Below are 144,179 nucleotides of genomic sequence, written 5' to 3'. Positions count from 1 at the left end.
TAGTTAGCTAATGAGGTTTACTTAGGGGTCACTCATAAATATTTTAAAGGAAGTTCGTAGGCCTTTAAAAAGCGGTTATTTTGACAGGTTAAATTTGCAGTTTACTGGTGGTCAGCCTCCAGTCATGGTTGGATTGTCACTGCAGTTGGTGGCCCATTGAGTACTGCAGGCCACTGGTGACATTTAACTCACAGGCTCTGGGTACACTTTGGGCACCATAGTCTACGGACTTTGGGGTAAGTTAAATATGTCAACTAGGGGTATGCCAAATTCATCATGTTGAGAGTTGAAGCACAGGCACTTTACCGCTGGTTAGCGGGAGTAATGTGCACAGACTTCCACAACCAGCAAAAACAATTAAAGGCAAACATCTGGGGTATACCACAAAAAGATGGTAATTTCCAATAGAGCGTGTCAGGTGGCAGAAGGCTCTGCAAGGGAGACAACCAGGATGGGCCCACAGGAAATCAGGGTTATGTGTGTAGGACAGTGATTGCTGTGGAACTGGAGATTAATTCCAGATTGGGAGTGAACAGGAAATCCATCTGTTGTACTGATTCCTCTATGTCCATGGTCTGTGAATTAGGTGTTTTAATACTTTTAAACAGTCTCAGTCACACACCCTCTGATTACAAGGAAATGTATTTGCATTTCCAAATTAACAGTATTGCATTTCTCTTCAGCCTTTCACCCAAAGTGTAGTTTTTTTAAAATAAGATTCACCTTTAGAATTTTCTAAGGTACATTTTAATGTTATCTTTCAACAGAATATATATTTGAAAAGGTTCTTGACTATGTTGATCATTCATCAGCTTACCCTTGTACTCCCTAATTTTTCCACATTTTAAATTTTGCTTTGTTCTCTGTGTTCTTTGTTATGATCATGTTCTATTGGTCCTGTGTATAATTCATTTCACTTTGGTCTTGATTTGCGCCCACATCTGTAAATTCTCAGTGATTTATTCTTCAAATCCAACTGAGACTTAATTTACCACAGAACATCTGTTATTGTTGCCTAAAGCAACCAGTCTGCTCTAAGACTTGAAAGGCTGCATTACAAGCTCCCTAGAATACTGCCTTGAATTACAGAAGACTGTTGTAGAAGTAACTTTTTTCAATGTTTTAACAATTATCACTGCGAGTTAAAGGTAGCACACCATTTGCACACTAAACACATCTGGATTCCACTTGCAAGCTTGCTTTAACATTTTTTCCTAGGGCTTATGTTTTGCCAATGAGAATTTGGGGGGCAGCTGACTTCAAGGAGGTCTGTCCCCAGAGTTTCTGGGGAAGTGGTGCAGTCCAGCGGACTTTACAAGCGTTTGGGCTATTTTTGGGCTATACATGCAGCCCAACACCTAGATGGAGATGCCATTTTAGGTGGCAGCCACCATTTTAACATGGTATCATGTTATGTTATGTTATGTTATGTTATGTTATGTTAAGGTGAGCTTATAGAGCGCTCTGTCACCGTGGGTTTCCTGGCGCTGATCTGGTGCTGGGGGTGGACAGGGGGAGTTAGCCAGATTGTGGGAAGAGCCATGTTTTCAGAGATCTGCGGAATTGGAAGAGCGAATTGGAGGATTTAAGTGAGGGTGGGAGAGAATTCCAGAATTTAGGGGCCAAATGTGCAAATCTCCGACCTCCGATTCTGCAGAGTTTGAAAGAGGGGACAGCCAGGAGGCGGAGGTGAGAGGATCTGAGGTTGCGTGAGGGACAATAGGGACTGATAAGGGATTTCAGGAATGCGGGGCAGGGACCAGTTAGAGATTTGAAGGCAAGGCAGCCGATCTTAAAGGCTACCCTCGAAATGACAGGAAGCCAATGCAAGTTGGTAAGAAGAGGTTTAGCGGATTGCCATTTCGGGATCCCGAAGGCCAATCTCGCCGCTTGGTTCTGGACGATCTGCAGCCTAGAAAGAAGGGCCTTGGGCAGGCCGTGATGGAATTCGAGAAATCCAAGCGGGAGAGGACAAGAGCCATGATGACTTGAATCAGAACTTCGGGAGTCAGGAGATAGGCCACCTTCCTGATCCTGCGCAGCTGGTACATGCAGGAGGAAACCACCGCCCCTATCTGGGGCTTAAGGGATAGCTCGGAGTCAATAATGACCCCGAGACTCTTCACCGAGGCCACAGGGGTGGGAGGAGGGCCTAGCTCTACCGGCCAGAAGTGCGGGCCCCAGTGGATAGAGCTCTTACCAGGGAGAAGGAGCTCCATCTTCCCGGGATTCAGTTTGAGTTGATTCTGGCTCATCCACTGGAGAGTGTGGGACATAACCGCCTGAAAATTAGTGATAGCAGAAGAAGAATTGAGAGGAAAGATGAGTTGCAGGTCGTCAGCGTAGTTAAAAACGGTGACGTCCCACTGCCTCAGAGAAAAGAGAAAAGAGAAGAGGTCGAAGATACAGGTTAAAAAGAAGGGGAGATAAAGAGGAGCCCTGGGGAACCCCGCAATGTGATCGTTCCTTAGGTGCCCTGAAGGTGCCCAGACTAACTGTCTGAGACCTCCCGGTCAGGAAGGATTCGACCCATGCCAAAGCCAGGCCCTGGATGCCGGCCTGCTCGACACGATGGAGAAGGATGTCATGGTCCACCGTGTCGAAAGCAGCCGACAGATCTAAGAGAACCAGGGCCTGGGGGGTACCCCTGTCAGCGCCGCCTCTCAGAGCATCCAACACGGCCAAGATCACTGCCTCCGTGGAGTGGCCGGGTCTGAAGCCAGCCTGGTTGGCTTCAAGAAAGTTGGAGCTCTCGATGAACTGTGAGAGGCAAGCGGTGACGTGGGCTTCCAGAATTTTAGAGAAATAGGGCAGAAGAGAGATAGGCCGGTAGTTCGCCAAAACTGCGGGGTCAGCTCCTGGCTTCTTCAGTAGAGGCACCAAAACGGCCTCCTTGAAGGGGCTGGGCACCGTGCCAGAAGAAAGAGAAGAATTCAACAGAGGGAGAATGCAATCAGGTAAGGTAAGGCAGATGTCCCGTAGTATAGATGGTGGACAACAGTCGTCAGGTGAGCCAGACTTGACATGAGCGGCCAGTCTGGCCAAAGATTCTGGATCAAAAGGAGGGAAATGTGTGAAAGAGAGTGCATTATGAGGGGGACAGACAGTGTCAGTGCCAGGAAAGGTGACCGGAATAGTATCCTTAATCTTAACAATTTTTTCTAGGAAGAACGTACTGAGAGCATTGCATGATTCCTGAGTAGGAGCCTGGTTCGGGAGCGTCCTAGAGTCAGAGGTAAATTCATCGAGGACTTTAAAAATCTCCTTCGACTTACAAGGGGCTGACAGAATTCTCTTGGAGACATATGCTGTTTTGGCCGCAATGATGGCTTTTTTATATTTATTATGAGCGGCCACGTAAGTGTCTCTGCCTGTGGTGCAGTAATCTCTCCTGCACTTACGCTCCAATTGGCGTAGCTCCAGATGTTGGGTTTTTAATTGGGAGTCAAACCACTTATGGGAGTTGCTATGCCGAGAGCGGGGAAACTTGGTTAGAGGGGCAAAAATATTGCTAGCTGACGTAAGCCAGTGAGAGATGTTACCGTCTAGCTCGTTGATGCAGATGTCGTTCGAGAGGGAGGGGCAGGTCTCTGACAGATGGGAGAGCAAGTTATGAGAGTCAGCAGCCCTCCACTTGCGGGCGGCACCGCCCTCTAGTGGCGGGGCCCTGATATGACCATCGAGAGAGATTACAGTATCGATCAGAGAGTGGTCAGACCACACACAGGGAGTGATCAACGGGCAAGAGGACTTAACCCCATGAGTCCAAATGTGGTCGAGAATATGGCCTTCGCTGTGGGTGGGGGACTTGACAAGTTGTGTGAGATTTAAACAGGAGAGAGCTTCGAATAGCTCAGTGGCGTGAGGCCCGGCATACTTGTGTTGGAACCAATAGTTAAAATCGCCGAAAATGGCGACACGAGAGGAGGATGTAGTAAGATTGGCAAGCTGCTCAGTAAAGGAAGAGGGGAATGAAGGCATAGGGTGGGGGGGGCGGTAGAGTATTATAAAACTGACTGCACCCACCTCAGTTCCCAGGCTGAGAACCAAGTTATCAACTTCAGGAAGAGTCATGGATGAGGTAGCTATAATTTTTAACTCCTTGCGTATTACCGCTGCCACCCCGCCACCAGGACGGCCCCCGGGGCGATAAGCATTCAACAGATAGTAGTCTGGGGGTAATGCCGCCAGGATATCAGGGAGGGAGTCGTCAGTGAGCATGTTTCCGATAGTAAAAGAATGTCAGGGCTCTCAGCCATGAGTAAGAGAAAGATGTCAGTTTGATGTCTAATAAGAGAGCGGGTGTTTAAGTATAATATTCGGATGTGTGACTCAGTAGGAGTTGGTGGAGCATGTGACGCATCCGACCCCAAATGGAGGGGGATAGTCCCCGCGATTCCAAGTGCAGAGATGCGAGCCCTGGTGGCAGGGGAAAGGGAACAGGGGAAGGGCTGTAGGCTAGTACCCCATCCTCTTGAATGCCATTCCTGAGAGATCCTCCTGACAAGTCCGACCTGATCATGAATACATTTATCATCAGAATGGAGTAAAATCATTAACGAACGATGCATTCACCTTTGCATGAAAATGCATTGTAATTCAATGGAAGAGACCCTCAGCTCACTTTTACTATCTCATTAACTTTCCATTCCCCCTTGCATCGAAATCCCTTCATTCCACCTTCCGGTTTTTTGTTTTTGTGGGGTGGGGAGGAGATTGCTCCTCATCTGTTCCATAACCAAACACCACCGCCCTGCTCTCATTGGCCATCCCGCTGCCCAGCTCGGAATCTACCAGAAAAAAGAGAAATAAGCCTAGTTTTTAACTCTCTGTGTTTTCTTTCAAAAACAATTTTTTTCTTGCAATTTGTTTCATGGTAGTAATAATAGACACATCTTGTTTGCTTGAAAACAAAACCAATCGGTGCGGTTTTTCAATACAAGTCTGAATATTACAAGTCAACAAGTCATACATTCCTTTGTCCAGCAGAGCCTGGTCCAGATTGGTCAGCTTCCCTGTCCTGCCCAGTACCTATTTGTTTGTGATTGCTGCATCTCTTTGGTGCTGCCCCCTCTAGATGTGAAACTATGTATGTCTTACCCCCATCCCCCACCGGTCCTTTAGGCTGAAGAAGATCCTTTGACAGCCCAACATCTACATCTCTTCCCTTGCCAATGTCAAAATCCTGCATGATGCCCTGCATTTCAATGCATTCACCACAAGCTGCCTAACACCCTCATTCAATCGAGCAGCATGGAAAGTGTCCACCTCACTGTCGCTCAGGCATTTTGCATCCTCAAATAATGTGGCTGCTGTACTAGTTTGTCTCTTGTGACCAGTGCTTAATTTGAGCCTGTGGTTTCCATTGCGCGGCACAGCACTCAATTATCAGCACCAACTCTAGTGACAGTCCACCACATGGTGGCGCTGTCTGCCTAATTTTGAGTTGAGCACAACAGGGTTTAGTAAGTCAATATACATTAAAGAAGAATATTACCTGCCACTCACACCATTATTATAGCTGTGGATGGCCTAGAATAGGCTGCATTTTCACACTTGCAGGAGTGTGATGGTTAGTAGCTTAATAGGTCCTGCTACTGGCAGTGCTGGCAGCGGCAATGGATGGTGATGACTGCAGTGTCCTCCTGAGAAGGGCTCTGGCACTTTTTTTTACAAATTAAGCACTGCAGGTACAGTTGAGGGCTGGGCCATGTCATGTTATTTGATTACTAATAACCTGGTTTTTAAACATTGTAAATATTTTAACAGGATAGATTTTATTTATCCAGTTGGCCCTACCTGGTGTAAGAACTACGTTGCCCAGGGCGGCCTCCTCACCCCTCATCAGCTGACAAAGCGCCGCTATCTTCGGGCGCTGGGCGCTGAACTAACTTTGGGCGCCATCTTGGGTAGGGGAAGGATCGCGGTCTAGATGATCGACGATCCCACCCTCCTCCCGCCCCCTACAGTGGATATAAACACCAGACACGGCCATCCGCAGCAAGCGGGCGCAGCGGGCGCGCCAAAGGCAAGCCCGTCTGCTCCCGTCCGCGACCGGACGGGACCAGGGGCCACCCCCCCTGTGCAAGGCGGAACAGAATGCAGCAGACCGATACGGTATGACTCAACCACACTAAAAAACTTAATGCGGCCAATTAATGATACCTGTCGGCATTCTATTCATCCTGACTCTTCTACTGGGATCTGCTCTCACTGTAAATACCTACTTTCTAGCCATCAAGGTAAATCGTACTCTGTCAAAACCTATAAAATGTTTCTTTTAAACTGCCGTTCACTAACCAAACATGCTGTGCAAATGTCTCTCCTGCTAGAGGAGAATGACCCCGATGTAATATTTTTAACAGAGACGTGGTTAAAAGATGCATCTGACTCTGATATTACGTCCATCTTGCAAATGGGGTACACTTTGCAGAGGCTAGATAGACCAGAAGGTAGAGGAGGTGGCTTAGGCATCCTTCTTAAAAACCATTACCTCTGTAGGACCTCATCGGCCGCTATTTCTAACTGTGAGAGTATGCTCTTCACACTGGATTTCTCACCTACAGTTTCATTCTCTGGTGCTCTTATCTATCGTCCCCCTAACCAAGTGGGAGAATTTATTGACTCACTTCAATCTAAAATAGCCGACTTAGTGGTTAGTAGACCCTACTTCTCGATATTAGGAGATATAAATATCCACTTAGACGACCCCAATAACTCTACGGCTAGTGCATTTCTGGACAGTATGGCAGCGCTCCAGATCATACAGAAAGGCTTTGAGCCCACACATGAAAAGGGCCATCTCCTTGACGGGGTACTTAGTAATGATCATAGACTGGAAGTAGGGACCCCACTGCCCCTTACCTGGACAGACCACTATTTAATACCTATACAGTGGACTCCAGCTACGTCACCACAGCCCCCTCTTCGCACTACCCTACAAGGGAGGGACTGGTCCAAAATCTCCCCAGATCAATGGGCCAACTTGCTCTCCTTGGCCCCCCCTCAAAATGAGACAGACCCGGCATTGCAGTACGAGAACTATATCAATTGGCTATGCACAGCCTTGGACTCTATTGCACCTATCAAAGCCCTCAAAGAAAAGACCAAATCTAAGGACTCGCCTTGGTATACTTCCCAACTTAAAGAACTAAAAAGGGTGTGTAGAAGACTTGAAAGAAACTGGAGGATTTCCCGTAGTGATATGGACAAAACTATTCATCTTGAAGCCATCAAAAAATACAAAACAGAAATTAGATGTACTAAAACCTCATACTTCGAGGAAAAAATTATAAATGCCTCCAACTCTTCCAGAGAAATATTTCGGATAGCCAAATTCCTGATTGATACCCCCCCTACTCCTACTGATCCCAGTAAAGCTCAGGCTCGCTGTGATAGTCAAGCTGAATACTTTCATAGTAAAATACAGAAAATCGCCTCTGCTTTTAAACCACCTAATTTATCCCAGGATACGGGAACCACCTCACTTAACACCATGACTCCAGAATTAGATGAGTTTCCACTACTGGATGAGAACTCACTCGGGGCCATCATGTTGAAAATTAAATCTGGATCTCCTACGGACCCTGCCCCTCCATGCCAGCTAGTGAAAATTGAGAACACCATTAAACCTGTTATTCTTAACATTTTGAATACTTCTATTACGACAGGCTCAGTACCGTCTGCGTGGAAATGTGCACAAGTTAAGGCTTTATTGAAAAAACCTACCCTGGACCCGGAGAATATGGCCAACTACCGACCTATCTCCCTTCTTCCGTGGGTCAGTAAACTCTTAGAAAAACACATTAACACGTCCATCACTCAATTCTTAGAGAATCATCATCTTCTCCATGACTCCCAAGCTGGTTTTCGTCCCAAACTGGGAACTGAGGCGGCTCTCCTGGCGGTAACTGAGTTGGCCAGGAAACAAATGGATCAAGGCGGCACTACAGCAATCATGCTGCTCGATCTTAGTGCCGCCTTTGACACTGTTAACACCAGCATTCTCCTTCACCGCCTTAATCAAATGGGAATTTCTGGGAAGGCCATGTACTGGCTCCAGTCTTTTCTTGAGAACCGCTCCTTTAAGGTTGTTGAGGGCACTACCCATTCTAAAATCTGGCCCTTGGATCAAGGTGTGCCCCAGGGCTCTGCTTTGAGCCCTACTCTTTTTAATATTTATATGCAGCCTTTAGCTGATATAGTGCAATCATTTGGCCTGGACATAGTGACTTACGCTGATGATACGCAATTAGTCGTATCTATGAACCAGTCAGACTCTTCCTCTCCGAATCTAAGCAACTGTCTGGTAGCGGTGGCTCAGTGGATGGCTACCTCGCACTTAAAATTAAATGGCGAGAAAACGGAGCTTATGATGTTAGGCAACTCAGCCATCCCCAGTCCTTTGCTGGATTGGCCCCCGTGTATGGGCCCAACGCCCCAACCAAAGTCCCATATAAAGAGTCTAGGCATCTGGCTGGACACCAACCTCAGCTTCTTGCAGCAAGCTACTACTCTGTCTGCAATATGCTTTGGGCTCATGCGTATGCTGAGAAAGGTGTTACCACTTCTCCCCTTCGAAACTCGCAGAATAATGGTGCAAGCCATCATTTTGTCCCGTTTGGACTATAGGAACTCCCTATATTTAGGGGCTCCCACCTCCACAATAAGAAAGTTGCAGGTGACATAAAACGCCGCAGCACGTCTCCTGTTAGGCCTCAACAAACGGCAATCAGCGACCTTGGCCCTGAGGAAACTGCACTGACTTCCTATTAAGGCCAGAGTGTTGTTTAAATCTCTGTGTATCATGCACAAAGCCATGTGGAAGACTGCCCCTACTATGATCTGCTCCCTGGCAAAACCCTACCTTCCTCACAGATCACTGCGATCTAGTACTGCTTTCCTGGCTACTGTCAATAAGATCAGACGCACCAGATGGGGTGGGCGTTCCTTCTCTTGGAATGCCGCGAAGGAATGGAACTCTCTGCCCACTCTCCTTCGCAGTGAACCCAGCCTTCTTAAATTTCGGAAGGATCTGAAAACTTATCTGTTCATTTAAATTTCTTCCCTTTTTAATAGTATGACTGTACTCAGCCTACGAGGCCTCCGGGTTGTTTGCGCTTTATAAAACCCGATTAATAATAATAATAATAATAAATAATAATAATGTCACTTTACATAATATTGTGTATTAGGGTCTGTTCTTTGTATGGATGATGTTGGTGGTTTGTGCTGAGAGTTTGTTGGTTCCATTGGTAAGAAGCATCTCTGACTGATATTTGTTCCTGTTGCGATTGTGGTGGAAGGACTTGGTGGTTGGCAGAGAAGCCACTGCTTACTGGTAAAGTGGTCGGATGGCACGTACGGTTATTCATTGCATGTTTTTTTGTCTCCATTCACAGTATTCTGCAGCTTTCCAGGGAAGGTTTACAAGACTGCTGAATACTTTGGCCCTATGACAGTCTGCAGTGTAATGTAAAGTAAATATAAAATGATACTAACTTTGAGTTATTATCTTTTTATGTTTCTGTGCTGCTTAGTTTGCAGGTGGGTGAGCTGCTCTGCTCTCGGAACATGGCAGGGGAGGAGTGGTTTGCCCACTCGTAAGTGAACATGACTGTTTGGCCAGCCCTCTCCGGCCGCCCAAACCAGTCATGCGTACTTTTCCTCTTCTCCGTCAGGCTGTGTTACAGCCTGCATGGCGAACATGCCCATGCCCCCATTCCCTGTCTGAGCGTGCGAACCAGGACGCTCAGAAAGACCAACCACAACCAGCGTTGTGATTGGTCCTTGGAGCCTGGGTGTTTATGAATTACACCACTGCATTGCAGCGTTGTGATTGGTCAGGGGAGCCTGGCTTTGCTTCCTGCTCCTCGAATCAAGACGAGGAGAGCAGGAGCAGAGACGCGGGATCCGACGGCAAGGTAAGTGGTTATTTGTTTTTCATTGCCCACAACCACCCCCCCCCGCACACCCACGCACCTGCCTCACCGCCCACAAGCTATGGCGGCCGCCACTGACAGTCTGGGCTCTTGCCTGGCAGGTTTTATCTGTGAGCTGCTATTTTTGTTGATCTCTTTATGAGTGTGTATTGTGCTCTAACGTGCTCCAAAAACCACAGTGTGGTGCACTTCCAGTGTTTCACCATGCGTCATGGTATAATGTGTTACATTGACATGTACGCTTTGTATTAGATGACTGTTGCCTTGGCTTCACTGTATGTTGTGTGAGATCATGGATGTGCCATCTTATTCAATTTCAGTGGGTGGCATTTGCACATGTTCTTGTGACCGGCTTGGGTGGCTAAGGAAAGAATATTTTTTTTGAGTAGCCACAGTCCATCAGAGGGACAGATGACACTTAAGGAAATTTGAGAACACATCTAAGGAGTGGACACTGGCTTTTTAGATTACTACCTACTAACCTGAGACTGCCCAGTATGATTGTAAAAGGAGGTGTCTCACAGTGACATATTCACCTTTGCAAATCAGATATCGCCCCTCCTCTGGGATCAGTAACTGTCTAATGGCTTGGAACAGCAACTGTGGCCACAAACCATTGAGGGGTAACTATCTGATTCAGAAATAGGATAGGGACGTCATTTCCACCCTTCGGCCAGTTTACGTTTTGGAAAGGATTACAAAAGCCCTTTTAAAGGACTTAGGGCCCGATGTAGGTAAACGCGATTTTCCGATTTCAAAATACCGAGGCGGGCCGAATCGGTATTCTGAAATCGGAAAACGAGATGTAGGAAAAAAATACCGAATGAATACCGAATCGGCCGGCATCAGTAATGAGATTCGGTACGTTCCGATTCTGCTCGGGCCAAATCGGAAATTATCGAATCGGCCAACAACGAATCGGAAAACACCGAATCGGCTACCACCAAATCGGATATTCCCGATTCGGCGAATACCGATTCGGCAAAAGCCGAATCGGTAAAATCCGAATCGGCAATCATAGACCCATGGCGAAAAAGCCCATAGGAATGCATTGAATGAACCGATTCGGCTTTTACCGAATCGGATAATACCGATTCGGATTTTACCGAATCGGATTTTACCGATTCGGTAAAAGGCGATTCGGCAATAGGCGATTCAGCCAATGAGGTGGCTCCCCCTCCCCCACCCAAACAGGGAGTGGCAACCCTGGCAGGTGCAGCTAATTAAGAAGTTTCTAGAAGTTTCTGGAAAGCCTGCCTGAGCCCAACACACAGTTAGCAGCAGTGGGAGAAGGAGGTTGCAGACTGAACAGCAGAAAATGGCAGATCAGGCAGGAAGCCAGAAGTCCTCCCAAAAGAGGAAGCCCAAGTTCACCACCACCGAACTTCAGGTGCTGGTTGAGGAGGTGGTGAGGGTGCACCGCCAGCTCTTTGGCAAGCTGTCCCTCAACGTGCCAGACAGCACCAAGAGGAGAATGTGGGCCGACATCGCCCAGAAGGTCAATGCTGCTGGTGTCACCCCCAGGTCCATTGAGGAACTTAAGAAAAGGTTTTACGACCTCCGCAGCCTCACGAAGAGGAAGCTGGCTGACCTTCAAAAGCAGGCTGGTCTCACCGGAGGAGGCAAGAACCCGGCGCCACCCCTCACCGAGCTGGAGGAAATTGTCTCCAGCACCATCGAGAGGGAGAGCATTGTAGGAATCGGGACCCTGGACAGCTCTGCGAGAGCCACAGCTACAGGTAAGAAGCATGCGCATCATGACACACCCTACCAGACACCTCCCCATGAGACACAATGCATAGGCAAACACCAGCACTGTACTGTCACCAACATACAAGAGACAAGCATCATGGTACATGTAGTCAGCAGAAGTTAGCCAAATATGTCAGTGCAGAATCACAAGACAGGAAACAGTGTGACACGGTGTAAGGAGATGCAAGGACATGTGGAATGCCATAATTGTACTGACTGTAATACATCGGCACTCAGTTTACAAATGCTTCTTTGTACCTAGGGGCACCATCAGGCGGCACCACTGTGGCAGCAGAGGGAGCATCAACATCAAACACTGCAGTCGCAGGGCCGAGCACCTGCCCGGCTGGCCAGGAGGAGGAGGATGAGGATGAGGAAGGAGACACCCCAGGGCTTGGAATGGAGGGAGTCCTGGTGATTGATTTCCAGGCAGTGCACTCCCCAGTACTGTCCAGCACACCCCCCTTGCAATTTTCACCAGACAACTCCCCTACAAGGCAGACCATTCCGCCGACAACAGCTCCTGCCACAACCGTGGCCTTGCCACCCGTCCAACCTGTCGTGGGAGCAGGGGCTCCAAGACCGGCCAGCACCACACCACCACCAGTGGCACCCCAGCCCACTCAGCAGGCCGGAGGCAGCAGTGCCAGACGCCGTGCCACCACCACCACCACTGCTGCACCAGCACGGGAGGGCAGTGTGTTCCTGGGCCTGGAGGGCCAGATGGTAAAAATCCAGCGCCAACAGGCCAGATCCACCATGGCCTGCCAACGCCAGCTCCTGCAGCACAACATGCAGATGGGGGAGTTGGTGAAGGGTTTCCAGGCTGTTGTGGACAGCAACAAGGAGGTGGCAGCAGGGTTGGGCAGGCTGACCACTGCCATCACCTACTCAACTGCCAGGCAGGAGGAGCATGAGGTTGCGCGCAGGAGGGATGCCCGGGTGCTCAACCGGGCCATGGCCCGCCTTGCAGCGGCGACCGCACAGCTGTGCCATCGCAGCTCAAATCAAGAGTCAGTGCTCAGTCAGCATACGGCTGAGCTCACCAGGGGGATGGCCAGGATAACCACGGCCATGGAGGCCATGTTAATATCAAACGCCGCCTCCAATCCTGCCCTGGACCTGGGTGATGCTGGAGACAGCAGCAGCCGCAGCAGCCCGGCCAGCGCTGCATCAGAGCCAAGGAGGAGCACCAGGCGATCCGCTGATGCTGCTGGGCATTCGGAGGGGGCCGAGGGACACCCCAGTGGGTCTGGAAAGCGGGCCAAAAAATAGACTGGCAAGGGGGGATGTGCAAACCAGAACCCTGGACTTTATTTGGGTTTACATTCTCCATTTTTTGATGCACATCAGTGCTGTAACTGTGGTGCATCACTATTAATAAATTTTTTTTTCAAGCAACATTTAGCTGTCTTTGCATCTGTACTCAGTCAGAAATAGTTCTCAGTGATCTCCTCACGTCTGTATCTGCCATCACTTGGCGTACACACCCCAGCTGGCTGTGTCAGTGGCACAGCTTCGTCGTCGTCATAGTCCTCGTAGAGAGACAACTCCACCTCAGTGCCCTTCTTGACCGCAAGGTTGTGTAACATTGCACATACAGCTATGATCTTGCAGCAGGTGATAGGGGTATACTGCCTTGCACCTCCACTCTTGTGCAGGCATCTGAATCTACTTTTCCAGATGCCAAAGGTCCGTTCAACAACATTCCTGGTGCGTATGTGGGCCCGGTTATACCTCCTTTGGCTGGGTGTGGAGGGGTTGAGGTAGGGGGTGAGTATGAATGAGCGGAGGGCATATGCACTGTCGCCTGGAAGAGAAAGGGGTCACATTAGACACATGCATACATGTATTACACCTACCTACTATGTGTTATGGGGGTCTGATGATGTGTCTCACCTAGGAGGTATCCTTCTCCAAATTCGCCAGCCATCAGCCGTGCATATATGCTGCTCTGTTGGAATATATAGGAGTCATGGGTACTTCCTGGAAATTTTGCTACCAGGTCTGTGATGGTGCACTTGGCATTGCAGATCACCTGCACGTTGATGGTGTGTGTAGATTTCCGATTGCGGTATATGTATTCGGTGTCCGCTGGTGGGCAAATCGGAATATGCGTGCCATCTATGCAACCGATGATTTGGGGAAATTGCGCCATCTGGTAGAAGTCAGCTTTGGTTTGTAGCAGTTCTGCGTGGGTTGCAGGGAATGAGATGTATTGGTCCATCCTGTCTATCATGGCGTCAAGGAATATGTGGAAGAACCTTGACAGGCTGCTCTGGCTCACCCCTCCTGCTGCTGCTACTCCACTTTGATAGCTGCCAGACGCTACCAGGTGTAGGCTGCATAGCACCTGGACGTGCGCAGGGATGGCGTGTGCCCTTGGGGTGTGGTGGTCCAAGTATGGCTTAAGGTCCCTGATGAGCTCAAGTATGGTGTCAGAGTCCAGCCTGTATCTCTGTAGGATCTCAGCCTCAGTGAGCATGAACAGGGTTATCCTCTGTCTGTAGACCTGTTCATTTCTTAGCCATTCCCTCTGTCCTTCCTGCTGTAGCCGTAGCCGCCTCGCAATGACATAGAAAGCTGCCATCCTGCAAGTTGCAATGCATTTTGGGACTGTTTATATGGGTTGGAGTTGGTTACCACCTGATTGCAATCCATGGTAAATACCGAGTGAATTCTACCGATTTTGAGCCGATTTCGGTGTTTCTGTGCCTCCCTACATCTCCCCAACTGTCGGAATCGGGGAATTTCCCGATCGGAGAATCATACGAATCGGCATGATTTCCGAATCGGCTCATGTCCGAATCGGTATTTTTTCCGATTCGGTACATGGACCGAATCGGTGATTTTCCGATTCGGTGTCACTAACGAATCGGTAGTAGGACCGAATCGGTGATTTTCCGATTCGGTGTCACTAACGAATCGGTAGTAGGACCGAATCGGTGATTTTCCGATTCGGTGTCACTAACGAATCGGTACATGGACCGATTCGGTCTTTGTAACCGAATCGGTGTTTTTCCGATTCGTTACATATCCGATTTTCGGTATGTACGTATCGGATTCTTTCCCATTCGGTACTCATTCCGAATCGGTTTTCTATCCGATTCGTTCTGTTTTTGGTTCCCTACATCTCGATGGCTGTTTACCGATCGGTAAGGGCCAAAAATCGGTATTTTCGGCCGATACCGATCGGTAAAGCCCTACCTACATCGGGCCCTTAGTATTCTAAAAAGCACTTTTGCAGTCACAACCTCTTTGATTTCATTACTCATACAGTGTCAAACTTTGCAGTCTGGGATTTACAAGCTTTGCGATTGTCAGAGGGCTTTATTAATTTGGCCCAATTATACCAACTCATTCACGCCAACACATATATTGAGTAATATGTGCACGTCTTTCAAAAATGTTGGAATAATAAGTACATTTCACAAATAAATTGAAAACTATACATCTGTATTCAACATATGTGGGTCTCACAACTTCTGCAACAAAAAGCCTTTACCTGTAGTAGGTCACCTAGACCTGCACCACAAGACACAAGAATCATGCCAGATTTTCAAGATACGATGTATATGCAGAAAATTAATCTAAATGGATCTTATGCACATAGTGATTAGTCTGAAATTCTGGCTTGGATCTGGGCTTCTTTGACCAGCATTGGCGCCCTGGATTTGCAACCCCCAAGTCTGTGATTTATTCTGTTCTCACTTTACAGTTTGTGAGACAGAAGACTACACTTTATATTTAAATACTTCAGAAAATTCACATTACGTTATTGGCATTATTATGACATGCATGCTGTTATTACCATGATCTCATAGTGCTGTCAGTGGTCTGAGGGCGCCTTTCCAAATCTAGGAAATATGCCCGGCATTAGGTAGCTGCCATTCTTTAAGTATGCTCAATTGGCAAGAACAATCACACCATTCACAATACTAATACAATTATGATCAATGAAAGAGATTTCAAATTTGCTTTGTTTTGCGTTTGCCAAGACCTTTTTTTTAAACTAAAATTGTAATTTTAATCTACTTGCTTATGAGGGCTATCAGCCAGCCCTCTTCATCAATTGGTCTGTATTGTGTCATTCACGTTTTCCTTCTGCCCACCACAGCAGATGGCCGAGGACAATGGGTCAGCCCACTTCAACCTGCCCCAGCTGCTGCTCCTAACACCCTCTGCCTACCTGGGTGATCGCACTCCGTCGCAGCCTGCACTCCCTGAGCGCCTCGAGGGAACATAGCGCCTGGTATCGTTTTTTACAATTGTTTTCATAACGCAAGGCATCTCCTTGCATATCGCGCTGCTTTAAAGTGTATTTATTTACTTTGACGCTCTGATTGCTATCCCTGTTCGGTTTCCGCCCGTCCATTTTGGGTTTGGTCACTCGTGTCTCCTCCCCGCTCCCCGCCTCCCAGCAGCCCCTCCCACGCTTCGCCCCCTCCACTATCCTTCAAATGCCAGATGTCCCAACGCGCAGCGTCCACGCGCTACGGCCACGCCGAAAGTGCGCCAAAGGTAAGCCCGTCTACGCCCGTCCGCGCCTGGACCGCGCCCAGCGCCAGACCCCCTGCCCCTCGCTCTGCCCAGCCCCCCCGCATTACCTACGATGCCGCCACCCTCCTAGCCCTTAACCCCGGTCGCGCCCCCAACTGCGTCCAAGCCGCCCCTGGCCACACCCATGGACCTTTCTCTTGCTACTCCTGCAAATTCTGCGGCACCGACAACATCTCCACTACGACTACACCACAGATTCCTGAACCCAACCACCTACAATGCATCCTTCTCAACACCCGATCGGTGCACAGGCACGCCATTGACCTATGGAACCTACTAGACACCCTCTCTCCAGACGTCGCCTTCCTTACGGAAACATGGATGAATGCTTCCTCCGCACCAGACATCACCATTGCCATCCCTGAAGACTATAAGATCACTCGCAAAGACCGTACCAGCCACACAGGAGGAGGAATCGCTATCGTCCATAAGAAATCTATCCGCATCTCAACCAGCTCTGACACCAACCTCGCCAACTCCGAACACCTTCACTTCCAGATCCACATCGACCCCAAAACCACACTCAGAGGCACCCTCCTCTACAGACCACCAGGACCCCGCGCAAAATTCAGTGAAGACATCACAGACTTCATCACTCCTCACGCACTCCCCTCCAAAGACTATATTCTTCTGGGAGACCTCAACTTTCACCTTGAAAAGATAAACGACCACAACACCGCCACCCTCGTGGACAACCTCGCCAACCTCGGACTTAAACATCTAGTCACTTCCCCCACCCACATCGCAGGTCACACACTCGACCCCATCTTCACCTCCAGCAATCATGTCTCCTTCAGCCACACTACGGATCTCCTATGGACCGACCACAGCTGCGTTCACTTCACCTACAACAAGCCGAAACCCATCAACCACTCCCAACCTACCCTGCAAAGAAACTGGAACAAAATCACCACGGACCAAATCTCCACATCGCTCCTTCGAAACTCCCCAGCCCTCTCCTCTAACGCCAACGAAGCCGCCGCCAACCTCACCCTATGGTTATCCATCACCGCCGACACCTTAGCACCACTGAAAAAACGTCAAAGCAAACCTGGCAACAAGAAGGCCTCATGGTTCAACAATGATCTTAAGAAATCCAAGAAACTCTGCCGCTCCCTTGAAAAGGCCTGGAAAAAAGACCCAACCACCAGCACCAAGGACGCATTCAAAAGCGCCACCCGCACTCACCACCAACTGATCCGAAAAGCCAAGAAAACAGCATTCAAGGATCGACTTGACAACAACGCCCACAACAGCAAGGAACTTTTCAACATCGTCAAGGAATTTTCCAACCCCTCGGCCAACTCCAACGACATCACCCCCTCTCAAACCCTCTGCGACTCCCTAGCCTCTTTCTTCCACAACAAGATTGCAGACATCCACAACAGCTTTGACAACCAACTCGGAAACCAACCCGCCCTACCATCTGCTGACCATCTTCCCCCCGTAAACACCCTTAACGCCTGGAACCCAATCTCCACTGAGGAAACCATCCGCCTGATGAATTCCATCCACTCTGGATCCCCCACAGACCCATGCCCTCACCACATCTTCAACAAAGCAGACTCCGTCATAGCACCGCACCTCCGAGACGTCATCAACTGCTCCTTCAACTCCGCTACCTTCCCAGAAGTCTGGAAACACGCTGAACTCACCGCCCTTCTGAAAAAACCAACAGCGGACCCCACCGAACTCAAAAATTACCGCCCCATCTCGCTTCTTCCATTCCCGGCCAAAGTCATCGAGAAAGCCGTCAACAACCAGCTCGCCGCCTTCCTCAAAGCCAACAAATCCCTCGACCCCTCACAATCTGGCTTCCGAGCAAAACACAGCACTGAGACCGCCCTCATCGCAGCAACAGACGACATTCGAACTCTACTGGACAATGGAGACACAGTCGCCCTCATCCTCCTCGACCTCTCTGCAGCATTCGACACAGTCTGCCACAGCACCCTTCTACAACGCCTCAATAACATCGGAATCCAAGGAAAAGCACTTGAATGGATCACCTCGTTCCTCACCGGAAGAACCCAGAGAGTCCGCCTTCCTCCATTCAAGTCCGAGGCCTCTGAAGTCATCTGCGGCGTACCTCAAGGATCCTCACTCAGTCCCACCCTCTTCAACGTATACATGAGCCCCCTCGCGGCCATCGCCCGCCAACACAACCTCAACATCATCTCTTACGCGGATGACACTCAACTGATCCTTTCTCTCACCAAGGACCCCAGCACCGCCAAAACTAACCTACACGAAGGAATGAAAGAAGTCGCAGAATGGATGAAACAAAGCCGTCTGAAACTGAACTCAGACAAAACAGAAGTCCTCATCTTAGGTACATCCCCCTCTGCTTGGGACGACTCCTGGTGGCCGAAGCCCTCGGAAAAGCACCCATCCCGACAGACCACGCACGGAACCTGGGCGTCATCCTGGATTCTTCACTCTCAATGAACAGACAAGTCAGCGCCGTATCCTCTTCCTGCTTCAACATTCTTCGCATGCTCAGAAAAACATTTCGCTGGATCCCCTCCGAAACAAGGAAAACAGTCACCCACGCTCTGGTCACGAGCCGACTGGACTACGGAAACACCCTCTACGCAGGTACCACCGCTAAACTCCAGAAGAAACTCCAACGAATCCAAAACGCCTCAGCCAGGCTCATATTAGACATCCCACGCAACGAACACATCTCTGGTCACCTTAAAGACCTCCACTGGCTACCCGTCAATAAGAGGATCACTTTCCGACTGCTTACCCACGCACACAAATCACTCTACGACATCGGACCAGACTGCCTCAACTCACGACTGTCCTTCTACACCCCCCCCGCCAACTACGTTCTTCCAGCCAAGCCTTCGCCACTGTACCTCGCATCAACAAGACCACCATGGGAGGCAGATCCTTTTCATATCTGGCTGCTAAAACATGGAACTCACTCCCCGCTTACCTTCGCCTCACCCAGAACCACCTAGCGTTCAGAAAGCAGCTTAAAACGTGGATATTTGACAAATAATCCTCCTCCCCTTCCTAAGCGCCTTGAAACCCTCTGGGTATGTAGTGCGCTATACAAATTTTGTGACTTGACTTGACTTGAACCATTGGCTAGCTTCACTGTGAGTGATGGCAATGGGCCCTGTCACAACGAGCACAGCCACACACATGGTAGTTACTGTCAGAGCCAGGCACAACTAGAGCAATGCGTGCTTTTTGAGACCAAACCATTTTTGCTTTTAGCTCTATTTCCCACAAAAATGTAGTTGGCCTCGCAACGTCCACACCTGTAAGGTTTTGCATTAACTGTGACAAAACAAAGAAACAAAAACCAAAGCTTAAGTTTAGTTTCAAAGATGCACTGAATGCTCAGCGGATTCTCTACGCTGACCATTGGAGGCTTGTATTTAGTTAGTATGAAAATCATATAGCATTAGTTGCTGAAAATCTAGCAAACTGTTTGAAATGCATTATTGCTTCAGAATGGAATTACCTTCCCATATTTAGGCAAAGGACACCCCCGAGCAGACTTTTAATCTAAAACATTCCGTTTATCTACACCCTAAAGTCACCGTGGTCTCGAAACATGAGCTTGCACATACTGCAAGATAAGTGTTATTATGGTTTATCTTTCTGCAATAAATCAACTGTATCCAAAATATTTAATCCAATGCAGACAAACCACCTAGCAACGTCCACTTAATTAATGACTGCTGGAACAATTTCAGTAGGAAAAGGCAAATAAACAGGCGGATATCTGTGAAACAATAAGAGCAGAGGCTTTTACAACAAGCATTAGAAATGCAATCGGGCTCGGATTTATTTGAGTTTGAGCTAATGGCATTGTAAATGCCAATGTATTGTTGCTATGTGTTATGGAGTGTGTTCATGTGGTGTGTACTGCCAGTGATCTCCTTGTGAGTGTGAGAATATTGCACCGTTACTGCCTGTGATTTCCTTCTTGTGAGTGTGAGAAGCTTGCACCTCTGCTGCCTGTGGTCTCCTTGTGAGTGTAAGAAGCTTGCACTGCTGCTGCCCGTGATGTCCTACTCACTACTCTACTCACTACTCTACTCACTACTCTACTCACTATTCACTACTCTACTCACTACTCTACTCACTACTCTACTCACTACTCTACTCACTACTCTACTCTCTACTCACTACTCTACTCTCTACTCACTACTCTACTCTCTACTCTACTCTCTACTCACTACTCTACTCACTACTCACTACTCTACTCACTACTCTGCCCTCACTACTCTGCCCTCACTACTCTGCCCTCACTACTCTGCCCTCACTACTCTACTCACTACTCACTACTCTACTCACTACTCTACTCACTACGGTATTAAGATAGAATATCGACGGGAAAATATCGACTAGCATTAATATCGTGGTAAGAATATCGAAAGAAAAAAATATCGTCTTAGTAAATATCGTTGTCAAAAATATCGTTTTGTTAGAATGACATAAATATCGTCAAACAAAAATATCGATGAATAGAATATCGTTGACTAAAAAATCGTTGTATATAATATCGACAAAAAAATAAAATCGTTGTATATAATATAGAAAAAAATATATAATGTGTTTAAAAAAAAAATATATATGTTTTTAAAAAACTTAGAAAAATAATTTTAGTAATAATTTAAAAATAATATTTATTTTTACAAAAGATTTGTTAAAATTTTAGTAGCGGGTTATTGGTATTATAGGGGATAAGGGTGGGTAGTAATTTAAAATTTAATATAAAAAATGATTAAAATAGGAATTTATTCAGAATTCGAAATTTAAAATTTCTAAATAGAATTTATCACGAAATTTTATTTGTAATCATTAATTAATAACTCAAAATTAATTTTTAGTAGTGGGTCATTGGTATTTTAGGGGCTAAGGGTGGGTAGTAATTAGAAAAAAAAATAAAATAAAAAGTTACATAATAAAATAATCGAAAATATTTCAGAAATAGAAATTTAACAATAAAATTTAGAATTATTTACGAAAATTTTTTTGTAATGATAGTGTAAAATTTCATAATAATATTTTAGTAGCGGGTTATTGGTATAATAGGGGATAAGGGTGGGTAGTAAATTAGACAATATGTATTAAAAAATATAGAAAATTAAGAACAATTTAGAAATTTAATCAGAAATCGAAATTTAGAAATTAAAATTTGAAATTGTCACGAAATTTTATTTGAAATATGTATATTGTTTACTATCCTGCACATTCACTGATATAAGTTTGATTGGAGTTAGAATAGTAATTATTTTTAATTTTAATGTCCAGCACATTCTCTGAGTTTAGTTATGTTTGGAGTTAGAATAGCAATTTATTATGGTTTACTATCCAGCACTTTCCCTGACTTATGTTGGATTGGAGTTAGAATAGTAATTTAGTATGGTTTATTATCCAGCACTTTCCCTGACTTATGTTGGATTGGAGTTAGAATAGTAATTTATTATGGTTTACTATCCAGCACTTTCCCTGACTTATGTTGGATTGGAGTTAGAATAGTAAATTATTATGGTTTACTATCCAGCACATTCCCTGAGTTAAGTTATGTTTGGAGTTAGAATAGTAATTTATTATGGTTTACTATCCAGCACATTCCCTGAGTTAAGTTATGTTTGGAGTTAGAATAGTAATTTATTATGGTTGATTATCCAGCACTTTCCCTGACTTATGTTGGATTGGAGTTAGAATAGTAATTTATTATGGTTTACTATCCAGCATTTTCCCTGACTTATGTTGGATTGGAGTTAGAATAGTAATTTATTATGGTTTACTATCCAGCATTTTCCCAGACTTATGTTGGATTGGAGTTAGAATAGTAAATTATTATGGTTGATTATCCAGCACTTTCCCTGACTTATGTTGGATTGGAGTTAGAATAGTATTTTATTATGGTTTACTATCCAGCACATTCCCTGAGTTAAGTTATGTTTGGAGTTAGAATAGTAATTTATTATGGTTTTCCTTTTTGCGAAGTAATGAAAGTAGCTCCAGTTGCCATGTCTAAGGTAGATCTGTGGAAATATATATATGTCTTTTTTAGAACATTGAACACCATTTTAGAGGTGTGTATAAGACTAGGCCAAAGTGTGAACATATACTTACTATGTGGCTTCACTGGTAAACCTTTTATTCTTATTTCTTTTTCAGAATTGTCTCCCTTTTAAGTTCTGTAGTAGTGTTAAAGAATAATAGAAAGAAATAATTTAGTGTAATAGGTGTATCATTTTACTTTCTGAATTGTTATACATATACTGACTATACTTACTTGATGTAGTAGAGGATGTTGGTAGTGTAGTTGTAGATAAGCAAATAATTTTGTAGAGTCTGTGGAAAAATGTATCATTGTGTTACTTGTAGTATTTGGATGATAATAGTTGGATACATATTATTTACATTGTACATTTACTTAGCAAGTTTAAATAATTTTTATCAGCTATCTAAATAGACATGGATAAGGTAGTTTATAAATGTTTTTACATCTAACTGTATTGTCGGTGTTGATAAGTTCAACATTTTTAGTTTTCACTCTAAAGATCAACAGTTTTAAAAATAGGGACTTTATCTACTTATAGTAACTTCGAAGGAAAAATGGTATTTAACTTACTTGAAGTGTAGTGTGATGTATTGTAGTTGTAGTCGTTTGTTTGTATTCTCTTCTCTCAGCAAGGTAACCGTTTTTCTCCAAGGTTGGGCCAAAAATGGTAAATTACGTTCAGTGTGTCATTGTATTTATATTAGTGAGTTAATTAATGGTACTTTTTGATTGGTTCAATTAGTGAAAATTCACATTCATTGGTTGAGAACTTTATTTGGCATGGGAAAACCGTTATTTTCGTAAGACTATGTTGTTTCACTGTTTGTTTGTAAAAGAATGTATTACAAAGTGTTATAAGTTACATTTTTGTGTAATATTTAAATCGTTTATATGTTGAAAATAAAGAAATGTTTATCATATTTAGGCCATCGGAGTGTAATATAGTATCAGTACAAGTAAAAAAAGTTTCCCTATGTAAATATTTTATGTTACAAATAAGTAATAGGAAAACAAAAAAAAAATATGTGTTTATAGTTTTGTTGAAAAAATAGCAAAAGGAAAGAGTAAAATCAAGAATAGTGTATTTCGAGTTCTAAACAAAAAGACGATATTTTTTGTATTTTTTTAGAGCACATAGGTCGTCGATGTTAGTGTAGTCGATATATATGTCAAAGGTAATGTTATTTAAAATAAAGTCGATAATGTAGTAGTCGATATTTAAGTAGTCGATATTACTGTGAACGATATTAGGGTTGTCGATAAAAAAATATCGATATTTGTGTGATTTCTAGTTTAAGTATAGGATGACGATATTTATGTAAGCGATGTTTTAGTGACGATATTTTTATCAGACGATATTTATGTTAACGATATTTGAACATGGAACCTACTCACTACTCTACTCACTACTCTACTCACTACTCACTACTCTACTCACTACTCTACTCACTACTCTGCACTACTCTACTCACTACTCTGCACTACTCTACTCACTACTCTACTCACTACTCACTACTCTACTCACTACTCTGCACTCACTACTCTGCCCTCACAACTCTGCCCTCACTACTCTGCCCTCACTACTCTGCCCTCACTACTCTACTCACTACTCTACTCACTACTCACTACTCTACTCACTACTCTACTCACTACTCACTACTCTACTCACTACTCTACTCACTACTCTACTCACTACTCACTACTCTACTCACTACTCTACTCACTACTCTGCACTACTCTACTCACTACTCTGCACTACTCTACTCACTACTCTGCACTACTCTACTCACTACTCTACTCACCACTCACTACTCTACTCACTACTCACTACTCTACTCTCTACTCTACTCACTACTCACTACTCTACTCACTACTCTACTCACTACTCTGCACTCAATACTCTGCCCTCACTACTCTGCCCTCACTACTCTGCCCTCACTACTCTACTCACTACTCTACTCACTACTCACTACTCTACTCACTACTCTACTCACTACTCTACTCACTACTCTACTCACTACTCACTACTCTACTCACTACTCTACTCACTACTCTGCACTACTCTACTCACTACTCTGCACTACTCTACTCACTACTCTACTCACTACTCACTACTCTGCACTCAATACTCACTACTCTACTCACTACTCACTACTCTACTCACTACTCTACTCACTACTCTACTCACTACTCTGCACTCACTACTCACTACTCTACTCACTACTCACTACTCTACTCACTACTCTGCACTCACTACTCACTACTCTACCCACTACTCTACTCACTACTCTACTCACTACTCACTACTCTGCACTCACTACTCACTACTCTACTCACTACTCTACTCACTATTCTACTCACTACTCACTACTCTACTCACTACTCACTATTCACTACTCTACTCACTACTCTACTCACTACTCTACTCACTACTCACTACTCTACTCACTACTCTACTCACTACTCTGCACTCACTACTCTGCACTCACTACTCTACTCACTTCTCTGCACTCACTACTCTGCACTCACTACTCTACTCACTACTCTACTCACTACTCTACTCACTACTCTACTCACTACTCACTACTCTACTCCCTACTCTACTCACTACTCTACTCACTACTCTCTACTCACTACTCTCTACTCACTACTCTACTCACTACTCTACTCACTACTCTACTCACTACTCTGGTGGTGTTAGTACTGGTAGTACTGATGGTGGTAGTACTGGTAGTAATGGTGGTGGTTGTGGTACTGCTAGTAGTGGTAGTACTGGTAGTGTTAGTATTGGTAGTGGTAGTACTGGTAGTGGTAGTACTGGTAGTACTGGTGGCTGTAGTAGTGGTAGTACTTGAGGTGGTGGTACTAGTAGTGGTAGTACTGTTGGTGGTAGTACTGCTGGTGGTAGTACTGGTAGTGGTGGTACTGGTGGTGGTGGTACTGGTAGTGGTAGTACTGGTGGTGGTACCGGTAGTGGTAGTGCTAGTGGTGGTGGTACTGCTGCCCGTAGTACTGGTAGTGGTAGTACTGGTGGTGGTAGTGGTACTGGTATTGGTAGTGTCGTGGTAGTGGTAGTACTGGTGGTGGTGGTAGTGGTAGTACTGGTGGCGGTGGTAGTGGTAGTACTGGTGGCTGTAGTAGTGGTAGTAATGGTAGTACTGATGGTGGTAGTACTGGAAGTACTGGTGGTGGTGGTGGTACTGATAGTACTGGTGGTGGTGTTACTGGTAGTACTGGTGGTGGTGGTACTGGTAGTGGTAGTACTGGAGGTGGTGGTACTGGTAGTGGTAGTACTGTTGGTGGTAGTACTGCTGGTGGTAGTACTGGTAGTGGTGGTACTGGTGGTGGTGGTACTGGTGGTGGTGGTAGTGGTAGTACTGGTGGCTGTAGTAGTGGTAGTACTGGAGGTAGTGGTACTGGTAGTGGTAGTACTGTTGGTGGTAGTACTGCTGGTGGTAGTACTGGTAGTGGTGGTACTGGTGGTGGTGGTACTGGTAGTGGTAGTACTGGTGGTGGTACCGGTAGTGGTAGTGCTAGTGGTGGTGGTACTGCTGCCCGTAGTACTGGTAGTGGTAGTACTGGTGGTGGTAGTGGTACTGGTATTGGTAGTGTCGTGGTAGTCGTAGTACTGGTGGTGGTGGTAGTGGTAGTACTGGTGGCGGTGGTAGTGGTAGTACTGGTGGCTGTAGTAGTGGTAGTAATGGTAGTACTGATGGTGGTAGTACTGGAAGTACTGGTGGTGGTGGTGGTACTGATAGTACTGGGGGTGGTGTTACTGGTAGTACTGGTGGTGGTGGTACTGGTAGTGGTAGTACTGGAGGTGGTGGTACTGGTAGTGGTAGTACTGTTGGTGGTAGTACTGCTGGTGGTAGTACTGGTAGTGGTGGTACTGGTGGTGGTGGTACTGGTGGTGGTGGTAGTGGTAGTACTGGTGGCTGTAGTAGTGGTAGTACTGGAGGTAGTGGTACTGGTAGTGGTAGTACTGTTGGTGGTAGTACTGCTGGTGGTAGTACTGGTAGTGGTGGTACTGGTGGTGGTGGTACTGGTAGTGGTAGTACTGGTGGTGGTACCGGTAGTGGTAGTGCTAGTGGTGGTGGTACTGCTGCCCGTAGTACTGGTAGTGGTAGTACTGGTGGTGGTGGTACTGGTGAGGGTAGTACTGGTGGTGGTAGTGGTACTGGTATTGGTAGTACTGGTAGTACTGGTGGTCGTGGTAGTGGTAGTACTGGTGGTGGTGGTAGTGGTAGTACTGGTGGCTGTAGTAGTGGTAGTACTGGTGGCTGTAGTAGTGGTAGTAATGGTAGTACTGATGGTGGTAGTACTGGAAGTACTGGTGGTGGTGGTGGTACTGATAGTACTGGTGGTGGTGTTACTGGTAGTACTGGTGGTGGTGGTGGTACTGGTAGTAGTGGTAGTACTGGAGGTGGTGGTACTGGTAGTGGTAGTACTGTTGGTGGTAGTACTGCTGGTGGTAGTACCGGTAGTGGTGGTACTGGTGGTGGTGGTACTGGTGGTGGTGGTAGTGGTAGTACTGGTGGTGGTACCGGTAGTGGTAGTGCTAGTGGTGGTGGTACTGCTGCCCGTAGTACTGGTAGTGGTAGTACTGGTGGTGGTGGTACTAGTGGTGGTAGTACTGGTGGTGGTAGTGGTACTGGTATTGGTAGTAGTGGTAGTACTGGTGGTCGTGGTACTGTTAGTACTGGTGGTGGTGGTAGTTGTTGTACTGGTGGCTGTAGTACTGGTAGTACTGGGGGTGTTGGTGGTACTGGTAGTGGTAGTACTGTTGGTGGTACTACTGCTGGTGGTAGTACTGGTAGTGGTGGTGGTGGTACTGGTAGTGGTAGTACTGGTGGTGGTACCGGTAGTGGTAGTGCTAGTGGTGGTGGTACTGCTGCCCGTAGTACTGGTAGTGGTAGTACTGGTGGTGGTGGTACTGGTGATGGTAGTACTGGTGGTGGTAGTGGTGGTGGTGGTACTGGTAGTGGTAGTACTGGTGGTGGTACCGGTAGTGGTAGTGCTAGTGGTGGTGGTACTGCTGCCCGTAGTACTGGTAGTGGTAGTACTGGTGGTGGTGGTACTGGTGAGGGTAGTACTGGTGGTGGTAGTGGTACTGGTATTGGTAGTGTCGTGGTAGTGGTAGTACTGGTGGTGGTGGTAGTGGTAGTACTGGTGGCGGTGGTAGTGGTAGTACTGGTGGCTGTAGTAGTGGTAGTAATGGTAGTACTGATGGTGGTAGTACTGGAAGTACTGGTGGTGGTGGTGGTACTGATAGTACTGGTGGTGGTGTTACTGGTAGTACTGGTGGTGGTGGTACTGGTAGTGGTAGTACTGGAGGTGGTGGTACTGGTAGTGGTAGTACTGTTGGTGGTAGTACTGCTGGTGGTAGTACTGGTAGTGGTGGTACTGGTGGTGGTGGTACTGGTGGTGGTGGTAGTGGTAGTACTGGTGGCTGTAGTAGTGGTAGTACTGGAGGTAGTGGTACTGGTAGTGGTAGTACTGTTGGTGGTAGTACTGCTGGTGGTAGTACTGGTAGTGGTGGTACTGGTGGTGGTGGTACTGGTAGTGGTAGTACTGGTGGTGGTACCGGTAGTGGTAGTGCTAGTGGTGGTGGTACTGCTGCCCGTAGTACTGGTAGTGGTAGTACTGGTGGTGGTGGTACTGGTGAGGGTAGTACTGGTGGTGGTAGTGGTACTGGTATTGGTAGTACTGGTAGTACTGGTGGTCGTGGTAGTGGTAGTACTGGTGGTGGTGGTAGTGGTAGTACTGGTGGCTGTAGTAGTGGTAGTACTGGTGGCTGTAGTAGTGGTAGTAATGGTAGTACTGATGGTGGTAGTACTGGAAGTACTGGTGGTGGTGGTGGTACTGATAGTACTGGTGGTGGTGTTACTGGTAGTACTGGTGGTGGTGGTGGTACTGGTAGTAGTGGTAGTACTGGAGGTGGTGGTACTGGTAGTGGTAGTACTGTTGGTGGTAGTACTGCTGGTGGTAGTACCGGTAGTGGTGGTACTGGTCGTGGTGGTACTGGTGGTGGTGGTAGTGGTAGTACTGGTGGTGGTACCGGTAGTGGTAGTGCTAGTGGTGGTGGTACTGCTGCCCGTAGTACTGGTAGTGGTAGTACTGGTGGTGGTGGTACTAGTGGTGGTAGTACTGGTGGTGGTAGTGGTACTGGTATTGGTAGTAGTGGTAGTACTGGTGGTCGTGGTACTGTTAGTACTGGTGGTGGTGGTAGTTGTTGTACTGGTGGCTGTAGTACTGGTAGTACTGGGGGTGTTGGTGGTACTGGTAGTGGTAGTACTGTTGGTGGTACTACTGCTGGTGGTAGTACTGGTAGTGGTGGTGGTGGTACTGGTAGTGGTAGTACTGGTGGTGGTACCGGTAGTGGTAGTGCTAGTGGTGGTGGTACTGCTGCCCGTAGTACTGGTAGTGGTAGTACTGGTGGTGGTGGTGGTACTGGTGATGGTAGTACTGGTGGTGGTAGTGGTACTGGTATTGGTAGTACTGGTAGTGGTAGTACTGGTGGTCGTGGTAGTGGTAGTACTGGTGGTGGTGGTAGTGGTAGTACTGGTGGCTGTAGTAGTGGTAGTTCTGGTGGCTGTAGTAGTGGTAGTAATGGTAGTACTGATGGTGGTAGTACTGGAAGTACTGGTGGTGGTGGTGGTACTGGTAGTACTGGTGGTGGTGTTAATGGTAGTACTGGTGGAGGTGGTGGTACTGGTAGTGGTAGTAGTGGTAGTACTGGAGGTGGTGGTACTGGTAGTGGTAGTACTGTTGGTGGTAGTACTGCTGGTGGTAGTACTGGTGGTGGTGGTACTGGTGGTGGTGGTAGTGGTAGTACTGGTGGCTGTAGTAGTGGTAGTACTGGAGGTAGTGGTACTGGTAGTAGTAGTACTGTTGGTGGTAGTACTGCTGGTGGTAGTACTGGTAGTGGTGGTACTGGTGGTGGTGGTACTGGTAGTGGTAGTACTGGTGGTGGTACCGGTAGTGGTAGTGCTAGTGGTGGTGGTACTGCTGCCCGTAGTACTGTTAGTGGTAGTACTGGTGGTGGTGGTACTGGTGAGGGTAGTACTGGTGGTGGTAGTGGTACTGGTATTGGTAGTACTGGTAGTACTGGTGGTCGTGGTAGTGGTAGTACTGGTGGTGGTGGTAGTGGTAGTACTGGTGGCTGTAGTAGTGGTAGTACTGGTGGCTGTAGTAGTGGTAGTAATGGTAGTACTGATGGTGGTAGTACTGGAAGTACTGGTGGTGGTGGTAGTGGTAGTACTGGTGGTGGTACCGGTAGTGGTAGTGCTAGTGGTGGTGGTACTGCTGCCCGTAGTACTGGTAGTGGTAGTACTGGTGGTGGTGGTACTAGTGGTGGTAGTACTGGTGGTGGTAGTGGTACTGGTATTGGTAGTAGTGGTAGTACTGGTGGTCGTGGTACTGTTAGTACTGGTGGTGGTGGTAGTTGTAGTACTGGTGGCTGTAGTACTGGTAGTACTGGGGGTGTTGGTGGTACTGGTAGTGGTAGTACTGTTGGTGGTAGTACTGCTGGTGGTAGTACTGGTAGTGGTGGTGGTGGTACTGGTAGTGGTAGTACTGGTGGTGGTACCGGTAGTGGTAGTGCTAGTGGTGGTGGTACTGCTGCCCGTAGTACTGGTAGTGGTAGTACTGGTGGTGGTGGTACTGGTGATGGTAGTACTGGTGGTGGTAGTGGTACTGGTATTGGTAATACTGGTAGTGGTAGTACTGGTGGTCGTGGTAGTGGTAGTACTGGTGGTGGTGGTAGTGGTAGTACTGGTGGCTGTAGTAATGGTAGTACTGGTGGCTGTAGTAGTGGTAGTAATGGTAGTACTGATGGTGGTAGTACTGGAAGTACTGGTGGTGGTGGTGGTACTGGTAGTACTGGTGGTGGTGTTACTGGTAGTACTGGTGGTGGTGGTGGTACTGGTAGTGGTAGTAGTGGTAGTACTGGAGGTGGTGGTACTGGTAGTGGTAGTACTGTTGGTGGTAGTACTGCTGGTGGTAGTACTGGTAGTGGTGGTACTGGTGGTGGTGGTACTGGTGGTGGTGGTAGTGGTAGTACTGGTGGTTGTACCGGTAGTGGTAGTGCTAGTGGTGGTGGTACTGCTGCCCGTAGTACTGGTAGTGGTAGTACTGGTGGTGGTGGTACTAGTGGTGGTAGTACTGGTGGTGGTAGTGGTACTGGTATTGGTAGTAGTGGTAGTACTGGTGGTCGTGGTACTGTTAGTACTGGTGGTGGTGGTAGTTGTAGTACTGGTGGCTGTAGTACTGGTAGTACTGGGGGTGTTGGTGGTACTGGTAGTGGTAGTACTGGTGGTGGTGGTACTGGTGCTGGTGGTGGTGCTGGTAGTGGTAGTACTGGTGGTGGTACCGGTAGTGGTAGTGCTAGTGGTGGTGGTGGTACTGCTGCCCGTAGTACTGGTAGTGGTAGTACTGGTGGTGGTGGTACTGGTGGTGGTGGTACTGGTGGTGGTGGTACTGGTGGTGGTAGTGGTACTGGTATTGGTAGTACTGGTAGTGGTAGTACTGGTGGTGGTGGTACTGTTAGTACTGGTGGTGGTGGTAGTTGTAGTACTGGTGGCTGTAGTACTGGTAGTACTGGGGGTGGTGGTACTGGTGGTGGTGGTAGTGGTAATGGTAATGGTAGTACTGGTAGTGGTAGTACTGGTGGTGGTGGTACTGGTAGTACTGGTGGTGGTGTTAGTGGTAGTACTGTTAGTACTGGTGGTGGTGGTAGTGGTAGTACTGGTGGCTGTAGTACTGGTAGTACTGCTGGTGGTGGTGCATGTATCAATGAGTCTAATTTTTCCTAATGAAATAGCCATTGGCATTACGTGAGACACACAACACATTTGTGAATTCCCATTGTAACCGCGGGAAGGCTCTGTTTTCCATGATTATTGCGTATTCATGTTTTTTCCACAAACGAGTCAGGCTCGGCAGCACGTGTCACGAAGGTCACTTTTAACCCTCATCATTTATTCAACCAGTAGTCTGCATGTCAGCACTTATTAAAATTCGGAAAACAAAGCTTACAGAACCAGAATCCAAATGTTTTATAATAAAACGCCTTTAAACACCGTTTTTTAAACCACAGACAAAAATAGTGCAGCGCACCGTGCGAGGAAAAGAAGGAAATGGCGCCCTTTTGAAATGAGAGTATTCAGGAAACACAAGAACTACAGTGTGGACGAGCATGTATGAGTCATCTTCTGTGAGCCTCGCCTGCTGCCTCTCGTCATTTTACATTGAACGCGCTCACCGCTCAGAACATCTGCATTGCATTACACGGGCACTCTGACAGCTCCTAATTAAGATTAATCACTCAACTGTGCTCGTTCGCGCACAGAATATGCCATACAACTGCAATAAATGACGGACGAAAAGTAAATATACCCTATCACGTCAAGGCTACTACATAGACAGCACAGCGAAGACGAATCACTTGGCAGATGCCATAAAAAACGCAGGCGCGCACTAAAGAATGTGAGGAATGTGGCAGCCCGGACCCCTTTCTGAATTTATTTCTAAATACTAAAGAGCTCGCAAGCTCCGCCCACTTCGTGGGGGAGGCCCGAGCCCTAAAAAGGAATAGATTCGAGAATTCCAGCTGTATGAATGCTAGAGATGGAAGGGTATTCGAGGAGAGAATTAATTTTGATCTAGGATAGCGGTAAGAGTTAATGGTTCTCTGAACATGTTCTCTTCCCCTGTTATTTTATTCCTGTCCCTGGATGAGCAAGACAACCAGTTTCATGTATGCCCACGACACCCAACTTGTCGTCTCCCTAAATCAGTCGGCCCAATGCTTGGACAACCTAGCCACTTGCCTTCAGAACATCTCAAAATGGATGAACGACTCTCGCCTTAAACTTAATGGGGAGAAAACAGAGATTTAACTACTTGGCGATCCATGTAAACTCCCTACCACACTCTTATGGCTGCCCTGCATGGGAACACCCCCCACCCCTAAAAAGGAAATCAAGAGCCTAGGCATCTGGGTTGACCAAGACCTCAACTTTAAAGCCCAAGTGAGGAAAACCGCTGGAACATGCTTTGGCCTCATGCGGACAGCACGGATAATCCTCCCCCTAATCCCCCTCCAGTCCAGAAAACTCTTTATCCAGGGCCTAATCATCTCAAGACTGGACTAGGGAAATGCCCTGTGCTTAGGGGCCCCAAAATTGGTCATCAACACACTGCAACACGTCCAGAATGCAGCAGCCAGGTTCCTCACTGGGACAAAGCCCAGATGCTCCGCTAAACCTGCTCTCACATCACTGCATTGGCTCCCAATTTAAGAAAGAATTGTCTTCAAAGGCCTCTGCATTTCACACAAAATCCTCCACGGCAGACGCCCCCCTATACTGAGACCGCTCATCAAACCTCACAAAGCCAATAGACAGCTGAGATCAAGTACCCTCTCCCTGGCCAGTGTCCCCAGATTAAGAAGAGCACGCTCAGGGGGACGCCTCTTCTCGTACAACGCCTCAAAGCTATGGAATGCCCTTCCCCTCGATATCCGAAGGGAAACCAACCTATTGGCCTTCCGTAGGTTACTAAAAACCTGGCTCTTCCCCTGAACATCCCCCCTCCCTGGATCTAGCATGTTGAGCAACAGCGCTGGGACGCCCACTGGTAGCTATGCGCTTTAGAAATCCGACTCAAAATTCAAAATTCAATTCCAAGTTAAATGCATGAAATTGTGCATTATGTTGTCTTCTCTTGGAGCTCTTTGAGTGTCAAAAGTAAGTGCAGTATGGAAAGGGGCGACCAACTCGGTCCCCCCGAACGTATGGCCGAGTGCCTCGATCCCCCCGGGAAGCCATTTTGGGCGGGAGGCGCGTCTCAGCTGGTATGCCCGAAGCGGCGTAGCTGGGGCGCGCCCGTTCCCGCCCTAGAGTGGGCTGGCCTAGACACTGACGCAGCCAGCCACGCCCTCGGGGCAGGCAGGGGCGGGTAGACGCCCGCCCTGAAGACGGATAAAAAGGGACGCAAGACCAGAAGACATCCTCTTGTTCTTGTGCTCTGAAGCTGCACCTCCTCGCTGCACGTGAGCTCGGGACAGAACGAAGAGCCAATTTTGAGCGTTTTAATCTCTCTTTTTGTCTTCTAGATACTTCGTCTGAAAGATGCCCAAGAAAGGCGCGAAGAGAATGTCGACTGACCAGTTGGTTCGGGCCCTCATGAAGGACATGTCCGAAATTAAGAAGCGGTTGGCGGAGCGAGACGGAGAGGAGGGATCGGGGCGTCCACCGGCCGGAGGGAGGCCGAAGAGGCCGAGAAGGGGGCCGGTCGGGGGAGACGTCCCGGTTCCCTGTTCCCCGCTCGAGGCGCCAGCCCCGGTACCGGCCCCTTTACCGAAGGAGGGGAATCCGATTCCCGTAGTAGTCACCCCGACATCCGCTGAAGATATGCCTCCCGAGTTGGCGGCACAGTTAGCGGCGTGGTTGAGGGACAGTAGCGAGGGCGCCACGGCTGCCGAAGCGCAAGCACTCATTAAGCAGTTGCGCGAGAAACGTGATACAGCCAAGGTGCCCGCGTCGGATGCGGTGATAGACAAGCCACGAGTGGCGGAAGCAGCGTCCGGTGCAGGTAAGCGGCCATTGCCGATCGCAAGGGATGAGTCAACACCCTCTCGTAGAGAAAAGTTGGGGCAACATGTTCCTTTGGCAATAAAGGAAAAGATTTGGGCGGGGGAATACGTAAACATTTTCTCCTTGCTCGTTGATCATTATGAGGTTGAAACTGTTAAGGGTCAAAAGGATCTGATGCATCCAAGTGTTTGGCGCGCAAAAATGGCCGCCTTTAAAGTGAATGAGAATATTGGCAACTGGGGCAATGCTTGGGGAATTTTTACGTCAATTTTGGGGGAACGTAGGCCTGAATTGCTCCCTGAGTTTCCGGTATATCAGTCACGAATTATGGGGTACTCGACATCGCACCAAGGTAACCAATGGTTCTGTTATGATAACCTTTTCAGGAAGGCGATGGAGCATAACAAAAGTTTAACCTGGGACTGTTATGATTCTTTGACATGGGATAAAATGAAAGAGTCAGGAATGTTGAAAATGCCGTTGGTGGGGAGTACTGTTGGTGAGTCCTCCCGCCAATATGGGGGGACGCCCTTTCGGTCGGGTACGGGTACCGACGATTATCCGAGGCCCGCCGGCAATACAGGGAAGAGGGGTTTCTGTTTCAATTTCAACAAAGGTAAATGTACTAGGCCCCCGGGATCTTGTAAATTCAAGCACGAATGTAGTGGTTGCGGGGCACCCCATCCTGAGTCCTCGTGTAGAGCCAAAACGGGTGAAAATGGGGGTAGAGGAGGCGCCAAACAGGTCTAATATAGGCCGAGGGGCGCCCTTACCAACCCCGATTGATACCTTGGCGATGATTCCCTGGCTCAGCGAATACCCAGATCGTACTTCTGCTGGGGTGCTGCGAAACGGTTTTTCATATGGTTTCCGCATCCCGGTAGGGGACTTTCAGGGTGTCGAGACGTGCAAAAACCAACTTTCCGTCTTACAGCATACGAAGGTAGTACAGGATAAGATCCGGAAAGAGGTTATCCGAGGTCGGGTTGCCGGCCCGTTTAGTGTTCCCCCGGTAGAGAATTTTGTCTGTTCTCCTTTAGGGGTGGTCCCCAAGAAGGACCCAGGTGAGTTTCGATTGATCCACAATTTATCAGCTCCTCATGGCCTTTCAGTGAACGATGCAATTGATCCAGGGTTATGTTCGGTGCGGTACGCATCATTTGATGAGGCCGTAGCCATTTTGAATCGCTTGGGGCCCGGGACGCTGATGGCGAAATCAGATATCGAGTCAGCGTTCCGTTTGCTCCCGGTATACCCGGACGACCAACGTCTTCTGGGATTCATGTTTCAAGGTTCATACTACATGGATAGGTGTATGCCGATGGGGTGCTCTATATCTTGTGCATATTTCGAGAAATTCAGTAGTTTTCTACAATGGGTGTACACGAAGGAAACGGGTTTTCGAAATGTGATGCATTACCTTGATGACTTTCTGTTCCTTGGGCCCGCTGGGGATGACGAATGTGCCCGGGCCTTGGCTGAATTTTGTGTATTAATGGACCGATTTGGTGTGCCATTGGCACCAGGTAAAACTGTGGGTCCCACGACTTGCCTCGAGTTTCTGGGGATCGAGTTGGACTCTAGTGAAGGTTGTTTTCGTTTACCGGCTGATAAAGTGTCGAAATTCAGGGCAGCCCTGCAAATGTGTATAAATGCATCTAAAGTTACGCTGCATCAATTGCAGCAATTGGTGGGGAGGTTGAACTTTGCTCTAAGGGTGATCCCGATGGCCCGCCCCTTTTCCCGTTCAATTGCCCAGTCGATGGTCGGCCTGAAAGAGGGTCATCATCGCACGAGATTATCGGCCGAGGTCCGCCAAGACATGCGTATTTGGTTAGCATTTTTGGCGGATTTCAATGGTCGAGTCGTCTGGAACAAACCGGCCTTGTCCTCTGAGGAGCTTGGTCTATGGACGGATTCAGCAGGGAGCATGGGTTTCGGCGCCATCTTCGGCACAAAATGGTCGGCACAAAGGTGGCCAACATGGTGGCATGAAGAAGGGCTGACGAGTAATATTGCTTTCCTTGAACTGTTTCCCATTTTGGTGGCCCTCAGAACCTGGCCCGATGAATTCAGAGATCACTCTGTCATATTTTGGTCTGACAATATGACCGTTGTAGAATGCATCAATAGTCAGGCAGCCCGTTGTGTAATGATTTTAAGGCTGCTTAAAGAAATTGTCTTACTGTGTATGCAACTGAACGTGGTATTCAGAGCAAAACATGTTCCAGGGGTGATGAATCAGGCTGCTGATGCACTCTCTCGTTTTCAAATGCAGGCTTTCTCGGGTTTCCTTCCCTCAGCGGACCCAGAGCCGGCACCCTTTCCCGAAGCTCTCTGGTCTCTCGGTGCCCCGAACTTCGTTACCTCGTGGGAGAGAGTCTAGCACCAAGAACGAGGAAGGCATACGAAGGGGCGTTTCGGGCCTATTTAGCCTTTTTGGGGACTGAGAGAGGGGGGCTTTGGGGGCACGAGGATTGGGTAGTACATTTTCTGATGTCCTTGCGTAGGGCTGGGAAGTCGGTGGCTACAGCCCAGAGGCATCGTGCTGCCATTTCCTTTGTTGCCAGGGCTCATAATATCCAGGACCCGACAGCGTCTTTCGTGGTACAGAAAGCGCTACGTGGGTGGCAACGCCTTGAGGGTCGCAGAGTAGATGAGAGGCGCCCGATAGGTCTGGATAGGTTGGCCCAGTTGCTGGCCACACTCCCCGCCACTTGCTCGTCTCAGTTCGAGGCCTGTTTGTTCCGAGCTGCTTTTACGCTTGCATTTCACGGGGCGATGAGAATAAGTGAGCTGGTGGCAAGGAGCAAACAGGATGTGGTGGGGGGTTTGTGCCGGGAACACGTTCAGATCAGGGGTGAGACGATGACTGTATCCTTTGTCAAGTCAAAAACTGATCAAAGTGGGGTGGGGGACTGCATAGTAATTCGCAGGATTCCAGGGTCCTCCATGTGTCCGGTAAAGTGTTTAGAAGACTACCTAGCACGAAGGGTGGCATCATGGGGAGGGACATTGTTGAGGCACGCGGACGCTACCCCACTGACGAAGTTTCAGTTTCAGCGGGTGCTCGCGATGTCAATTACCGCAGCGGGCTTGGACCCGGGCGAGTTTGGGACCCATTCCTTTCGGATAGGGGCTGCCACTGAAGCTACAGCCAGGGGTCTTAATGTGGAACAAGTAAAACGAGTGGGGCGTTGGTCCTCCAATTGTTATAAGAGGTATGTGCGGTTGCACATGTTGTGAAGCTGTAATGATGTACTCACGCTTCTTGTTTTTGTTTGGTTTTCAGTTACGCAAGCCTACGAGGCGGGGCGGACTATGCAGTCGACCCAACACCAGGCCAGCGGTCAGACATCACCGGCTGAGAGAAAAGAGGTGTGGGTCGTGGGCCACTCATACGTGAGGCGTGCCGCAGACGTATTCGAAGCAGGTGACATGATTCACGTAGCTGGGGAATACGGGTACAGAGTGTCCTTCTACGGAAGGGGCGGTCTCTGTATTGACCAGTTTCAGGCATTTTTTGAGGGTTTGTTAGGGCAGACGAGGTCACCGCCGTTTATAGTCATAGTACATTTAGGGGGCAATGATTTGGTCACCACCGGTAGACGACTTCTCCTAGAGGCAATGCTTTCCACTGTAAGTTGGTTGGCAAGGAAAGTTCCGGGGTGCATAATTGCGTGGTCTCATATGATCCCACGAAAAGTGTGGAGGGGGGCTGTTTCGATTCGTGCTTTGAACCATTCTGTTAGAAAACTTAATAACAAAGTGAGTAGGTTGTTCCGTTCCAAGACATTGCATTCTATCTCGCATGGTTGTATTAATGATGACAGTATGTATTTAAGGGATGGTGTGCATTTGTCCCGGGTGGGAAACGAGTTACTCATAGGAGACTTCTTAGCATGGTTAAAAACGTTGAAACATGACCTTTAGGTAGGGTTTTGGTGGGGGGCCCGGATAGCCGGTCAACTATCCGGGCCTGTGGCGGTAAGGTCATGATCGGTGAGCACTAATTAGTAGATCCCTATGAGTGGGCGTCACCCAACACGGATGGGAGCGCTCGGGAGAGGTGGCCATTGGCCCCTCAATGGGGAGGCGGTCCCTTCTAAGGATGGGTCGCCGGAAGTAAAGGAAAGGCGGTCAAGGCCCCTTCCTTTGTAGGAGGGGTTACAGCCCCCTCCTGGGGAATTTCCCGGGGCCAGTGACATCTGCGACGGCAGATGCGGTAAGTTGTGTGGGGTTGGGATAAGGTCTACGATACCTTCGAGATACCTCACACGAGTATTCGAACGACCTTTAACTGGCGTCGAGTCTTTAGGTGCCCCCGTCAAGTCAAGGGAAATTGGTAGTAGTTGCACTTGAGGTACGCCTCCGTGCTGTCGCCCATCCCAAGTGGGAGGGGTAAGTCGGGTTAGGGATCTTGACACCGGTTATGACCTTGCCGTTGGCCCTTAAACGTTAGGTTGTACAATTTCAATATGTCAAGAAATGTTTTGTAGGATGCTAGTTCGGCTAGGAGAACCTCTGTATTAGAGAATCTGTTAAGGTTAGCCAAACATCGTAATATGGTAATGAAATTGTACATAACATGAAACGTTTAATGTTTTAATTTTGTTTTAATAAATACGGCCGGGATGGTCACTCCATCCCACTTCCAAAAACTTCAAGAACTGTTTCCGGTTTCCCTCCTTTTGGGGATTGTGTTGAGAGGGGGTGGCGGGTATCTCGGCCATATGGAAAGGGGCGACCAACTCGGTCCCCCCGAACGTATGGCCGAGTGCCTCGATCCCCCCGGGAAGCCATTTTGGGCGGGAGGCGCGTCTCAGCTGGTATGCCCGAAGCGGCGTAGCTGGGGCGCGCCCGTTCCCGCCCTAGAGTGGGCTGGCCTAGACACTGATGCAGCCAGCCACGCCCTCGGGGCAGGCAGGGGCGGGTAGACGCCCGCCCTGAAGACGGATAAAAAGGGACGCAAGACCAGAAGACATCCTCTTGTTCTTGTGCTCTGAAGCTGCACCTCCTCGCTGCACGTGAGCTCGGGACAGAACGAAGAGCCAATTTTGACCCACCCACCAGCCCCTGAGGACAGCCAGTTGTGTATAATAAAGTTGATTAATTTTGCTTCTGTTTTCGTTTACAGGTTGTAGTGCCATGTTGATTTTGAGTAATAAAGATTGGTCGGTTTGAGTATGTTTTGCCATTAAAGAGATTCAGATATAGTGTTGAATTTTGATGCATGCTCTTCCAGTCATAGTGGCCAATGTATTTTTAGGTTTAATTAGCACTGTCGTATTTATTTTTGGTAGGCGGTAAGGTCATGATCGGTGAGCACTAATTAGTAGATCCCTATGAGTGGGCATCACCCAACACGGATGGGAGCGCTCGGGAGAGGTGGCCATTGGCCCCTCAATGGGGAGGCGGTCCCTTCTAAGGATGGGTCGCCGGAAGTAAAGGAAAGGCGGTCAAGGCCCCTTCCTTTGTAGGAGGGGTTACAGCCCCCTCCTGGGGAATTTCCCGGGGCCAGTGACATCTGCGACGGCAGATGCGGTAAGTTGTGTGGGGTTGGGATAAGGTCTACGATACCTTCGAGATACCTCACACGAGTATTCGAACGACCTTTAACTGGCGTCGAGTCTTTAGGTGCCCCCGTCAAGTCAAGGGAAATTGGTAGTAGTTGCACTTGAGGTACGCCTCCGTGCTGTCGCCCATCCCAAGTGGGAGGGGTAAGTCGGGTTAGGGATCTTGACACCGGTTATGACCTTGCCGTTGGCCCTTAAACGTTAGGTTGTACAATTTCAATATGTCAAGAAATGTTTTGTAGGATGCTAGTTCGGCTAGGAGAACCTCTGTATTAGAGAATCTGTTAAGGTTAGCCAAACATCGTAATATGGTAATGAAATTGTACATAACATGAAACGTTTAATGTTTTAATTTTGTTTTAATAAATACGGCCGGGATGGTCACTCCATCCCACTTCCAAAAACTTCAAGAACTGTTTCCGGTTTCCCTCCTTTTGGGGATTGTGTTGAGAGGGGGTGGCGGGTATCTCGGCCATATGATATATGGGACACTGTCTAATATAATGTCCCAGAAAGGTGAGAAGATAATACACCAATGCATAGCTATTAACATCACCCTAATATATATGGTGTATCAGTGTCAGAGGGGTAGGTGTTAAGGTCAATATTACTAATTACTGGACACAAAAAAAGGGATAACATTTGCTACCAGTAAAGAATTTAACAAACCAACCTATATACTAATAGGTCACTCACTTTATTTCAATTTTTAGTGCATCACAATCCGACCAATGTTATAAATGTTAATGAAATTGGCCACAGACTGCGACTCACACCAATTAGTGTTCATCGACCGTAGAACACGAGAAGTTGTGGGATCTGATTCTTTCTCCTGGAACAGAGTTTTCCATTTAACAAAATGCGCTCTACATTTCTTGTGAACTTTCTGCCCAACACAAACGTGAAACTTAGATATTTTTCACTCCTTGCATATTTTTTGAATTCCAGTCACTCCTCTTTCAGTGAGTACAGATACATCGTCATCTTCTTGAAACACCACATCACAAATGAAACACTTTTCTACGTCCATTTTCACTGTATCTCACAGCAATTTGCAAGAACCTGTGACACATAAATGAAACATTTTTGATTAACAAAAAAACAAACAAGAACAACAAAGTAACAAAACAAAACACAAACAATAGCAAACTTTTTATTTAAAGAGTATAAAAAATATAAAAACTTTGGTTACTCTCTAGCTTGTATATGTTTATTGCGCCACATCCAAGCCGACATAAGGTTTGTTGAAATGGAATATACCACAGTTCTAGTGTCCGTGCTGAAAATCCTATATGCCTCAATATGTTGTATTGTACTCAATTGCCTACACAGGTGTGATCCATTTAGCTCTTTGATATCCATAGGTGGACAAAAAATAGTATATGTATTATTCATATCAGAAGCCCTTTTGCAAACGGGACATTCATCTCACACAGGTGAGACATCACCACACTCAATGTAAAAATATCTTGTAGGTAAGAATTTATATCTGAATTGCCTATACAATTTATGCACAAGTGGGGGACTGATTTCATCAATCGTAGTTTCATACAAAGGAAGTGGTTTAAAATCAATAAACTCCATGGTCAATAACCCTTTACAGCTGCACACAGTCTGGACAGACACATATTCCCAGTACAAGGCTATTAGAGCCGCACTGGGGAGAGAATCCAATTCCTCTGGGCATACCCAGAATCTCTCAAAGACCAGTTTCTCCTTTAATGCTTTAACAAACATAACCACTGTATTTTCCGAATACAGGTAGGTGACATATGATCACTTAAACCCTCTCGATATGGTCCTAAAGCAGTCAAGGTCCATAAGTGGTGTCAATACATCAAAGGTCTGCACACAACTTTTTCTGCGATTATCTTGATTGCCATATCCAATTACACAGGAGTCAATGGAGTGCCTGATAGGAGTGCAGAAATTATAAATGTATTTTCTACCCCAGTCAGTATGCTGGTTTTCACACACACACACACACAATTTCCGAACCATACAAAGTGCTCCCAAGGCCTTAACATTATATATCTTCAAGGTGGGAGCCACTATCCTGATACAGTCTTTTCATGAATTTTGGATATATTCACAGTATACTGTATTAAAGAAAATTAGTCAGACACTGCTGGAAACTCTGGGGGATTTTGAAGAGCAATAGGGAGACACGGCGCGAATCACTTTTCTCCAAAAAGGATGAATTTATTTTGGAACTATTGGGATCTACAGCAGATGACTCCAATACTATTCATGTGAACATGACATGGAAGGGCAACATTGTCTATCAAGGACCCCTGTAGACAAAGGGATGGTGCCTGGCGTAATTTATCCACAGTGCACCCCTCCACTTCATGTCATGATAGATGTCCATGTTCTCCCACCCCTAATTTCCATCTCGTGCTTGGAATGTCACTGAAGACAGTTCATTTTCAACGTTTGTGATTTAGGATTAAATACTCTGTGTTCAAAGTTCAGTTGTTCAGTTATTCAGTTCAATACATGAGTAGCATATCTAGTTGTTTTTTTGTACTTCAAAATATGTTATTGAACTTTATAGACAAATAAACAAGAAACAGAAAATAAAATCAGCAAAAGTGTAGTACACAGTTACAATAATGATATACATATAATATGACATTGTATAATAAGAAATTTTTTGGAATTAAGTAATAACCTTAAAAATATAAATTATAAACATATATACGGCTACATATGAATGACTGAATTAAGAATAATAAAAATAAATGCACATTCATATCAGCTCAATTAGAAATATATTCATCTACATTTTTCTATATAAGGGTTCGGATTAAAGGAGATTTCTTAGTTTAGTTAAAAGAAAAATAAATTCCTTTCCTTTTATAAAGAATCCAATCCCACCATACTTGCACAGATAAAAGGTTAGCAAACTTCCAATTCATAGTAATAGATTTGATTTCACATGAAATAAAATCAAACAATTTCATATCCGTATATGATAGATGTTTAGGAAGGGAAAACGATTTGTTTATAATGATGTTAAAAGTTAGGAGTATATCAAATTTAAATACATCCAAATAGCTTTCTCAAACATACAATGTCAACAATCTGGTTAAAAGGTGTACATCATGTCATTTGACAGGAGGCCAATAGCAATTGTTTAAAACAAATGAATTGGATTGGCAAAGAGCTAAAAAATAGGTACCAACTACAAATATTGCAGAGAAAAATTTTCTTCATATTGACTATAGCAGAATTGCTATTAAAAATAGGATTCCAAAATTGACATGGCTATACCTATGTATATTGAAAAAAGCTCCATATCTGAACAGGAAAAATGAGGGATAGAACATTTGTAGGCATTGCGAATTGTGTTACATCAGATATCAAATTGACAATATGTAGATGTTGAAAGATTATATTTGGATTGCAGTTCTGAAAAGGCTAAAAACATGTTATTATGACAAATGTCAGAACCATAAAGTATCCGAGCATCACTCCATATAGACCAAGAACAGATAGAAGTATGCAATTTGATATTAGAATTATACCATAGTGATATGTTTTTAGAGTAAATAATTGTATTATGAAACAATACATCAATATTAGTAAGAGCATATTTTGTTATGTTGAGGATTGACGAATGCAACCCTAATTTACGAAGGTAAAGGAAAAGGAGCAGTTATATTCCTCTGAATTAAGACTCAGTTTGACATGGTATCAGCATCTGAGCTTCCAAACCAATGAACACTCTATGCAGCTAAAAAAGATAAATTATATTTTTGAAAATCAGGAACAACAAAACCACCTTCTAGTTTTGAAATTTGCAATGTTTTATATTTAATTCTTGCAGGTTTATTATTCCAGGTGAATTTAATGAGAATTGTATTGAGGGTCTTGTAAAGAGAAGTGGGAAATGACATGATAGCATGTATAATACTTGAGGGGCAATCACCATTTTAATTGCTTCCAATTTTCCACACCAGGATAAGTTCAAAGGTTTCTGTAGTACGAGATATTACTTTATTACAATATATGTGAACAGAGTTCCTAAATGAATTTTAAAAATGAATTCCTAAGTACTTTAGAGTAGATGAATTCCAAATAATGTTGGTTTTACTAAGCATACCTGGAGTACAATAAACATTGGGTGGAAAAAGTTCAGTTTTATTAATATTTAATGTGTATTCTGAGAGTGCAGCATAATCTTGTATAATGCGCATAATACTGGGTATAGTGGTTATAGGGTCACTAGTATAGAGTAAAACATTTTCAGCATAAGCAAAAACGTTTAAAACAACATGATTAATGTTAATTCCGGTATTATCGTACGAGACAGCCTCTCCAATTTCTTCCTCACCATAATCCTCAACATATTCGGCAACTTTGATCCCCAAAACAAGAACTTATCAACCAGCTGCCCACCACCACCGATTCGGGTTACCAAATCACTAATTGGTAATGCCTTAGCCTCAGAAGACACTGTAAAAATCAATAGAACTATAGACTCCGGGGCCACCACCGACCCTTGCCCACATCATATCTTCAGCCTAGGAGGATATCTGATTAGCTCTCATCTCATCGCCATCATCAACACCTCCATTCAAAGTGGAAGCTTTCCAGACAACGGTAAACACGCAGAGATCACAGCTCTTCTAAAAAAACATGGTAGACCCTAAAAAGCTCAGAAATTACAGACCCACCTCATTCTTGCCCTTCCCATCCAAAGTCACAGAGAAAGCTATCAACAAACAACTCTCCAACCATCTTGAACACCACCTACTAGACATCTCACAGCCAGAATTCCACAATAACTATAGCATGGAAACTGATCTCATTGCAGCAACTGATGACAACTGGACCATCATAGAGCAAGGAGAAACTGCCACACTCATACTACTCGACCTCTTCACAGCCTCAAACACCATCTCCAACAGCACCCTACATACATAAAAAGATTATTTTTAAAACCAAAATTGATGGCTTTTACCCCTTGAATGCGGCCGCGATTCTGCACCTGTGCGGCGGAATCGCGAGTGGGCGGGTTCATGACGGCCCCCAGCCGTCATCAGCACATGAGCACCGTAGTGCATGACGGCTGGGGGCTGTCATCAGCATGGAAGGGGTTAAGAAAGCTAAAAATGCATGTTATTAGTTTGTTTGTGAATAAGAGTGAGTGAAAGCCATAGAGCGTAGGAGTGATAGACGATTGAAACAATGACTGAGCGAGCGAGTGAGTGAGTGAGTGAGTTTAAGAGAGCATTTATTATGGAATTAAGTGATAGAGAGTGTGAAACAAGCACTCCACCCTCCACAGGTAGACAACTTCTCATGCCTTTGTCCGTGTGTAATGAGAGTTGGCTACAGAAGCAACCCATTGTATGTAGGTGTTTGGCTGAGAGTTTTGTGTCACTGTGTGAAAGTGATAGTTCCATTGCTAATGCACCTGTAGTAGAGCTTTTCACTGTTTAAAGTTTTTCAAAACAGCTCACCATATGATTATGGTTAGACAACAGCATGATTCAATTGCACGCAGAATAATTGATGTTCTTACTCCACAAACTATAGAGTACTATCAGTTTTTGAATGTACACCTACAATGAGTGGGTACAACTACAATGAGTGGGTATTTGCCTTAATGTTTTGTGGCACTGTGTATTAATGTTGCATTAATAGGTTAATACACCTGTTTTAGAGTTTTGCACAATCTCATTGGCACTTTGAAAACACCATAAATAAATTTCCCTTAAACTTGCATTTGCCAAATATTTATAGAATACATAGTTTTATGTTAATGCAACTGCTGAAGTATTTCTCACTGTTACAGTTCAGAAAAGCCCAATACTACAGTATTTCTTATAAAAAAAATACACGGTATGGCCCCTCTTCCCTAGGCTCCAAGAGGCCCGGGGGACCCCCTCCACCAGCGCCAGTAACTGAAATAAAGGGGAGGGGAGGCCCCAGTCCCCCTCCCTGAGCCATGATAGTCCCTGAGGCCCTAATTCCCTGGAGCTGGGTTCTTAGGTAAAGGGGAGGGATGCACGTGGCCAAGATCCAGAAGCCTCTAAGAGGCTCAGCGGACCCTATCTCCTGGGGTTGGCAATTTAAACAAGCATTTACAATGCAATGGTTTCGCCTTTTGAAAAGTTTGAGCTATTGGCATTGTAAATGACAAAATTTTTATTTATGTGTTTGTTTTGAAAATAAATAAATAAATGGCATTGTCATTTACAATGCCAATAGCTTCAGAAAGCTTAAAAAAAGACAAGAGTGCAGGGCCACAACCCAATTATGCTCAACAAGCTCCTAAATAATTTGTTGCATGCAAATAATAATAGGAAAACTAAAACCGAATCATGCTGCACGCTTACTTTAAAAAAAAAATCTACATTGGCATTATTAAAACATTAGTTCGATTTCTGAACTCTAAACATTATACATAAAAGCAATAACATCAATGCATCAATGCACCAAAACCAGGCACATAAATCATGCCATGTCTTCTACTATAAAGGCCTATGTTTGGGGTAAGAAACTCAAAGTATACATTATACCAAGGGATAAATATTCATCTAGGGCCCTCACTACAAATGTTAGGTAAAATCAAGGGGCATATTGAGCAATGTGGAGTAATTGCATAACAGGTGCAACATGAGTTTATCAAAAGTATGCCAGATTATGCCAGCAGAACAAAAATGTTATCTCGGCCTTCTACAAAGCGGGCAGTGACTGTGTGAAGGTGAAACAAAAGAGCTAGATGTACATCGGCTCAAAATCAACGTCAAATTTATCAAGCATTTACAATGCAATGGTCTCGGCAATATAGGTAGAGCTATTGGCATTGCTCATTATTTTTTTATTTTTTTTGTATCCCTAAATAAATGGCATTGTCCTTTATATTGGCAATAGATTAATTGCTTGCATATGCGAGACCTATTGCATTAGCAGAGAGAGAGTGAGGTAGTGAGATAGAGAGAGAGTGAGGTAGTGAGAGAGAGTGAGGTAGATAGAGAGTGAGGTAGTGAGAGAGAGAGTGAGGTAGATAGAGAGTGAGGTAGTGAGAGACCGAGAGAGTGAGGTAGTGAAAGAGTGAGGTAGTGAGGGAGAGGGATATTCTGAGGTAGTGAGATAGAAATAGAGAGTGAGGTTGTGAGGTAGTGAGATAGAGAGAGAGTGAGGTAGTGAAAGAGAGAGTGAAAGTGAGTTAGTGAGATAGAAAGAGAGAGAGAGGTAGTGATATAAAGGGAGAGTGAGTTAGAGAGAGAGAGTAAAGTTGTGAGGTAGTGAGATAGAGAGTGAGGTAGTGAGATAGAGAGTAAGGTAGTGATGTTTTGAGAGAGCAAGTCGTGAGATAGTGAGGTAGTGAGATAGATAGAGTGGAGTAGTGAGGTAGAGAGAGTGAGGGAGTGAGAGAGTGAGTTAGAGAGATTGAGTGAGGTAGTGAGAGAGAGAGTGAGGTAGTGAAAGTGAGAGAGTGAGGTAGTGAGATAGAAAGAGATAGAGTGAGGTAGTGAAATAGAAAGAGATAGAGTGAGGTAGTGAGATAGAGAGAGAGTGAAGTTATGAGGTAGTGAGGTAGAGAGTGATGTAGTGAGAGAGTGAGGTAGGGAGAGATAGTGATGTAATGAGGTATTGAGAGAGATAGTTAGTGAGGTAGTGAGATAGTGATGTTGTGAGATAGAGAGAGTTGAGTAGTGAGGTAGAGAGAGTGAGGTAGGCAGAGAGAGTGAGTTAGTGAGAGAGAGTGAGGTAGTGAGAGAGAGAGAGAGAGAGAGAGAGAGAGCGAGAGAGAGAGAGGTAGTGAGAGAGAGAGTGAGTTAGTGAGAGAGAGAGTGAGGTAGAAATGCTATCTACTAACACATAAAAATGTAGCACTTACCTGTATATCTTAAACAAACAAATAGCAATTATTTACTAGTGTCAGTCCCTAACACCCCCCCCCATATTACCATATTATTATTCGTTGCTCAAATCCCTTGTTGCAAGAAGACCTGTTCAACTATAACTGTAGGCCTGGCTATCAGGTAGTGCTGTTGTACTATGGAGTGCTCTAACACCTATGCAGTAGGGCAGCATCATATAAAAACCTCAATTGATGTATGCACTAATGCACACATACAGGGAGAAATTTCCTTTGAACTGAAGCAATCAGTGTCTTATTAACATCCTATTAATTCCTTGTTCAAAGAGAAATGCTTTGATCTTACCCCCGTATGGAATGAGGACCTTTAATGAGATTCATGTCTACGCTGGAAAGCAGGAAGTCATGGTGAAAAGAGCAACATACAGCAACGTATATATTGCCCAGATATAGCTCTCAGCTAGGTGCAAACTATGCAAATACCATATACATAAATATAAATACACATGGATCTGTTGGAAACAAGATTCTCACCTTCGTTTAACCCCTCTCTCTTTCTAGCAGGTTACTTCCTAAAACGCTCACATGCCACGTTCCAGCACAAGATTCATACTGGTCCTTTGTCTATTAAACTCCCTCTACTCTTTCCCGATCTTTTGGCCTTTATTACCCGCTCCGCTCCACTCACTATATACACTGATCTTCTTTTTAATGGGACGTGTACTGAACACCTTTCACTTAAGCTGGAGACTCTGGTCTCCTGTTAAACCCCTTTCAAGTTCCCTCTTGACTCCCTAATGTTAATTCACATGCCCACTGCGTCGCCCCCGTAGAGCTTCTACAGCGGTCAGAATTAACCTACTGGCTGTGACGACAGTAGAGTTTCTTCATACCTACCCCAAATATATTCACATTTACATACATTGTCCCCACCTTCGCTCTTGTGAAGTACAACTTACTCCCTATAAGAGCCGGTGTTGTGTTAGCCTTAGCTTACAAATTTACGGGACCCCAAAGGTTCATCAAACGCCTTCGACTAGAAGGGGGCTGCATGGCACCAGGGAAGTCTTTGTGATCGATCGAGAGTGCTTTGAAAGACACACTGTCTTACACAGAAAAATTGAGGTTCTAAGAAACCCCGAAGGAAAAAAAACAAGATTTTCTCTCTCTAAAGCGAAATCTTATTGAACAATTGTTGCCTGAAACTTGAGTACCTAAAATCCACCTGTGATCTATGACGCTTTCCTCTTGAAGGGGAGAACACAGCAAAAAGATGTTGAGAGCACAATATCATGGCAACGCTCTATGATGCATAGACCAACAACAACCTTTTCTAGCAACAAAGGTAGTGGCTGACTGCATTAACCGGCTTAGAGAGACCAACTTTTTAGCAAATACATCTATGAACCCAGAAGTCACCGCCAACACTCTTAGCAAACACAATTCATTCAACAGACATCTACATCTTGGGAGAGTCAGACACTGCACTTTATTAACAAAGTCGTGCATTTTAACAATTCAAAGTTTGAGAACAAAGGAGAGATTTATTTTTTTGGTGTGCAATATGTGTGTGTGTGTGGGGGAGGGGGGGCAGAATGTGTGGAGGGGAGGACCGGTGTATGAGTGTGTCTCTTTTCACACAACTACGAAGATCAGAGGCGCAAATGCAGGCAGCAGGGCACCAATGGGCGACGGCGGGGCTGCTTCGGGCAAACAGTTCCAAAAATAGAAGCTTCCCGAGCCATTTCCATACTAAGTGTCCCAGGGCAAGCCTATGCATCATGAGAAAGCCTGTTTTCTGAAACGACGGAACGCGGCAACTTTCCCCTCCTTTGAGGAGCAGCATTAAGCAGAATTGGTATGAATGCGGCGGGGGAGGGGGGTGCGAGAGCGCGACGGAGGAGGGCAGAGGGAAGGGGGGGAGCCGAGCAGCTCCTGAAAGCGCTGTTTGCACAAGGTGCCAGGAGCAGTGCTACTGTGCACAAGCGGTGCTTGGCACAAGTGTGGAGCTCTGTGGAAGTCACAGTGAGCAGACGAGGAGCCGGAGAGTGAACCGGGAGCAGAGGCTGAGTCACTCACTGCAAACAAATCGTTTGGCATAAGTGGGCACAAGGGAACTAAACACACTGACAGCGGTGGGCACAAGGGATACTATCTAGAGACAACGTTTGGCATCAGTAGGCACAAGAGGATGCTTTCTAGCGACAACGTTTGGCATCAGTAGGCACAAGAGGTTACCATCTAGAGACAACGCTTGGCATCGGTAGGCACAACAGATACTATCTAGAGACAGTGCTTGGCATTGGTAGACACAAGAGGATGCTATCTAAAGACAGCGCTTGGCATCGGTTGACACATGAGGACATTATCTAGTGCTTAGCAGCATTGGTAGGCACTTACCCTGTGTTGACCTCCTGGTTCCGGTGGACGCCCCTTGCTGCTGCTTGTCTGGGTCTGTAATGCAGTGTGAAGTAATAACAACTCCCTTCCGATGCCTTCAGAACTCGTATTTCCCCCTCACTGCCCCCCATCCCCGTATTTTATTAAGAGATTGCGTCCGGGCTGCCTCCTTCCCCCTGGACCACACCTTCCCAGCTCACCCTTCTTGTCCCCGCCCCCTCCCTCGGATCAGCACATCTCCGCTCTGCCGAGTCCTCCTGGCACGGGTCAGCCCTGTGAGGGCAGTGCCCGGCACCGGCTGTCATGGCGCTTTCCGTAGCGCCCTGGCACAAACCTCAGCCTTTAACTCACCTCTAGTCCAATGCACCTCTAGTCCATCTTTGATCCTCCATTTGCCAAAGTAGGTTGGTATTTGCGTTGCTGAAGTTACAGGCAAGTTGGTGGGTGTTGACCAGGATGCATTGCCTCACGTAATGCATTCTGGGACTTGTAGTGCACCATTTATTATCGTTGCAGATGCAGATATGAGCTCAAAGAAAATGATGTCTGTTGATATCACCCGCTGCCACTTGGCACCCACTCAGGTGCGGTTTTTATTGAAGTTCTAGTGTGTATTATGCCGATCTGTCTCTGTTACCAGAGTGTCCTCGCTCGACCTCTATTTAGTAGGTGGGTGATTGGTAGTTCAGGTCACTCTGTTGTAAAAGGCTGCATGTTACGGTTGTTTTGCTACACTTGCAACCTAAGTTATGTTTGTTAAGGAAGCTTGTGCAGTAACTTTTCGTGCATTGCAGCTGCTTTTGTTGTACATGCAGGTGTAAGCTGCCACATACGTGTGGAACAACGGCTGGTCTGCTGCTCCAGCTTTTATAAATGTGTTCCTTGTAACATAAATTCTGTTTTCAGGAAAAAGAATAATTTCTTTTGCTGATCGTTCTACCCAACATAGAAACAAACTGCATTTCTGAATGATAATTTGCAAAATACACAAAGCAGACTTCCATTTCCTCCTGCAATGGTACCTCAGTGTACACCAGCCCCCCCCCGTGGAGAGTCTGCCTCTTGCTCTGGGGTTGTTTTTGTCCTCAGAGGGCTCCCCGCCCCTTCTCACCTCTCCAAGAGCCAGACCCTCTACCTGCCGCCCCACCCCGCTTCTTTGAACGGTTCACACCTTAGTGCACAAGCTCGCATTTCCAGAGAGGGCCCCGGGGGCTCCATGACACCCCAAGACGAGGAGGAAGAGAGGGGGGCTGAGGAAGACATGGTGTGGACGGGGAGACGGATACGGTGGGGAGTGAGGGTGAAGGAAGAGGGGGAGATAGAGAGACGTACGGGAGAGAACCAGTGTGGAAAGAGACCGACAAGTTGGGAGAGAGGAATGAAAACGACGGAGCAAGTGTGTGTGTGTGTGTGTGTGGGGGGGGCAGAATGTGTGGAGGGGAGGGCCGGTGTATGAGTGTGTCTCTTTTCACACAACTAAGAAGATCAGATGCGCAAATGCAGGCAGCAGGGCACCCATGGGCGACGGCGGGGCTGCTTCGGGCAAACAGTTCCAAAAATAGAAGCTTCACGAGCCATTTCCATACTAAGTGTCCAAGGGCAAGCCTATGCATCATGAGAAAGCCTGTTTTCTGAAACGATGGAAAGGCGGCAATTTCCCCCTCCTTTGAGGAGCAGCATTAAGCAGAATTGGTATGAATGCGGCGGAGGAGGGGGGGTGGGAGAGCGTGACGGAGGACGGCAGAGGGAAGGGGGGGAGACGAGCGGACCCGAGCAGCTCCTGAAAGCGCTGTTTGCTCACCTTCACTGCGGTGCTGCGAGGAGGAGGCTCTCCTCTGCACTTGAAGACTCGGCGACGGACAGGACACAAGCACAACGAGGAACGGCTCACCTTCACTGCGGGTGAAAAAAAAAATGGCGGCTGCAAGCTTCAGAATTTTTCGGAAACGGGGGGGTGGTTTTGCTCTCCTGAGTGACGGACGACGTCACTGTCTAAAGAACAGCAAAACTTACGCCCCCAAATCCGAAAAAGACGGAGCTAAATCGGAGTGACGGCTCTCTCCTCCAATGGCTGGCCTCCGTTTAGGAAGCCAGCCAATGGAGGAGAGACTGGGCAGGGAGGCGGGATCTACAGCCCTACTAAGAAGCATTAATTCTCCTCCCGGAGACTGCGCAAGCGCAGCCTTCTCGGCCCTCAACCTAAAAGTGCAACACATGTCAAATCAAAAGAGTTGATGCATCATACACATTCTTGATGAATTATGTACACGTTTAATATATTCTATTTTAATATGAGGGAAAAGTCTTCCGCTTTAAAAGCAATCTTCTTTGAAACTTTTGCAACTAAAAAGGTCATACGAACCATGGTTCTTTTGAGGACATTTTGAACAGTTTATGTGCCACACTTAAACAATAATGTGGGAATATATGTTTGAAAGGGGAAAACAATGACATTGTTACACATCTAGCCTTTGATGCATCATTTATGACCGCTTTCTTCTGAAATGGGAAACATACCAAGACTCGCAGATCGCTGATGCTAATTAAAACATTGATGAAAGCATGGGGTGTACTGTAAATGTATTTCTGATTGGTGCAGGTAGGAGAGGGGGGTGGGGGGGCAGAGGATCGGGTGCAAGCGAGCTCCGCACTGCTTGGTGCTGGTAGGAGAGGGGGCTGGGGGGGGCAAAGAGGATCGGGTGCCAGCGAGCTCCGCACTGCTTGGTGCTGGTAGGAGAGGGGGTGCTGGCCAGAGAGGTAGCACTGAAAAGAATATCGCGCGAGAGCATTACAGAGTGAGGAAGGTGTAAAGCAGCAGGGAGCCGGTGGGGCGTGGGGGGGTTAAAAGGGTGCGAGAGAGAGTGCTTGGAAGTCTGGGAAGATGAGGACATGCGTGTGTATAGAAGGAAAGCAAATGAAAATTACATGGGTGGGAGAGATAGGAGGGAAGGAGGAAAGTAAAACTAGATTTTAGAAGATTTAGAAAATCTAGATTTTCGAAGGTTTAGAACCAGCCCCAGTGTAGGGGACGTTCTTGTCCGCTCGGATCCAGCCCGCCAGGCTCCCCTTTGTTGTCTGTACTGTAAGCGCCGTGAAAACTGCTCCATCAGGGCTGGGAATGGAAGCCACGCGGCCGTCGTTCACCCCCGCCAGGCACTTCCTGCAAGCGCTCATCACCACGAGGGCTCTGTCCCGCCAACACCCCTGACCTTCAGCCCGTCTCACCTTGCCGCTTGCCGTGCCCCGCTGACCCCGATCAGGAAGGGCTGCCCGTCCTGCTGGTGGCTGTGCAGGCTCTGCTCGCTGTCCCCGGTCATGCTTGAAAGTGAGTGTGCAGTGCTGCCGCCGCTGCTGCTCTCCCCACCAGCTCTCGCAGATCCCTCCTCCTCCGGATTATCCCAGCAGCTGCCGCTGGGAGCTGATTTTACTCCCTCAGACCCTCCCCTCTCATCACTTCCTCTCTTAATGTGGACTTGGCTGGCCGAGCTGCGTTTATATGGGTGAATCCGGGCCAGGGGAGGGTGCAGCGCCCTCGCCCTCCCAGAATTGTAAATATTCCAAGCATGGGCGGACCGTGGCACGGGCACCCTGCCTAGTCCACCCTCGATCGGCTGTGTGCAGACACCTCGTGTTACCCTGAGCAAACCACAGACCGCATCTGCACTGACCTCTGATCTCCCCGAATTGCAAACAGCTCCCACCGACGCACATCGCATCAACCCACACAGTGACTGCTCTCTGTCTGAAATACAAAGTAGCTGTTGAGAAGTGCATTTTGTGATGACTAAATATATTATGCAAATTACACGCTGACACAAGGTTTTTGACTGTAATAGGTTCCACAAACTTGGCTTTCAAAGGCTCGAGAGATCCTTGTAGGACAGAGCCAGACATTAACCCAGACTCAAGGATTCGGTGATCAGATTTTTAGGAGTTTCGTGGAAGGGGTGGAGCCGGAACACGTGCAGAATATTTATAGTTACACTCGCAACTCGTATACGCAATTTCGTATTATTCCATTACAACCGATAAATCGGAAAATAATATCTAGACGGCCGCTGGCACTACATTAGAGGGTGGGGTCGTAAACCATGTAGAAGTGCAGTGCTGCGATAAGCGGCCCGGGGAATGACGTCACGGAGGTGTCCCGGGCCGGCAGCCAATCACAGCGCGGCCCGGGACACACAGCAACAAGGGGCGGGACTTAAAAAAAGAGTCAGAAACGCCCACGATTCGCGTTCTGAACGGGAAAAAGTGATGGACGACGATATCTTCCTATGGCTAGCCTCCATTTATGGAGCTAACCAATGGAAGAAGGGGCGGGTTCAAGTCCCCCATACTGTTATAACATTAGATTTCCCCTGCGCGAAACGCTGCTTGCGCAGCTTTCGCCAGGCAAAACCTAATAAAGGGGGTCAGCCCCACTTCCTGAGCCAGGAGAGGCCTCACGGACCCCATCCCGGAAAAAGCTACGTTCTTCCACCAGGCGGGAGCACAAAGCTGCTCCCACCGAGAGGGAGAGCGAAGCATTTGCTTGCACGTGCTCTCGGGCAGGAAAATGCTTTGATTGCTCACACCTGGTGGGAGCTAAAGAAAACTGCTTCTGTAGTATAGGATCAATGCCGGCTCCCGCTGTATCCAGATGAATGTAAGCAGGGGAGCTAGTGGAGCTGCGAGAGCCCTGGGCCTACCCCTGCAATCCGCATCGAGAGAAGCATTATGAGGTGCGCTGGGAGGGCACCAGTGTACGACACATTTTAATTTTAAAAAAGGCAATGCCGGCAGGCCCCTGGGACTCCCCAGAAGCCCTCAAAAATAAATAATGGCTTGGGGTACACCAGGTGGGCACATGGCCACCCCGTAGAAAAACGTACTGCTGGCTCCTGAGCGGTCCCATGAAATAAGGCCACTAGCAGGGACCCAACGGTTTTGATGGGGCCTTGGGGGTTTCCTGTGATTCCTTATTAAAAAGAAACTAGTGGGGGTCATGGGTGAATAATAATTGAATGGCCACAGCCGCACATTTATTATTAACTCCTCCAAGGATCACCCCTTAAGGCCCTGTGTGGGCTATTTACATATATTTAGTTTTTGGTGATCTCTCCCTAGAAGAGGTAGGTAAATCACCCCCAAAAAAATGTATGTTGTGGGGAGGGGCTGTAGGGATTTCTGCAGCCCCTAAGCAACACTAGAAAAAATGTAAGTCACCTGATCCCAGGAGAACTTGCCATATTTTCCAAAAGCATTTCCTACCCAGAGAGACCTGTTAAAGACTAAACGGGGAAAACAATCATAGGTAACGAAGGTCCACAACAAAGATGAATGGAGCGGTTCAAGAACTGCTGAACCAGCCTATGCAGCAGTCTCCACCAGACATTCAGCCAGCTGACAAGGACTTGCCATTCGAGTTCAGCAGACCAACAAAGGAAGAATTATAGCATCTGAGAAATTGTAAGGCAGCAGGATCTGAAAATATTCCTTCAGAGGCACTGAAGGTACACACTGAAATATCAGTGGACATTCCCTATGCCATGTTTAGAAGATCCAGGAAGAGGAAAAGGTGCCAACAGATGGGGATATCTCATCAAGATTCCCAAGAAAGGTGACCTGAGAAACTGAGGAAACTACAGCGGCATACCTCTTCTATCAACCCCGGGCATAGTGTTTAAGAGTTTTCCAGAACAGAATGAAGGAACAATCATGAAGGAACAATCAGACACAAATCTAGGCGACTGTGATATTACTGTTGCACATCTCTACATGTACAAATTGTTCTTCCTTGATTGAGTATCCGTGCCCATACGATATTAGACCTTTGCCACGATGTCAATAGATGGGATACCACAACAACTATGGCATTCTCTCCTCAATCCAATTGAACACAATCATATTGGAGCACTCATGTTGGTGTTGAAACGTATAGTGTTATGGCCAACTTAGCCTGGTTTGTCAACAATCAATATGCAATAGTCCTTATTTTCTCCTACTTTGGTAAGTAATCTAAAACTTAACAGGAGCAGTGGCAGCAGTTTCTTTTATTATTTTTATGTTTATTACATCAAATACATATGACTCAGCTGAGACATGTTTCGTGCAAAACCGGACTTTCTCAAGGATATTCGAGATAGTACCATGCAGTAGCAGGAATGAGGAATACAAGAAGAATGTGTTCCTTTCCAATGGCGGGCTCAGATTAATTCCAAATCGCCTATAATCAAACACCTTTTTTATTTCTATTAAGAGCTTCAAAGTATAATGCTGCCTCCTCGTCAATCCTCAATTAATTATATTTGATGCTCTCTTAAATCCTTAAAGTCTCAGGATTGTTGTAAACCTAAACACATGGTATAGTCACTTGTACCAAACATACTTAGTCAGTCCAGTCCAAACGTTCATAGGAATCAACACAGAAATGTAAAACCCTTGCATGAACCACAAGTCAAAGTCCTCAATTTTGGACCTTAATAAACCCACCATGTGTTTTGGACCTTGAATATAATCCCTGCGTGTGTCCTACCTGGTATTTGAAACTCTAAAAACCACAGATAGTCACCAGTTATAGTTGTCTTAAGTAACTACAACTTGTGAAACTATAACCAGTAGCAGTTGGTGGTGGGAGTGCTGCTGGGCGGTGACGTGGGGAGGGGCAGTGTGGGGGGTAGTAAACTACAGAATATGGTCAAATACAGGTAAGTAAACATAAAAATAAATAAAACAAATTTTGTTATGCGCACCGCATCGCCAAATGCAATGCAGTGCGCGCAACGAAATTCGTTTTATTTATTTTTATGTTTACTTACCTGTATTTGACTGTATTCCGTAGTTTACTACCCCCCCCACGTCACCGCCCAGCAGCACTCCCACCACCAACTGCTACTGATTATAACTCATGCCCTTGTCGTGCCTTGCTAATTACAGCAAATATTCGTCACACATGACATCTTCTATGACATCACTGATAATATGTTTAAACATTTGCAAACAAATTATTCATGAGAAAACTGTGCATGGTGAGGGCTCGAGTTATAGTTACCTCAGGGTCTGAGTTATAGTTACCTGAGCTAACTATAACTGGTGAATTTCCATGGTGTTTAGAGTTTAAAATGTTACGATCTTATTGAACCTTTTACCTAACTATAGCGTTACTTTAATGTTTAGTTTCTTCAGTGAATAAATATGTATAGAGTATTAACTTTTCGGAAAAACAAGAGGCTGAGGAGACAACTAAGGCAGTCTCAACAGCCAAATATAACAAGCATTTGCAATGCAATAGGTCTCGCAATTACATTATTTTGAGCTATTGGCATTGTAAATGTCATTGGGTTTTTTTCCGTTCGTGAAGCATTAATCAAATGGTGTAATGCAAAATGGCAATAGCTCACTTTGGTGTAATTGCGACATCTATTGCATTGAATTTGTACTAGTGTGAGTTTTTGTATTGTAAATGGTACTCGCTTTTATTAATGTGATATTTTTTTTATCACAGTAATCTAATGCATTAAAAATGTTAATACCCTCTTATTTTCTTGCCCAGACTTGTTTTTATTCCCCTGTGCCTAACTTGCTCTCTTGCCCAGACTTGTTTTTATTCCTCTGTGCCTGTACTTGTTTTCTTGCCTATACTTGTTTTTCCTGCCTGTGCCCAGTTCTCCCGCGGCCCCCGCCCGTTTTCCCGCCGCTGCGTCCCTGCGGCCCCGCCCACCTGCAATCCCATTCGCCGCCCCACTCCCGCCTCCCAGCTGCTCCTCCCTCCCACATCCCCTCATATGGAAGCTGCTACGCGGGGACACCGCTGGCGCACCTAAGGCAAGCCGTCTGCGCCCGTCTGAGCCTGGACCACGCCCTGCGCCAGAACCCCTGGCCCCCGCACCCACCACCGCACCCGACCCAGACTCAGCCACGACGCCGACTCCCTCTACGCTCTCAACACCAGCCGAGACGAACACTGCAACCAGGCCGCCCCGAAACACACCCACGGACCCTTCTCCTGCCGCAGATGCAGATTCACCTGCGACAGAACCATCAAACCACCAAGAACCAGACCCAACCACCTCCGCTGCATACTCCTCAACACCCGCTCCGCATGCAAACACGCCATCAAACTCTGGGACCTGCTCAACACCACAGGGCCGGACGTAGCCTTCCTGACCGAGACGTGGTGGAACGACTCCTCTGCACCAGACATCGCCGTAGCCATCCCAGACGGATACAAGATCACCCGCAGGGACCGCGCCAACGGCATCGGAGGAGGAATAGCCATCGTCCACAAGTCCACCCTCAAGGTCACCACCCATGCAGACGACTCCCTCAACAACGCCGAACACCTGCACTTCTGGATCCACACCGACCCCAACACCACCCTCAGAGGAACTCTCATCTACAGACTCCCCGGACCCCGGGCCCGCTTCAGCGACTCCATCGCCGACCTCGCCAGCACCCACACACTCGACTCCATGGACTACATCCTCCTTCCACCTCGAGAACAACAACGACGCCAACTCCTCCACGCTGATCGACAACCTCGCCAACCTCGGCCTCAGACAACTCGTCACCGTGCTCCCCCACGCCACCGGCCACACGCTGGACGCCATCTTCTCCACAAGCACCCACGTCACCTTCGACCACACAACCGAACCCCACTGGACAGACCATCGCTGCATTCACTTCACCTTAAAAAAACCAACCACTCACCATCGCACCCAACAGCTGTCTCGCCGCTGCTAGAGCAAAGTCACTGTAGATCAGCTGATCACCACCCTCTCCAAGAACCCACCCACCGACCCCACCAACCCAGACGCCGCAGCCTGCAACCTCAGACAGTGGATCAACGACTGTGCCAACACCCTCGTCCCACTGAGAAAACCCTCCAACAACCATGCCAGCAAGAGAGCCACCTGGTTCACCGACAAGCTCCTGGCCTCCAAATGAGCACGCCGGAAACTGGAGAAGAAATGGCTCCACGAACGCACACCTGACAACCACGCAGCCCTCAAGGATGCCACCCGCAGACACCACCACCTCATCAGATCAGCCAAGAGATCCTCCTTCAAAGACCGCCTGGACAACAATGCAAACAACAGCAAAGAGCTCTTCCGCATTGTAAAAGAACTCTCCAACCCCAGCGCCAACACCAACGACATCCCGCCCTCACAGAAACTGTGCGACTCACTGGCCATCTTCTTCCACCACAAGATTGCCGACATCCACGAAAGCTTCAACACCACGACCGACCCGACCAGGCCAGACTCCACCCCTCTCCCGAACACCAACAGCACCAACCGCCTGACTTCCTGGTCCAACGTCAGCGACGGCGAGACAAGCAAGGTCATGAACTCCATCCACTCAGGATCACCGACAGACCCGTGCCCACACCACATATTTAACAAGGCAGACGCAGCCATTGCACCCCAACTACGGAAGATTACCAACATCTCCTTCGAAACAGCGAAATTCCCAGAAAGTTGGAAGCACGCCGAAATCAACGCCCTCCTTAAAAAGCCCAAGGCGGACCCCAAGGACCTCAAGAACTTCCGGCCCGTCTCCCTGCTCCCGGCGAAGGTCATCGAGAAAATCGTCAACATGCAACTGACTCGCCACCTCGAAGACAACAACATCCTGGACCCGTCCCAATCCGGTTTCAGACAAAAACACAGCACCGAGACAGCCCTCATCGCTGCCACAGACAACATCAGGCGCCAATTAGACAACAGCGAAACATCTGCCCTCATCCTCCTGGACCTCTCGGCCGCCTTCGACACGGTCTGCCATCACACTCTAAAAACGCGCCTCCAAGAAGCTGGTATCCAAGAGAAGGCCCTCGACTGGACCACATCCTTCCTCTCCGACAGATCCCAGAGCGTCCGCCTCCCACCTTTCCGATCCGAAGCCACCGACATCATCTGCGGCGTCACCCAGGGCTCCTCCCTTAGCCCGACGCTGTTAAACATCTACATGGCCCCCCTCGCACAAGTGGCCCGCCACCACAACCTCAACATCATCTCCTACGCTGATGACACTCAGCTGATCCTCTCCCACACCAAGGACCCACGCACCGCCAAAACCAACATCCACGATGGAATAAAGGCCATCACCGACTGGATGAGGAGCAGCCGTCTGAAACTGAACTTGGACAAGACGGAGGTCCTCATCCTCGGACCCAACCCCTCAGCCTGGGACGATTCCTGCTGGCCAACCACTCTGGGGACAGCACCGACACCCACCGACCCTGCACGCAATCTTGGATTCATCCTCGACTCCTCCCTCTCCATGTCCAAACAGGTCAACGCCGTCTCCTCCTCCTGCTACAACACCTTCCGCATGCTCCGCAGGATCTACAAGTGGATTCCGACCGAAACAAGAAGAACAATGACACAGGCCCTCGTCAGCACCAGCCTGGACTATGGCAACGCACTCTACGCCGGAATCCCAGCCAAACACCTACGACGACTACAGCACATCCAAAATGCCTCTGCCCGACTGATCATCAACATCCCCCGCCGCAGCCACATCACCCCCCATCTGAGAAACCTACACTGGCTCCCCGTCAACAAGAGGATCACCTTCAAACTCCTCACCCACGCACACAAAGCACTCCACAATGCCGGACCAGCCTACCTGAACAGCAGACTCAGCTTCCACACCCCTCGCCGCCAGCTCCGCTCCGCCAGCCTCGCCCTCACCGCCGTCCCCCGCATCCGACGAACAGCCTCAGGCGGCAGATCCTTCTCCTACCTCGCTGCCAAGGCTTGAAACACCCTTCCTACCCACCTACGGCAGACCGAAGACATACTCGCCTTCAGAAGACTTGTCAAGACCTGGCTCTTCGAACAGTAGCGAAGCTTCCCCCCCCACCGCCCCCCCCCCCACCGCCTTGAGACCCTCACGGGTAAATAGCGCACTCTACAAATAGATTGATTGATTGATTTTGGAATAAGAACTCTGAGAGGATATTACATAGTCCCATGTATTGTTACTATGACTGCAGTTACAGGTGTGAGATTACTGTCACTGCAGCTATAGGTGTGATTTTACCTTTCCTTCCAATATAGGTGTGAGATCAATATTACTGCAGATGTAGGTGTGATAAGTACAATAGACAGGCAGTGAGAGTGGCTGGTCTGCACGGACAGTCAGTGATAGAAGTCTAGTCTATGTGAACAGGCAGAGAGAAGAGGTTTCTGCGCACAGACATACGTGGGAGGAGCTTGGTACGCAGGGACAGGCAGTGAGAGGAGAATGGTGCACAGGGACAGGCAGTGAGAGGAGCTTGGTAAGCAGGGACAGGCAGTGAGAGGAACTTGGTGCGCAGGGACCAAAGTGAGAGGAGCTTGGTGTGCAGGGACAAGCAGTGAGAGGAGCTTAGTGCGCAGGGACAGAAGTGAGAGGAACTTGGTGTGCACATGCAGTGAGAGGAGCTGGGTGCGCAAAGACAGGCAGTGAGAGTAGCTTGGTGCGCAGGCACAGGCAGTGATAGGAGCTTGGTGAGCAGGGGCAGGTGGTAAGAGGAGCTTGGTGCGCAGGGACAGGCAATTGTATTTTCTCACCTCCATTAGAGTGCTTGAAGTGAACTGCATGAAAGTGTAATTTTAGCAATTTCTGTTAACTCTTGCTGGTTCCATTACCTGCGACTCAGAGGTGTACTAATGGTAAGGGTCTTAACACATTATCGGCAGAACTACTGGCTTTGCAAAAGCATGATTTAGGTGTTCACATCACTACAAACATATTAAGTATTCATTTATATTGTTCTAAACTGACTGCATGCTCTTGAACCGAAATATGCACAAATAACATTAACCCACTTCACATACGAGCTTACGGGAATACAATTAAGAGGCTTATTTAATTCTACCGGGGCCTGTAGGCAATTGTGTCCGCACGTCCGTTTCTGCTCGGGTGCAAGTGTAGGGCAACCTGGTTGTGGTGATATTAAAAACTGTTGCCAGCCACTTGGATGATCTTGAAATGGCGTCAGTGGTGCTGCAGAAGCCGGTCTGAGTTCCGATGCATTCCCTGCCGATGTTGGTTGGAATGCATGGCTTTGGGGCAGGGCGCTGGCCGGGGGATTGGGCACAGGGTGCAGCCGCCGGTGCCAGCTGCTTGACCTCTGGTACAGGCAGGACTCACCTTCTTCCCCGTCCTCCGGCCGCTGCACGGATCTCGGCATCTCTAGCTCCTGGCAGACCCGGATCGGCGCTCTCCGGTTCCACAGCGCCTCCCACAGATGGAGGTCGGCTCTCTGCAACAGGCCCCATACTCCCTGGCCGGCCAGTCACAGGCTCGGGGCCACTGCGCCTCAGCTGAGCTGTGCAGCAGGGCGAGCATCAACAGAGGGGCTGGGAGAGCCTCTGGGGGGCCGGCCCTCCCGGCGCCTCAGGGGCTACTGCTCTTGATGGGCTTTCGCATTGTGCTAGCACAAGAGGTGCTGACTGTCCACATGGAGGCTGCACACCTCCACTGACAATGGAAGGCAAAAGAAAAAACGTCCGGGACAAGCGTGCCCTCAAATTTGTGCCAATGTGCCCTGGAAGAGGGGGGCAAGGGAGATCACCCCCCACATCGGATTTTGCCTCCACCCACCTTTTGTTTCTAAAAAACGCATGGGGTACATCACAAGTAGCACGTGGTGGGTGGGGGAATGAGTGGAGACGTCTCATCGATATGTGAAATGACATCATGGGACGAAGCCAGCAACAGAAAGAACAAGCTTTACACGAACACGGAAAAAAACAGATGGCCCCTGCACATGCAGACCTGGACGCAAAACTAAAACAAGACAAGTAACCTGATACTGCTAATTAGAAACAGATGGCCCCCCCTAACGATAAGAAATTGCTTCGCGACAGCCACAAAGCAGATAATCCTCTCCGGATGGGCCGGACGAAAAGAGGAAAGGGCGGCAACAAAAAAAACGTCATTTCCAATGGCAGGCCACCGTTTAGCACAAACGGTGACGCCAGCCAATGAAAAAGAGGGTCGGGGCTTCAAGTCCCCTTCTGAAATCTCCTCATTAACAATGTGTCGCCGAGCGTGCAGCTCATGCGTGCTGAAACGCTAGGCGAGACCTAAAAAGCATCTTCTAATTCATTGGCTACAAGCTTACTGTGCCAAACATGCTGGATGCAAGCACTCTGACCAGTGCTAAAATGCATCCTGTTTATAAATATTGTAACTTGAAGATGTCATTCTTAAAACTCTCTATGTTTAAGAGCTTTATAATTATTTTGCTATACAGCTTTATGAGAAACACTGATTTATTTTATAGTTGAAAAAGAAGCTCTTGTTTTTATGAAGAGTTCGTTAGGCATATCTAACAATATAATTCTTATCCAGAAATGAGTGGTCAGTTTCCATGAGTCTACAGTTCTGGTATGTTGGTTTTGGATACAATGTAGCAATACTTTGTGTGATAGTCATGAAGGTTTGGCACTGAACAGTGTCTGTTGATGTACGAGCTCCTTTATCTGGGGTGAATGTCTGTAGAGCTTAGCCAATTGAGCTTTTTTATTATGTATCTTTAATACTCACAACCATGTACGGAGCCTATTCATTACTATCTACTGCTGAAGACTTGAAAACAAACTCAAAGTTACTGCTTTAAGCAAGCGTAAGCAAAGGCAATAGGTTTGACTTTCTTTTGTATAGCAACTGTATTGACAGAAAAGCTACATACAGGCATACAGGCCCACTCAGTCAACGCATCTTTACTCACCCATTCACACACATCGACAAACCTGTGAGAAATAAGGTTACCAGTTGAGGACATGTACCCCTTTTTAAGAAACTTCCATTATCCTCGTCAGGGTGAACTATGAAAAGTCAGGGCTCAGGCAGGTCCAGGTGCAAGTCCAGGCAGCTCCAGTTGAGTCTATGCCACTGGAAAGATGCATGTCAGGTGCCTGGAGCTTGCTGTGTACCTGTAGCTCAGAACAGGACAGTCAGCTAGCCCTTGGAGTCACTCTGGTGGCTGTTGTGGGTCCAAGGAGCGAGTCCAATCTTCCTTCCTCAGATAGCAGGGCAACAGGACTATCCTACCAGCATCAAGGCAGCAGGGCAGTCCTTCCAGCAGTAGGGTACCCGAGCAGTACGTCTTCAGAGTATTCCATAGATAGAAGTGATCTGAAGAGTGGGTCTGAGTGTCCTAGTTTTGTACCTGGTGCCAGGTTTGAAGTGGAAGAAACTTCTGAGCCCCCCCCCCCCCAAAAGAAGTATATGACATTTCCTGCCCCCCTGCCTTATTTCCCCAAATGTTTTGGGGCACAATAGGCTAGTGAGCAGTTATTGATGTATAGTCTGAGGCAGTGTCTTTAAAGTGCTAGTGAGGCTGTTCACGGCTAAGTCCTCCATCTTACTAGAATGGCCCACACATGTAACACTCTTGTCTTGGAGAATTACACCTAGTCAAACTGCCAACTACACCTAGTCATGTGACCCAGAAAACAGGATTCAGGCACCAAATAATTTAAACAAGAAAATGCCAACTGTCTAAAAGTGACATTTTCAGAATTGCAGTTTATAATCTGGCTTTACTGTGAAATTCATCAACCATGGTATTTATTTCTATCTTCTTCCAACCAAATGATATCACTTATTAAATGCAATACAGTAATCCAATGTTATCCTATGGGAGGGGTAAGCCTTGCAGTAGTGAAAAATACATGTAAGGGTTTTTTACTACCATGTTATCCTATAGGAAAGGTGAGCTTTGAAGTAGTCAAAAATACATTTAAGGGTTTTCACTACCACGACATTTAAAACCTAAAGGTAAATGTCCACCTTTTTAAATCCACTGCACCCTGACCTATCTGCTGTTTACGGCCTACACTTATCTGTATTAAAAATGAAGGTTTACGACTGGCCAAAGGATTATTTTGCCAAGTCGAAATGACAGTTTAAAACTGCAAAGAGGTTGCAGTGGCAGGCCTGATACATGCTTTAAAGGACTACTTCAGGAGTTGGCACTGCTGCAGGCCCAATAGCATTTAATTTACAGGTCCTGGGTACATATAGTACCACTTTACTAAGGGCCTATATGTAAATGAAATGTGTCAGTTGGGTGTAAGTCAGTTTTACCATGTTTGAAGGAGAGATAACAAGCACTTTTGCACTGGTTAACAGTGGCAAAGTGCACAGAGTGTTAAAGCCATCAAAAACAAATACAGCACAACAGGAGAGGTGAAGACAAAATGTTTAATGGGTGGCCCTCCAGAAAGAGCCATGACCAACAGAACCCATGAATACAAAACCAACAATTAGATAGCCATCAATGCACACACATAAACTAAGCAACAGATGTTTAAGGTTTCCAGAGAGCTCCATGTATTTCGAACAAGTAATAAAAGACAATAACTCCCAAAATTCCATGTACGTCCAGGACTAGAAACATACTATTTGCAAATATAGAGCCAAATGGAAACCCTACATCTCTTCTTCCAATCTCTTGACTAATAACTTCACTCAAAACTTTCATTCTGTCAGTGCTTAATTTTTAAAATTTTAATTGCAGGTGCTCACATTTTGTTAAGAGCCACACCCGTGTCCCTGGCTCACATACTTCCTCTGTTGGCTCCACCCACATCCACAACTGGCGCTGCTAAAAGCCCGATGTAATACCCAATCTGAATACCAGCAAGCATTCCTCAAGTAAGGTTTTAATAGGCGGTCACAAGTTCAAGCTTGTATAATATGCACAACTTTTGTAAGGTTGTAACAAGGGATTTCTGAATTCCCAGTGCTCACCCTCACAGCTTAATTCCAACTCTCCATTAAATACACTTTCATCTTTTCAGAGGATGAATGGAGGTGTTCGATCTTTTTCATCCATCTCTCTCGTGTGTCCTGGGTCCAGGCATTAGGATATCATCCTATCCTTTTTCTTTACCATCTATTATTTGAGGGGTTGTTTTCATAACAGAAGTCAACAGAACTATAACATCCATAATGCAAAGGTAAAACCTAAACTGGATGAACCTCGGATTCTGGGGAGCTCTGTTCATCACTAGCAAGTGGTCCACTACCAGGTCTTCTGAAACTATCAGAAACAGACATTCCTGGCTTTCTGGCTAGGATAGTTAGGTGAGTACTGAGTTAGACCTTGTTCAGTTTCTGACTGTCTCAAGTGTGAAGATTTTCTTCACACAACTGACATTGTTCTGATGCTTCACTTGACTGAGGGATGCTCAGAGATGTTTGGCCTGGAGGATGCTCATGTCCTGGGTCCTTGCAAGGTAGAGGAAGGCAAGCCAACAGATTAAAAGGGAGAGCCAAGTCAGACCCGAGTCAAGTGCCAGCTCTGGCTCTAAGTGCCCCTACACTAGGCAAGCCTTAAAAATATTTAGAAAGTTAATCATGCCATAAAAATTGTTTTAAAATAGGATAAGGTATGTTAAAAATTCAAAAAGGAGTACTTCTTTTCTTTTTGTTTCACCTTAGTTCATCAGAATATTTAGAGGGTGTTTTCAAAGATCAAGTGAGAAAGACTCCTGTTCCTGTGTTGATGACACTCAATTAGGAGTACATTCTTATTGTAGATTGAGAACATTTACAGGCTATTAAATCAAAGATAAGAGGGTTTTTTGCGCAGCACACATCCTGAGCTCATGTATTTGAAGGTTCTTGCCTGTGTTGTAATGAACAAAAAGACAGCCTGGTGAAATAAAGCATGTGCCAATGATCATATGAGTTGGGCAGGCAGGCAGCTGAGATTTACCCCTTATTTCTACAGTTTCACGCCGTGCAAATCAGCCAAAATGATTAGTAGTAGTAAGTATTTATTATCCGATTCATAAAAAGTGACACAAAATGATGTTTTAAAATACACATAATAAAAAAAATCAAAATTCGAACTTAAATGCATAAAATAACTCTGTTAAACATGAGAGTTAATTTATCCTAAAAAAGAATCAAAAGCAGGGTCCATAAAAATGCCAAGTGCTTGAAACAGGGAACACAACTAATCATAAATTCCCCATTCAGAGACCTTCAGACATGTTGAAATTATTGCCACTGGCAGGAGACCGTACATATTTTAAAATGCCCGTGCTTATTTGGTCAATGTAAACACCACAAAATAGTTTTTTTTCAATATTTCAAAGTGCCACATGCTTAGGGGCAGATAGTCTGCCTAATCTTGGGTCAGGAATAGCACCACATGTTCGCATTTTACAGCACATACAAAATAGCTTATAGGAGAAACATAACACTACAGCTTTAGACATGTGAATACATTAGTCATGATGAAATAAAAGTGCCATGTGCCTGGTACGATATAGAACTTCGAGTATACGATTACATAGTTTAGTCAGGCTGTAGCCAAGAAAGTGCCAAGTGCATATATTTATAACTGGAAAGGAAGTTTAAGTCGTATAGTAAGACAATAATCACTCAATATTATAAAAACAGGAGAAATAACAATATTTAAACTGCTGATGAAAGCATTCTTTCCGCAATTGCCAAAAACGTTAACAATGGCAAGTTAGTAAAATTAAAGCACCAGATGAACACAAAATAAGAGCCTCACAAGCAGATCTCACTCTACATTAAGAAAGGAGGGTTTAAAGAAATATGAGGTACATTAAGCTGGATTGGGCAGATGCAATGTGCAATAGAGTTTCTTGCAAAAGCCCACTCAGAGTACTAGCACTAATTGTCCATTACTGAATCCATTTCGGCGTGCCGGCCGTCTTTAGTGGGATACCTGCCAAGTATTTGCCTCTCATAAGGAAGGAAAAGAAAGTAGTTAAACAAGGCTGGAAACCCATATTCTGATGTGAACTGATCACCGTCGAGGCGTGTTTCTTTGCAGATAAAGCCTCTTTCTCTACAATAAATGAGTTTGTTGTTATCATTCTATTTAAAAGCTGTTTAAAACTGAGCTTCAAACCTCAAAGCTTTGGAAAAATGAAAAAATGCAGGATCACCAAGCCTCAGGATGTTCTGGGTGATTTTTTCATACCAAGAGTTATTTGCTAAGGAGCACAGGGGCCCGATGTAGGTGGCCAAATACCGGTCGGTAACGGTGAAATTCGGTAAATTTCACCGTAACCGACCGGTATTTAGCCATTCCTGATGTAGGGAAGTAATCGGTATGATTCCTTAATACCGATTCCTTATTGGCCTTGCATTTAAGGAATTGGTAATACCGATTCCTTAAATGCAATGTAGAAAGCGCATAAAAGAGTGCTTTTGGGCCTTAAGGAATCGGTAATTACCACCATCTTCAAGTTGGTGGTATTTACCAAATTCCTTTAAAAAAGCACTTTCTTGCTGTTTTAGAAGTGCCATGTGGCACACATCCATGCCCTTAGGGCATGCATGTGTGCCACATGTGCACACATGCTCATTTCAGGGGTGCAACAGGGTGTCCTTTGGACACACTGGCACCCTTGAAATACCTCCCGGAATTACAGATTCGGTAATACCGAATCGGTAATACCGAATGTGTTCACATTCATTTCTATGGGCCTCCAAGCCCATAGTAATGAATGGGTAGGTATTCCTTAATACCGAATCTCAATTACCGATTCGGTAATAACGAATATTAAGGATTCAGTATTTTTTACCAAATTCTTACCTACATCTGCAATACCGAATTGGTAAAATTCGGTATTAAGAATACGGTACTTCACAATTACCTACATCGGGCCCCAGGTTCGGATAAGGACAGCAAATGTATGTATTTAATAAAAAATGACTCTTGCACTACCAAGGATTGTTTTCGAAGACCAACCTCCAAGCAGATTTCTGCTTGGCCAATTGATTGAGGAATTCCATAGACAGATTTGCAAGCCTTGATTAGCAATAGATCTAATATTTTCAAGTCTTTTCCCTTGGTGATGGGTGAACCATACGCAATAGCCATTAATAACTTCGCACTCATGACTTTAGGAAGATGTTCATAGGGTTGGCATCTTAATGAGTTACGTAATGACTTAAAAGCATATATTAGAGATGATGTGTTTGCTGTTAAAACATTTGAATGACTTTTAAATGAAATGTTACTATCAAATAAAATGCCCAGGTGTCTGTAGGTCGTCATAACTTTAATTGGCCCTCTTCTCGCTTTCCAGGGTCGCACTTTTGAATTTACGGGACCAATTTCATAGTCTTCGTTTTCTTGGCATTTGTTTCCAAACAATTAGCTATAATGTGCTAATCAAAAGTGGTAATTAATCCTTGTAGGCCTATCAAGGTTTGGTTGAGTTAAATTGTATCAATCACATATTGGAGACATTTAAAATGTTTATTTCCAAGTTTGGAACAGTGGGCGTGAATGATTTCATAGTGCTGTAACAGATCAGACATGAAAAGATTAAAAAGGCATGGAGGCAATACACAGCCTTGTCTGAGGCCATCGTAAGTTTTACTTCTCCGAGTCAAACTGAATCCATCACCTTACTCAACCTGAACCCAGGCGTTTGTGTACAAGAAGCTTTTGCGGAATACCCCATCTAGCAAGTTTCTGCTAAAGTAAGGCTCTCGAGACAGAATCCAATTCAGCTTTTAGGTCAATAAAATAAATATATGTTTTTTTTTAAACTGCACACTCAGTCAGTATGGTTAGGGTTAAAAGGTTAATGATTTTAGGCTCTAGAGGGGTCGCTATCCTTATACACCGTAAGGTTTCCTATGTACATGATAAACTCTGCACTGACTCGCAGGGCAGGTATGTTTTTGTGCAGGGCATGGTAGGGGGGGACAGGGTGACCTTTGGTTGTGTGTATGCCCCGCCACCACTTCAGTGGCCACTGGAGGAGAGCTCATGTCCCTTTGGGGTGCCTTGCCTGATACCCTCTCCATTGTAGGGGAGGACTGGACGACATAATGGAACGGGGTAGCGATAGGTGGCGGAGCGGGGTGGCTGATCGGGGAGGGGGGGGGGGGACCCACCACCAAACTACATGCGATGGTTGCTGGCCTTGACTGGACAGACACCTGGAGATACAAACATGGTTCACGTAGGGAATACGCATATTTTTCTACGGTGCACGACTCATTCTCCAGACTGGACTATATTTTCATTCCACGGGGGTTGGCCTATAGAATACTGACGGCAGACATTCTGCCAAGAGCCCTGTGTGATGACTCACCGGTGACCATCACATTTAGCGTAGGCCCGGCCAGACAACCGTTTCGGTGGTGCATGTCCGCTTGGCACCTGCTGCAGGACGAATACAGGGAGTATATGACCAAAGAAATAGATCACTACCTGACCTCTAATGTAAGCTCCGTAGACTCCCCGACTACCCTTTAGGAGGCCCTAAAGCCCACCTTGCGGGGCGCAGATATTTCCTGGTGCGCGGCGGCCCGTAGGGAGCGGCGGAGGGACTTAGTGCAGCGTGACGCGAACCTGGAGGCATTGGAGCGCAGAAGTCGGGAGGTGGGCAGTAGACCAGCTAGACAGCAGTTAGTTTTGGCTCAACAGCAGTACACCGCAGTTTTGATGGAGGAGGCGTGGCAGGCCTGGCTGGCCACGCGTAGTTATGTGTACTAGTGGGGGGACAAATTGTGCAAGATGCTGCACCGTCTGTGTCAGGGTACTTTGCATGCCCAACCATTGCCTCAAATCGTAGACCCTGAGGAGGTGCCCATTCTTGAGCCCCCAGCAATTGTGGAGAGCTTTGCTTCATACTATGAGGGACTGTATGCACCTCAGGAATGCTTAGTGGCGGTAATCCAGCACTTTATTGTTGACCCCCCCGCGCGTGGTCTCGGATGAGGTGCGGGACCTCCTGGACAGGCCTCTGTAGGACGATGAATTGGGCACAGCCCTAGGCGAGCTGAATCCTGGTAAGGCACCAGGTCCGAACGGCTTCCCATGCAAATTCTTCCGGCGTTTCAGTGTACAACTGGGCCCGCGCCTCCGTCCGGTCGTGGAGGAGGAGTGCGAGGGCGGTGTGCTCCCACCGGATTGGCAACACGCTGAGGTGGTTGTCTTTCTGAAGCCGGGTAGACCCCCGGGGAGTCATGTGTCTTACCGCCTGATGTCACTGCTCAATACGGAAGCCAAGGTTCTGGCTTAGGCTCTGGCCACTAGGCTCAAGTCCCATATTACAAACCTGGTTCATCCAGACCAGGCAGGTTTTATGCCTCAGAGGGTTACTCCCCACAATATTCGGCCGGCCCAGGTTGCGATATCGGCCTGGAGGAGTTTGGGAGAGCGGGCAGCACTGTTTTTAACGGACATAGACCGAGCTTTCGACTCCCTGAGCTGGACATATTTGTTTGCCTTATTGCGACCCCTTAACTTCGGCCCGCACTTTCTGGTGTATATACAGCTTTTATACACTGATCATACGGCCTCGGTGTGCGTTGGGGCCGCGGTTTCTCGTTCCTTTTCGGTTCAGCGGGGGACGCTGCAGGGCTGTCCCCTCTCGCCTTATTTTTTTGCGCTCACCATGGAGCCCCTTGCAACGTGGGTGCGCATTGACGCCCAACTAAAAGGCTTTCGTGGTCGGCGGGCCTGGCTGATAAATCTTTACCGGCTTGGATCGCTCGGGCGGCGGCTGTTGTGCATTTTACAGATCTTTGGTGAAACCTCTGGCCTCTATATGAATCCGGGCAAGTCAACCTTGTGGGTACTTGGCGGTCAGCAGCGGGTGGGGGAGTGGGCATCATGCCTTCAGTTAGCATCGAGAGGGGTGAAATACTTTTGGGTGTACCTGTCAGAGGAGGCGGCCGTCTCCCGAGATCGCAACCTCACCATGGTGTGGGATCGCACGCGCGAGGACTTGAAGGTGTGGTCCCGAATGACATTGACTATTTATGGCAGGCCAGCTATCTTTAAGATGGTGGCGCTCCCTCGCCTGGTATACCAACTACAAACTCACCCACATTGGATTTCGCCCCGCTGGTTCCAACAAATCAACTCAGCGCTGAGTGGGTTTTTGTAGGAGGGGGGCTTGGGCGCGTGGCGCTGCGGACGTGCTTTTTATCTTCATATACGGGGGTTAGCCACATCGAACGTTCTCTCGTATTACCAAGCAGCACATCTATTGGTCTTAAGCGACTGGTGGTACGGGGATAGGGATGATCCGGCCTACACGGTCGAGCGGTTTCTTATGGGCTTGGCGTCCGTGCATATGCTGCTGTACTCGGCACCGCTAAGGAGGTGCCTTCCCTCTGCTACGCAGGTAGTTTTCTACGACTGGAGGCAAGCGCTGCGCAGAATGGGATGGTGGAACGTGCTCACTCAGGAAACCCTCCTTTGGTGAAATGGTTGCCTGCCCCAAATGGACGCGCTGCTGGGCTTCGGGGGGTGGAATGCGATAGGACTCTCCACTCTAGGCGATGTAATGTCGGGCTGCTCCCTGAAGTCTTTTCAGAACTTACAAGATGAATTCGGAATGCCCCGCTTCTAGTTTTTAAATACCTCCAGTTTCGGCATGCTCTGACACCATACTTGACTGATCTGGAGCAACTTCCCGAATTTAGTCCGTTAGAGGCAAAGTTGATCATGGGGGAATTGCCAGATAAGAAAATCTCACCCATATATCAGACACTAGTTCATCATTGTTCCTCCGTCTTACACAGACTTAAGTCCGCGTGGGAGCAGGATGTAGGGTGCTTGGAGGACGATGATTGGGCAGAAGCCCTGGCGAGTCTGAGGGGAGCAGCAATCTCCACTCGCCTGCGACTGATACAATTTAAGTACCCACACCGCACTTACTTTACATGACAGCGATTGTGGAGGGCGGGCATAATTGGTTCCCCCGACTGTCTCCGGTGTGGTTCGGAGGTGGGCACACTTCTACATACCACATGGGGGGACTTTTGTATGGGACTGGAGCAACCTATATTCAGGGCCAGGGGCTGCCCCCCTAGGCACTTTAAAATCTGGAAGAGATGGGCTGATTACCGTGGGCTGGACTTGGACCCTCCACCTGAGGGGGCCGCCCTCCCGATATTTTGACTATTGGACATTTGGCAACACTGTGAAATGTCTTGATGGACTTGGCATGTCATGTTGTAGATACTTTATTATGCTTAGGCATTGGCAGCAGCGCAATGGGGTGGTGGGATTGGGTGGGGGATGGGTGTTGTTGTTTCATGTAAAAGTCTGCTGATGTTATTGTTGCTCCACTAATGGTTGCAGTAGACTCTGGATGTCGGAGCTGTGCATGATATGTGAGATCAGACAATAAAATATATATATATTTTTTTTAAAAAGGTTAGTGATTTTAGATTGACCCTTACGAAATCCCAATTGATTAATTGGGAATATTCCCTGTGATGTTACCTATTCTTCCAAATCAGTCAATAATTCGGAGGCAAAGACCTTTAACTCTATATCAGTTAGCGCAATTAACCGATAATTTGAGGTATTTTCTGCTGGGCGGCTTTTATAAATTGGCTGCACTATGCTTCCTTGCCAGGACTCTGGAACAAAGTTAATTGCTAGGACCTCATTGTACAAAGGGGTCAGGACTTCAACTCACATATTGGGATTGGCCCAGAATATGGCATTGGGTAGTCCAATAGGGCCAAGGGCCCCATTTGATCTAATCCAGCGTAGAAAATTTGCTTTTTCTTTTCTACTAAAAGGTCCCACATATAGGGCCTGTACTGGGTTATACCCTATCAATGCTTATGTTTTGATACATTTCCCGTAATGTTGACTCTTTTCTGAACTAGTTAGGTTGGCGACACTGGGACCATACAAGTTGGTAATAAAAGTCAAAATGATTAGATAGTTATCTTTTCCTGACATCAAAGATTAATGCTTTTTGCTTAATTCATATCGGATGGAGAAGTGTGGCTCACTGGTTAGAGGAGGCAGACCTGGCAGCAGAGATCAGCCCAGGACCAGGGTTCAATTCCCGGCTCGGTGGGGTCTTGAGTCCTAAAATGTCCATGGACTCAACAATTCTCGCTCCGGTGCCTACTTGATTCCACAATGGCCCCTTGCGGCGGGATACCTGGCTTTCACCTTGTGGATACCCTGCTGGGGTTATCTCACAGGGGAATACCAGGACGGGTTCCCTAAGCAAGCGCTTAGAAACCGCTCGGTGATTTGCGCTATATAAATTCCTGTACATTTACATTTACATGAGATAAGAGCAAGGGTGACAGGCAGAATCTGTATTTTATTTGTGGCAGTTTTGCATGGTGCAAACCCAGGCCAGGACAGACAAGTACTTCACAACAGAAACAGACTTCCTTACACTTCTTTTGTTCCGGCAAATGAAGATTTTTCGGATTCACCGGGTACCACATGATGGCCTCTTGTGAAAGTTCAGCTTGTTTTGTTGGGACGTGTCTTGGGCTTTAAATGAGTAAAAAAAATCACCATTTAAGCACAAAAAGTTCTTCAGACCCCAGAGATGTTAACCCAGGTTGAAAGTCCGCCAGACGGGCGGCCTGACTTGGTGAATCGAAGCACCATTATTAAAACATTAAAACCCGTCTAAATATAAGTCCTGCGTAGCCCAGGTTTGCTGTAACATAAGAATATCCTGTTTTTGAACTATATCTAACCAGTCTAGCAACATTTTATTAGATGCCACACCGGCAACGTTCCAGCTTCATTTGTTTAGGTTTGGGTCAGCAGCATTCATAATTGGGATACAATGACCGCATGGTGAAGACTCATTCACTATGGGGGTGATCTTGTTTGGTGCCAATGGGGATGACAGTCAATCTTGTTCATCCATGTCAGATAACAATGAAAACCTGTTATGCCTGGTTAGGATGGGGGCTTCGTGGGACGTAAACCCTGGGGTAGATTTATAGAAATAACCCAGTGGCAATGACCAAATGTGGGTTGGATTAATTATGTTTGCCTCCTGTGCCATCAATAATGATCTTATCATAGACAGCTTTCGAAAATGAATGACTATACAGTCCCCCGCAATATTCTTTGAAGACAGCGCCACCCAACCTACTCTCCGAACCATGATAATGTCATTTAAATTCGTCACACTAATCCCTCTGTGTTTAGGCAGCCAATCAGCACTTTTGTTACACAGTTGATCCCATGTTTCTGCTTGGTTTTTCTTAAGGGTGGGTACCCCAGCCAAGACTAAGACATAGGGACATGATGCCGGTGGTAAACTCAGTAAATCCCTGCTAGGCTGTGAAGTTTTCAGTCTCACAAAGTCTGGCGCACTCTCACATGATTTTTCACGCCCTAGATTTACTCTATCTGGGACACTTCAGGTATGCTATGAGAATCAGGGGGCATGTGCGTAACTGTAACCGGCGGACCGCTAACACTACCAACAAAGCATTCCTTAACTTTATTGCAAGTGTCACAAAAAACGGTAGATAGAATATGTGTTGGTACAGGAGTCCGTGGGTTAGAATTGTGTACCCAGTTAGTTACAAGATCAATTCCACCCCTCAGCAATGGCAAGCTTGATGGTTTTAAATTGTGAGCTTAGTTTGTTCGTAAGAGTGTCTATACGGTCAAGTCGCTTCCACAAGGTAGTGACATTTTTATCTATGATGTCTTTAATACGTCCATGAACAGTGTCCACAATAGTGTTGGTAAGAATGTCTCCAGGGCTGCTGCGATCAGGGGCGACCTCAGTCTGTGTACTGATGGAACGGCTCAGTTCCTCATTGGAAACGGTACGAGATGAGCTCGAGCGAGTTGGTTGCTTCCTCTTAAAACAGGTAGGTTTTACAGGCTTCCCTTTGCGCTTGTCCCCTAAGGCTGCTAGGGGTCTGGGCGAGTCCAAGTTTAGTGATGAAACATCGGTGTTCTCTCTGTTACGAGACTCGTAAGGGAAGACGTTAGTGTTCTATTTACAGTGAGGTACTCAGATTGGTGGCCCACGCATTACAGAGTGAAGAGGGGGATCTATGACAGAATTTCGACAGACAGAATTTCGACCTACACAAATATCGGCGTAATTATATCGATTGCAAGAATATCGACGCCCTATGTACAACATGGTAAGTACCAAAATATCGAAAAAATAATATCGATGTTAAAAATATCGTTGTCAAATATATCGTTTTTTTGGGTTTAAAATAACATGAAAAATACTGTAAATAATACTTATAAATTACTTAAACATATTTAAATATATTTAATAATGATAAAAAAAATAATAGTACATATTTAATAACAAATAATAATATTAACAAATCATATATAATATATACTTACTTAACAATAATTACTATGCCCACTCCAGTGGGTGCAACAGTAGGGAAAACTGACCCTGAACCCAAAAAATACCCCTTTACCCTAGAAATTAAAACTGACCCTGAACCCTAAAAATACCCCTTTACCCAAAAACTGAAAACTGACCCTGAACCCTAAAAATACCCCTTTACTCAAAAACTGAAAACTGACCCTGAACCCTAAAAATACCCCTTTACCCAAAAACTGAAAACTGACCCTGAACCCTAAAAATACCCCTTTACCCAAAAAACCAAAACTGACCCTGAACCCTAATAATACCCCTTTACCCAAAAACTGAAAACTGACCCTGAACCCTAAAAATACCCCTTTACCCAAAAACTGAAAACTGACCCTGAACCCTAAAAATACCCCTTTACCCAAAAACTGAAAACTGACCCTGAACCCTAAAAATAACCCTTTACCCAAAAAACCAAAACTGACCCTGAACCCTAAAAATACCCCTTTACCCAAAAACCCAAAACTGACCCTGAACCCTAAAAATACTCTTTTACCCCAAATTAATTAATATTACAATTAAATTACTTCCCACCCTATTCCCCTATAAACCCACAACCCGCTCCAGTAGTAAAACGTATAATTTAGTTAAAAATATACATAAATTATCAATTAATTATTCAATTATTCAATTAAAATAAATCATTGCCAATTAATATTTAATTGCAAAATAAATTAATCATTAAAAAATAATTATTTAATTATAAATAAATTACTTCCCACCCTATTCCCCTATAAACCCACAACCCGCTCCAGTAGTAAAACATATAATTTACTTAAAAATATACAGAAATTATTAATTAATTAATCAATTAATCAATTAAAATAATTCATTGCCAATTAATATTTAATTGCAAAATAAATTAATCATTAAAAAATAATTATTTAATTACAAATAAATTACTTCCCACCCTATTCCCCTAAAAACCCACAACCCGCTCTGGTAGTAAAACATATAATTTACTTTTATATATTTTTTATTTATAAAAACATATTAAACACATATTATAACAATTAATTTAAATACTTAACTAAAATTTCTAACACATATTAGTAAATCGAAATTACTTACATCGATATATATGCTATCGATATAAGTAATTTCGATATTACTTACCTTAGGGTCGATATTCTTGCCATCGATATTCTGGACATCGATATTCTGTCCCTTCGATATTAGCAACTCAATATAAGTGTAAGTCGAAATTAAAGATTCGATATTTTGACTGTGTACCTGAAGAGGGTCCGCCCCTGTCATAGCAGTTCGGGCTAGACTGTTCCCATGAGGCACAGGGTCAGACTGATTTGCATATAGCCATGTCTGAACTGGGGTGGCAGAGTGGGCTAACAAACGGTGATGGATTAAACCCAGATCTTCCGACTGGCTGTGAGTGTTTGATTGATTCGGATGCTCCGTCCATCACCACCCCCTTTTGTACTGCTTTTGGCCGCCATAAGTGTGGCAGGGTATACTCAGACTTGAGTCCCTTGCTCACTTTGCCACTGGATTCAAGCAAGCCGAGCTGAAGACGGCTGGAATGCCAGAAACCGGTCCTCGGAAGCTTGCGGTCCAGGGAAGACATGGCTTGGCAGTTCAGGCTGGACTGTTCCCATGAGGCACAGGGTCAGACTGATTTGCATATAGCCATGTCTGAACTGGGGTGGCAGAGTGGGCTAAAGAATGGTGATGGATTAAACCCAGATCTTTTGACTGGGTGTGAGTGTTTGATTGATTCAGATGCTCCATCCATCACCATCCCCTTTTGTACCTGTCATGGAACCAGGCTGGGGTGTCTCAACTCCAAGGGATAAACGCCTCTCGGTTCGTTCAATTTCGGTAGGAACTATGTTAACAGCCCTTTCCACCATGCTGTCTATACTTGTAGTGGCAGGGTATGTTTCCCCATGATGGCCGCTTAAGGTAATTTGAATTTCCGATATGACGAAGCTCACTTTAGTAATCTTGACGATTTAACACATGTACGAGGGGTTGCCAGCCTTTCCTCTTCCTGGCGCTGACGGGTGCAGATGGGCCAGCCCTTGGCCCAGGCACGTCTTGGGCGTGCCCGGGCACGTCCCGTGCTATGGGAGCCGCAAGATGCTTAGATTCGCCTCCAGGTGCGGAAAAACTGCAGGCGGCGCCTCCTGGCACAGAATGCTCTGGGACTTGCAGTCCCCTCCTAATGGTTGGCGGATACATAAATTAATGTGAATGTGTACATAAATAACGATAGAAACAGACAACCATTGTACAATTAAAAACATACTGTAGAAAATTATAACTGTTAAATTCGGGAACTCAGGGGTGGGGGATTTACTGTGTTGGATATTTACTGCTATTTGGCGTTTTTGAGTAAGGAATGAGGCTTAACATGCTGAATCAATGTTCACATCTCTAAATTGTTCCTCTTTCACTTTTTTACAGGCCGTTTTCCCCATTTCCTCAGGCTTTTTGCTACTGAAATGGATCAAGGGAAAGTTGTGGGGTGAAATAAATACAGTGCTCCTTGCAGGGTCGGACTGGGACAGAAAATAGGTTGGGCTCAAAAAGTTTATGTCGCCTCCATTAGCGAACCAGATAGTTAAAAAAAGGGGCCACATTTACAAGTGGGTCAGTTGTGAAATTGTAAAGACAAACTGTATAGGTGTTTTGCATGGTACTGGAGTCTGCATGCATTTGTACTTGATGTAGGCAATGTTTGTGGTAATATCAGAGGAATCAACAGTAAAACCCGGGCCACCAGATCCTAAAACAGGCCCATAACAGAGAAAAAAACAGGCCTACACACTTGCCTGGCGGAGCTGCCTTCAAGGCCCGTCCAATCCGCCCTCAGAATCGTCATTCATGTGCAGAATCCCTATTTATTTTTTGGGAGTTTTATATAGCGCAAACCCGTTTGGAAGGTATCAGAGTGCTTTACCAGTAGCATTACGGATGGACACATTCATTTTGTTAGGCACTGGAGATTAGGCGATTTGTCCAGAATCACAGGATGTTGAGCATCCCTGCTGAGACTCAAACCAAGTTTCTCAGCTTCCAGGCTGACCATTCTAGCCCTTATGCCACATCCTCTTGGGCGTTTTTCTCCAGTTTCTAAGTGAGGCTATTGATTTAAAGCAAGTTTGTGCTGCCAATAAAATCCCAGACCGTGAGCAAAATTCCACTTCATGTCTGTGAGTTTTTAGCTATCCTCATTTCAATGTATTAATGCATTTTTGCTACACATTGCAATGTTTACTTTTGGTTTGGTAAGCAAATTAACCCCTTGCCAGCGGCAGCGATTCTGCGCCTGTGCGGCAAAATCGCAAGTGGACGGGCTTATGATGGCCGCCAGCTGTCATCAGCACACGAGCGCCATAGTGCATGACGGATGGGGGCCGTCATCAGCATGCATGGTGTTAATGGATGCCTTGTAAACATTCATGCAAGGACCGTTGTATGGTGCTGTAATGAGGAAACAACAACACACTTACGTTTGAACATGGTTGCAATTATGTGTTGCAACATCAGGTAGAGTGGGCAGAAACTCATACCGGCCCATGGACATAGTCTGCAGGGGAGCAGCCTGGTCATTAAGATTTGGGGGTAAGCTTCAGGTTTTCTGACTACCATGCTGGCATATCATGATAAAATAGATTATAAGAGCAGCAGTGCAGAAGAGGGGTTTAAGGGACAGTGGAGAGGGAGCGAAGTGCAGATTGTAAAGACCTTTAAAACGTTGACGAGAGACAGTGTGGGCCGATTCACAGAACTAACTTAAGACAAAATCCCAAACTTACTACTTTTGGTATTCACAGAAGTTAGGATTTTGTCTTAAATTTGTCTTAAGACAGACTTAAGACTGACTTAAGACTGACTTAAGTTAGGATTTTGTCTTAAGTCTGTCTTAAGTCTGTCTTAAGACAAACTTAAGACAAAATCCTAACTTCTGTGAATACCAAAAGTAGTAAGTTTAGGATTTTGTCTTAAGTTAGTTCTGTGAATCGGGCCCTGTGTGTGTGTGGATGGGGGGGCGGTTGTCTGTGTGTGTATGTAAAAATCCCAGGTGAAATCCGACAGATTCCTCGCCATATGTGACTGAAAACACATGTACCCAACTATTTACTAGAATATAGATTTATTAGGGGGGTGTATCACCCCTAACAACCCCCTAAAGCTACGCCCCTGACACTCTGCGACTAAGGTTCACAGCAGTGTAAAGAAATACTTCAGGGTGTCCTATGTCAAACATGCGTCCAGTCTGTATTTCTCCTCCTGTGCTTAGCTCTGCAGCCCTGCAGCTATACTGCGAAAAGCAAAGCTACCAGCACCTGAATTGTATGAAACACAGCAAGCCTTGATAAGACACTAAAAACTCACAAGGGCCTACTTCAAGGTTTTCAGATTGTGACTCAGTGTTTGAATTATAAGTGGAAAACAAATCTGTTTCTGGAGCTGCTGTGAACTTTACAAGCGTTCCATTTAATACATTGTAATTAATATTCTCGCGCTGGTGGCAACTTAACAAGTGTTTTATGTAATTATTTATAGTGTTGCATTGTATCCACATGAATAAAGCTATTTAATTAAGAGCCGTTTCTGAATTTCATTGCTGTGATGTTAATCAAAGTTACATTTAGCAGAATGAATAAGTATAACCAATTATAGTAATAAAAAAGCCCTTCCAATGATTAAGCATCTGCACTGTGCTTGTAATATTCGTGATTATATTAAAGAACATTTTTTGTTCAGGATATATTTTTGCTGCTGGAAACGTCCCCTAGTGACCTTCTTGCAGTGTAAAAAGTACTGATTGCTCACTTTAGGTTTTGGATATAAATTGTGTAACTTTAGCTGTACCATATTCGATAATTATGGAGAGCGAATTGGAATTTTGGTGGCCCACATTCTGTGTGACTCAACATATGCCATCTTTACACTGCTAAGAACTTTTTACCTATACAATTGTCAGGTCGAAATGGCAGTTTAAAACTGCGCAAAGGCTGCAATGGCAGGCCTGAGACATGCTTTAAGAGGCTACTTTGGTGGGGTGGCACAAGAAGAACTGCAGGCCCACCTATCAAATGAGTACAGTTGTCCAGGCGCTGTAATGAAGACTCAAAATATTCCAGGTGCATCAGGTGATACAATACTCATGCATGGAATCCATTTGTAAATGCTTTTGGCGGCTACAAAACATTTTGAGCATGCTGTCTGTTTCTATATGTTTCAACGCATGTTTAAATTTTACTATAGACTTGAAGGATACATTACAATTAATTGTTCTGATGATGCACATAGCAAGATATGTAAGTTTGCTGGACCTTGATGAAAGGAGCATAGTGATACTGATGGAGCAGATTTCATCTGCAGTCCGGCATGGTTTTATTTTCTGTGCTTCAGACAGACTGCATTTAAATTGCCACACACATTTTGGTGCAAGTTAAAAACATTGCACATGAAAAACATGAAAGTGAGGCCTATTTAGTCTGAAATGCTTTTGCTGAATTAACATGTGTCTTTGCAGGTAAACAGTCATAATATTGATTCCAAAATATAGAATGGACATAATATCGAAGTAAAAATATAGAATGGACAAAATATCGAATGGACACAATATAGTGGTTAAAAATATCGAATTTAAGGTAAGTAATATCGATTTTCAAAATATAGAAGTCAAAATATCGAAGTATACAATATAGGCATTAAATATATCGATTTTTTAATAATATCATTTTTTTTAAAGTGTTTTGTATGTTAGTATATGTGTGGAAAGTGTATATTAAATTTTGTAATGTATGTTTAATGTATTTTAAGTAATGAATTTTATGTTATTTAATTTTTGCGTAATTTAATTCTGTAGCGGGTTGTGGGTTTATAGGGGAATAGGGTGGGAAGTAATTTAATTATATTAAATTAAATATTAATTTTTAGCAATTATTATTAATTGTTAATTAAATTTTGCTTTTTAGTTCTGTAGCGGGTTGTGGGTTTATAGGGGAATAGGGTGGGAAGTAATTTAATTGTAATTAATTAAATATTTTTATTTATTTGTTGGTATTCATTTTGAATGTATTGTTATTTTTTCATTGGTAATTAATTTTTATTAATTACCAATTAATTTGTATTAATTGATTAATTGTTAATTATTTTAATTTTCTAAATTTATTTTCTGTAGCGGGTTGTGGGTTTATAGGGGAATAGGGTGGGAAGTAATTTAATTGTAATTAAGTAAATAATTTTTTTCATTCATTGGTATTGATTTTAAATTTATTGTTAATTAATGTTTAATTGGTAATTAATTTCTATTAATTGGCAATACATTTTTAATAATTGGTAATTATTTTGTATTATTTAAATATTTGATAATTATGATAATTGTATTATTGTATTTTCTGTAGTGGGATGTGGGTTTATAGGGGAACAGGGTGGGAAAATACTTTTTGTGTATTGATAATTAATTTACTGTTAATTTTTAATTGGTATTAATTTGTATTATTGATTAGTTTTTGTTATTGAAAATTAATTAGTTGTTAAATGATTATGAATAGGTTATTAATTTTTAATAACTAATATGTAGTTGTATTTCTAATTAATTATTACATAATATTAAATTGGTTATTAATTTCAATTAATGTTTTATTGGGATTGATATTTAATTTATTTTTAATAATATATTAAATCATTACTTTCCCTACTGTTAAATTTTCACCCTCCCGCTATCCAACGCTTTCCCTACTGTTGCACTCTCTGGAGTGGGAATAGTAATTTTTACCCCTACGCTATCCAAAGCTTTCCCTACTGTTGCACTATCTGGAGTGAGAATAGTAATTTTCACACTCCCGCTATCCAACGCTTTCCCTACTGCTGCACTCTCTGGAGTGGGAATAGTATTTTTTACCCCTACGCTATCCAACGCTTTCCCTACTGTTGCACTCTCTGGAGTGGGAATAGTAATTTTTACCCCTAAGCTATCCAAAGCTTTCCCTACTGTTGTACTCCCAGGAGTGGAAATAGTAATTTTTACCCTTCGAATATCCAACGCTTTCCCTACTGTTGCACTCTCTGGAGTGGGAATAGTAATTTATACCCCTACGCTATCCAACACTTTCCCTACTGTTGCACGCTCTGGAGTTGGAATAGTAATTTTTACCCTCCCGCTATCCAACGCTTTCCCTACTGTTGCACTCTCTGGAGTGGGAATAGTAATGTTTACCCTTATGCTATCCAACGCTTTCCCTACTGTTGCACTCACTGGAGTGGGAATAGTATTTTTTACCCCTACGCTATCCAACGCTTTCCCTACTGTTGCACTCTCTGGAGTGGGAATATTAATTTTTACCCCTACGCTATCCAACGCATTCCCTACTGTTGCACTCTCTGGAGTGGGAATAGTATTTTTTACGCCTACGCTATCCAACGCTTTCCCTACTGTTGCACTCACTGGAGTGGGAATAGTATTTTTTACCCCTACGCTATCCAACGCTTTCCCTACTGTTGCACTCACTGGAGTGGTAATATTAAATGTTACCCTCCTGCTATCCTAAATATTGTACATTTTTTATTAATAACTTAAATTAATTATATCTTAATTTTAAGGTTATTTGAGTATTTTTAAGTATGTTTTAGTTAAATATATTTAATATTTCATTAATTTTAAATTACTTTTAAGACATTTAAAAAAAATCGATATTTTGACTGACTATATTTTTTACAGACTATATTTTGGATTCGATATTTTTGTACTTACCTGTTTGTAGATAGGAATTCGATATTTTGGCATTCTATATTTTGGTGACTATATTTTGGTAAGTCTATATTTTGTCATTCTATATTATGTCAGTGATCCGTTTTTGCAGTGTAGAGAAAAGTGGCCTTTTTAGCTTTGAAGATTAATAGAATGTGTTTCTCTCTTCCCAGCTCATCGCTTGCAGTCTAAATGTACTATTTCTGTCTTAAGAGACTTTGACTTGTTGCATATTTTGATAAATATTTTCAGTTAATAACACCTCTTTTTATAATGTGTGTGAATTAATAATGCACCAAACACTACACAGGGGGCTAAATGCTTTTTTTGCATGAAAAGCTATCTAAAACACTAAAGCATGTTGCTGTGTGTGTTGTATTAACTGTGTGCGCTATATAAACTGTGTGTGCTTTTAACTTTTACACTAAAGCATTAAAATGCTATGTTGTACATTGCACATTTATTTTGCATATTGTCATAAATAATAGAAAAGCTGCTTTACACTAATAGCTTGGCTAGGTAAACATTTATAAGGGGTATTAGTATGGAGTTGGGAAACATAATGGGCTGATTTACATGAAATTAATGTTATCTTTGTGTTTGTTTTATTTTTGGGGCCTACACAAAACATGGCTGCCTGTGAATCCATCAAGGCTATGGCTTGCAATTTAATGAGAAGGGAGCATGCGCAGACTATGGCAGCTTTCCTCATGACAAGAAGTGAAGGACATCTTGAACTGTACATTCTTGTGATTGTGCCAATGTACCAGTTTGATAAAGTATCCGTCCTGCTGCACTGTGAAAGGAAGGAAGGATGAATTAGAATGAAACATTTTTCCTAGTAAATGTTGCAAACGTTTATAAATGTATTAAATTATTTGCGCTTCTTTTGTTAAAACTGGTAAAGTCAGGTTTTTAGAATGAGTCAGGGTAATGAGAACTCATGCCATCATGACTGACCAATCACGTACAGGTTTTCCTGAAAGATGCTACATCTTTGTGTAGTCTGCCAATAATTAAGAGTATAAAATAATGTCCTCTCTGGATAGGGGCTGGCTTTCTCAGCTCAGCTGACTTCTTGCTCATTTTGGCTTAGGCTTTGCTTCATTCTATGGGTTAGGTACGAGAAACGTCCCGGGAGACTGTGAAGGGAGGGTTTGCGTCCGAGGAGAGTCATGGTGAGGGTTCTTGCTTCCACGTCATATTTTGGCAATGCAGGCCACATTCCTTTGAGGCCTGTGAAGGGCGGGCTGTCTCGCTCCTTTTTGCTCTTTAGACACAGAGATGCACAGAGCAGCAACAGATAGAAAGGCTTTTTAGATTTAGATGCTAAACTATAAGTTTATGCTTTGACTAATTAATTAGGTCTGAAAAGATTTATTTGACTTAGGCATTTATTTCTCTTAATGGGAGATTTTTGCAAACTATTTGATTTTTGATTAGCCTTGCAAGACTATTTTTTCCTTAGAAACTCATTAAGAGTTTTGAATGACATTTTGCGCCACATTTCTATATGTAATGCTTATATGCAGACTGTAATATGTTCTTTATTAATGCTATTTTTCCTGTTTTCCAAATTCTGTAACCTGATTGATATTTTACTAATGAATAAAGGGTCAGAGAAACATTAACTTTTGACTAGAAAATAAAACCCTTTAAATACTCAACAACTCTCTTTATTGGCTTAAAATAATAATTGCATTTTTGACTGTTCATCTTTATTTAAAGTCTCCTGAAGGTAATACATGGTGTGAAGGGCCCAACACCTTTTGAGCGGTAAATTAGAGGTAGCATGAAGGTTTTGCATTGAGAAACTACCAGAAGAAATTACCGCTCCATCAATACTACTTATAAAATGGGCACAGAGGCTCTTACAGTAACAGTCTCTTTGCAGATGTGTATGTTAAAAAGTTTTTTTTACCAGGACCACCAATAAAAACAGGTTTCTGGTACACAACTTAAAATGTATTCCTGAAGCATGACTTTAGCAAACTTCTCTCCCTGAAGCAATCACAAAGTGAACAATTTAACTTGCCGTGCCATATTTCATGCATACTATGCCTCCGTAAGCCTTTAAGTATGAATGAATACACAATCGGTGATCGTTCAAGTCAAATATATCAAGCATTGAGTAGGCCAATGGGTCTGTAATTGGCTGCCAGCTTTTTTGTTTTATCATGTATGTTTTAAAACATCTTGTTAAGGGAGCAGCTGAGCCCTCACTGATTAAAAACAAAATATGTTTTTGTCCTCAAAAAACACATATTGCCGTGGTAGTCCTTGGCACTAAATGGAACTACTTTGTGTGAGGATGTGCTCCTTGTGAAAGGTAAGAATGTCATCAGTAGCTGAAGTGGGCTAACCCATTACCACATGCTACAACAGACAAATGGAAGTAAAGGGCTGAAAGCCCCTTTAAATCAGTTTTAATATAGATTTTGAGGATACTTTAAGAGCCAGGAAATATTTGCTTGGATACATCATAGTGGTATGGTGTCAGAATATCATGGATTTAATTTCAACCTACAAAAATACTGTAGTCTAAATATCATCGAGAAATGTATATATAGCTTTAGTATACCTAACTTGGAAATCTATATCTTCAATGTATTTGGATGTGGAATTAAGAATAGTAAGAATAGTAAATCTATTCTTACTCTTCATAAAAGTGTCTCATTAATATTTTGACGACAATAGTTATATTCACTATTTTTTACATACAACTCATTATAGCATGATCGTCACCCTGTAAGGATTACATCAGCACTGAAAATGGGAATAAATGTGTTTTAACAATTGCACGAGTAGTGTATGATGTAAACCTCTGACACCTCCTTAATGTTCTGGCTCGAAAACATACAATCCGGGAGGACGCAGCAGTCCTATCACTTTATGCGAAAATGGCATTTGACTCCCTGGAATGGGCATTTCTCTTCGCTGTCCTCCAACACTTGGGATTTGAGCCTAAGTTTTGTTCATGGGTACGTCTCTTATACACTAACCCTATCGCACATGTGGTAGCTAATGGACTCATATCACCGGAATTTACTCTCGGACGGGGATGCAGGAGGGTTGTCCGCTGTCGCCACTCCTATTCGCGTTGGTCCTGGAGCCACTGGCTGCATGGATTAGAAGAGACCCAGTTGTCCGAAGCCCAAGGTAGAGGAAGGGATGATTGGGAGGACCGTATCTCCCTCTACGCAGACGATGTTCTGGTGTATATAGCTTCCCCCGCACGATCCCTTAACGCACTGCTGGATATCTGTCAGGTGTTCAGGTTGGTATCAGGGTATACAATAAATTGGGAAAAATCGGTACTCTATATTCTACATGGATCACCTCCTAAATTGCCCCGGGGATGTATGGTCAAGATAGTATCTGACAACTTCAAATACCTTGGGAGATATGTGACGTCTAACCCAGACGAATTCCAGGTGCTCAATTTTCAGGCATCGCTACAAAGACTGAGAAGAGATATTAAGCACTGGAGGACTTTGACACTCACCCTATTGGACAAGGCTGCACTTTTCAAACTGATGGCTCTGCCTGGATTTATATATGCCCTCCACAACATACCCTATTGTGTGCCCGACTCATATTTCAAAGCAATAAACCCTGAAGTCACTAATATCCTCTGCGACAATAAGTCAGCAAGGATAGCAACGTGCAAACTGGTCAGAAGCTGGTACGACAGGGGCTTTGCCTTACCCAATATCCGTGCATTCTACTGGGCCTCACAACTGATGACAATCAACCAGTGGCTACACATGCCTGATACTGACCCAGCATACCGCCTAGAATTGGTAACCCTGGGAACTGGGGGAATGAATAGAGTACTCTACAACAAGAGAAAAACAATGGGGCTCATAGGACCAACAGCACACACAATTTATGTCTGGCACATAGTGACACAACACCTCGGGTGGGCCGATAAGCTCACGCAACACACCCCATTGTGGGACACCAGCAAGTAGACTGGGTACCCTCAGAAAGAGCAAAGGTTTCAGAAGTGGGACTTGATAGGAATCTCCCGGCTGGGGGATCTATGGAAGGAGGGTAAGGTGGTCACCTTTACTTACCTACAAAGAACACTACGAGATGGCTCCCGGAGAAAAGTTTTTGTACACGCACTAGAAACAGCACTTCCAGCGGCTGACATACTCCCTGAATCATCCCCCTTAGAAAACCGACTACTGAGGGGGGCGGAGCTAGCCGGCGTTCATGGTGGACGCTTGAGTGCGGAGCTCTGCGCTAGCGCTGCCGACTATCCGACTAATATCCTTCAGAAGCGGCAAAACCTGCGAAATTCCGGCGGGGGCTGCCTCCCCTTCCCCCTGCGGACCCCCGGCGCGACTTTGGAGGGGCTGCGTGCACGGGTTCCCCCGGCGCCGTCGCCGACAGAAGAGCCGCGGACCAGGCCAGGATCCCCGCTCTGCCTTGGACGCCGAGGCCGCGCTGCGTCACCCGACGTGCGGCCCCGGCGAAAGGAAGCCCCGCTGCGGTGCGTGCGGCGTTGCCGGAGGGAGCTGCTGCCTATCCGGTGTTCCGCGACTGCACTGCGGGACCCCCGCTGTGACGCCTGGACCCCTGGAGAGGAGCGGAGGCGCCGAGTGAGAGCCGGCGGCAAAGCGGCCCCGCTGGGGACACACACGTGGCGCTCTCTCGGGCGCAATTACATGCTGCGGAGGGGACCCGCCTGACGGCCTGACTATTCGGAAGGGGCCTTGCGGAGCAGCGGGCAGCTCTGGGACGGAGGCCACCCAACACGAGCCCAGCACCCTCGAGCACTGCACCCCCGAGCCGACTGGGGGTGCCCTGACACTGAGGCACCCGGAGGGGGGAAGCAAGAGGTGAGAGCCAACCCTGACCCGAGGCGTTACTGGGCACGCAGGCCTCAGCGCGACAGCGGCCTGAACGCGTGGCCTCCGGTGCCGGTCTGGGCACGAGGTCAGCTCCCGCATCGTCCCACTGGGGCACCATTGACACTGTGAGGTCTGTGAACACTGGCCTCCCTATCAGCAGCAGCGATGGGCAAGAGCGATAGGACGCAAACGAAACTTTCGTTTGACCAGAGGAAACAGAAGACGACGGAGCCACCGGCTGCCCAGTCCCCGGGAGCGACTGCGGACACGAACACCGCGCTGTGCACAGAAATCAGAGGCATGCTCAACACGATGGAGAAAGGCCTACAGGAGGGCATGACGGCCATCGGCACCAAGATTGACGCCCTGGCGTATCGAATGGATCGCATGACGGAGAGGGTGGATAAGCATGCGGAGAGGCTGGACATGGCGGAGCGCAGGCTGACGGAGGCAGAGGAGGCGCAGACGACGTGGGATGCTGACCGCAAGCAGTTTGGGAGGCTGCTACAGGTGATACAAGAAAAATCGGAGGACTTGGAGGCTCGCTCCAGGCGGTCCAACATACGCGTCACGGGCGTGGCGGAGTCGACCCAGACAGGGAAAATGGAGCTATTTGTTGAGAAACTCCTTAAAACTCTTTTGGGGGACGACACTTTCTCTCCCATGTTCATAGTGGAGCGAGCCCACCGCACCCTGGGCCCGAGGCCCGCTCCAGGGGCGAACCCTAGGCCGATAATAGCGAAACTCCTCAACTACAGAGACAGGGATGCCGCCCTCCGCGCTGCTCGAGAGAAGGGGGAGTTGCAGTACGAGGGAATGAACATTTCGCTATACCCTGACTTCACCTCCAAGGTACAGGAGGAGAGACGGAGATTTGTCCCCTACAAGCAGCAGCTCAGAGACCTGGGCTTGTACTACGCCATGTTGTATCCGGCACGGCTGCGCATCAATAGGCAGGGCCACTCACATTTTTTCACCGACCCGAAGGAGTTGCAAAAATCCCTGAAGCAGTGGATCAAGGAGCATAAAGAGAGCCGGATGGCGCCTGCGGAGGAGGAGAAAGGCCTACAGGAGGGCATGACGGCCATCGGCACCAAGATTGACGCCCTGGCGTATCGAATGGATCGCATGACGGAGAGGGTGGATAAGCATGCGGAGAGGCTGGACATGGCGGAGCGCAGGCTGACGGAGGCGGAGGAGGCGCAGACGACGTGGGATGCTGACCGCAAGCAGTTTGGGAGGCTGCTACAGGTGATACAAGAAAAATCGGAGGACTTGGAGGCTCGCTCCAGGCGGTCCAACATACGCGTCACGGGCGTGGCGGAGTCGACCCAGACAGGGAAAATGGAGCTATTTGTTGAGAAACTCCTTAAAACTCTTTTGGGGGACGACACTTTCTCTCCCATGTTCATAGTGGAGCGAGCCCACCGCACCCTGGGCCCGAGGCCCGCTCCAGGGGCGAACCCTAGGCCGATAATAGCGAAACTCCTCAACTACAGAGACAGGGATGCCGCCCTCCGCGCTGCTCGAGAGAAGGGGGAGTTGCAGTACGAGGGAATGAACATTTCGCTATACCCTGACTTCACCTCCAAGGTACAGGAGGAGAGACGGAGATTCGTCCCCTACAAGCAGCAGCTCAGAGACCTGGGCTTGTACTACGCCATGTTGTATCCGGCACGGCTGCGCATCAATAGGCAGGGCCACTCACATTTTTTCACCGACCCGAAGGAGTTGCAAAAATCCCTGAAGCAGTGGATCAAGGAGCATAAAGAGAGCCGGATGGCGCCTGCGGAGGAGGGCGCTGGCAACGAGGATCTGGATGAGCAGGACTAGTGTGATGGAGGGGCGCAGTGGTCTCTCCTGAGGACCTGGCCACTTGAGGCCTTGCCATGATCACAGCCTCTTGGCCCGGAGGATGCCCAACCTGGGCTCTCCACTGCAGTGAGCGGACTTCTGGACATGGTATCACGGGTGAGATCTGTACGGGCCACACGGGTTAAGGTGGTGGGCGGCACACTCCATGACTCAACTAGCCTGCCCGGGGGTGGTGTTGATAACGGCCTACGACAGGGAGAGTTTGATGGGGTCTGGGGGGGGGGGGTGGTAAGGCGGGTACGATATTGTCTTTGTTACTTAAAAGCCGCACTGGTAAATGGGGGCGCTGGCGTAGGGGCGGCTAAAAGACATTGCGCAGAAGCGACGACCGGACGTTGGTCGATTGAGACATTGAGCGTGCTACCTCTGCCCTGGCGCTCATAGTGCTTGCGGCTCTTCTTGAGACTGCTTGGGGGAGTTTGATGATGGGTGGGGGGGGTGAATGTAGGGATTTCGGTCACACCAGGTTTGGGTTGGTTGACTGTGGGCGGTGGGGGGCGATGGGGGTCCTGAGTTCGGGGAAGTTTGGGTTGTTTGGGGAAAGGTCCGACATGTGCTCTAAAATGTTTTGTTCTATAGGATGGGTGGGCGGCTGCTGTCACTGGTGCGGGGGGGCCCCCGACGCTGCACTGCAATTGTTGTACTCCCTCACTGTTAATGGCTGACACATCACAGGCAGACACACTGAGCGATACAGAGTCCCTCAGGGCTCTTACCTGGAATGTGAGGGGTTTGAATGATTATCGGAAACTCCGTAAGGTGCTGCACTATCTACAGAGACACCACATAGACTTGGCGCTGCTGCAGGAAACGCATCTGCCCAACACCAGTAAGATGCTCATGCACAGGGGGATCCAGGGTCACTCCACTTACGCAGGCTTCACCACCCACGCCAGAGGGGTCCTCACCTGGGTCAACCCGAAATCCAAGTTATCTCTCGCCCTGGTTAAGGCGGACCCGGAGGGAAGGTTTTTGTTAAGCAAGTGCACGGGCAAGGGACACAACCTGCTGGTCATGAACGTCTATGGCCCGAACTATGACTCCCCTGAATTTTATACAACGGTTGCGGAGCATTGTACTGAATGGGCCGCTGGCAATATGATCTGGGGTGGGGACTTCAATTTCACCTTTAGCCCTGAGCTAGATAGGTCTGCGGGCCCTGCCAGGCGCCAGGCGGCGGCGGCGCAGTGCATGCAGGCAGAAATGTTGAAACTGGGTCTGGTGGATGTGTGGAGGGAAAGAAATAGCGCCAAGGGGGGGTACACGCATTACTCAGCTTACCACAACATCCATACCAGGATTGACTACTGGTTGGCTTCACACTTCCTGCTCTCCACGGTCAGGGGCTGCAGTGTGCTTCCCCGCACTCTGTCGGACCACTCACCGGTGCTGTTGGCGTTGCGCACTCCCCAGCAGAGAATCCCGCCATTCACGTGGCGCTTTCCGCCCTACTCGCTGCTAGATGAGGCTTTCAGGGCTGACCTGGGGGAGGACATTGACACCTTCTTCGACACCAATCTGGGATCAGTGGACAGCTTTGGGACGGTTTGGGAGACATTTAAGGTGTACGTGCGGGGGGTGGTCATGGCAAAACACTCAGGGGTGCTAAAGGCAATTAGAGGCAGGCTGAAATATCTGGAGGGGCAGATAGCGGACTACGAACGCCGCCAGCTGCTTGACCCGAACCTGCCTGGGGATGAGTCCCTGCAAGACCTTTTGAGTGAGTTCCACGAGGAAGCTGACAGGGAAGTGCGACATTTAGGGAAATACGCGACAGCGCGCGCGTATGGCGAAGGCGACCGCCCGGGTGCACTGCTTGCCAGGATCATGAAAGGCACTAGGCGCAAACAGACCATCGCGGAAATGCGTACCTCAGGGGGGGAGACGCTCACGGAGGAGACACACATTCTGGCGGAACTCAGGAGATTCTATGAGGAGCTATACACCACTAAAATCTCGGGGGTTGAGGGCCAAATTGACAACTACCTCGCCTATATCAGGATGCCATTCCTTGAGAATTGGCAGAGGGAATTCCTGATGTCCCCCATACACCGTGAGGAGATATCCGATGCGCTGGCCACCATGAGAGCGGATAGTGCCCCCGGAATAGATGGTCTGACGGTGGCCTTTTACAAGGCGTATAAGGATAAGTTGCTACCCCACCTCTCCACCCTCTTTGACGAAATCTGCGAGAACGGCGCTATGCCACATTCCATGCGAGAGGCGCTGATTGTCACCATACTTAAACCTGGTAAGCCCAGCGACCTGCCAGGCTCGTACCGCCCACTGTCCCTTCTTAATGTTGACGCTAAGCTCTATGCAAAAGTGCTAGCTACCAGGCTGGCACTAGTGGCGCCGGGGTTGGTGGCCCCGGAGCAGGCTGGGTTTATCCCGGCCAGGAACCTCACTTACAATATCCGTACGGTCATGGGAGCCATGCAGCATACTAGGCATGACACTAAAGCCATTGCGGTCTTTCTTGACATGGAGAAGGCCTTTGACTCTGTGGAGTGGCCCTTCATGCAAAAGGTGCTGCAAAAGTTGGGACTCGGAGAACTTTTCCTCCAACTGCTGGGTGCCCTCTACCACGAGCCCACGGCCAGAGTCAGATTGGGGGATGCAGTCTCGGAGCCGATCTCCATCACCAGGGGCACGAGACAGGGGTGCCCCCTTTCCCCGCTACTCTACGCCCTTGTGGCAGAGCCACTGGCGTGTGCGATCCGGGAATACCACTCGTACGAAGCCATCAACTACCCCACCTACAAAATGGGCATTTCCACATATGCGGACGACACCCTGCTTTATGTCAGGGACCCGGCCAATAACCTCGCGTCGGTGCTGAGGGAAGTTGTGAGGTTCGGCGCGCTCTCCGGACTGAGGGTTAACTGGGCGAAATCAGTTGCCTTCCCGCTGACCCCAATCACTGCCCCCTTCGAGATGGATTACCCGCTCCAATGGTCCACTGACCCGATAAGGTATCTGGGAATCATGCTCCACTCGGACCCTGACGTTATGCTGAGGGAAAACTACGGGGTTGCTTACAGCAAACTGGCGGATGACGTGGAGCTCTGGATTAAACTCCCGTTATCTCTGATGGGGAGGATCGCCTTAATGAAAATGGTCATTCTCCCGAGGTTTCTGTTCCTGTTCAATAATCTACCGATTGTCCTCTCGAAAGCCTTCTTTGCAACCCTGAACAAACTCTTGGTGCGACTAGCGTGGGCCGGGAAACAACCTAGGGTGCAGTGGAAGGTACTGCAATTGCCGTATGAGCAGGGGGGCTTAGCTGCCCTGGACCTGGAACGCTACTACAGGATAGCGCAGGCCTCCCACCTCCACACCTGGATACATGGCAGCCGAGATGTTCCGCATGTGATACTGGAGCGGCTGTTCGCGGACCCTACTCCGCTTCCGGCTACCATTTGTGGCCCACAAGACCGCAGGGTTGGCGTGCTAGACTCCCTTCTGTCTACCAACCATGCATGGCATTCTATTCTGCAGAGGCAAAACAAAGAGCTAATGTACGCTCCCAACATGCCTCTACAATGGGCGCTCTGGCTACCAACCTTGGCGGAACCGGGAGTCTATAGGGCCCTACACGAATTGGGGGCTCTTACTTTGGGGGACCTATTCGAGCATGGACAGGTGAAGACGTGGGCACAGATCTCACATCGGAGGGAGAGCCCCACACTGCTCCAACGCTTTCAGTACCATCGGGTCCGTAGCGCCCTGCTGGAGCTGCTGGGCCCCGACATGGAGGAACCCCCTGCGGTCCCGGAACTGGTGTATGTCATTGACACCGAATCGCCGAAGAAGCTGATTACTAGACTATACAGGATAGGGCACGAGCACACGGCCCTGCTCTACACGAGGGCGCGACTGGCCTGGCAGACTGACCTGGGCACACACGTCGATGACGGCATGTGGGCCTACTGCTGTGCGGCCACCAGGCGCATTTCCCTGAACGGGAGGCACCGGTTGGTCCACTTTAAGTTTTTGCAAAGAGTATACCACACACCGGAGAGACTCCACAGGTACGGTCTCCGTGACACCCCACACTGCGAGAGGTGCCGGGCCCGGGTTGCGGACTTCCTGCACATGGCCTGGGGCTGCCCGGGAGTCCAGAGGTACTGGGCCAGCGTATTCGCTGAATTGAGCGCCATAGTGGAATTAGATCTAGAAATGGACCCAGCCCTAGCTCTACTGGGGTACACAAAATCGATTCCCGTCGCGGTTAGGAAACTGGTGAGCATGGGACTGCTCCTGGCGAAGAGGGTGGTCGCGCTATGCTGGATGAGGGGGCCATTACCTACGCTCAAGCGATGGGTTAGCGACATGAAATACTGTAACACGCAGGCGGACACATACAGTGAGCTCCTACCGCCTGGGAGTCGCCCCAAGAACTTCTGGGGGCTGTACCAGACCTACTTGTCCTCCAAGCTGGACGGGGAAATCTCGGAGGAGGGGGAGGGGGGAGACAAAGGGAGTGACGTGCAAGGGCCATCGGATACACACGACTAGGGTGCTCCTCAGCACGACCAAGGTACTGTAACCTGTAGGGATTTCCCCATCCTACTAGAAGTGAGAACAGGGGGGAGGCACACCGGACAGGGGGAGGGCGGCAGGCCGCACTAGCTACCACAGGTGATGGAGACGTCTACGGGCGGCTCGGGGAGCACGAATGAGGGACCAGTTGAGGGGAGGGGGGCGTTTAGAGAGTTGGGGCTGGTTGGGGGGGGGGGGGAAATATAAAACTGTCTTGCTTTGCCAATTTATTTGAATTGCACACTACTTTGTGGATGATACGAGCCTACAGTGGAAGCCCGTCTCCGGCAGACCTCCAACGAACTTTCACACTGGACTCTATGATGTAAATGTGTCACGGTATCTGTATTTGTTGTTACATGGAGACCTGTTGCCGGCCCGGGAAGGGTTGTAGGCAAGTGATTGCGTATACATTGTGCTGTGCTTTTTCATAATAAATACAATAAAAAAAAATAAAAAAAAGAAAACCGACTACTGACTGATTATTTACACAAGAAGGCGATCTCCCTTACATACCGGAAAATTATTAATAACCAGACGGACTCCCTGACACGACTCTGGGATACCTGGCGGGCGGAGGTTGGAGACTTGGATGGCACGGACTGACAGGACGCAATCGCATCGCCTAGAGAGATAGCGGTCTCCTCAAGAATGCGCTTCACCCAACTAAAAACAATGCATAGGACCTACTACACAAGGGTCACAATGCACAAGATAGGCAGAGCCTCCGACCCGTACTGTTTGCGCCGATGTGAGGAATTGGGCATATTTTACCATACTCTGTGGCAGTGTCCAGAGATCACATCATACTTGACAGCAGTAATAGTCATTATCACAAAGGTTAGCAGGAACATAGTACCACTTTCTCCCAAGTGCTGCCTATTAAACATATGGGAACCGACGGACCTCAACCACGCAAAAAGACAGTGGGCAACAATGGGGATGATGGTAGCAAAGCGAAACATTGCTCAGAAATGGGGGGCAGCACAAACCCCAATCGTGACAGAGTGGTGTAGGGACATGGACATGATCATGGTGGCTGAAAAAGCTACATATATCTGTAGAGGGTGCCCCAAGAAATGTGGGAAGGTGTGGGGCAAATGGAATGAATACAGAGGTCATATATGTACCCCTCCTGCCATAGACCATGACTCAGACGATGAGGCGTAATAAGCGAAACTGTGTTACCTGTCAATCACTGTATATTTTATTGCTTGATGAGATGTTGTCCACATATTCTCTCTTGTATAAGAAATATATTGTAGATCTTATATTAAATGTTGCCAAAAAAAAGTAGTGTATGATGAATGGCTTCTGCCATTGTTAAAGGAACATTCTGATCTCTGTCATCTTTAGCTGAAATATTTAGTTCAAGTGAAGCCCAGAACAATTCCTTCACCAGAGCATCATTACGATATACCAGGGCAGTGCTTAATTTGAGCCGCTGGTTTCCAGTGCTCAGCACCTGCACCTGATTGCCTGAACCGGCACTTAGTTGCCAGAACATGCACTTATTATAGATGCCACATGGTGGTGCTGTTTGTACAGTTTAAAAGTGAGCAGAAAAACAGCTGTTTGTTCATTCAATGTACATTAAATGCAACTAATATCTGTCACTCAAGCCATTCTTAAAGATTTGGCGGCCTCGAACAGTCTGAATTGTCACACTTGTAGCAGTGTGCTGGTTAGTAGTTCTATACGTACAGTGTGTGGTGCAAACTGTGGTGGTTCCAGACGAGGGCCCGACACTTATTGTTTTACAAATTAAGCACTGTGTGGTATGTACATATTCCTTTACAAGCAGAGTCTAATAACTTTAAAGAACCTGCATTTTACCAGCCACTCCACAGTTCCAAGTTGTGTAGGGTGCACTTTTTTCTTGGTTCCTGTGTTGAAAGGTGAATGTATAAAAGCATCTATCTATAGATGATGCAGCTTTGAGATTTTACTCCATTTTTTATTCTGTCTATGGTTGTACTCTATTGGAGGAGTACAGATTATGAAGAACTCATTCCAGAAGGGATTTTATCAGAGAAGAGAGAACCCACAGCTAATGGGATTATACCACTATTTCCCAATGGGAAGCAAACATCTAGGAACATGAAATTCTTGCTCTGGGTCCACCATGCCCCATGGACCTCTCTGAGGTAATTCTCCTTTGTATTGCTTCATCTCTGCACCTGCTTCGGTCTCAACAATACTGACTTTTCAATCCATATGTAGCCTTGGATTCCCAGTGGTGCTCTATACCTTCCTTGCGTGGTACGTATGCTGACATCAGTCTGGATGGGTCTAGCCAGTACAGGAGTCATCAAACTTGATGTTTGAATGCGATATGTACTATAGGAACATGGCACCTCTGAGGTGAACCACATATAGTGTCTGCATTATGATTGTGGGTCAAGGAAACCCTCATGTGTGTATCTTACCAAAAACAAACCATATACTCAAAGTTTGTTGAGTGTCAAATTCAATTAATGTATGTCATTTTGACTTGTGAATTTTAAATGTGTTTGCTCTGTTTCTGAATATGTTATTTTTTATCACGAATATTGTTTGTTCAAATGATGAGATGCAATTGTTATTTTCACTTTTTGCATGAAACATAAAAAAAATATTATTTATATCAGTGTTTGGTTCAAATGCTTTAATTTAAATTTTAAAAAGGTAGGTTTTATCAGAGAAATCATGAATTGCATAATATATCAGCTTCCATATATCACTGTAATGCCTTAATTTATGATTGTGTTGCACACAGCTGAAACTGAACATGAAAAAACACATCGCAAGATCCGCAAAAAGGGCCTTCCTCAATCTGAAATTACTGTATAAAATAAAACCCTTCCTCCCACCCAGAGACCTTCAACAAGCCACCCAAGCACTAGTGCTCTCTAGAATCGATTACGGGATTGAAGCCCTGACTGGGACATCAAAATCTCACCTCACCCCCCTGAAAACAACCTTGAATGCAGCTGCTAAAATGGTCACTGGTACTAAGAAATTTGATCACATCTCCCCGCACTCAAAGAACTCAAATGGCTCCCAATTGAATTGAGAGCCAGCTTCAGGACAGCCTCTCTCACCCACAAAGCCCTGCACACAGGCAAACCAGAATACCTGGCTGCCAAACTCAAAAAGGCCGGCCAGTCCAGAAACCTCGGGAGCTCCAACACTCTGCTACTCATTTGCTGAAATCTCGTAAGCAGAAAACCGCGACAAAATCGTTTGCCGGAAATGCCCCCAAAATCTGGAACTCCATCCCCCCCTCACATCAGAACGATCCCCTCATTTTCCAAATTAAAAAATCTGCTCAAAATCCTCTTCCTTGACCGCTCTCGAACCAACCGATGGAAGCCAAAGACGCACAACCCGCTCTGCACTCTTTCTAACTTTACATTTTGACCAGTGACACAAACTCGGACCATGAAAATCTTTCTGGACATTCGTCCTGTGTGAACAAAGCAACTTTCGGGGGGGGGGGCACGCCTTGTTTGAACTTCATCCTCCATGCCTGTCCGCGTCCCTGCGACTCTGTCTGTCCTTTACTTGGTTTGATCTTCATGTTTGACCATACTCTGTACTGCCTATTTGCACATCATTTACTTGTTGTAAAGAGCTCTGATACCCTCGGATCCAGCTAGACCTATATAAAACTCCTAAAATAAAAATAAGTAAATAAAATAAAAAATAAATGTCTAGACAGAACTCTGGCACTCTGGAAGTTTGCATGGTTGTCTGAAACACAGATTTTCTCTGAGTGCCAGCTCCTAAAATAATTTAAACAGTGAGCTAGCCAAGAAACTTGATTTGAGCTTCCCCCAGTCTTCAAAAGGTTACAACACTGATGGTTACTCAGAGTGCCTCCCCATGGGATGCAACAGCACACTGGTCTGTTTGTAAATATGGAAGCCAGTTACACCATTCACTTTTTATCATTATCTTGCACATTCCATACCCAAGGAGTATTGCTTATCTTCTTTTATATTTTTTTGCAATGTTTCAAAGCGCAAACCTGGCCCAGGGGCCAAATTGCAACAAAACCAGGCAACATTTTTTCCTTTTTAAGCACAGAACGTTTAATTGATTTGCTCAGAATCAAAGGATGATGCACCAAGGTTCGGGAGTCAAACTTGTTTTCCCATTTTATGTGGTCAACGTATCCACCAAGCCACATCTCCTCCCCCACCCTAAACTTTTAATTATACAATATTATCAAATTGTTCACGCAACCACGCATTGTTTCATAGTAGGGAACAAACATGCTCTAGGCCAAAAGAATACACACCAAAATGTGACTCTAGTTATCTTCTCACTGATTTATTTGAGGTGTGGTTCACAGTACATACGCATATAAATAAAGCTTAATTTCACTATCGCCCCAAAACAGTATGGAAATTAATATTTTTTTTAACCCCTCCCATGCTTGTGACGGAACCGCTCCGTCACAAGCCACGGGTGAGCTGTGCTTGTGACGGAACGGTTCCGTCAGGGCCCGCTCGCCGCGCCTGCGCGGCGCTGATTTTGCGCCTGCGCTGACGCTTTGATGGGCGGGCGGGTTCGTGACGGAACCGTTCCATCACAAGCACAGCTCGCCTGCGAGCCATGACGGAGCGGTTCCGTCACTAGTATGGAGCCGCCGCGCGGGTGCCCCACCCCCTTAGCGCTGCGGCGGAATAGCCGCCGCAGCGAAGGGGGTTAATATACATGCTCAAACAAACATATGCTGCTAATACACTTGAAATACATGGGTTTAATGCTTAGAAAAATGAATGCATACGAGTAATAAATAACTCTCAACTGAAGTGTTTAGAGTCAATAAAAAAACTATTATGAGGCTAGCGTTGATGCCAGTTTACCCATTCACCTCATATTCCACAATCATGATTTTACCATGTAACCCAGTTAGATATTACCACAACCCACTCCACTCAGTCTATGTTAGGTCTTAAAATCTTGCACTTAATAACAAGTGCAGGGCACCCACTTACATGCCAGACATTGTACTCATACATTCAACCTAGGTGTAGGAATACAGAACGCATAGCATGTACTCTGTGTGAACCCCAAAAAATTAAAATATTCCTGAAGGTTAAAAAAAATACTAACAAGTAAAATCGCAAAACACAGTTAATTCAGAACTGTAAAAAAATGTCACTGTGACATTAATTCACCTGTTCATACTAGTGCCAGTTTTTAATATGGCTTTGTAGTGGATCCTGAGATTGATTATGTGCTATGTGATTATGATAAAAGTGGGTGCAGCATGGGTGCTTCTATCCATGTTAAACAAATCAAACTCTTTCTGTGACACCTTGGGTTTCAAAAAGTGAATCACCTGATTATCTGATGTTCATTTCCATGACAGTATGCGAAGGGGAATTTGTCTGAGCAACTTTCAGCAGCTCCTCAGTGAGCCACTACACAGACACCTTGCACTCAGCACACAAATCACTAGGAATAACAATATCAAAGTGTTTAAATCCATCCAAAACACCTTTGATATTTTTGGTCAACCTACGTGTACCACAGGTTAATGTTTTCTCTCAGTTTTAGAAATTGGTCTGTAAATGTGGAAAGTTCATCACGACGCCAAGGCACATGGACATATCCACCCCCATTTACTTCTCTCAACAAGTAGTCACAGTCACTAACCTCTGAGTCACTTTTAAATTTACCTTCTGTCCCTCCATTATCATTATCCTTTTTCTTCTACCTGAGCCCACCAATCCTTAATCCTCTGAGTATTACACCATTTCTGAATGTTATCAATTAATTCGCTCAGGTGCAATTTTAGCCCTGGCGTTTGAATGTTTATGCGGAGTTCCTCACTCCAGAACATCCTAAAATGTTTCTTCAGGTTCTGCCTTTTGGACTGATCAACCCTAAGCTATGCTGCGATTCCCTCTAGGACCTCATGAGCTTCACAAGCACACCTAGCAGCTTCTGCGCTCATCTTGTCGTATACATTTACAAATCCTAGCTCTAGATTTCCTTTGATAATTTCTTCAAATTCTCCTCTGGGGTCTGTGACTCGAGCTTTCCTCCACCTTTACAATGGGACCACTCACAATGGTAGTTGTTACTATTTGGTGTCTCATTCCTATGTCTAATGTATTACCAGTGACTGGTACAAGGGGGACTTGCATAGCTATGGGTTCAAATGGGACCGGGGTAGTGCTAGAAGTGCTTGGAGCTCCTGAGGGTGAAGCTGGTACAACTAGGGCAAACCTCCTACACAGGGACCCTGATCAGCTGGCGCACTTACATCTACATTAACAATGATATCACTCAATCAAGTTGTATTTCTAAAGTGCTACTTGTCACCCAGGAGGGGATTTAGGCGCTAGCTGCTGGTCTTAGTCAAAAAGCAAGGTTTTGAGTCCCTTCTTGAAATTGATCAGTGATGGTGCAGTGCGTAGGTGGAGGGGTAGGGTGTTCCCGGTTTTGGCAGCAAGGTGGGGGAAGGAGCGCCCTCCGGTGCAGCTACGGCATATGCGTGGTATCTCTGCTAGGGAGAGGTGTGCTGAGCGTTGGTCCCGGTGTGGCTGGTTGAAGTGTAGGCGGTGGTTCATGTAGGCGGGTCATTGGTCATGGAGGGCTTTGTGGGTGTGGGTCAGGAGCTTGTAGTGGCATCTTCTCTGAAGTGGGAGATTGTGGAAGTTCTTCTGGTGCTGGGTGATGTGGGTTCTCTTGGGTAGGTTGAGGATCAGTTTAGCTGCCTCTTTTTGGATTGGCTGTAGTCTTTGCATGAGTTTGGTGGTGGTGCCAGAATAGAGTGCATTGCTAAAGTCCAAAAGGCTGGTGATGAGGTCCTGCATTACCATTTTCCTGGTGTTGATAGGAAGCAACTTGAAGATCTTGAGGAGCATGCGGCAAGTGTGTAAGCAGGCTGAAGTTGACATGACACTTTATGGATAGTTAGATGTTAAGGATGATCCTAGGATTTGGGGCGTGGTCCTCTGGTGTGTGGGCAGGTCTGAGTCCCAATTCTCCCCAGGAGTTATTCCATAAAGTGGTGTGCTTACTGAAGAGGAGGACTTCCGTCTTGTACGTGTTGCGCCTAAAGGGAGTTGTCCCTCATCCATACTGAGACGTTCTTCACAGAGTTGTGGAAGTTGGACTTTATCGAGGTGGGGGTCGACTGAGAGCGATAGGACAAGCTGTGTGATCTGACAATGTCCGCGAGTGGTTTCATGTAGATGTTATAGAGGGTTGGGCTGAGGGATGAGCCTTGTGGAACATCACAAATGTTGTGCTTGGCCTGTGATGTCAACGGAGGGAGACAGACTTTCTGGATGCGTCCAATGAGAAAGGATGCCATCCATTTGAAAGCTCTGTCTGTGAGGCCGATCTGGTGTAGGCAATTAATGTGGTGGGAGACAGTGTTGAGAGCTGCAGAGAGGTCGAGCAGGGTCAGGGCGGCAGATTCTCATCTGTCGAGTAGGATGCGGATGTCATCTGATGCGGCAATTAGATCTGTCTCAATGCTGTGTTTTGTTCTGAAGCCTGATTGGGAAGGGTCCAGTAGTGTTGTATTTTGACGATGACTGGGTTAGCGCTTAGCTTTGCTACACGATTCCCGCTTAAATTAGCTATACATAGAAACGCCATTTTGTATGTGTTGGCGGCCATCTTAGATCATGAACGGCCTCGTGGCCGGCGTGCCCTTTAGTCCGTTGTCCGTTCCACTGACCACTTCAGTCTGCCCAGCAACAGGCTATTTTTAGTACTGGTCAAGCCACACATGCGCAGTTCACACTGACCAGTCGTTCCTCAGGAATGTGCCGCAAACTGACCAGTGGGTTTGAAACCCTCCAATGTGCTGGCAGTATTCCAAAATATGCCCTTATATGTACATAATGTTCTGTAACTTTGTGCCGCGTGTACGTTTTATTACCTGTAGAATCATATAAAAGAAGGGTCACACCGATGTTCGGTGTGATACCTCTTGCATTACCGAAGGGTGCTGTATGAGTGTACCACCACCCCATGGGGTCTTAATAAACTTGTTCTTTGACTTTTACAGTTTCCGTGCCAACAGTTCTTGATTGTAAGTGGGTTATCTTCGGAACATGTAGGCCTTGGGAACCCTAATTACTTCAAATTGGCGACCACGAAGGGACTCATCGGCGACTCGGATGCCCGAAGGAGAGGTCGTGACGAAGGCTTGGAAACTCGCCATGGACGCGCGCTGCCACGAGTGACCCGAGTCTTGGCTGCCACGGTGTTTTTTCCTTTCCTTCCGATCTGACCTTCCAGGTGGCGCCGGTCTCCGACTGAGTTTTCGAGTGTCTGCATCGCTGAGAAAGTGCCGTTTGGCTGATTTGGCTTACAAGACCTTGGCAGTTGGAATCTGGACATTTGAGAATTTGGGTAAGCTTTGTGTTCGGTAAGGTAGTCTTCGGACGCTTACTGAAATTCTGTGATTTGTGTTCGGTAAGGTAGTCTTCGGACGCTTACTGAAATTCTGTGATTTGTGATCGGTAAGGTAGTCCTCGGACGCTTGCCGAAGTCCTACGTTTTGATTTGAGTTAGCTAACATTGTGAATTTGTGATCTTTGAACTCATATGTGTAGTGCACTTCACATAGGCAGGCATGTAGAGATGTTTCTCTAACTTTGTTTTTTTTTTCCTTTGAGCGGCACATTTGTGTGAAGTACTGTAAGTGCCTTTTTATACGGTGTCACGCTTTCGGGATACTTTTGAACATGCCTGTTTTCAGCACGCTCCGAGGGATGTGCTGTCTTGGAGAGGGTACCTCAATTAGGTTAGCGGAAGCACAGCCGGCTCCCCCAGAGGGAACACCAAATCGTGAAATGTACATTAAGCATGGCCTTCCCCCTATTATGTACAGCAAATTATGGCATAAGTATACAAAGGCCGATCCTGAATTGCAATGGCCTCTACATGGGTCGTTCGATTTACGTAAAGTACAGTTTGTAGAGCAATGTTTGTTTCAACGCAGGTCTAGACAAAACATGTTTGATTGTGTGCGAATGTGGGAGAAAGCGGTGCGTGAGCGAATGAAACGTGAGGTTGCCTTGGCGGACAAAGAGCAGCGCAAGGCTGCTCGGGATAAGGCTTTACAGCTTGAGGAAAAAGAGGTTCAGGAGAAGAAAGAAAGGGAGGAACGGGAACGTAAATTGCAGACGACTGGTCAATTTCCTATCCGCCGACCGCTTTATCCTGTCCTTAATAATGAAATTGATGATTTTTCATTACTAGATCGGTCGCCGCCTCCGTACGTTTCACCGACGGCCCCAGCTGAAGATTCAGGTGATGAGGGGCAAGATAAGTTGGAAAAGAAGGGTGTATCTGCTCTCAGGTTTTCTACGGAGAGGTCCGCACATTTACGTAGTTGGGCTCGTAAAGTGAATAAGAAATGTGTTTCTCAGGAGGAGGTGATTGCGGAGAGGAGTAAGTGGTCGGATCTTGAGTTAATGTATTTCTTGTCTTCTTTGGCGGATGAAGTTGTTGTCGCGTATCGTGACTTTTCAGACGTGTTAGAACCTAAAGCTGTCTCAGTATATCGTGAGAATTTGGATAAAGGTTTATTTACTCTTTCAGATGTCGACGACCTTTTCAAGCGATTGATCCAGCTGCGGGATGAAACAATCAACTTGCGGGAGGAGCGAAAAAGGAGGCAAAAGGAGTCTGAGTCGAAGAATAGCGAGTTGACTAAGGAGTGTTCTCTCCGGGGTTCAGATAAGAATTCTGCAATGCATGTTATGCCTATGCGTGAAGCTGCGCCTCTGTATGTTCCACCAAAAGGGGAAGGTACAGATGATGATAAATTGTCAAAGGATGCGAAAGGGTATTTTGTGTATAATTGGGTATATACGCCGTGGAATAGAGCAGACGTTATGGCGTTGAAAAACTCTTTACCTGATCTTCGGAAAAACCCGGCGGCATTTTATGAAGGGGTGGAAGGGGCTATTTCGTCTTGTGTGATGACTCTTGTGGACATAGATTTGTTCTTTGGGTTAATTCTGCCACCTGATATGTGGCGGCAAATTCGTAAAAATAATGATGAAACGATATTGGGGGGCACATGGAAAGAAATTAATGCTGCAGATTTAGACAGGGAACCAGCATGTAAGCCTTGTCAGTTAATTCTAGATCTCCCGGCAGCTATTCTGACTAAATTAAAGACGCTTGTTCCCTCTAAAAAGATTGATTGGACTATGTTGACGTCGTGCAAGCAGAAACCCGATGAAACGGTCTCAGATTTCTTTACACGTTTTGAGGAGGCATTTCATGATTACAGTGGTCAATCTTTGACAGACGATACGGGTCGGCATTTGTTTGTAGATAAGTATGTGGCTAATCTCCTACCGGAGATTGCGAAACGATTGAAGTCGAGTGAAAGTTCCTGGGCCACGGCGACCCCTGCGTCCTTGTTAACTATGGCTCAGTACTATGAGCGGCAGGAATTGGAGGCTAAAGAAAGTGTAGAGAAAAAGGCGAAGGAATTGAAAACGAAGGTGATGTTGGCGCAGGTTCGGGGAACACAGGGTAGAGGGAATGATAGAGGTAGACGGGGTGGAGGAAATACGTCGTATGGTCGTACGGATATAGCGGAGGATCAGTGTGCTTATTGTAAGGAGTTTGGGCATTGGGCCGAAGATTGTCCGGTACTTCGTGAGCAGCGTAGTCAGCGTGGTCGAGGAGGCGGAAGGTCAAGAGGAGGTTATACGGGAGCTAGAGGTGGCGGAGGGGATCGTGGAAAGACTGAGGAGAGGGGCCGTGGCCAGGATGAACGAAATACGTTTGATAGGCGGAATCAATATCAGATTTTGGAGGGAGAGAATGTGGAACACCAGGATTATGTGCATGCATAGGACTGCGTAGGATGGGGTAAGGAATCAGTTGAAGTGCTGGTAGATCAGCAGGGTCCATACGTAACAGCGGGTATTCTGGGTTCTACTGATCAATTTCTAGTCGACATAGGAGCTACACGTAGCGCTTTGTCGAAAAACTTGGTTCCGAGGGCTCCCCTGTCTGGCGAAATGATTACATGTGTAGGGTTTGATGGCACACCCTCCCCCAGCCCATTGTCCAAGCCCCTTGCACTATGTCTTGACAAATACTTTAGTTTTGGCCAATTTCTGTTATCACCCCATACCCCAGACAATATCTTGGGTATTGACTTGCTTAAATATTTTCGAGTGACAATACGTTGTGCTCCGGAGGGAGTACGGGTTATCCTGAATGATAATTATCCTGACCCCGACAGGTTTTACGCAATCTCGGATATTTCAGCTTTGGCCTCTCTCCCGCACACGTTATGGGCGACCTCAGATACGGATGTGGGAGAGATGCGTATTCCACCGATACATATTACTGTTAAGGAGGGGGCCCCTCTACCACGAGTGCCACAGTATAAGATTTCGAGAGAAGGTGAAATTGCATTGACACATATTGTTCAGGATTTGATTTCTGCAGGGGTTGTGGAGGAGGTCCCTTATAATGTTTGCAACAGTCCTATTCTTCCGATCCTTAAGAGAGATACTGACGGCAAAATCTATCGCTTTATTATTGACTTGCGAGAGATCAACAAAATTGTCATTCCTCAATACCCGGTGGTGTCTGGTATTACGACCCTGCTTACTTTGGTTCCACCAACGGCCACCACGTTTAGTGTAATTGATTTAAAGAATGCGTTCTTTTCTATTCCTGTTCATCCTGATAGCAGATACCTGTTTGGTTTTACGCTGAATAATAAATCGTATAGATTTTGTCGTGTTCCCCAGGGATATACTGAAAGTCCTAGCATCTATAGTCAGGCCTTGAAAAGGCAGTTGGATTCCTTTAAATTGCAGTCTGGCGTCGCTCTTATCCAGTACGTGGATGACCTTCTGCTGGCTGCTGACTCTTATGCACAATGTGAACAAAGTACACTTGCGTTGCTTTCCTTTTTGGCACAGAATAATCATAAGGTTTCGAAGAAGAAGCTTCAATACTGTAGACCTCAGGTGACCTACCTCGGTCATCTGTTGTCTAAGGAGGGGCGTGCATTAACATCTGATCGAATTCGAATTCAAGCAATTTTAGACACACCAGTCCCACGCACGCAGAGAGATGTACGTGCCTTCATAGGGTTGACGTCCTTCTGTAGACAATGGATCATGGGTTTTTCACATATCATAAAACCTTTGCTAGCATTACTGTCCAAAGCTACACCAATGCCCCTTGAGTGGACAGATGAATGTCAGAAGGCTTTTGAACAGCTGAGGCAGGCCCTTTGTTCCGCACCCGTGTTAGGCACACCAGATTATACGAAACTTTTCACATTGTACGTGCACGAGAATGATGGGTGCGCGTTGTCAGTATTAGTGCAACTACACGGGGATAAGCAGAGACCATGTGCATACTTCTCTGCTGTTCTGGATCCTGTAGCACGAGGGTTGCCTGGGTGTTTTCGAGCGGTAGCAGCAACAGCAGTGGCCATACGACAGAGTGAGGGAATAGTGTTATCACATAAATTGTTGGTGTTAGTTCCTCACGCAGTAGATGCTCTGTTAAACCAAACAAAGACCCAATACCTTACGAGTGCATGGCTAACAGGATATGAGCTGACACTTTTGGCGCCACACATTACACTGAAAAGATGCGCTACTTTGAACCCTGCCACTTTATTGCCCTATCCGGCTGAGGAGGGTCAGGAAGAAAAACGTCATGATTGTGTTTTCCTGACAGAGGAACAGACAAAGGGTCGTGTTGACTTACAGGATGTCCCACTTCCAGATGTGGATGGGGAACTGTGGGTCTATGGATCGTGTTTAAGGCTGCCAGATGGCACGACTTCCGCAGCCTATGCGATCACGACACTTAAGACAGTGGTAGAAACAGCTAGGATACCACAAAAGTCGGCTCAGGCAGCAGAACTGATAGCCTTAACAAGAGCCTGCGAATTGAGTGCTGGTTTATGTGTGAACATATACACGGACAGCCGGTACGCCTTTGGAGTGGCACATGACTTTGGGCTACTGTGGAGAGAACGTGGGTTTTTGACATCTCACGGAGAACACATTATGCACGGAGAACTAGTGCGTAATCTCCTAAATGCGCTGCTAGGCCCAAAGAAAGTAGCGATAGTAAAATGCAGTGCCCACAAAAAGATTACGGATAAAGTGGGTCAAGGAAATGCCTTTGCAGACAGCATAGCTAGACAAACGGCTATGTCCCGAACTAGCTCCATGTATGTGGTACAATCGCAGGCTGAGCGATGGAGTGATGCTAGAGCAGAAATATTAGACATTCAAAAATCTGCTACTGAATCTGAACTTGCGACATGGGCAGCCGATGGGGTACTAGATGACGAGGGTTGTTGGAGAAGCAAAGACATGGAAAAGTGGAAATTGCCTGCAGCTTACTTGCAGGCGATGGTCCAGATGACACATGGACTGGCGCATGTCGGAGCTCTTGCAATCACTCGGCTCTTAACACGAGTTTGGGAACATCCCGAGATTGCTAATACTGCAAAGAGAGTAGTGCAGGCCTGCCTGGTATGTTTGCAACACAATCCTGGAAAGGGGACCCATACTCCGAAAGGAGGGTTCGTTCCACCTTCTGCACCATTTGAGGTACTCCAAATGGATTACATCCAACTTGAGCGCTGCAATAACCTGAAGTACGTCCTAGTGGTGGTATGTGCTTTTAGCAAATGGGTTGAGGCCTACCCCACGAAAGACAACACGGCTTTGACAACAGCTAAGGTGTTGCTTAAGGAATTCTTTCCTCGCTTTGGAATTTGCAAATTTCTGTGGAGCGATAATGGGCCTCATTTTGTTGGAAAGATTGTGGAATATGTACTGAAGGGGTTAGGGATTCAGCAGAAGTTCCACGCTGTATTCCACCCTCAGTCAGCAGGTCTGGTCGAGCGGTACAATGCAACGTTGAAGCTTAAGCTGGCCAAAATTGTGGCGTCTACATCGTTGAAGTGGCCAGATGCTCTGCCGCTAGCACTTCTCTCTCTTAGATCAGTACCCCACTCACGAACTGGCCTTACGCCCTATGAGGTGGTGTTTGGGCGCCCTATGAATATCTGGGGGGTGCCCATGCTGCGATTAATACATGATGTGCCTTGTGTTATGATGAGTGATTATTTGGCACGATTAACAAATGATTTGCTCTCTATTCACCAACAGGTTCGAGAAGCGCTCCCTGATAACTCTACTGGAGAGGGCCATGATATCCGTCCTGGTGACCATGTGATGATTCGGTCGTTTGAGAGAGCAAGCAGTCTGGAGCCCAGGTGGAAGGGCCCCGAACAGGTCCTCCTTGCAACCCGCACCGCTGTACGAGTGACCAACAGGAAGCGGTGGGTGCATTCGACACATTGTCGCCGTGTCTCTCCGGACCTGGTGACTCCTGCTGTGCTGACTGACTACAAAGAGATTTTGGAGAAAGAAAAGAGCCCAGCTGTGACGTCGGCCGAAGTTGAGGGAGCCTTCCCGGACCACACTGTTACCGGACGAGAACGCTACAACTTGTGTCCTCGATAAGAAGATTTTTGTATTTTAATGACTGGTTGGTTACCGCTCCAGGTTTGTGAAACGGAAACCGGGAATTCCAAGGGGGGGGGATCAGTTCTGCCAGTGTAGCGACACCCGTCTTGGCCCGGAGAAGAAAACAACGGCTACCTCGGAGTTCAGCACCACATTTTTCTTTTTTAGGTATACACGTATGTGTATGAGACACTTTGTGACTAAATCGAATTATTGAGTCTCAGCGAAGGCCTTCAGAACTATGGCATTATCAGCAGTGCGAGATAAGAGACTCTTGGGTGCCATTCTCTTTGTTCTGACTATCGTAGTGATTGCGGCAATAGCCTGGGTAGTCGAACTTGTGGTACCTGCACGTGAACATTTGCTGCCCCAGCTCCATCTGAACATTTCCATTTCACCCTGCCCTATCATGAAGAACGGCACCGACAGACTTATCTGAACAATAGTTTTATTCAGATCCTACATCATACACACAATATGACAAACACTTCAAATTGCTGGGTGTGTGGAATGTTGCCTGGGCATCAGAAGAAAGAGGGTACTCCACTCATCCCTCTACCGTTTTCGCATAATGGGTCTTGTAATGCATTTTATACTCTCCTCTTTACTTTGAGATGGCCCACAAAAGGGGGAGTGCTTTTTCGTTTGAATAAATTGTGTCATCATGATCGGGATGGGTATCCACAAGCTGAGGGTACTCGATTTGAATATGAGGAGTACCGCCCTGACAACGTGTCTGCTTCACGAATGTATAGCAACCAGCGAAATGTCAATGTATCGAATGCACATGTTATCAACGTTATCGCTACCAAAGCAGACCTATGTATACGTAATAAAGGGGTAATTTCTGTTGGGAGAAGTGAATGTAACACTACACTTACGTTTGATAGTCCTACTGGTATATCGTTTGTCACTTCCCGAAATACTTACTTTATCTGTGGAACGAAAGGTTATCATCAGCTTCCTTTGGGATGGTCAGGCACTTGCTACGTGTCTTTTGTATTGCCGCCTGTATTCATTGCCCCGCCTATGTATCACAACAACTACATCCTCTATCACAATTTTGTTTTGAATCGTGATAAACGCTCCCTTGTCTTGGACGATGTCGACCAAACGGATACTACTTTGCAACAATATGTGGACTTCAATTTGGGTTTGTTCTTTTTCGTTGGGGCAGCTTTGAACAGTCGAAAGATCCGACGACTAACTCGTGTTGTTGAGGCTGTGGCTAATGATACCGCAATTGCACTTGGAAACATCACTGAAGAAGTACAGATTTCTAGAATTGTTGCGCTTCAGAATCGGATGGTTCTGGATGTAGTGTTAGCTGATCGTGGGGGGGCATGTAGAATCATCGGAAGTAGCTGTTGCGTTTACATACCTGATAATTCACCTTCTGTATATGATGCCATCACTAAACTACATAAGATAGCGGCTGAAATACATCCAGATAATGGTACTTGGACTCTGTCAGGATGGTTCTGGTCAATACTCACCACCTGGGGATGGAAACTGTTGACGATTCTATGTATTATTGTGGGAATTCTGTTTTCTATTTGTTTATGTATCCAGTGTGGCCCAGTTTTTTGTTCTATGTGCCTGTCAGTTTTTGTACCCTCGAGACGAGCTCTTGCCCATGATAAAATGATGCTTCATAAAGAAGTAACACAAATAATGCTAATTGACATAGAAGATGAACACCCTGACTATGTCCACTATGAGGTAGCTTCAGCTAAACGCTAAAAGGGTCATCTGTTGTATTTTGACGATGACTGGGTTAGCGCTTAGCTTTGCTACACGATTCCCGCTTAAATTAGCTATACATAGAAACGCCATTTTGTATGTGTTGGCGGCCATCTTAGATCATGAACGGCCTCGTGGCCGGCGTGCCCTTTAGTCCGTTGTCCGTTCCACTGACCACTTCAGTCTGCCCAGCAACAGGCTATTTTTAGTACTGGTCAAGCCACACATGCGCAGTTCACACTGACCAGTCGTTCCTCAGGAATGTGCCGCAAACTGACCAGTGGGTTTGAAACCCTCCAATGAGCTGGCAGTATTCCAAAATATGCCCTTATATGTACATAATGTTCTGTAACTTTGTGCCGCGTGTACGTTTTATTACCTGTAGAATCATATAAAAGAAGGGTCACACCGATGTTCGGTGTGATACCTCTTGCATTACCGAAGGGTGCTGTATGAGTGTACCACCACCCCATGGGGTCTTAATAAACTTGTTCTTTGACTTTTACAGTTTCCGTGCCAACAGTTCTTGATTGTAAGTGGGTTATCTTCGGAACATGTAGGCCTTGGGAACCATAATTACTTCAGTAGGTTGTTTCTCTCCAGGTGTTCGGTGGGTTGGAGGTTGATGGCCTTCTCCAGGTATTTGGCAGGGAATGTGAGCAGCAAGATGGGATGGTAGTTCTGTAGCTCGTGGGGGTCTGCCGAGGGTTTCTTGAGGAGTGGTCTGACCTTGTTGTGCTTCCAGGTGTCTGGGAAGGTAGCTGCGGTTATTGAGGCATTGAAAATGTTGGTGAGTTGGGTGCTGATCTTGTCTGTTCTGAGGTTGAAGAGTCCGTGAGGGCAGGGTTTGGTGGGTGCTCCTGAGTGGATGGTGTTCATCAGAGTGGTTGTGTTTGATGTGCTGAGTTGCTCCCAAGCGGTGGTGGTTGATAAGTGGCTGACAAGGTGACATGGTTGGGGGCTGAAGTTTTTATAGTTGATTTCTATGTTGGTGTGAAAGTGGCTGGCAAGGGCGTTGCAGAATTCCTGTGATGTGGGGATAGCATTTTCGGTGGCTGACGGGCAGGTGAAATCGATGTTGAAGAGTTCCTTGGCTTGGTTGGAGCTTGTGTCAATCCAGCGGGTGAGGGCCTCTTGTTTTCAGCTTTGATCCATCTGTGGTAGTCGTTAGGGGCTGATTTGAATGTGGCTCTGTCGGTGTGGTTCCTGCTTGTGCACTATCTTCTTTCAAGTTGTTTACGCCTTCGTTTCGACGTGTATAGTTCCAGGTCCAGTTGTTGAAGTCCTGTATTGTCTGCTCCAATTTGGTGATGTCTTTGGGGTAGTGGTACTCCGGCTTATTGGGACCCGCCAGCCTGATGAAGAACATTATATGGAGGTGACTGGGATGCTAGGAGATTATCCAGAAAGTCATCACTATCACTTGTCTCATCTTTCTTTTCTTGAATTTTACCCCGATCTTACGTTTTCTTCCTCTCTGTTCTGTTTCTTGTTAATGTGAAATATTATCTAATAACCCGTATAACGTTTCTCTCAGTGGAAGCTATTGTGGCAGAGGGTAGATGCAAGGTAGGTTTGGCTCTACAGTCAAATCTTGGTGCACATAGCTGACAACAAGGCACAACAGTAGGTGGATGCCACATCATACCGTGGCATTGCCATTCATCACCACAATTACCACACACCCACCAGATATATTTCCACAGCATCACCTACAAACCATTAGAAATGACTCATGAGAAGGTTCCTTTAAAAATAACCCCAAAGGTAACTGAAAAAACATATTTAAATGTAAGTTATGGTTCTTTTATTGTAAACAATTTGAACTTTCCATGGGGGAAAAAACGAAAGAATTATCTGCAAAAAACACAGTTAAATGATGTTATGATTCCATTGCAAAACCTAACCCCTCCCCAACAGAATTTGCTGCTTATGATTTGCTATATAAATAAGCATTGCATTTAGTTTGCTAATTATGTTTTGCATGGCTCAGGTGTGAATTATGGATCAATTAAAGATATTTCAATGTGGGTTAAAACTGTAAAGCAGTCCTCATACTGTAAAGCTATGTCCTCTTTTATTTCCTCTTTTATTTCCGCTACTGGGCACAGCGCGGGGGCTTGGCCTTTCATTCCTGATGTCCAAGGGCCTGATCTAGCATGGGTCATGAGGAACTGGGCCAAGTACACCTTCAGCACTTGACTCTCAGCACTAAGGTGAGTCTGTTGTTAGTCGATTTAGATACCGTATATGGGTTTCCCGATGTATGCCCTTATTTAGGCATAGAAATCCAACCCTTATTTAGGCATTATCCATGCTAACTAAATACAGGCATGGTTACCTACATCCGTCCATACATGTCACAATTAGTTCTTGGAAAACCAGACTCTTAAGCCTTTAGGACTGCCCCAACTTGGATAACAATTTCTCCAAGAACTGATTTATAATGCATGAACATCTATTCCTTAGGGGTTCATTCATGACGTTCCTCTGCCCGATTTTTATATCAATACTGGCATTCCTAAACACCTTCAAGGTATAAATATACCTTCACTTACCATGGCAAACCACGGTTTGGCTGCAAACTTGCAAGGCACGGCTCGCTAAGGCAAGTTCGGAAGGAATTTGAATCTCCACCTGACGCACTGACCAGACACTGTCATCCTCCTTGCAGAGAACCCAGCTCCAGTGTTTCTGACTCCCCTTGCCGGATGTTAGAGATCGAGACCTAGAAAGAGATTCCAACCTCTCTCATTCTAAGGTATGGAGCAGACTAGAACCTAGAGGGACTCTTGGCAACTCTTGGCAAAACTAAACTATAGCTAGCTATACTTTAGAAAACAGCACCTACTTCTTACCTTGTACTACACTTAGGTTAGGTACACTGGGGTAGAACTATTTAGAAGCACCAGATGAGTATTTACATTTTAGCCTTTGTTATTTATGTATGTATTTGCATGAACATATGTAATAGCTACAAACCATGCTATTGAAGTATTATTTTATCTTACTGCTAACGCTGTACGTATTATACTTAGCATTCTGTCTTATGATTGTAGGAGCTCATATCTCTTGCACGCGAAATAAGACTGTTCAATAAACCCTTTTTATTGAAATGCCCATCTACCTATTTCTGTGTAGCTCTGTAGAAACGAAGCATGCACGATTGACTGAGTGAAATTGTTGTCTATTGTTTCCACGATTCTGAGAAGAACTGTTCCGATTCTAAGGGAAATAAAGTTGTCATGTTAATGCGATTGTCAGAGACTAATCCCTTCTTCTTCATTCGAGAAGTTTCTAGTGACCTCTGAGCTAGCTGGCACACACAAGTAATTACGTTTAATGTACTCAATAGTGACATACTGACCTCAGTCCTATGTCAAAACTATGGTGCATATTATTCCAATGCGCAGAGCCTATAAGGGGTATAAGAACCGAACTACATGGCGCCCAACGGTTTGGTAAGGCACAAATGTAAGATACATAAGTAACTCAATCATGCTTTTCTCAGAGACCCTCTAATCATAATACTCCGTAAGACGTCTGGAGTGGGTAGAGATAATATCTGTCATAGCTGAGTAGGATGAAAAACCTAAGTATTAGCTGTTTGGGGTTGTTAAACGTTGAAGGATACTGTGTTCCAAAATATTGATTGTGCACCTTATCTTTGTTCCCTTGAAACTTGCTCTGAATTTTTCATTAAACAATGTCCAAAAATGGCACAAACACCGGAACCAGTGGAGCTATACCCAACAAAGTTGCAGCAGCTTTTGATTATACAGGTTTTAATGAAACCAATGAGAATGCTATAGTCATTCCTTCAAATTTAAGGAAAGACATCACTCTAAAACTTATAAAACATGCCTAACACCAAGAGGTCATAGAGCAGTTTTTGTGATAGAGGCACATGCATCTTATCAGACAAAGGTATTCTACTCATGGATAGCATTCCCAGAATCACATCAAGCAAAACATTTGTTTCACTTCTACAAAGAAGATGAACCACCTGAGGAACATATTCCTTTCAAGGATATTGAAAATCCACTCACATACCAGGAACATGATCTCTGGTTTAAAGGAGCCCTAAAACATTTAAATCACATTACCAGGCTCAGTACACTAGGTAGACCAGGAGCAACATGGCTGATTTTAGCTGGTTATACACCTCATCCTGAAATCGAAGACATGACGTAGAATTAATTGCTCAACTCAAAGAGTTAATTAAAATCTACAGACAATTGGTCCAATATGTCATGCGGACTTTCACAGTCCAACCACCAATAGCTATTCCAAAACAACCCTCTCACCAGGGGAATACACTAAAAATCACTCCACAGACTTTACACTCAGTCATGGGTAAAATGTCCACAAAATGTGAACAAATTCCATTCTTGACAGCTCAAAAAATTACTCAAATCAAAGCAGTATTTCTTGATACCAGCCCTTATGAGAAACACAGAATCTTAACGATCTGCTTGCCAATGGGAATCACACCACATCTGGAAGATTGCACTTCTTGGGGTACAGTTTTTGCTGCCATCTACACTAAAATACAAGGTGTTCCATCTATGGCGGTAATACATGATGTCCTGAAACAAATTCATAACGAATACGGGGCAGAGCCTTCTCTGAATTTAGTTATGAAGTTACTGAAATATTTCAACCAGGTCTCAACAATAATATTATCTAATATTAAAGGAGAAGCAGCATCAGTGGCGATCCACCAGAAATTAAGGGAATTTGATGTAACAGAACAACAACAAGCCCTACCCATAATAAAAAAAAATCCTATGAAGAATTAGGCAGAGACAGTTTGGGTGGGAAACCAGTTAAACCACAACTGTCTGAAGGTCCCGAGAAGGACTCTATTAAACACAATCCTACCTCTTCTAAAAAAAGAAGTGGGATAATAGTAAACAACATTCAAAAGAGAAACGTTCTCAATCCCGAGCTAGGTCTCCTCAAAAGGAGCCCTCTGAAAGGAGGTATGACCTCAGGAATAGGGATAATTTGAGAAAACCTGACAGGTATCAAGACACTGATACACATTCCTCTCGCACCTTTCAGATATCGTCACAGACATCCTAAAGAAGAGGACGGTCAGATCAAAAGGAAGAACGTGTGAAGTCCAAAGACGATCAACACGTTCAAAAAGCAAACCAAAACCTCAATTTACCAAAAAGAAGGTGGCAGGCCTGAAGATCAGACATGCTGAGAATTCTAAGAACACAACTCAAGAACGGAGAATGGGCTCAGACAATACTGAACAGTGCAGCAGAAGTAACAATAGCTCACCAGACCCTGAAGGGACTTCTGGAAACAGTGGACTTGAATGAAGACATCCAAGTTGAGACTGCAGACACCAGAGTTAGTTTTCCACATAGGTTATATGAAATAACACCCCGGATGGAGGGAGACATACCAAGAAAAGTGAAAGCACTCTTTTGGGAGAGACTTTCAAAGGGTTATGATATACTTCTAGCAGAACAGGACTGGCCACCAGAATTTGTCAGGGAGTGTCCACATGGCGAAGACATCATTATGCCAGCATTCTCCAACCATGTTTCAGTACATTTAAAATATAACTATGTCAGGAAATGGGCAGTTGCCCAAGCCCCAGCATTTTATAAAAATCATGTAGGATGGGATAAGGACTCTCCTTACCACAAGATCCATTTGAAAAATCAACCAACTGCACAAAACAGTACCTAATTAAGCAAGAAACTAAAAAACAGGTCAATGAGATTTTAGATCAACTTGAATACCAAGGGGTGATTGAAACATGCACCTCATCAATGAACAATCCTTTGTTTCCTGCTTCCAAACCAGACAATACATATCATCTAGTTTTGGATTACAGACATCTGAACTCATGTTCAAAGACATTTGCAGGACAGAATGCACATAGTACAGCATTAATGAATAACATTGCACGTAAAAAATCTAAAACCATATTAGACATTTCTAACGGTTTCTTTTGTTAAAAGATTGCACCTGTAAGTAGGTATTTGACAGCTTTCTCAATATTGGGGACCCAGATTCATTTCTCTCGACTCCCACAAGGGTTAAAGAATAGCCCAGGGTTATTTTCAGCAAGAGAAATTGAGTTACTACAAACTTATGATGATGAGGCATTGTCATATGTCGATAATATCTATCTGACAGACGATGACCTGGATAGGCTCTTGAATAGGGTGAACACCATTATACTGGGGTTCGCCTCTGAAGGCTACAAATTCAATTTAATAAAAATATAGAATTGCCCACCTCAATGTCCTTTGCTTCGGCTCTGAGCTTTCAAGTGAAGGCAAAATCCTGGCAGCCAACTTTTTAGAAAAGTGTGTGCTGCTCCAACCTCCAAAAACGATAAAAAAACGTAGTTGATTCTAGGTTTCCTAAATTTTGGAAGATCATACATTCTAAATTACGCAGAAAGGGTTAAACCTCTCTACAAATTAATCAAACCCGATTTCAAAATCACAAACTGGACACAGGAACACACAGAAATTCTGTGTTCACTTCAAGCTGACATGTTAGCAACTAAACACTTACAAACATGCATAAACGTACGCAACTAAGTGATCCGAATCATTCCGGGTCAATGCGGATTCACCTACTTAACTTTAAATGAAGGTGAAAAAGTACCAATTGCATACAAATCACATTTGTATACAGAATCAGAAATTAAATTTAACATTGGCAGAAAAAATTCTGACAGCAATTCAAACTGATGTACCAAATGAAAGAGCCCTAGCACAGGGGAAACGCATTATGGTTGTTACCCCTGTACCAGCCTTAGAGGCAGTTACAAAAGTGAGCATTCCGAATGCAAAAGCTTTACATCCGAGATGGATATAATAGATTAATTCTCTTGCTGCAACTGATGTTGAATATGTTTTTGATCCTTATTTGAAAACACAAGCATTCCTGCAATACGAACACGAATGTCCTCTGCCTACCGAGATTCTCCCTCTTGACCAGTATGATTTTATAATTTATACTGACGGATCTGCACAACCCACTACGGGGAGTAAACAAGCTTATAGTGCAGCATGCTTGATCGTTAAAGGTCGTATGCGCAATGGCAAATTCAGACCTATGGTCACAAAAACGCAATCTCTAGGAGATTGTACAGCTCAGCGAGCTGAACTACAAGCATTCAAAATGGCACTTGAAAATGCGGATCGCGAATCTTCCACACTCATATTGCGCGATTCCTTTTACTGTGTTCAATCATACAATGAATATTTACAGAACTGGCTTCAAAACGGTTTCAAAGATGCAAAAGGTGGCACAATCAAGCATAAAACGCTTTGGGAACAAGCAGTTCAGTTGCGAAACCGACTGCAAAACACTCATGTAATACACACGCTGAGTCATCAACGTGATGGCGTTCACGTTGAAATGAATTAATTGGCTGATGAAGCCACGAAAGGGGCTTCATCAGCTGCAATCACTCATTCAAAAACAAAATAGTCATTGAAATAATACTGGTTGTGAATGCTTCAAGCAAAGGCAGCGGAGCAGCATTACCTAAAAGGTTTCCACTCATATATAATTGATGCGAACAATGTTCTGTTTGCTCGAATACCTGGATTGGGGGATAGGGTAATTCCAAATATGGAAAATAGATTAGGACTAATCTTAGCAGCACATGAAGGGATCACCTCTGCTCATACAGGTGTTTCCGCCACAGTGTCGTTATTAAAACAGAGATACTCGTGGCCCGACGGAAACAGACCAGAAACTATGTTTTGGGCTGTGAAATCTGCCAGAAGATTAAAGTCTATACTGTGAAACGTCCCGCACAGACACCCCTGTTAATTTCAGATAAACCATTAGCTTGCTTTTACCTGGACCACTGTGGTCCCTTACAGAGGGATGTAACTATAAATATATCATAGTTGCAGTGGATTTGTGTCCACAGTTCCTATGGATGTGGCCTCAGGGCTCGGCTGACGTTCGAACTGTTATAAAAGATTTGCAAGTCTTTATTAGCTATACGCAATAGGCACACTACACTCTGACCGGAGCCCTGCATTTTGGAACCAGTCTCGAAATTCGCAGATGCCTACTTAAGACCTATGCTGCAAAAAAATCAACATATCTAAGCGATACAAAAGATGTCTTAGTACTTCTGGAAGACATCTCCTTTGATCCTCAACACCAACTTCTGATAGCCTGTAATGTGGAGAGTTTATACACCAGTCTCCCCCACAATGTGACTTTAAACATCATTGAAGAAGTACTTTTCAATACAGAATGGGACTATCAAACACCTAGGAACGTCATTATGGAATGCTGAAGCCTGGCATTGAAAAAGAACGTCTTTGAGTACAACAAGACATTATACCTCCAGAAACATGGGATCAGTATGGGGAGCACATTTGCTCTCAGTATAGCTGGTCTCCATGTCCATCATCTGGAAAAACAAAATTCCCACACCCAGACAATCCTTTTCATAACCACATCAACACCTGGAAACGGTATATTGATGATATACTAACCATCTGGGATGGGGATGAAGTGACAGCCAAACGTTTCATCACTTGGCTCAACTACCAGGATGAATTCTTAAATTTCACCAGCACCATTTCAAATAATGAACTGGTCTTCCTTGACCTAAATATATCACCAAGTGATGGGAGACTTGTGACCACAATGCATTTCAAAACAACATCCAAAAATTGTCTATTGTCGTGTCACAGCTTCCATCCTAAACACCTATGGGACAATCTCCCCTACGGGCAATTTCTACGTCTTAGACGTAATTGTAGAGAAATTACCGACTTCAAAAGCCAATCAGAGGATCTTAAAAGGAAACTCGAAATGAGGTAATACCCCAAGAGGGTGATAGACCAAGCTTACAAAAGGGCATGAAATAACTGCAGGGAAAGTCTGTTGGAACCTGCTCAACCAAAACCTGATGAAAGACTGCCGTTCTGCATAATAACATACAACGCCAACTCCAATCAGGTAACCAAGATCGTCAATAAACATTGGCGGATCTTGAACAGTGGTGGTAAGAATCTTCCAAAACCAATTTTCTCCCACAGACGCGGAAAAAGCATTCAGGACATGATTGTACACACAAGACCCTGAGAGATTGGACCAACTGACCAATCAACATCAGTGGCCAGCATTCACGGACACTACCCATGCGGTAAATACAAAGTCTGACAACTAACAACGAAGAGCAAAGAAATCTTTTTCCTCAATGGCACGAAATAGGAACAGAGAAAATTCACTACCTGCAACAGTAGCAAGTAGTATATCTTATCACCTGTCCATGCCTAATGGAGTATGTGGAAATGACCACATGCCCAGTAAAAACTAGGATAGGAGAACATAAGAGCAACATCAAGTGCAAGAAAAGCACCACTAAAATGGCATCTCACTTCTTAGAAAAATAGGACACACATCAGAGGACATCTCTTGGACAGTGATCGAACAAGTTCCTAACGAGACTTTTTTGAAAAGGAACAGATATGAGTGTTCCGTCTGAAGACAAACATCAGTGGTTTGAATGATGAAATCCCATAGGGCCAATTATGAATCTCCCAATGCCTTAAGGGTATCAAAGTGATCACAGTGGCCATTACTAAACTTGGTCCATCTGTGTTTTTCAGACATTTCAAATATCTCATGGCAATCTATACTCTCCCCAAGTTGCTATAAGAATCAAGTGCTCTGGTTTATCATTTTTCAATCTTCCAAACATTTTCTTGGCAATAAGGAAACAACACTGTACCTGTGACAACACGAATATTCTTTGCACACATTCTGTTAATAAATTGTTTTCTAAATAGTCTGTTTTTTCACCAATACAATGCAAGAAAAAGAACTGGTCTTTCTTGGTACAGTAAAACTGCAGTTTACAAGTAATGAGTCTTCGTTGTAACACGCATGCTGAAGCACTCGCAAGAAGCGACTTATCAGTAATTATCAGAACAATAAGATAGAGCGGCACCAGGAAGAGGAATATCTACCATTCCTGGTGTGCACATTAATAGGAAGCCATTTTAGAAAAGGTTACGCTGTACATTGCTTGAGTCCATACAGGAGTGCTCCTTCTTTCAAGATACCATCAGCACAAAGAAGGCGCCCATTTTTAAAGTCTGCAGCCTTCTGGTTGTTTTATAACCTGTTTCGCTGATTTTTCTTCAATTAATGACCAGATATAAACACAGCGTGAACGTAGACAGAAAGTTTCGCGGAGCTGCACAGAGGTATTTATGGGTGAGGGCATAGCCTTTATCATGTAAGTAAGACTTGAGCAGATCTTTAAACACAGCTCGTTTCATGAACATCACAAGCCCCCTACTTTTCTCACTTTGGTAATACGGTGAGATTGGTTTAAATTAACATTACGTAACCTCTCACTTTACCCGCAGTGCATATTTCGAGGCCACCTCTCATTCAGTGCAAGCTCATGGAGTCAGACTATCCTTCCTATTAGCGTATGTACATTGTGCTTTTTAACAAAACGCTTTTCATTCTAACAAAACGCTTTTCACTATAAAATCATGACGATGAAATTATGTTTCCTTACAGATGTTGGATATTTTGTGAGGACCCACATATGGTCAGTCCTCCAGGCATATATAGCATAGCACTCCTTAGCGCAAGTGCTAAAAATGCTTTTCACTCACTATTACACATCACTCACTTTGTTTTGTGAGGTCCTGAAGAAAGCCCTAATATTTTTTCTAACGGGCTGACACATGTCGACCACCATAGGGTAATAACAAGCTACTCATAGTATTTGTAGCCCATTATCCACTCTCTTGTTTTTAAACATACTCCAGATCACCAGGAATAAAGCAACAGGTAGAATTCTCTCGGTATTTTTACAATTGCACTCACTTCATCACATTCACTCACACCTCATCCTGCTCCATTGTAAACAGGCGTCACAGCACAGCTGGGTAGCATTCGGCTACCCGGCTGGGACCCGATGATGAAGCATGACCCCAACTAGGCTGGTGTGTGACGGTTTTCTTAACAAACCTTTGAGGTGCCAGACACTCTTGTGTCAGACAGTCATTTACCTTGGCCATCTTCTTTGGTTTCAAGAGGAAATTATGCCGCCTAGTCTGCCCATAGAAATTCTTCTTTCTGCATGTTTGTACAAGTGGACGTATGATTGATTCTCCTTCATATGCCACTCAGTAAACCCTTGTAAAAGATAACTTGTTGAGAAAAGATAAATATGTGTGCGTATGTGACTGTGTTTTTATGTCTTTACGTTAATGTTTTATCAAATGTTATTACCAAGTGGGCAGCACAACACCCGCTTTTAAAGAACAAGTGCGGTGCCCCTGAACTTCAAGAAAAATATATCACAGCAAATTTTGCCTAACACTGTGGTTCCACATTATGGTGATGTGTTTAAAAGACAATCACCTGGTTTGTTTATTTTATGTTCTTCTATCCTTACAGATACCAATTCAGTTTCGATACTACAGGGTGCAATTTCCCCCTTTTTGTCAGACATGCCAATTTTTGCATGTTTGTTTTGAAAAATCGGCATACAATATATATAAATCAATTGATATATTTTGAGTGCAGTATGGATCTTATTAGGTCCTGACGAGTAAGCATGTTGACCCAGTAGGGGGCATCTCATTAAAGTATACCACCTACGCATCCCCATTTTTAATATTTCCAGCTAGGGAAGTGAATAACATTTGTTTTTTCCACTAGCCAGGGAATTTTTACAATTCACTCCATATTCTTCACAGACCCTACCACTCTCACTCCCACACCACGCATAGCCTATTTCACCAAGAAAAGTGCTCCCACATATTCGTAGGTTGCAGCACGCCCCGCCCCGTAGAGGGACGGGAAGACCCCTATGATGAAGCATGACACTAAGGAATTCTTAGTGTGTGAGGGGTATTTTAAAAACACCTAGTGCTTTCCCATGACATCTCATGGATCACTATTACACCTTTTTCAGAACCACTAAAAATAAAAAATAAAAATTATTCCCTTTGTAGGGTAGAATCTTATTGTTTATAAAAAGGTAATTTAGCACCCCAGAAAGCAACACTCTAGTCCCCTCAGTGACCCGTGGAAACAGCTTGTCAATCTTTCATTTTGTCACTCCTGCATTTCCATAATAAACAAAAAAGACACAAAAACAGTTTACAATATTTATTGAAACATATTGTGCTCTATTAAGACTTCAAGGTTTTCCAACTAGCCTTCCAAGCTAAACGAGGAACGCAATGGGTTGCCACGGCGTCCAAATACACACCGGTGTGGTTGCAGGTAGAGAAAGCCATTCCGAATAACCTAAGCCCATTAGTCCTAACGGCAAACACATACTCATACACATCTAAACCGATCTTTAAAAACACTAAAATAGCACTGCTAAAACTCGACAAGCAAATGGATGTTAGTATCAAAGGGACCAAGTCAGAATCACTGTAGGCAAATAGCAGGATCAAATTTAAAGGGAAAAGTCTCAACTACGAGACATAGATAGAAAGTGGTATATCCTATCCACACCAAATCGAGAAGGGGACATCCCCCATTACATTCTCTGACCTGAAAGCAATCCACCAATTGGAAGACATAGACCTATACACATTCCTAATAATAAAAACAGCCTTGTCAAAGACAAGTTTAGCCAGCGCCCAACCCTCTATCTTCGGCTATGTAGAAAATATCAACAAACTAGGCCATCATGTCTCGCAAATATACACGCTTCTACGCCCAAAAACCACCAAACTTAACGCCAAAACAAGTAAATACTGGGATAAACATATCCAACCCCGATAAATGACCATGAGTGGAAAACTCTGTGGGCATCGGCCACACAAAACAAGATCACCCCAGCCTTAGCACAAATACAATTCTGGCTACTCCCTAAAACCTTCTGGACCCCAGACCGCTTACACACACTAGGCCTCAGGGAAGACTCCCTCTGCTGGAACTGCAACACAGGGAAGGGAGACTTAGCGCACCTTATCTTCCAATGCCCAACACTCAAGGTGTTCTGGGGAAGGGTATTTGATTTCATAGACAATGTGTTTAAATGCAAATTAACAAGAGACTTTGCCTCCCTCACCACGGCAAACATACAAACTGACCTCTCCTCTGAGAGGGAGAAGGAACTAATGGACCTGCTTCTGACAGCTGCGGTCAACCTGATACTAACCAACTGGAAAGACACTAGCAAAACTAGCTACAAAGATTGGATCAACTTGGTCACTCACCTCAGAGGAGCGGACCGCTTGGCGCTACAGCACTCCCCCTGGAAATCGACATCAAGGGGACTATGGGAAGCTCTGAACAGGTACCTAGACCCCTACGAGCCTCCATAGAAAACCGACCCTAACACCTACTGTACGATCCACGGCCCAAGGCACAGCACAAGCATGAACCAGAAAGACTTGAAGACGAACTTAATAATCTTGAGTTGAGACAAAATGAATTGCAGTTGATATATATCGGTCGCTAATGTTAAACCAATAATGTATACCTCTCTAATTGCCTGTACTATCCTCTCTCTCTATCTCATTTCTAACTTTTCTGTCCGTTCCTCCTTACACCTATCTCTTTATCAAAAACCTAGCCAACAAAGGGTTTACTGCATAAACAGCACTGTACTAAAGATATTTGCCAGCTGTGGTTAACTGCTTGTGATTGTATACAATTTATAAAAATAAATATTTTTTTAAAAAAACATCTGTGCTGCAACTAGAAAACCTATGCATCCCAACAGCGTAATGAGCATTACAAGAAAACTATAAACAATGACAAGTCTTACGATGGTGCATTATTTGCCTCAGTCCACCCTAAATATGAAAACACAGTATTCTATTATGAGATCTCTAGCATGAGTGGGGGACCCCATACCTGTAATGCATAAATAGTTGTTCTACATGTCATCTGGCGCAGCCCTCTTGTCTCTGGACATCTGCTCTGCTAGAATGTCGACATCTGGTCTGCTAGAATGTCTTTTCTATGTTTTCAAAATGGCACGTCTCTGTGTATATGTTCGAAAGGTGTTTTTTTAAAACAGCACATGTGAATGTATGTTGTGTCTAGCGTTAAGCTACATTTGCTAACCTGATACCAATATCGACCAGGCACAGTGTTGTTTGACGTTGTTCAATATGTTCAGATAGTCTGAAGCATTAACATAAACATGTAGACTGCTTTTCTGAAATAATGTTGTGGCATAAAAATAAACGTGGCAAGAGTAACTTGTGCAAGGGAAAGCAGCCTAAATGTGCAAGCAAACTAAAATATGAGCAATTTAAGTGGGCCCTCAAGGAAACACAAGGCAAGGTGGCACAGGGAGAGCTAAGCATGTACATGGTGTCAGCGCCGGATTGGTAACGTGGGCATTTGGGCAATGCCGGGGGGCCGGTGTCCGAGTTCCTGCTGTGGGCTGCTTTTATGAGCAGTCTGGGGGCCAATTTGGGAGCTGTCTCTATTGTTCGAACAGACAGCGGCCCAGTGGATACCTGAGTGGTCTTTCTATAGGCAGATGGGTGCTCGTTACCTCCTGTTTAGCAACAGGCAGGGGTATCACTACCTTTGTCTTGCTGGCCGGCCCATTAACGTGTGCACATACTGAGTGGGGGCAGGCGGCATCATAGAAGTGGCCTCACTTGTTTCCAGGTGTCTTTCAGCAGTGTAAACTAATGTGTGCATTTTTTTTACTCCAGCTTTTTTTTAAAATAATATTACGCCGAAGCAGTCATATGAGGAAATTCATTATGCAAATGTGGGCCGATTTTTTTTTGCTGCCCGGGCCGATTTTCAATCCCAATCGAACCCTGCATGGTGTGGACAGTGAATCATGGAGTTATTTTGAGTGTTTTATTCCATACTGCCCTCTAAATGAAGCCCTGTTACCAAGAAGTGCCATAAATGTGTTCTATTATGCTAAATTAAGCGTGGGCGGAAAATCCGTTCCGCTCGCGGATTTTGCGGATTTTCGGGAAATCCGCAATCCGCGAGATTTGCGGATTTCCCGCAAAATCCGCAAATTCGCACGCAGCGGATTTTTTTGGCGGCGCGCGGCGTTGGTGATACAATTTTTGCGGCGCGCGGCGTTTATCATCGTTTGCCGAGTTGTTTTTTTCGATAGTTTGCGAGTGCTGCGCCATTTTGGATCTTGCTGTGTGATCCCGCGGGAATTGGCGAGCGCGATTACGTCATCGCGGCTTGCCAGCGAGAGTTTGTCAACGCGAGTACGGCGAGATCACGTCTCGCGGTACTTCGCAAATTGCGAGATTTGAGATGCGGCGCGCGAAAATATAAATTTGCAATTCTGCACAAGAAATCCACCAGCAAGCAGCATAAACCTTCTAGAAATGATGATTTTTATGTGAATAACTCCTTAGTTTGACATTTGCCTGCACTTTTTTAGCGAGGAGTCCATTTTGGGGAGGGGGGCAGGGGGGTGGGAGGAAGGAAGTGCCCCATAGTCTTCAACTTCCTGTTCCTGTTCAGCAGGCTCCTCCCAGTGCTTTGTCCATCTCCTGGTCACTTTTCATTCGGATGTGGACCTGGAAGGATTACCTTTTGTGGATGCTGCTGGATCTTTGGATTTGAGGCCTTTTTGACTTTCTTTGGATCACTGTTGGATTAGAAATTTTACAAGTAAGTTTGTTTGGGGCATTACAGTTGCTGCAACTAAAATTTTGGGATTTTCGATTTTTTTGCTGTTTTGGGGCCTTTTCCCAGGGGTACTCAGTGGTGGGTGGACTGATTCTTTCTGTGGGTTGTCTTGAATTTAAACATCATGGAGGCCATAGATGAATTGGGATTGTGCTGATTTTTCTGTGTTTTTCGATTTTTTTTTTTTGTAAAATTTTGTGTTTTTCGATTTTTGACCTGTTGTTGGGGCCTTGACCAGGGGTAGTGAGTGGTGCATGGGGCCTAGTCTTTCTGTGGGCTGTCTTGAATTTAAACATCATGGATGGAATGGGATTGTGCAGATTTTGCAGTGTTTTTCGATTTTTGGGGGTGTTCATGGGGAGGGACATGCCATGTGGCTGGTGGCCATTTTGAGTGCAGCTACAGGCACTGGCCATGTGCTGGCAGGCAAGTGGCCATTTTGAATGCAGGCTTTGTTGTTAGGCCTCCAACCATTTTGCCTACTTTTCAACCTTTATTTATGCCAGGGGTAGTGAGTCTTGCATGGGCCTAGTATTTCTGTGGGTTGTCTTGAATTTAAACATCATGGAGGCCATAGATGAATTGGGATTGTGCTGATTTTTCTGTGTTTTTCGATTTTTTTTTTTTGTAAAATTTTGTGTTTTTCGATTTTTGACCTGTTGTTGGGGCCTTGACCAGGGGTAGTGAGTGGTGCATGGGGCCTAGTCTTTCTGTGGGCTGTCTTGAATTTAAACATCATGGATGGAATGGGATTGTGCTGATTTTGCAGTGTTTTTCGATTTTTGGGGGTGTTCATGGGGAGGGACATGCCATGTGGCTGGTGGCCATTTTGAGTGCAGCTACAGGCACTTGCCATGTGCTGGCAGGCAAGTGGCCATTTTGAATGCAGGCTTTGTTGTTAGGCCTCCAACCATTTTGCCTACTTTTCAACCTTTATTTATGCCAGGGGTAGTGAGTCTTGCATGGGCCTAGTATTTCTGTGGGTTGTCTTGAATTTAAACATCATGGAGGCCATAGATGAATTGGGATTGTGCTGATTTTTCTGTGTTTTTCGATTTTTTTTTTTTGTAAAATTTTGTGTTTTTCGATTTTTGACCTGTTGTTGGGGCCTTGACCAGGGGTAGTGAGTGGTGCATGGGGCCTAGTCTTTCTGTGGGCTGTCTTGAATTTAAACATCATGGATGGAATGGGATTGTGCTGATTTTGCAGTGTTTTTCGATTTTTGGGGGTGTTCATGGGGAGGGACATGCCATGTGGCTGGTGGCCATTTTGAGTGCAGCTACAGGCACTGGCCATGTGCTGGCAGGCAAGTGGCCATTTTGAATGCAGGCTTTGTTGTTAGGCCTCCAACCATTTTGCCTACTTTTCAACCTTTATTTATGCCAGGGGTAGTGAGTCTTGCATGGGCCTAGTATTTCTGTGGGTTGTCTTGAATTTAAACATCATGGAGGCCATAGATGAATTGGGATTGTGCTGATTTTTCTGTGTTTTTCGATTTTTTTTTTTGTAAAATTTTGTGTTTTTCGATTTTTGACCTGTTGTTGGGGCCTTGACCAGGGGTAGTGAGTGGTGCATGGGGCCTAGTCTTTCTGTGGGCTGTCTTGAATTTAAACATCATGGATGGAATGGGATTGTGCTGATTTTGCAGTGTTTTTCGATTTTTGGGGGTGTTCATGGGGAGGGACATGCCATGTGGCTGGTGGCCATTTTGAGTGCAGCTACAGGCACTGGCCATGTGCTGGCAGGCAAGTGGCCATTTTGAATGCAGGCTTTGTTGTTAGGCCTCCAACCATTTTGCCTACTTTTCAACCTTTATTTATGCCAGGGGTAGTGAGTCTTGCATGGGCCTAGTATTTCTGTGGGTTGTCTTGAATTTAAACATCATGGAGGCCATAGATGAATTGGGATTGTGCTGATTTTTCTGTGTTTTTCGATTTTTTTTTTTGTACAATTTTGTGTTTTTCGATTTTTGACCTGTTGTTGGGGCCTTGACCAGGGGTAGTGAGTGGTGCATGGGGCCTAGTCTTTCTGTGGGCTGTCTTGAATTTAAACATCATGGATGGAATGGGATTGTGCTGATTTTGCAGTGTTTTTCGATTTTTGGGGGTGTTCATGGGGAGGGACATGCCATGTGGCTGGTGGCCATTTTGAGTGCAGCTACAGGCACTGGCCATGTGCTGGCAGGCAAGTGGCCATTTTGAATGCAGGCTTTGTTGTTAGGCCTCCAACCATTTTGCCTACTTTTCAACCTTTATTTATGCCAGGGGTAGTGAGTCTTGCATGGGCCTAGTATTTCTGTGGGTTGTCTTGAATTTAAACATCATGGAGGCCATAGATGAATTGGGATTGTGCTGATTTTTCTGTGTTTTTCGATTTTTTTTTTTTGTACAATTTTGTGTTTTTCGATTTTTGACCTGTTGTTGGGGCCTTTTCACCAGGGGTATTTGAGTCTAGCATGGGCCTAGTCTTTCTGTGGGCTGTCTTGAATTTAAACATCATGGAGGCCATGGATGGAATAGGATTGTGCTGATTTTGCAGTGTTTTTCGATTTTTGGGGGTGTTCATGGGGAGGGACATGCCATGTGGCTGGTGGCCATTTTGAGTGCAGCTACAGGCACTGGCCATGTGCTTGGCAGGCAAGTGGCCATTTTGAATGCAGGCTTTGTTGTTAGGCCTCCAACCATTTTGCCTACTTTTCAACCTTTATTTATGCCCAGGGGTAGTGAGTCTTGCATGGGCCTAGTCTTTCTGTGGGTTGTCTTGAATTTAAACATTATGGAGGGCATGGATGGATTGGGATTGTGCTGATTTTGCAGTGTTTTTCGATTTTTTTGTGCTCTATAACTGAACTGATGTTCCTCTGTCTTCCATTTTTTTTAGGTGCACAAGACTCAAGAGAACCACCAGTGCCAGGAAGAAGTCCTGCAGCGGTGTGTGTGTGCAGCATAACGTCACGCGACGTCACGTCTGGCCTCAGACAACTCTACAATTCGTGCAACTGCGGCCTGCTGTCTGACCTGCTCTGAAGAAGATGGCCCCAAAGAAAGTTCTCCGTAGCTCCTCTAGCAAGAAAGTTGCTAGTAAGGAGCAGAAGAAGCAAGTTACCAAGGAGGCTGGTGTGTCACCCGCCACTTTTTTTGGGAGCAAAAGAAAAAGTACGCCTGCAGCAGCAGGATCTGCTGGGGACCAACCTGAGAGCAGCACCCCTGCTCCATTGGGTTCAGTGCCTCCACCACCACGCCAACTTAAGTCAAAGCCCTTGAGTGCTTCAGAGGCAGTCAGTGTACTTCTCCAATCACCATCGACCAGTGATGTTGGCTCATCGCAAGAAAGTAGCAGCAATGTCCCTGAATCAACACAGGTTGTTGTAACTCATCTGACAAGTGTTGAACAACCACAGCCGCAACAACAACACCATGTGCAAGTACACGCCCAAGTACATGTGGAAGGAGAGGCAGCAAAAGGAGATGCGCAAGCAAAGGTGCATGGACGTTCACAAGTGCCCACAATAGTTGTTCCTCCCGAAGTAGGGGCACATTTGGAAATCGACAATGAAGCTGAGGTATCATTGGAAGCCACTCCTCCTGATGATCATTCATTGTCTTCCACATCCCTAGCAAGGAAAAGATCAAGGGGGGTGTCTACATCTTCTTCAAGCCCACCTCGTTCTGGTGCAAGTGATCTGTCTTGGGAACCACGACAACTGCGGTCTGACAGTGAGGCAGAGGCACACCATGATCTGCCACCGGTACCTAAGCGTAAAAGGAAGGTCGTCCAAAAACTCAAACCTATGGAGTGTGATGAGGCTCAACAAGAAGTGACAGATACTGCTGGTGATGAAGCCTCTCACGATGACGACGAGCCAGTCATCACAAAGGTCACTGCAGCCCCACCGGGCATGCAGCAAAGAGACATTTTGACCCTATCCCGAGAAGCTGCTGAGCGTGATGATGATGTCGGCGAGGAGGCAATGGAAATGGAATCATTAGATTTGGAGTTAAGTAGTACACCAAAACCTACCGCTTCCATATTTCTTCCTCGCAAGAAGGTACCCACCTCGTCCTCGACCTCAATTCGTGGTGGTGAAAGTGCAAAACGTACTGAAGTTCGGCAATCCACATCCTCCACTTCATCTGTCATTAGCAGCAGGACCACCACCACCAGTATCGACGCCTCCTCCGGCGGCGGCCCCCGAAGACATTTCAAGTCTCCAGTTTGGGACTTCTTTAGTGTTTGCCCAAAAAAGGAAAACGTAGCCATTTGTAGCCTTTGTAAGCTTCGATATAGTCGTGGTAAGCTTGGTTCTAACTATGGTACCGGAGGCCAGAGAGGTCATCTTGAGAGAAGGCACCCTGTCGAATGGTTTCCGCACCTAGAGGCGGTCAAGAAAGCCGGAATTGCACGTAATGAAAACGTTGATTTGTCATCTGCTGATGACGAGGAGGTAGAAGAAGACGATCCAAACACTTCACTTACACCCAGTTCCCATGTCAGCAGCACACCCCATGGGAGCCACACTAAGAGTGTGGGAGAGAGTGAGACATCAATGCGGAAAAGTTCATCAGCGAGCGTAACTGGGTCGAAGAGATCATCATCCCGTAAATCATTGGTCCAGGGCAACATTAAAAAGATGTTGTTTACAGAAGCGCAATATGAACGCAACCACCCAATGACCCGTCTGTATAACACTAAGCTGGCTAAAATGCTAGCTCTGGACCTTCTCCCTTTTTCTTTTGTCGAAGGGGTTGGTTTTCTAGAATTAGTGGCAGTGCTCTGCCCTAAATGGAAGGTTCCTAGCCGGTTCTATTTTGCCCGAGTTGCGGTTCCAGCACTACATGAAGATGTTCTGAAGGCGATTGGGGCAGCTTTGCAGAAGAGTGCTGTTCACACTATACATCTGACAACAGACATGTGGACCAGTGGCGCAGGCGCTGATTACATGTGCATCACTGCACACTGGGTCTCTTTTTCAGGGGCTAAAGCAAAGCTAAACTCAGGTGTTGACACTAACATTGTTTTTAAAGGTGCTCGGAAACATGCAACACTAGCCATGTTTGGTTTGGAGAAACGTCACACAGCAGAAAACATTTTGGATGTCTTTAACACAAAGGTCCTTAACTGTCTGTCCCCACTAAAACGCAAGGTTGGTTATGTTTCCACGGACAATGGCTCCAATATAGTTAAGGCCATGAGGGACGGTTACTATTTCAGAGTGCCGTGTTTGGCGCACTGTATAAACCTGGTTGTCCAAAAATTCTTGGGTAATAAACTCAGTGCAGCGTACAGTGTATTGGAGAACTGCCGAAAAATTTGCAAGCATTTCAGGCATTCTTTTAAGGCCCGCAAGCAGCTGAGGAGCATGCTATATCAATGTCAAATGCCAGTGAAAGCACTCATCCAGGAGGTGGTAACACGTTGGAACTCAACCTTCTACATGCTTGAGCGTCTGTATGAGCAGTATACGCAACTCGATCAATATTTCTTGAAAGAGGGTATAGAGGAGCTGAGGATGGGTGGGCCGCAATGGAACATAGTTGAAAGCCTAACACGCATGCTTCGTCCTTTTGAGGTCTTCACGCGTGCAGTCAGCAAGGAGGACTCTAATTTGGGAAAAGCTATCCCATTGTTGTACATGCTGGAGGACCAACTGAAGGAGGTGTGTTCTGTGTTTCGAAAAGATGACAAAAAGAAAGGCTCTTCTTTGCTTCTGGCTGAGCAATTATTAGAGCTCCTACAAGGTGATGAACGTCTTCAAAAGATCCACTCAGAACAGCATTACATTTGTGCTACTATTCTGGATCCACGCTACAAAAAGGCGCTGGCAGGCAGAGCATTCTTTGCTTTTGCTGATGAAGATGTTACAAAGTACAAACGTTGGCTAGCCTTGTCAGCCAAGAAGTTTGAAACAGAACGGCTGGAAATTGAAGGAAATGGCAGTACATCAGCAGGCCATCCCCAGTCAAAACAATCCACTTCTGCACCTGTGGCTGTGGCACAAGTGACCTCTCAGCCGTTAAAGACACCGGCAACCGCATCATCTGCACGAAAGACAGCAGAAACATTGGAGGCTGAAGAGGATTGGCTAGCTCTGCGTGGGTTTGGTTCTCAAAAGGCCAGAGGCACAGCAAGAGCTACGCAAAGTGGAGGAACCTTGGAGGAGGACCTTGAGTCGATGGTGAAGGACTATCTGAATGACTCCACAGAGGTCTATGTTAATTCTGACCCATTGGCGTATTGGCATGGGAAAAAAGAATTGTGGCCACAGCTCACCAACCTGGCTTTAAACTACTTGTCTTGCCCACTCGCAAGTGTGTCTTCTGAACGGGTTTTCAGTGCGGCTGGTGGGATTGTAACTCCCAAACGGAGCCGCCTCTCGCCCAAAAATGTGGAGAGGTTAACAATGATCAAGATGAATCAGCACCTCATACCACCAGATATAAGAGTACGAGAGAGCGTGCCGGATGAAGAGGAGGTGGCCAGCACCATAGATGAGGGAATTTCTACTCTGTCAGGTGGCACTGACCTCACCCGGGCTGAATTCGCAGAGTATGATGACGAAGCCTTATTCTTATTCCTGGACCGTGATTCCGACTTCGAGCCCTGAAAATGAGACAACGAATCAATAACTTTCTTTTTCATCCTTATTCACTTTTATTCCTGTGTGTCTGTCTTTCTTTGTTGTGCACAGTTAATATAATTCAAACTTTAATCAGATTATCACAAAGACAAGCCCATCAGCAGAACTGTCTTCACTTGTTTGCTAATTTATTTGAAGGTGCCGCAGTCTGCATTCCTCAGGTTCACAAGTTCAGAAGAACATGCTCCTCTATCCTCCTCCTCCAGACTCCTATTTCCATCAAAGCAGAGGGCTGGTTTACGCCCAATGAAGAAAGACTCAGCACTTGTGGGGGTGTTGTTCTACCTCTTTGCAGGTGAGTTGACGGGTCTGGGGCCATTGCTGGGAAGCACTAAAAGTGGTTTGTGCCAAATCCGAGGCGGAAATTTTTTTGTGTTTTTGATGACTTGCTTGCCTTTGAGGTGCTCTTAGGGGGGGTTCCGTCTGTTTGTGGGTGAGTTTCATGGTCTGAGAGCATTGCTGGGACACTCTAATCTTGATTGCATTTGCTTTTCAGGAAATCCGTCGTGCCAACCCCGACTTATGGCCTAGCTACGCAGCGCGTTTGGACCGAAGGCCCAGAAATATTGCAAGTATGAGATTTTGCTTTTGGCCTGTTTGGGGGTGTTATGCTTCTTGGCGGGTGGGTTGCCGGGTCTTGGGGCATTCCTGGGAAGGTCTAATACCGGGTAGAAGTGGTTGGGACAAAATCCAGGCCGATTTTTTTTGGGCTATTTCAGACATTTTGCTCTATGTAGCGTTTTCGGGGGCCTGTTTGGGGGGCTTCCTGGTGTTTGCGGGTGAGTTTCGTGGTCTGGGAGCACTGCTGGGACACTCTAATCTTGATTGCATTTGCTTTTCAGGAAATCCGTCGTGCCAACCCCGACTTATGGCCTAGCTACGCAGCGCGTTTGGACCGAAGGCCCAGAAATATTGCAAGTATGAGATTTTGCTTTTGGCCTGTTTGGGGGTGTTATGCTTCTTGGCGGGTGGGTTGCCGGGTCTTGGGGCATTCCTGGGAAGGTCTAATACCGGGTAGAAGTGGTTGGGACAAAATCCAGGCCGATTTTTTTTTGGGCTATTTCAGACATTTTGCTCTATGTAGCGTTTTCGGGGGCCTGTTTGGGGGGCTTGCTGGTGTTTGCGGGTGAGTTTCGTGGTCTGGGAGCACTGCTGGGACACTCTAATCTTGATTGCATTTGCTTTTCAGGAAATCCGTCGTGCCAACCCCGACTTATGGCCTAGCTACGCAGCGCGTTTGGACCGAAGGCCCAGAAATATTGCAAGTATGAGATTTTGCTTTTGGCCTGTTTGGGGGTGTTATGCTTCTTGGCGGGTGGGTTGCCGGGTCTTGGGGCATTCCTGGGAAGGTCTAATACCGGGTAGAAGTGGTTGGGACAAAATCCAGGCCGATTTTTTTTGGGGCTATTTCTGACATTTTGCTCTATGTAGCGTTTTCGGGGGCCTGTTTGGGGGGCTTCCTGGTGTTTGCGGGTGAGTTTCGTGGTGTGGGAGCACTGCTGGCTATATATACTTTACTTTGCAAGAGGTTTGAAGCAAATCCATGGTGGCTGAGGGGACTTAGGGCCTAGCTGCAGAGCGCGCGCGGAGTGATTTGGGAAATTTGTGAAAAAGTGACTAAGTCCCCATTTTTGTACTTTTGCTCTTTGGCTGTTTGGGGGTCTTCTACTCGTTTTCTCCTGGGTTGACGGCTCTGGGGCCATTGCTGGGAAGCTCTAATACCGGATAAAAGTGTTTTGGACCAAATCCCAGGCGGAATTTTTTTTGTGTTTTTGATGACTTGCTTGCCTTTGAGGTGCTCTTAGGGGGGCTTCCTGGTGTTTGCGGGTGAGTTTCGTGGTCTGGGAGCACTGCTGGGACACTCTAATCTTGATTGCATTTGCTTTTCAGGAAATCCGTCGTGCCAACCCCGACTTATGGCCTAGCTACGCAGCGCGTTTGGACCGAAGGCCCAGAAATATTGCAAGTATGAGATTTTGCTTTTGGCCTGTTTGGGGGTGTTATGCTTCTTGGCGGGTGGGTTGCCGGGTCTTGGGGCATTCCTGGGAAGGTCTAATACCGGGTAGAAGTGGTTGGGACAAAATCCAGGCCGATTTTTTTTGGGGCTATTTCTGACATTTTGCTCTATGTAGCGTTTTCGGGGGCCTGTTTGGGGGGCTTCCTGGTGTTTGCGGGTGAGTTTCGTGGTGTGGGAGCACTGCTGGCTATATATACTTTACTTTGCAAGAGGTTTGAAGCAAATCCATGGTGGCTGAGGGGACTTAGGGCCTAGCTGCAGAGCGCGCGCGGAGTGATTTGGGAAATTTGTGAAAAAGTGACTAAGTCCCCATTTTTGTACTTTTGCTCTTTGGCTGTTTGGGGGTCTTCTACTCGTTTTCTCCTGGGTTGACGGCTCTGGGGCCATTGCTGGGAAGCTCTAATACCGGATAAAAGTGTTTTGGACCAAATCCCAGGCGGAATTTTTTTTGTGTTTTTGATGACTTGCTTGCCTTTGAGGTGCTCTTAGGGGGGCTTCCTGGTGTTTGCGGGTGAGTTTCGTGGTCTGGGAGCACTGCTGGGACACTCTAATCTTGATTGCATTTGCTTTTCAGGAAATCCGTCGTGCCAACCCCGACTTATGGCCTAGCTACGCAGCGCGTTTGGACCGAAGGCCCAGAAATATTGCAAGTATGAGATTTTGCTTTTGGCCTGTTTGGGGGTGTTATGCTTCTTGGCGGGTGGGTTGCCGGGTCTTGGGGCATTCCTGGGAAGGTCTAATACCGGGTAGAAGTGGTTGGGACAAAATCCGCGCGGAAAAGCCTTTAGTTTTGGCACTTTTTGTAACTTAGGGTTCGTTAGGGTTAGCCCTAGCAGCAGGATTGCATGTGTATCGGGGTGTTCTAGATTTTTCAAACTGAGTTCTGGGGTCTTAGAGCACTCGTGAGAATGTGTAATTTTGGTTGCAAGTCATTTGAAGAAAATCCATGGTGGGAAAGGGGGGATTTGGCATAGTTAAAGAAAGCCTTTGCCACTATTCTTAACTTAGGGTTCGTTAGGGTTAGCAGTATTTCTATTGCATGTGTTTGAGTGGGGGGGATTTCGAGTCTTGGAGCGATGCTGGCTATGGCTACTTTTGCTTGGTTGCTTGCAAGTGGTTTGAATACAATCCACGGGGGGTAATGGGTAATTAGGGTACTTCGGCCTACTTTTACTTTCAAAGTAAGTTTTGTCTCCAGTTTTCTGCTAGGCCTCGTTTTTTGGGTGGGAGCACTGCTAGGAAGATCTATTTTTGTTCTAAAACACAGTTTACAGTACACCTAGCTTGAGGGGCAAGATCCGCTACATTAATTTGCCCATACTTACTTATCCTTCAAAAGGTGACTCAGAGTACGCACTTTCAAAAACATTGTACTGTCTGTCTACTAGGAAAAACAAATTGTGACTTTTTGCACTCCACAGCCTACATACCTTATATTTATTTATCAGTGGTGTTGTAATATTATATCACTTCCTGTTTTTCGTTGAATAATTACAGGCCGGGTTTCAGTCTCTGCAATGGGGAAAAAAGGATGGAGTCAGGCTTCACAGTAGCGAGCCACAATTCAGCATCAGGCAGGCAGTGGACAGGGTGTCTTCTGGTGACCAACATCGGTGGACGAAGCGTCGGCTGCAATGGAGGAGTGCCGCTAATAGGAGGATTTTTTTTCTGCGGGCAACTTACTTACCACTTCCAACAGGACCACTACAACCACATAGATACAGTATCCCTTGCCTTTTTCTCTGACTGTGACTGCATTTCTTTGCTCTCTCTCGGCTTCTACATTGATCCCTTAACACATCACTTAGTCCACTCCACTATCTGCACCACACATAGTCATTTGTAAGTGCTCCTACGTAATTCGCAAGTCGCAGCACGCCCCAGGCCGTAGAGGACTGGGATGGCCCCAATGATGAAGCATGTCACCAAGGGGCAACCCTGGTGAGTGAGGGGACACCTAGAAAAAAAGCAATTTCTCCTTTTCTATCTACTATACCTTCTGTCAGGTTACGCAGCCCCTAAGCGCCTACCGTACTATGAAACTACATTTCCCATGAGTAGGCGGGAGACTTGCAGACTATTTAGTGAGACTATATGAGAGTACCCTTGTATGTTAGGACATCACTTCACTGATGCCTGTCTTGTCTTCTCTTACAGGTATCCTTTCCCTGCTGACCCTACCTTTACCCATCCCACATTTTTTATTTTAGTTTGTTATTTTTCTCCCTCGCCTAATGCCTCGAACACCCTGTGTTTACACTTCTGGGTGTTGGTGACATTTGGAGGTGGAACCATATTTGCATCGACTGGATCACGGGGAGTAAACGTGACACCTTCCAGACCAACCCCATTGAGTGTTGTTGTGAATGGATTTATAGTGACCAGCAAGGCTCTCGGGTATCTGGCTACAGAGACCTTATGTTGAATATAGTTATCAATAATTCCACACAGGCCCTGTACTGTCGCATTCTTTCTTTCCACAGTTGTCGATGATATATTCTTACTCTGCTTGACAAAGAACCATTGCTAATGTGAAAGAACTTCAACCGAATTAGTAGTTATACTTTACCATTTGTTAGGCTACAATGTGGCACTGCTCTACTGTACTTCTGTCACCTGCTATATTCTCAGTTGTACCGTTGAATTGCTCAGGAGGACAAACCAGATTTCATTTTCTTTTTTTTCATAGGCATGCAACTGCCACTGTGTCACACCACTACTACCACCGCTATGAGGAAATTTTATCCGACCAAGATTGCCAACGTTATTCGGTGTTTCCCGTGGAGCCAGCCCTGGGCCTAGCCCTACTTTCAAACACAAATTACAGGTAAGATAAGCGTTTGGTGGTTTGGGGGTATAATGGAGTATTAGTACGAGAGACGAGAGCCTGAAGGTAGTACTACTAAAGTCCTAGGACTCTTGGATTCACTTCACTTAGTCTGTGAGAGGCACTTAGTGTTGAAAACATTTGGGCATTTACACTTAAAGGAAGAAAATGGAACTAAACTTTCAGGAAAACAGTCAACGTTAAACCCCCACCCACCAGGCAAGCAGTAAAAAACAGGTATGCTCAGATAAAGTTTGAAAAAGTATATTTATATCCCTAACAAAATAATCTCCCGCAAGACCCTCCCTAACCCCAACGATTGTCCTTCAAAAGTCCCCAAAAACCCAACTCCCAATTCCCACCCCCCAAAAGTCTCTAAAAAAGGGGCAAGGGACACTATGGGTGGATGCTGTTCACTTTTTGGGCCAGGGCATCATGCTCCTCGCGGAGCAAGGCGAGCTCCTGCTGAAGGCGGGACACCATCAGGGTGGTGCGGCGCAGGCGTGCCTTCACTGCCTTGCAGGTGCAAGGCCTGTGAGAAGCAGCTGTTGGCCTTGCTGCTCGGCGGTGGCGTTTGCCTTTGGCAGCCCGGCTCAGTCTCGGTGGACCACTGTGCTGGGTCACGGTGGCAGCCGGTGAGGCCACGGAGGACGACGTTGTCGTTGTTGTCGACCGCACACTTTCCACGTCCTCCAGGGCCACCAGCCGCCGATATTCCGCAACAGTGGCCTCGATTCTCCGTTGCCGGGCCGCTCTAGCCAGCTCCTTCCTCCTTGTTCGTTTGGAAGGAGAACCTATATGAAGAAAGAAAGACATAGTCTGTAACCAATGCTCTTTAAGATTAACTCAATCATTCAGCAGAAATGTGTGCTGCAGTACAACTAGCAACTTGCAAGCGCATTACATAACTATTGAGGCCAGTATCTATCTAACCTCACACTTCTTCATCCTTGCTCTAACATTAGTGGGAGTTTAAGGAACAAATTCTATGAGCACTGTGGACTTCCATTGGAGTCGACTATGAAAGTACACCAGTCTTATTCTTCTTCTTGTCTCTTGTTTTGGAAAATTGGTACGTTATTTTCTGCAAGCCGGCATAATGCCAGCGCGGTAAACTTGCACCCGAGAAAAAGAGACGCACGCCATGAGGAGTGACCTAGACTTGCGTTGCCGTTGCGTTACTGTACCCGTCCAGTACATGCAGGTGGTGAATCTCTTACTTTTCTATTACGGGTGGCACTGAGAATACTCTGTTACAACTCAAGGGCTACTGCTTAATTAATTTAACTTTCACCCTACAGTGGAAATGAGTACTAGAAATGGAAAATTGAAGAAGATAAATAATCTGATTATCTATCACTTCACATGGGATGTTTTTGCTTATATATGGGATGACTTTAGGTGCTTTGCTTTTTATTGAGTGACAGGCAGTGATACATCCACACATGAATGACTGAGTACTACTAAACTTATTAAGAGAGGTAGGGAGTGGCCACCATAATAACCGGATCTATGCAGTGCTTGCAATACAAACTACTGCTACTATTTATGGTAGTATTTGGACAAAATTAAAAGTTCTTTTCCTTGCCTTTCCTACACTGGAACGGACGTGCGGGTGCAGTGTTAGTGTTACATGCTCTTCAAAGTTACACTTAGTTCATCCACTGACCGTCTACTCTCTCTAGATCATGGGTACTCACAAACTTTCTCTCAGGGGCTACATTTACAGTGTAGTTTGGGGCCGAGGGCCGCACTGGTGGGGGCGGAGTCAGAGGGGGCGGGGCTAAAGCAAAACGATAACTTGTGACCATGAGGTTGCACACAGGTCCCTGCAGCAGATGCCCTCATCCACTGAGCCACCAGACCCAGCATTTACATACATCTCTCTCCCTCCTGCTGTCCCTCCTGCCCTCCCTCCATCTCTCTCTCCCTCCTGCCCTCCCTCTCCCTCTGTCATCTCACTGTGTGTGTGTCTATCTGTGTCAGCCTTCAGCCCGGGTTGAGACCGCTTCCTCAACGCGCACACACAGACAACAACACCAAAGTACTTAACAGGTCTTTAAAAGACCATTAACATATTATTGAGGCTTTGTTTGTTTTAGCGCCCCTGCTTCTCCACCCTGACAATCACTGCTTGCCCGGCCCCACAGAGCAGAGGCTTAGTTCTATTTCACCTCTTTGTGGCCTTGCATCTCCACTCTGCTCTGTGGGGGCCGGGGGAGCAGTGATTGTCAGAGTGGAGATGCAGGGGCGCTAACAGGTGAAATACAAAAAAGCCTCTGCTCTGTGGGGGCCGGGGGAGCAGTGATTGTCTGCAAGGTCAGCGCACCGCCAACGAAGGCTTGCCGGGCCACCACCGGCCCGCGGGCCGTACTAGGAGTACCCCTGCTCTAGATACACATATGCTATCTAAGAGTCAGATAGTAGCATGATCCAGGTATATGGACACATACAGTTTCTGTGTCACCCACCCAGGCTGTTGTCCTTCCACCCATCATTGCTTCATCATTCACCCAGCCATGCATCTCATATTCTTGCCTTCCCAGCTAGTCTTCAATCTCAATAAGTAAGGAATATATAAGAGCTTACCTCTGGCCGCCACCACCACCGTCTCAACTCTCACAGCTGCCGCCGCCGCCTCCTCCCCTGAAGCATCGCCCGATTCGCCCTCCGCCTCGGTGTCGAGCACCACCACCTCCACACTGGCCCCGCCACCAGATGTTCCACCTACAAAGTACATTTAAGAATGTTAGAATAAAGCAGTCACTAGTATTTGGTCTAGGAATGAAGACATGTGAAAACAATGTAATTTGTGACTGTCGTTAAAGTTAAAAAAAAATGTCCCTTTTTCCAGGGAAGGTTGTCTTGCTGCACTTTTTGGCACAACTGATGAAGGCTGTTTTTTTAACACGCACCATTTTTCTCCACACAGACAGAAGATGGACTTCTAACAACAAGATCAAGTTGAAACCAGGTGAGAGCTCGGCTCGACCACAAGAAATGTCTTCAATTAATCGTCAGCACTAACCACTTTTCCATTATCAGTTAAACGTTTAGTTTTATTATGACTTCATTTTAATAAATGTGTTTACTTTTAATAAAGCTTTTAAACTTAAATACAATCTGTGTTTTTTGGTCCAGACTAGAGTGACTGAGCGAAAGGTTTTGCAATTTTTGCAAGCATGAGTCCAGATAGAACACTTCAAAAGACATTATGGACAATCCCAGAGGACTGCACTAAGTTGATAGAGCTATTGCTGACTAGAATCATGGGAGTTTCGCCAACCGTGCAATCTTAGTTAGCTACACAGACAGACTAATAAGAATAATCTAGTAATACCACAGGGAGTCATAGTAGAGGCAGGATAAGAATTTAGATACAGTCTACAAGAAGAGCAAAGACAATTTTGAAAAAAGTCAAATGAGGAACGCTAGGAAAAATAGGTACTAGTCTAAAATGAAAACTTACTGGGGCCAGCAGAGGAGCCCTCGCCTGCCCGATCCTGGCCCTGTTGATGAACAGCATCCGCCGCCTGCTGCTCCTGTGTCCTCCTCTCGCCCCTGGGGGGAGCTGACGTACAACATGAAAGAAAGAACAGAAAACATGGATGATTGTTGCTTGTCAATGTCAACCAAATCAAACATTTCAAAAGAACAATAACAAAATATTTCTGCGAAATTATATTGATTATGGTTACTTTTCATTTATATGCGGACCTGTGACTTCGAAAGTCACGTAACTCACTAAACAAAGTACTGAAACGTTCACCTAGGACTGGCAGGCAGCAGTCCGCAGGCAAGACGCAAAGTGACAGACAAACTCCATTGTGATTTCAGTCAGATCAGTGACAACACTAACAGTTGCCTGCTACATTACCAGTCATTTAAATAGTCAAACTATCAATCCACCGCCACTATTTTTCTTATTGTCAGGGTTACAAAGGAAGGGGCAGATTTAAGCCCTTGCGGCTCTTTTGCGCCGTTCTTGCGTGACTTTTGTGACGCAGCAGCTAAACAAAAAAGGGCGCCATGGTGCGGCGTATAATATTATAACAACGTGACGCATTTGGGAGATGCATCCCGTTATAAAGCCCTGCGCCATCAGGGGGCGTTCCGGCGCAAGGGAGGGCATTCCTGCGCTGGAACACATCCTAATAGTGGCTGAGGGAAATCTACAAAATATCAATCAGTCACCTTTAGGACAATGATGCGTCACACAAACCCTGCACCTGCTTGAAGCAGACGTACGGCTTGACCCAGCATTGGGGAGATAGGGTACCCCAGAGCATTGATGGAGCTGCGCCATCGTTGCGACGCAACTCCAGCAGTAAAGCTTCGGTGACGTTTTGGGCCCATGGGGCGCCGCATTGCAAATACGGCGCACCATGTTTGGTGGTGGTAGCGGGCCGCACAATTAATGGCGCATCCCTGCTACTTTGCAGGGATGCGACGGTAATTGCAATTCTGCCCCTTAGGGGCATACTTACTTACGCGTTCTGGCGCATCTCCAGAGATGCGCCAGATCAAATGCGTCACGCAAAACTACCCTTGCGACACGGCAGATGTGCCTCATTTACAATGCGGCGCGCCCTGGCGCAAGGGTAGGCACTTGCGTGACGCATCTCGTCACGTAAGAGCGGCGCATCGCTGGAGTCACGTCGCCAACGCAATGCAACTCCAGTAATGCTCAGGGCCACCCAATACTTTACATGCTGTGTCAGTCCTTTCGCCTGCTTCGAGCAGACATAAGGAATTGAATTGACGTAGCAGCGTCGCAGAAGTGCCTGCGTTAAATCTTGTAGATTTCACGCAGGCAATTTTGCGAGGCGCACAGCCGCTGGACCGCCCACCCTGCGTACTAGGAACGCACCCATTGTGGTGCAGGCCCATGGCTTTATAACGTGACGCATCTCCCTAGATGCGTCATGCTGTAAATGACTTGCAGGGATGCGGCACGTTTACGCCGCTGTTGCGTCACGCAAGGCAACGTAAACGTGGCGCAAGGGGCTTGTAAATGTAATCTGCCCCCTAGTGTCTAGCATTACGCAGTTCTGTTAAGTACACTCATACATAATAGTTACTCAGGCCAATGAGACCACGAAATAGAAAACAAATAAGCATAGTAGCAACCCCACTGAGAAGGAGAGCAGTGCACCTGAAATGCACAGAAGATTTTGAAATATAATTTAACTACAATGTAATCGTCATCAGCGGCATTATTGGCTTGCTCCATGTAAAAAACAAATATTTGCAATACAACAACACAGAGCAGGAGAAAACATCATAGTAGTGAGTGATTAAATGCCAATGGCTACTACTACTCACCAAGGCCGGGGATCTCCAAGCCGAGCTGGTCCAGCAGGTCGCGCTCGCGGTCCAGGAGGTCCGTCCAGCGATGGGTGACCTGGCTGTAGGTGCGCTGGACCCCGTAGAGGTGGGATATGGCCCAGCACACCTTCTCCCACCGCTTCCGGCGCTCCCGCATGTTATAGCCGCCGGCCGCGATCCTGCCGCCTCCCGCGATGGTCCTGGGCAGGCGGCGCTGGACGAAGTAGACCAGCGCGCCCACTTCCTCCGGGCTGAATATCTCCCGGCGCGTCACCTGCTCCCCCCTCGATCTCACGCCTGCTGTCCTGCCACTGGGTCCAGCACTACTCCCCGCCGCCGCTGCGGCCCTCAAGTGCCTGGGCAGCTTCACGGCGCCTGGCTTGACCATGGTCTGGGCAGGTAAGGTAGGAAGAAGTAGAAAATTAAGAAAGAATAGGATAGGGAAGAAGAAAAGAAAAGAGTTTACAAAAGTAGTTTAAAAGTAAAGAAAAATAGCAGAAAAGACAAAAATATACAGCTAGGAAAAGAGAGGGATAGATAAGAAGCAAAATCGTAAAAAAAAAACTGAAAACAAGCAAAGGATGGGAAAGATATCAAGAGGATTAAAC

Source organism: Lissotriton vulgaris, chromosome 7, assembly GCF_964263255.1.
Source record: "Lissotriton vulgaris chromosome 7, aLisVul1.2, whole genome shotgun sequence".
NCBI lineage: Eukaryota > Metazoa > Chordata > Amphibia > Caudata > Salamandridae > Lissotriton > Lissotriton vulgaris.
This window is presented reverse-complemented; position numbering follows the sequence as displayed.